The 144,179-nt window shown below is 29.9% G+C and overlaps 11 protein-coding genes, 1 long non-coding RNA gene and 3 pseudogenes across 22 annotated transcripts in view; 12 read left to right on the top strand and 3 right to left on the bottom strand.

The window, feature by feature from the left end:
• LOC145183223 (putative protein phosphatase 2C T23F11.1) overlaps window positions 1–466 on the top strand; it is a 13,394-nt gene extending 12,928 nt beyond the window's left edge. The window contains exon 11 of the mRNA XM_090078973.1: window positions 1–466. This exon is cut by the window's left edge and continues 258 nt beyond it. The gene's annotated coding sequence lies outside the window, so the exon portion shown is untranslated.
• Window positions 467–1,283: 817 nt separating this feature from the next.
• Window positions 1,284–24,014, top strand: LOC145193435 (uncharacterized). Its single transcript, XM_090078027.1, has 12 exons — window positions 1,284–1,696; window positions 1,969–2,767; window positions 4,273–5,127; window positions 5,431–5,685; window positions 20,858–21,004; window positions 21,269–21,308; window positions 21,985–22,021; window positions 22,203–22,295; window positions 22,839–22,955; window positions 23,156–23,301; window positions 23,509–23,586; window positions 23,681–24,014. The coding sequence occupies exons 1-12, from the start codon at window positions 1,520–1,522 to the stop codon at window positions 24,012–24,014; spliced, it is 3,078 nt and encodes a 1,025-aa protein (XP_089934153.1). The 5' UTR covers window positions 1,284–1,519.
• Window positions 24,015–31,144: 7,130 nt separating this feature from the next.
• LOC149891908 (uncharacterized) lies at window positions 31,145–31,931 on the top strand (annotated as a pseudogene).
• Window positions 31,932–49,450: 17,519 nt separating this feature from the next.
• LOC145180631 (uncharacterized) lies at window positions 49,451–54,575 on the top strand. 2 transcript variants are annotated; one of them, XM_090077847.1, is made up of 2 exons: window positions 49,451–49,581; window positions 51,149–54,575. In XM_090077847.1, exon 2 carries the CDS (start codon window positions 51,151–51,153, stop codon window positions 54,412–54,414), a length of 3,264 nt encoding a protein of 1,087 aa, XP_089933973.1. In that variant the 5' UTR covers window positions 49,451–49,581; window positions 51,149–51,150; the 3' UTR covers window positions 54,415–54,575. The 2 variants fall into 2 exon arrangements, with proteins under 2 accessions (XP_089933973.1, XP_089933972.1); XM_090077846.1 differs by lacking the exon at window positions 49,451–49,581 and adding an exon at window positions 50,525–50,597.
• On the top strand, window positions 54,570–65,497 carry LOC145180646 (fibulin-1-like). 2 transcript variants are annotated; one of them, XM_080055571.2, is made up of 13 exons: window positions 54,570–54,735; window positions 57,273–57,489; window positions 58,227–58,408; window positions 58,566–58,715; window positions 59,014–59,187; window positions 59,736–59,870; window positions 62,410–62,541; window positions 62,755–62,883; window positions 63,163–63,279; window positions 63,361–63,481; window positions 63,805–63,998; window positions 64,195–64,953; window positions 65,279–65,497. In XM_080055571.2, exons 1-12 carry the CDS (start codon window positions 54,702–54,704, stop codon window positions 64,386–64,388), a joined length of 1,779 nt encoding a protein of 592 aa, XP_079911697.2. In that variant the 5' UTR covers window positions 54,570–54,701; the 3' UTR covers window positions 64,389–64,953; window positions 65,279–65,497. The 2 variants fall into 2 exon arrangements, with proteins under 2 accessions (XP_079911697.2, XP_089933974.1); XM_090077848.1 differs by lacking the exon at window positions 54,570–54,735 and adding an exon at window positions 56,258–56,308.
• Window positions 65,498–75,000: 9,503 nt separating this feature from the next.
• On the bottom strand, window positions 75,001–75,747 carry LOC149891907 (uncharacterized). Its single transcript, XM_090078026.1, has one exon. The coding sequence runs from the start codon at window positions 75,745–75,747 to the stop codon at window positions 75,001–75,003; it is 747 nt and encodes a 248-aa protein (XP_089934152.1).
• A 4,292-nt stretch (window positions 75,748–80,039) lies between these two features.
• Window positions 80,040–80,514, top strand: LOC149891906 (uncharacterized; annotated as a pseudogene).
• A 1,302-nt stretch (window positions 80,515–81,816) lies between these two features.
• Window positions 81,817–97,005, top strand: LOC145181803 (ubiquitin-protein ligase E3A-like). 4 transcript variants are annotated; one of them, XR_016450353.1, is made up of 13 exons: window positions 81,817–81,930; window positions 83,184–83,368; window positions 83,498–84,591; window positions 84,725–84,869; window positions 85,258–85,463; window positions 85,670–85,834; window positions 87,486–87,539; window positions 87,910–88,011; window positions 88,193–88,266; window positions 89,671–89,814; window positions 89,920–90,065; window positions 96,337–96,473; window positions 96,851–97,005. XR_016450353.1 is itself a non-coding variant. In XM_090080704.1 (12 exons), exons 1-11 carry the CDS (start codon window positions 81,845–81,847, stop codon window positions 90,038–90,040), a joined length of 2,376 nt encoding a protein of 791 aa, XP_089936830.1. In that variant the 5' UTR covers window positions 81,817–81,844; the 3' UTR covers window positions 90,041–90,065; window positions 93,731–94,747. The 4 variants fall into 4 exon arrangements, 2 of the variants coding, with proteins under 2 accessions (XP_089936830.1, XP_089936829.1); XR_016450352.1 differs by having other exon boundaries at window positions 96,798–97,005; XM_090080704.1 differs by lacking the exons at window positions 96,337–96,473; window positions 96,851–97,005 and adding an exon at window positions 93,731–94,747.
• LOC145181810 (carbohydrate sulfotransferase 11-like) lies at window positions 87,227–89,569 on the bottom strand. Its single transcript, XM_080056986.2, has 2 exons — window positions 89,404–89,569; window positions 87,227–89,271 (listed from the first exon to the last, which is right to left on the bottom strand). Exons 1-2 carry the CDS (start codon window positions 89,524–89,526, stop codon window positions 88,426–88,428), a joined length of 969 nt encoding a protein of 322 aa, XP_079913112.2. The 5' UTR covers window positions 89,527–89,569; the 3' UTR covers window positions 87,227–88,425.
• On the top strand, window positions 96,881–101,860 carry LOC145182062 (uncharacterized). 3 transcript variants are annotated; one of them, XM_080057309.2, is made up of 6 exons: window positions 96,881–97,114; window positions 98,733–98,849; window positions 99,139–99,549; window positions 99,642–100,184; window positions 100,297–101,506; window positions 101,612–101,860. In XM_080057309.2, the coding sequence occupies exons 1-6, from the start codon at window positions 96,881–96,883 to the stop codon at window positions 101,776–101,778; spliced, it is 2,682 nt and encodes an 893-aa protein (XP_079913435.2). In that variant the 3' UTR covers window positions 101,779–101,860. The 3 variants fall into 3 exon arrangements, with proteins under 3 accessions (XP_079913435.2, XP_079913443.2, XP_089936828.1); XM_080057317.2 differs by lacking the exon at window positions 96,881–97,114 and adding an exon at window positions 97,775–97,907; XM_090080702.1 differs by lacking the exon at window positions 96,881–97,114 and adding an exon at window positions 98,397–98,625.
• Window positions 101,861–103,038: 1,178 nt separating this feature from the next.
• On the top strand, window positions 103,039–104,211 carry LOC149891905 (uncharacterized). Its single transcript, XR_016450208.1, has 2 exons — window positions 103,039–103,785; window positions 104,075–104,211. It is a non-coding gene; the product is annotated as an uncharacterized LOC149891905 (long non-coding RNA).
• Window positions 104,212–104,217: 6 nt separating this feature from the next.
• LOC145190222 (uncharacterized) lies at window positions 104,218–106,130 on the top strand (annotated as a pseudogene). Its single transcript, XR_016450207.1, has 5 exons — window positions 104,218–104,345; window positions 104,416–104,775; window positions 105,066–105,259; window positions 105,657–105,816; window positions 105,952–106,130. The product of XR_016450207.1 is annotated as an uncharacterized LOC145190222 (transcript).
• A 2,383-nt stretch (window positions 106,131–108,513) lies between these two features.
• LOC145187546 (vesicular GABA transporter-like) lies at window positions 108,514–113,735 on the top strand. Of its 2 annotated transcripts, XM_090077756.1 has the most exons (3): window positions 108,553–108,654; window positions 109,569–109,672; window positions 111,884–113,735. In XM_090077756.1, exons 2-3 carry the CDS (start codon window positions 109,654–109,656, stop codon window positions 113,386–113,388), a joined length of 1,524 nt encoding a protein of 507 aa, XP_089933882.1. In that variant the 5' UTR covers window positions 108,553–108,654; window positions 109,569–109,653; the 3' UTR covers window positions 113,389–113,735. The 2 variants fall into 2 exon arrangements, with proteins under 2 accessions (XP_089933883.1, XP_089933882.1); XM_090077757.1 differs by lacking the exon at window positions 109,569–109,672 and having other exon boundaries at window positions 108,514–108,654.
• Window positions 113,736–114,190: 455 nt separating this feature from the next.
• Window positions 114,191–135,912, bottom strand: LOC145190305 (C2 domain-containing protein 3-like). 2 transcript variants are annotated; one of them, XR_016449612.1, is made up of 26 exons: window positions 135,685–135,912; window positions 133,106–133,209; window positions 132,562–132,670; window positions 132,400–132,488; window positions 132,230–132,324; window positions 132,017–132,146; window positions 131,494–131,598; window positions 131,126–131,327; window positions 130,070–130,970; window positions 129,478–129,825; window positions 129,255–129,353; window positions 129,086–129,172; window positions 128,867–128,971; window positions 125,235–125,290; window positions 124,758–124,789; window positions 122,022–122,141; window positions 121,655–121,875; window positions 121,281–121,517; window positions 120,734–120,975; window positions 120,556–120,635; window positions 120,053–120,297; window positions 119,766–119,874; window positions 119,391–119,540; window positions 116,024–116,562; window positions 114,888–115,905; window positions 114,191–114,591 (listed from the first exon to the last, which is right to left on the bottom strand). XR_016449612.1 is itself a non-coding variant. In XM_090077755.1 (26 exons), the coding sequence occupies exons 1-26, from the start codon at window positions 135,849–135,851 to the stop codon at window positions 114,360–114,362; spliced, it is 5,889 nt and encodes a 1,962-aa protein (XP_089933881.1). In that variant the 5' UTR covers window positions 135,852–135,912; the 3' UTR covers window positions 114,191–114,359. The 2 variants fall into 2 exon arrangements, 1 of the variants encoding a protein (XP_089933881.1); XM_090077755.1 differs by having other exon boundaries at window positions 119,986–120,297.
• Window positions 135,913–137,302: 1,390 nt separating this feature from the next.
• On the top strand, window positions 137,303–138,228 carry LOC145194741 (COP9 signalosome complex subunit 7b-like). Its single transcript, XM_080072410.2, has one exon. The coding sequence runs from the start codon at window positions 137,351–137,353 to the stop codon at window positions 138,107–138,109; it is 759 nt and encodes a 252-aa protein (XP_079928536.2). The 5' UTR covers window positions 137,303–137,350; the 3' UTR covers window positions 138,110–138,228.
• Window positions 138,229–144,179: the final 5,951 nt, after the last annotated feature.

Below are 144,179 nucleotides of genomic sequence, written 5' to 3'. Positions count from 1 at the left end.
ATTTTTTACTTACGATCACAATTCTTGTGTAGTTTTTAGTTAACGTATTTTGATGACAAATATCTTTCTATTCTCTGTTGCTGTATCCTCTATTGCCTAGCTTACTCGATGAGAGTATTCAAAAAGTGTATTTTCTTTGCGTCGGGACTTTAGTGTGCGTGTGTTTTTTCTATCTACGAATAATGAAATATAGTCATGTTTTTAATTCAAACACATTTCTTTAAAAGGTTCTCCTTTATATTTTACTTTTTAACGTTTGCATTTTTTTAACAAGTAAACTGAGTTCTCTTTTCTTTTTTTTTTTTTTTTTGGTTTTGATATTTTAAGCAGTTATGAGTTTTGATATTTTATTAAATAGCCAAGTCGAAAATAGAAATCCTCATAAGTTTATATTTTGTCTATTTTGAGTGTTTTTATTTCTTAGTGATGTATAAAATTTTTACAAAAAAATCTCCATTTTTCTAAATTTTTTTTTGGTGTCCATCATTAGCTTAATTGTTTTGAAAGTCTTCAAGCAGTCTTTTGATCCTAACTCTACATTGGGAATGAAATGAAAAATGAAAAAGTAAAAAAGTAATAGTGATTACAAATAATAATTTCAGTCAGTACCGAAAAATATTCATTTACTTTTCTGTTTTCTTCAGAGGTTTTATATTTTCAAGAGTGCTTTTCGTTGTCATGGCAGCATGATGGATAACAAGAAAACTGGTATTAACGACAAAATTTGCAAATCTAAAAAAAAATTATTTTTTTTTTTAAATTTTAGATTAAGGTAAAGATTTGCTCTCATAGAAATCTCTTTCTTTGTAAATGGTAATGTTAAAATCTCTCTTTGTAAATTGACGGTAATGTTAAAATATTAACTTGAAATCTGTTTGTATTACGTCATTTTCGAATAGTAACTGAGATGCATGAAGTAACACATGTGCTCCAAATTAACAATGTGCTAAAAATATGAAAATCAGACGGGGAAAAGTTTTACCGAACTTCAAAATTCTTATATAAGAATTAACAAAATTTATTTAACTTAACAAATTTGAATCTTAGTTTACAGAACGCAAAAAAAAGGCCATCCAGTGGCATAATTACTTATGTATGTATATATATAAAAAAAAATCATAATTAGCCCGCTTTTGTTTACTATCTAGCAACCAACTATTTGCAACCAGTCAAGAGGAATTATTTATGCTCACTAAGCTGCTATCTGTATAATAAATATTTGCTATTTTATGTTCCTTTGCGACGAAATAATCACATAAACTCTTGTCTATTATCATTCAGCTTAAGGACGTTTCGTTACCACGGAGAAAAAAAGTCGGTTCGAATAATAAGTAAAAATATCTTCGGTAAATATTCTTAAAGACAATCAAGTCCATTTATAATGGAAATCTGTGTATTATTGAATGATTACAGAATAGTACGTTATAAATAAAGTAGCAAGTTTTTCCGACAAATCCACTAATGTCATGTTGAAATATCAACGACAAATCTCGGTAGTAAGTCGTTTGTAAACATCTAAATGACAATACATAGGTTTTCAACTTGCGGAATAACTCCGGATATGCCAGGGCAAAGCATCTCTGAAGCAGCGTGGTTAATAAACGACCAAGTGTGTGCGTCTACAGACGGCACAAATTCAAAAAAAAAGGATCATCCATTTTACCATGTAAAAGCCATATCTGAGGACTGGCGGGAAGTAAGTTATATTTTAAGTCTACTTGAATATCACAAGTTTTTCAAATTATCATAGCAAGTTTTTTTATAAAAAAAAAACAACAACAACAAACTCTTAGTGAACGATTTAAATTTTTTTTTTTTTTTTTTTTTTTTAAATGTTAAACTAAAAGAAATCTCGTTTGCAAACGACAATTCGCTTGTTCATCAAAATATAAAATTTGAAGTTAGTGTTGCAAAATACATGATTAAAACGTTTTGAAATATGAGATCATATTGATATGTTGTATTTAGACGTTAAAAGAAATGGATAAGTACTTGGAGGATTACGACGTTGAGAGTCGTAGTAAACGAGTGAGCGGCTATAAAGTTGACGGATTTTTTAACGATAATGAATCATCGAATGATTCTAGCTCCCATCATGTTGATATGGAGAACTCCTCTCCTGTTTACGATATCGTCCGCAGTAAACCGACTACAGTTACTACAGTACCCTACAAAAACAACCTGGCTACTGCTACTTACTGTCTAGCATCACATCCAATGTTACCAGCAGTAACTTCAAAAAACATCATAAACATTCATCACAACATTCCATCACCACCTTTCTCAGCAAACGTTTGTTTGTCACAAAATACCCTTCCCGAAAGTGAGCGTGAATTTACGAATCGAAGAAATGATTTTGATTTAAAGTACTATTCTGAGAGAAAACACGGAGTAAAAGAGTTAAGTTACAAGCAGACCCAAACGGGTTTACCACCGATTTTCTTTTCACCATCCCCCGAGTTCGGAGAAAAAAGTAATGACTATTCTGATTTATCAAAAAGGAGAATACATAGTTGTAACTACAGTGGTTGTACCAAAGTATATACAAAATCTTCTCACTTAAAAGCACATGTACGCACGCACACCGGTGAAAAGCCTTATAAATGTTCATGGGACAGTTGCACATGGAAGTTTGCACGATCAGATGAACTGACCAGGCATTATAGAAAGCATACTGGAGCGCGTCCATTTAAATGTCAAAACTGTGAAAGAGCATTTAGTCGTTCTGATCATTTAGCCTTGCACATGAAAAGACATCAAAACAATTGAGGTTAACAATCTACAATCTTTATAATCCGCTAAAATCCGCTCTTCAGGCGCCAAAATCAAACGCTTATACAATCTAAAAATTTCCCATGAGATTTACAAAGAGATACAATTATCTCCGTAATAAATTTTTTTTTTTCAGACAGTTGTTGTTTTCATGTTTACGCGGTTTTTCTTCACCCGTTTCATTCGATAAACTTCTGTAATTTAATGTCAACCCACCTAACTGACTTTTAGGATTCATGCTTCTATTATTTGTAAGATTACATTTTAATAACTAAGTCTCTTTTTTCTTTAAAACAGTTGAAATTTAGTTTGTGCTGATATATATTTACATATGCCTGACCTACATTCGTGATTTCGTTATATTTGTATTTACAGACATACTAGATTTCGTTACAAATGTATAGGAAACATTTTATGCTCAATAAAGTTAATTTTCCAATTTCCAAAATTCAAATGGGCAATTCCACGGCGGAAACTGAAAAAGTAGTCAAATTTTAAACTCTTTTTTGTCAGTTTTTAACAAATGAATATTGATGTAGACACATGAAAGTTTATTTAAAATATACCTTTAGTTCTAAAATAAATGTATTTAAGTCATTTTTATGGCTCCGAAAGTTACGGTTTTTCTCATTGATGCATGTTAAAAAAGTACCACTGTAAAATGTTATTTTACCCATGATTTTTTTTGTATATTCCGAAATATTTTAAAGTGATAATGGAGCTAAGATGTTCAATTTCTTGTTGGTCAGATTTTTTTCTTTAAAAGATAAATATATTTCAAAAAAATAATAAAATAACTTTTGCAATTTTCATGTAACGTAAGTTAACAAAAACATGATCAAGTTCTGTTTTTTCGAAAATTTAATTTGAAAACTTAAATTTTATAATATTATATGTGAAAGAATATTAAATCTTATATTTATACATTAAGATTTTTGAATAACGATGCTTAGTTAAGGCACATTTTCATTTTGAATTTGTGTAACTTAAGTTAAAACTACATTTATTTCCAAAAGTTTTAGCGCTTTTTTCGTAAAGTTTTTTAACATAAAAAAAACGATTTTCATCGCAACTCCCAAGAGGTTTGAAAAAAAACAAAAAAATTTTAAAGTTACGGTTGTTTATAAAGACGAAAACTATTTTACATCGCAATTCCCTAAAGGTTTTTTTTTTTATTCTTTATACGCCAATAAGTTTTGATTAATTAAAAGTTATTCAAGCAAAACTTAGCAAAATTTGCTTTGCATTTTAAAATGGCTAAAAGTTCTAAACAGAGAGTTAAAACTTATCAAGCTGCTTATCGCCAGCGTGATTCCGAACGGAAAAAATATAAGAATGCTGATCACCAAAAAGCTCATCATCAACGAATAAAACAAGATCCGGAAAAAAAAATGAAAGAAAGAGAAAAAATAAAGGAAAGAGTCCGAAAGTATCGAATCAAAAAGAAAGATTCTGCAAAAACAGTTAATTTTTCTACCATTATGAGTGTTCAAACAAAAGGGAAATTGCTCAAGAAAGTCCAGAAATCATTGCCCAAAGATCCCGCACAACGTTACGAAGTCCTAGCCACATTGCTGAATGGATCATTCAACAAAGAAACAACTCTTCCATTAAATAGCGTGAATAATCCAGCTTTAACTGAAGTAGAAATAAAAGTAAAAAGGTTCTACTGCGAAGATGACATTAGTCGACTGTCTCCAAATGTTAGGGACTTTGTATCAGTAATTGAAAATGGAAAGAAGATTAAGATCCAAGTTCGTCACCTTCTTTTAACCATGAAAGAAGCGTACCAACTTTTTAAACATGATCACTTAGATATCAAGATTGGATTAAGCAGGTTTTGTGAACTACGACCAGTAAACGTTCGATCTATCGCAAATTTGCCTCATAATGTATGCGTTTGTACTTACCACGAAAATATGCGATTTGCTTTGGATTCCTTGGTGAAAGTTGATCGTTTACTGTTGTCTAACATTAAAATTGGGAAAGATATGTCTCAAAATTTTGTTTGTAAGGACTCATTAAATGATTGTTTCTACAACAAATGCAACAAATGCAAAGATCTAAAGTTTTTCCAGCAATTCCTGGCCACCATTGAACCCCTTAACTTTGAAACAAGTTGGTACCAATGGCAGAAACCAAATGAAAAGCGTTACGCTGTAATCGAAAAAGTTAAAAAGTTTGGAAGTGGTAAAGAATTGATTGCTCACATTATGAGTATGAGAGAAAAATTTACAACTCATGCCAATATCAAGGGTAACCAATCTAAATGTTTTAAACTAAGCATTACTAAATCCATGAATCCATCATTGAATGTTGCTACTATTCAGGTTGACTATGCAGAAAATTTTAAGTGTTTTAGTCAGAATGAGCCTCAAGCAGCACACTATGGCCAAAATCAAATTTCTCTTTTAACTGCAGCTATTTGGCAAAAAAATCTTAAAACTTTCACCATTGCATCTTACTCTCTGGATTACACAAAGACCTCCTTAATTGCAAATTTGGATAAGTTATTGGAGTTTATTTCATTTAATACCCAAGAAATTCACATTTTTAGCGATAATGCTACATCGCAGTTTAAAAATAAAGTCGTGATGAGCGCAATAATGCACTTTGAAAAGAAATTTAACAGAATAATATTTTGGCATTTTTTTGCAGCAATGCACGGCAAAGGAGTTGTCGATGGCGTTGGGGCTACTGTAAAGCGTTTGGCAACCAACAGAGTAAAGTCTGGAAAAATTGAAATCCAATCAGCTAATGATTTTGTGAATGCTATTCAAGACATAAATGTCAAAGTTCTATATTTGTCAGAGGAAGAAAGGTCAGCGCGCGATTGTGCACTCAAACTATCTCACATTATCCAGCAAGCCAAAAAAGTGAAAGATATCTCTAAATCCCACTACTTTTATGTCGGTAAGAGCCAGATCATAGCGGAAAAAACTTCACCGTGACGTATTTAGTATTTAAAACAAATAAAAAGATGTAACCATTTTTATTTTAAATTATATTCTTATTCACTTTATATTTTTGTTTTCCTAAAACAAATGGTTTGTATATGGAATTAAGGGGGCGTCCTTAAAGTATGTCACCCAATATTTGTCAATTTTAACCCCTGCCTCCTGTCACAAACGATCAGATATACATGCACCCCTCTCTCATTAAAAGTATGTCGCATATTTCAGCACACACACCCCCCCCCCAAAAAAAATAATAATAATAATAACACAAAACAACCAACAGCAAGCAGGGCCGCCGAGAGCCTTCAAGCCGCCCGGGACAAAACCTTTTTTGGCGCCCTTATAGATTTCGCTTCATATATATACTTAGCAAAGAAGCAAAAAAAATACATTATGCCTCTATAGCTACTTTATTTCATTTTTTGCTAACAAACTTTGTTTCATTTTTTTGCTTACTAACCACAGCATAAACAATTCCTAATTTATATAAAATTTTCGAGCTTTTTTCGAGGCAAAATTATAAATAACTTCATCATATGACAATGGTTTCGCGAGATCATTTTCAATAGACAACATCATAAGATTTGAAAGTCGCTCTTGTCCCATGTTGGCTCTGAAGTGGTTTTTTTTAATCTTAAGTTTACTAAAAGATCTTTCACCCTCTGCAACGGATATTGGCATTGTGTGAAAGATGCGCTAAAGTATGCATATCGACGGGAAAATTGGTTGTAAGCCTTTGGAATATATTTGATTTCAAAGATTGAGAGAGTTGCCTCTATTGAACAAGAAAGATGCTTTAAACCGGTCAAAGTGACAAATTTCCTCAACAAGATCATCTTCTTTAACGTCATTTGAATAGAATTTCGCAAGTTGACGAGCTTTGTTATCTTGTGAAGAAGGGTCTTCAGACTGAAGCCAGATAAAGGAAAACTGAGAAGAAACCTTTTTCACTACATTAAACCTTGATTGAATTTGTAAAACTATGTGGTCCAATGCCACGTTGAAAATATTTACTTCAAAATTCTTTTCTGTATCGTCGAGGTAGTGGGCTGTATTTGATGGTTCTTCGTGGAATTTTTTCACTCATAAGCATAAGTTATAATTTCTTTAAAAATTAAAGCTAAAATTTTAAATAATTTTTACTTTTAGAAAAATCAAAAACTTTCTCCCAACTTAAATTTGGAGATAGAACAAAATAATTCTAACCTCGCGAATTATCAACGTTTACGTTTACGTTTTTTTTACTTTAGTCTGATGAGTGCGAAAATCTCAAGGGACTTTTTTAATTCAATAGCATATAGAGTACGAAATCAATGATGAATTCTTTTTTTAAAATTTTTTCGAGAAATTAAAAATAATGATATAACACGAGTAAAATAAACATTTCAATTATGCATTTTAAGATTAAAAAAACTATATTTTACCTCGGCATCTGGCGCCCCATCGACATCTGCCGCCCGGGACAAACTGTCCCTTTGGCCCCCCCCCTCTCGGCGGCCCTGACAGCAAGCAAACCTTTTTTCACGTTATTGAAACTAAATGAAATTAAATATTTTGATTCCATCCACTTTGGTGTTTTCAAAGTTGTTCGAGCAGTTTTAGCGTCAAAATCTTTTTAAAAGATTTTAATGTACTCTCGCCAGCCGAATAAACAACAGGGGACGTTTATTAATTCTTTAATTTTTTTCCGAATCCTCGGAGCTTATTAGGACCCCCCCACCCCCACCCACCCCGTTTAATAATTTTGAAGCAATATAAAATATTTTCTTATTTTTTTACTTTGAGAAAAAGTTTCTCTCAATATTAGATGAAAATATGAACAACCAACCAATAAAAATATTATAAGCTTTTTAAAACTTTGACCTTCCCGTTTTATTAAACGTTATTATTAAAGTTTATTAGATTTTAGAAAAGTTTCCGACCCTCCTGTTTGTTAAGACCCCCACCCCCTCCCGTTTATTCAGCAGGGGAGAGTAAATAGTTAGCAGCATTTTAAAAAATTAAGCGGGCACATAAAAATTATAAGCGTAAGTAAAATTTTCGAATAACTGTAACATTTTCTTATTTGAATAACTCAACAAAAATTAATAAAGTTGTCTTACCAAATGTAATTTTTTAAGTTGCTCTTGCGCTTCGGAAAATAAGTGTTAACAATTTAAAAACTTCATTAATATCTACAAAAAAATCTGTCAGTAGAGAGTCACCAGTTATTGAAAATTACTTTTGTTAATTACTTTGAATGAATGAGTTTTAATACAACTGCCGTTCTTTTGTTACGTAACTCTAAAAAATCTATCACGAAATAATAGATATAAAAATTCCACGAAAATAATCGCAAGGTAACGTAAGTGATGTAACGTAAGTTAAAAACCTAGTATCAAGAAAACAAGTATATCTTTCTTTGCCGGTCACCTCTGATAATTTTTTTTTTATCATTGTAATTAGTATTGAATTCTCAACATCTTGTAAAAATTTCTAACACGATCCGGATTAATGGTTCGCAAATATTCGACCTAAAAGTTGCAACACTTTTTTTACCTTGTTTTCTGCGTAACGTAAGTTAAGTGGCATTTTCGGTAATAAATTCGCCCTCTTTTAGCCAGACTCAAAACTTTTTAGCTTGTTTTATTCTTTAGACTGACAGCTTTCATAAAAATCAGCTAAAAATTTAATTTAAAGTTTAAATATACAAATATTTGATAAAGTTGTTGCGCGTGTAACGTAAGTTAAAAATGGAATTGCCCATATATATATTTATTATTGTTTATAAATGCTTAGGATAGTAGCACTATCAAAACCAGCCTTACACCTGAGATTTACTATTTTTATTCCTTTATCTTTCATAATCAAGTCCCTCAGCACAGGTTTTTGAAACTGCACAGATTATTTGCGAAGTGTAAGTCATTAAACCTTCAAAGGAACTGAAACTGAATAGTCCTCCACTGCTATATTTGCAGGATAACATTTCAATGTTGAATCCCTGACATCATCATAAGTAGGGTAAATGTCGTGTTGTTTCTCCAAGGCTCCACTTCTAATCAATTGATAAGAAGATTTTGTTAAACTGGCATCAATTATTTTTTAATTATTTTTTTAAAAAATATTTGTTACCTTTGCAGCAATGACACTATATTCATCAGATTCAAGCAAGCCAGATACACGCCACTTTTTTGTTTTATTAGAAACATCATCAAATTTAACTGGTTTTTGACCACATCTACTTGTAGTTGGTTTTTCGTCTGCTTTTCTGACAAGTATTAAGCTAATTCACAAAGTTCTTTTTAAATATTTTGATAGATTTTCATTTTATTTGATACAGGTAAACAAATTGCTGAACAGTATGCTTAACATCAACATCTTCGAATTCAATGAGTAAATTTGAATATATCTTCACTGAAGATATATTCAAATTAAAACAAAAAATCTTGGTATATCCAAACAAAATTACTGAAGATTCTTCAGTAATTTTGTTTGGAAATACCAAGATTGTTTTCTTTGAGAAAATTCTAAGTCTAAAGGATAAAAGTCTGAGTTTACTAAAACCATAACTTTAACAAAAAAGTTATCTTAGTAATAAATATTTGTTTAATCTACAGTTAAGCAGCCTAGAATAATTTTACTTTTTTGCTTTTAAAAATACAGTGGAGAGTAAATAAATACATTTAAATAGAATAATGGTATGCACGCATAAGTGATATTTACCAGTTGATAAAATAAAAGCTGCCAGATTCACAACGTTTAAACAACATTGGAATAACGTTGATCAACGTCGATCAACGTTATTTCAACGTTGTGTGCTTGCTGGGGATAATCTTAAAATCCATGCTAATATTGATAGAAAGTAAAAATAATGGCGTGTGTTATAAATGCATAAAATTACTTTAAATGTCTACAAAAAATTCTTGCGTTGGTTGTAAATGCTTTAGAATCAAGTATCTATTAAATCAGAGTTGCCATATGGGATTATAGGATGTCAAATTTTGGAAATTTTACATTTTTGCATCTTGACACAGAAAAATTAAAGTTCTTGAAGAAATAATTATGGAAAAAAAATTTGAAAATAATTTTTACTCCTCATGATTTTTAAGGATGATGAAAAACAATTTTTAACTTCCAAGGCAATGATTATAAAAAGAATACTAAGCACAAATATTTTTAAATAACATTTGTTTTTTGAGAAGTAAAAAGTCCTAGTGTTTGATAAAAGGCCCTAGTGTTTGATAAAGTTTATTCAAAATAGACCAAATCATTTTGAAACAGCCACTATTTGAAAAACGGCATTATTTTTGCATTTTACATTCACGCTTTAGGCATTTTACATGTAAAAAAATAAAGGCCACATTGAATTTAATTGTCAATTAAAATCATTAAAATATAGTGCCTCGGAATGCCCGCTTTCATGTTTCAATTATTAAAATAATTTTCTAAAATTATTATAATTTAGAAAATTATTATAATTATTAATTGAATTATTTTAATAGTTTTTAATAGCGCTTTATTAAAAAAACGATTGATAATCGAATTATTCGTTTTTTGCTGTTAAAACGGTTGTGATTTTGTCGAAAAATCTAAATCTACACATCCAAACAAATTTAACGATGTGAAAGTGCCGGTGTCACAGGAAATTTTGCGGCTGCGGCATAATTTCCTAGGAAAATCTGCTGCTCAGCTGCATTAATTCCTAGGGAAAATTGCCGCTCGCAGGAAAATTTGCTGCTGAAAAAAGCTAGTTAATTTCAATCTTTCCTAACATTATTTCTTCGAAATTTCAATTTTTTTGCCTAAACGAACAAGCTAAATTGAAGGAGCACACTATTAAGTTCAAATTAAAATTAACTTAAAATTTGTAAAGGATTAATCATAGTTCTTTTCCATCTTTTTAAATCAATTTACTTTTTATGTACGCTACATAATAAAAACCTTTGCCTTAACAAAAGTAACCTTTAAAAGTAATCCTCCTTAACCAATTAAAATAATTATAAAAAAAAATCTTTTTAATTGATAATTTTACTTTTATTAACAATAAATATAAAATAGTTGGTTTTGCTAATATTTTTATGAATTTAATTTATGTTAATATTTCTAGCTTTCAATGAACTTTTTCGAAGTATTTTATTCATTGCCACACTATATATTAAGCTGAATTGAATAATTATAACAAAATAAAACTCTAAGACAAGAGTTGGAAATATATTTACAAAAATGCAAAAATATTTTATAGAAAAAATATTTATGGCATATTTCGTATGCATATTTCACAATTCCAATCCTGCAGAGTTGTCTTCTTTATATTGGACACATGTAATATGGAACCATTTTAGGCATTTGCTGCAAGCAACCATAAAATCATAAGTGCAAGGCATTAAGCAAGTGCAATGGAGTTGAACATTTATAGTTGAGGGATTGTTACGTGTAATAGTCAATTTACTTCGCTTATTGAGTAATGGGAAGGGTTTAAATTGTCCAGCATGAAACATTTTTTCAAGATGTTGTCTCATAAACTTTTGATTGTATAATATAGTTTCGGGTTGTTTACCGAAAGCGAAATGCACAGCATTAGCTATAGCAAATAATCCACAATCCAAACTTCCGGTCTGTTGTTGGACACTTTTAATATTTACAACAATACTTGGTGGAAATTCACAATTATAATCGGCAAAATTCTTGTAACATCTGGCTAACTGATTAATTAGATGTGAATCTAGTTTGTTATACATACTGTCAAAGTGAAATTGATCCATTTATTGAACAGGAAGTGACCCAATGAGAATTAATAAAATGGATCTGAACAGAAATTTTATCTGTACTTACTGCCTTAAATGCATCAGTCTGTGACAACAAGGTATCCTGCAAACCAATAATATCTGGAAACTGTTTCTTTATTATCAACTGAGCTAAATTTATATGTTTGTCAGTCAATTCTTTGCCGTCTAGTATAACTTTTTTCATTGTCAGTGTAAAAATAGAAAGTTCCTCAGATATAGGTTTAGACTTTTCTTCAGAATTATTTAGGACTTTTTCAACAATATTATTTAGAACCATATTTTCAGAAATGGGATAATAAATCTTCAAACGAGTCATATTGTATACTTGTTTTAATTTCTTATTGCAATCATTTACATAACATAAACGAAAAGCATTCTTTTTCAAAATTTGACAAACTTTGTATGGACCAGTCCAATTTGGCTCTGTCTTTGAACTTTTTCTGGAAAGTTTTTTACTGTTTCTTATTAACACTTGAATGCCAACTTTAAACAACTGGTTTTCTGAACAATGTTTGGCATCATATGCTTTTTTTTGGCGTTCCTGAGCTTTCTGAATATTGTGCAGCGCATTTTTTCGCATTTCTATTAAATTTTCTAATAGACTTTCTCTATTTGTTAAACTGTCATCAATCGTAGGTTTCTTTTCAAAATCGTTTTTTATAGATTTTATTTGTAAATCAACAGGAAGCCTAGCTTGTCTTCCATAAACTAGATAAAATGGGGTTTGTTTTGTAGAGTCTTGAACAGAGACACGGTATGAAAACAATACACTCTCAATGTATAGATCCCATGTGTTTTGCTTTTCATCAACATATTTTAAAATTTGACACTGAAGAGTTTGATTGAACCTTTCGTCTTGACCGTTGCTCTGAGGGTGGTAGGCACTTGTTACATTGCACTTTGTTCCCATCATTTTATTTAATTCATGGTTTACCTAAACAAAACAATAAAAATTCTTTATCTGAGTAGAAATGTTATGAGGAAATAGGTCTATTATAAAATGTGCCTGTAAAAAGTAATAAACAAGTATATCATAACCAAATAAATAAAAATTAGTTTATAAAAGAAAAAAAAAAAGTTTTTGCAAATTTTGGCATAAAACACTTTAGTTATGCAAAATATTAACAAAGAAAAAAATATTTTTATATATGGATTGCAGATGAGGATGTTTAGCCAATGTTTTTTTAACTTTCATTTCGTTCATCAACTTTAAATGAACAAGTTCTAAAGTTAGTCCAACTTAGTCTTTATTCACTCTTTACATCCAATTTTGATATATCAACTTTTCAAAATTTAGATTATAAAAGTTATAGAAAAATTCAAGTTTTAAAAAAAAGTAATAAAAATAAACAAATAAGCAAAAACAATTAAACAAACAAAATCCAACACAGTACCTCATTTACAAACTCTCTTCCTTGGTCACTTATCTGAACTTCAAAACAACCATGTCTTGTAAAGCATGTATACAAGAACTCTGCTACACTTGTAGCTGTTTTATCAGATAAGGAAGCAGCTTCAGGCCACTTGGAGAATAAACAGGTGGCTGTTATGATATATTTATTTCCCCTTTCTGTTAAAGGAAGAGGTCCAATTAAATCAATTCCAACAGTACTCCATACTTCATCTTTAACTTTAATAGGATGTAGTTCAGCTGAGTATTTTTCAAATGCTCTATAAAGTATATTATGAAGGAAATAATATAAATTATGCATATTTAAAGACTTTATACTATTTGAAAATAACACAATTATTTTTAATTTTTGTTTTAACTTAGATAATAATACCTGCAGTATTATAAATTAAAATTATCATTGTTATTATTGTTTTAAATAAATAATAAAAAATAAACTTTAGTGTATAAACCTGTTTGGTCTTTGACACTTATCACAATATTTACAAAAATTCTTAACATCATCTACCACCCCTTTCCAGTAATACCTCTCGGAGAGTTTTTCTAACGTTTTATCTCGATCAAAGTGTCCACCACCAAGAATTGCCGAATGACAGCCTTCGAGAATCATAGTTTTTTGACTTGTTAGAACTACTAGCAGATCCATGTTTCTTTTTTTATCGTAGTAAAAAAGTAAGCCATCCTTTACCAAAAATCTTTTGGACTTTCTTCTTAACCCATCTTTTCTAATCTTATCCATGCCATGAGGGTATAATCCTCTGACAATTAAATCAACAAGATTGTTGTATTCTTCGTCGTTCATATTTTAAATATGGACTCATGATTAATTTCTGTTTGTCACGCATTCAGCAGCAAATTTTCCTAAGAGCGGCAATTTTTCCTAGGAAATAATGCAGCTGAGCAGCAGATTTTCCTAGGAAATTATGCCGCAGCCGCAAAATTTCCTAGCAGCAAAATTTCCTGTGACACCGGGTCAAATCACAAGGCTTAAAAACTGTTAAGGGAAACTGTGAACTGACATCCTGGAGAAGTCTGAAGAGACCCTGTCATGTTAAAATTTTAACGTTAAAATTTTATTGCGCAGTAAAATTTTAACGATTAAATTTTACTGCGCTCGTTATTATTTTACTGTCATCAATTAAAGCCGAAATATTAAAGTTTGTGGGTTGGGCGAATAAAAATGTAGTGTTAGGAGTTGCTAATTGTAGGATTATGTATGAGGAGAAAAGAGAAAGCATATGATTTATTAAATTAAGGTTACTTCAGTTTTCTTTCTATGAAACTTTTATTACGTACTCGCACCCTATAAAATTGACAATTAATACCAACTTCATGTCCCCTGGAAACCCCTTTAGGGGTAAATAGTTATGGGTACAAGGTTCACCACAAGAAATTTCAAAATCAAAAATTGACCGTCCGAGCGAGATATTCACATTCAAAGTTTTCGGTCCATAAATCTCATTTTCGCCAAATAGATGTTGTCAAAACTTAACTTTTTTTTTTTTTTTTTTTCTATATTGAGAAGCTATTCTCAACATTGGCACCACAATCATGTACTTGGCAGAGTGGATATACTAGGGTGTAAGTTTTAACAATATCATGTATTTTAAGGCAAAATGTAAAACAGACAATTAAAGGTAACGAAGGGAATTTTATTCTGGTCAATTCATTTCAGCATGTATAAAGAACAAATTCTGATGCTACAGTTTCTGTCATTCCACAAAAAATCACATAAGTTTACCGTTTAAGTCCACAACACATTCCAAAAGTTGAAGATTGTAATCAGGATTAGTTTGGTCCCTTTTGAATCGCTGCCAATAATTAAAAAAGTTGGAATGCATTGCCTCGGCTGTTTGTTCACTAAAGAGAAAAGTTATTTCTAGAAATGAACTGAGGAACATGGTGGCAAAGACCATGAACTTTTGGTGTCACAGTTATTGGAAGTTTCAGGTACAAAGATTTGAATGTCTCAATCTTCTGACTGTAGTTGGCTTCCAAATGGTTTCCAAAACAGGCTGATGCAACAGCATGAAGTGTTTAAAATGCGACAGTGAACTTTGCTACTTCTTGAGCTTTGTCTATTGGTGCAAGAGACTCCAACTGAGCAAAATTTTTCAAATGCTTCTTGCATTCATTTACATTTAACTGACCACCATGGTATGGTTGCATGGTAATGTGCAGCTTTGAAGGCCACTGTTTAGCACCTATCCACACTTGAAGCAATCTCTTGAACATGTGGTTTATAACTCCTAACATGAGATGCAGTTCCATGGGTGGAACCAGATCAAGAATCAATGATGATTCATGTCCTGGAATGATTGGTGTGTGAACAGCAATTTTGAACTTTCGGACAAGTTTGAATTAACATGACGCAATATTTCATATTGCATCCTGTTAATTCAAAAGCTTTTAAGCACTCCTTGATGGAGCCTATTGTTCGGAGAGTACCAACATTGGCAAAATCTGTTGATGCAATTTGACAATACCAGCAAAGATGTCCACTAGATTGTGGCTGGATTCCACAGATGATGTTGATAATCTTCAGGCCACAAGAAACAATAAAAGGTACCTTGTCAACATGAAGAAGACCGAAGACTTTTATGATATTTTCATAAGTTCCTGGAACCTCTTCAGCTACTGCCGCCAGCAGATGTCTTCTCAGTTCAGTATCTTTAGAGGCTTGATGAGTGAGAGCCCTGAAGCTTTTTTGAGTTGGATAAGTCACTCATGGGATGACTCCTAGAGTGACTTTATGATATGATCCACCACCATCCATTCCAATCTTTAGAAAGTAGTTGGTCTGCAAATCTCTTGCTTTCACACTTTTGTGCAAGTTGCTAAGGACTTTTGTAGTGACAAACATTCTTTGTCTATTTTTTGCCAGTCCTATCAGTGATTTGTGAAGTGGTAAAAAAATCTTGTAAAACTCGACCAACAGCTGCAATACTTTTTTCAAAACTGGGCTCAACGACTTTGCCTGTTAAAGATTTAATGTTGATACCAACTCATTTTTGTGTTAGAAAGACCAGTATTCAACTGCACCTGAACAAGGTTATCTGTTTTAAGCTGTGGTCCTTGTAAAAGGTCTTACTAAGAGGGAATCAAAATTAAACAATGTAGGATACTCTGCACTAGCACCATTGTCAAGTTTTTCAACTTTTTTTCTGCAACCACGACAGACACCTGTAGGTACCCTTAGATTAGATCGCTGATGCCAATGTCTTTGTTTACAACTAAATACACTCTTCCCATTACGAATGCAGTAAGTTGTCTGTCCGCTTTCTAAAGGCACAAAAAACACCGTCTCTTTGCAGTCCCCATGAGTTTAGCTATTGTTTGGCATTTTAGCTTTGAAATTTTGAAATTAGAGAACCAAAAATGCACGAACGAAAGTTAACCTATGAAGAAGTATTTAAAAGAGAAAGAATACCCTTTCCTGGAAAATGATGACATATCTTTTCCTGGAAACAAGAGTTGTGAAAAAAAATTGTAATCTGCCAGACAACAAAATATAAAACCAAAAATACGTGAGAGAAAGACTTTGTAATGCAATTAACAAAAAAGGAGACGATTTTTAAATATCCTTTTGTTACCTTTACTTGTCTGTTTCATGTTTTGCCTTAAAATACATGATATTGTTAAAACTTACACCCTATTATATCCACTCTGCCAAGTACATGATTGTGGTGCCAATGTTGAGAATAGTTGCTGTTTCTATTAGCAGCAATAAATAGCTTCTCAATATAGAAAAAAAAAACAAAAAAATAAGTTAAGTCTTGACAACATCTACCAAAAACTTTGAATGTGAATATCTCGCACGGACGGTCATTTTTGATTTTGAAATTTCTTGTGGTGAAACTTGTACCCATATTCTATTTATCCCTAAAGGGGTTTGCAGGGGACATGAAGTTGGTATTAATTGTCATTTTTACAGGGTGTTTAATGCATACATTAAATGATTGGTTACTTTCCAGGCTAGATTTACATTCACTTTTTTATGTAAAGTTATGCATTTTCGCTTATTCATAGCATTAGTAAGCTTACCTTTAGGAAAACATATCAAATAAGTTTACTAATAACTGAAGACCATAAATAATTGAGGTATATATCTGACGAATAGGTTCAGATATACTTACAACAGGACTGCATATACTTGTAAAACAACATGAAAACAAGTGGAACCAACAACATTTTAGCTCAGTATAAATTTTTCTCAATTTAATGTTTTTAGTCATAGTACAACATTAAAATGATTATCTTTTTTATTGCATGTTATATGTGTGGGGCGTTGTTGAGAGAGATGTTAACAAACACCCACAACACCAAAGATTCTCTGAAATGAATCAATTGTCCGAGTAACGGACAACATAAATGTGAGCCATCTCAAGCGCGCTTGCAGTCAGTTTAGGTCATGAATCAAAACTGCTATTGAAGTAGAGGGGGATTTCAATTAATGAAATTATTAAACAATAGTTATCTTATATTATTTATATAATTGATTTTGATTAAAAATATTTTCTGTTTGACTCTTTATCATTTACAAAAAGTTAAAAATATGTTCTCAAATAGCTGATGCACCCTGTATATTATGGAGCTTATAGAGTAGGCGAGGCAAAAAATGGCGATATCGGAAAAAATACTAAAAAATACATAAATTTAAAGCTGGCGAATGAAGTACCAAGGAATTGAATGAAACCAGATCTTAACAAAGATTTTTATTTCAGCTTTTTTGTATTTCGCTATACTTTTTTTAGTCATTTTAAGATTTTCCTTACAGATTTATTTTATCATTGACAGACTTTGTTTACACGAAAAAAGTTCCCGAATTTACAAATGTTCGTCCTGAAAAAATGATAAAAGTCTGTTTGTACTGACAACTAATTTCCTTTATCTCGGTGTAATTTGTTTAGTAATTAGTCAACACGTGAAGTACTCATGTAGTTTAAGGCCAGTCTCCGTAAATTTCGGGTTTGTTTCGTTTATCTGAGGGTGACGTAAAATTGTGCCGTTCAGATCCCGCGGGATTTTTCTAAACGCTTATAATAAAGCGTTAACTAAAAAAGTCCGACAAGAGAGTTTTCTAATTTTTTAAGTATATATCATGAGTTCATAACATGTTATGAATTAGTATATAATATAATGATTTATAACAAACCACATTATTTACTATTCAAATCTTGAATACTTATTATTTGCAATAGATTTTTTAAATTGGATGTAAATTGTGTTAGTGTATTTTACTAAATTAGTGCTCAATGTTCAAAACAGAACATAGAAAATAGAAAGTGCTCAATGTTCTTAGAGAACAAGAAAATAGAAAAACTTCTTGACGATTCTGAAAAAAGAGAAAATGGCAGCAAGTATGTATATATATATATATATATATATATATATATATATATATATATATATATATATATATATATATATATATATATAAATATCTAGATAATCTAGATAATATCTAAACAAACAAAAAGTTAATAAATCAATTGACTTGATGATTATTGTTAAAACAAAATGAATAAAAATTTATATATTAAATAATGATAATCAATACAAATCATATCCTATTTAACAAAACTTTATTACTAGAATATAAACTATCAGAATATAATATCACAAAGGATGTTTTTAAAACCAATCTCAAAGGTTTTTCAATTCATTTTGATGTATATAAACATTCAACAATTGCCATAATCTTTAAACTTATTTAGCTGCTTTTAATAAATTTATGTAAATTACTTGTTAATTCAACTAATGACCATGCATTTGTTCTCATTGATTTATAATGTATTTCGAATAATAATAATTTTACTACAAAAGAATTTAATAAATCTACTTTTATTTCTTCCAAACAAATTGGTTAAATTCGTTGTGTCAACAGTCTACTAAAGACTACTGCTGATTTTATTAATTTATTTATCTTCAATCTAGATCTTTTTCTTTCTCGCAATATTTTCATTCTTGTTAAATAAACATTTTCTTTTTCTTTATTTTCTCCAGTTTTATCTATCTTTACTATGCAAATTAAACATGCTATCAGTCAAATTTCAATGTGTTGTATTTAAGCAGGATCCATCCTCCTATAATAAAATAAATCACATTTCTATATAATTATAAAATATACTTGTAAGTAATTTTTTTTTAGTCACATAGTAAGCATTGTAAAATAGTAATTGATTTCTTTGACCAGGAAGTTCCATCAACTACATTAAAAAATAAAAAAAATCATGAAAAGTACTCAAAAGAGACTATGCTGTCAAAATATATTTGGCAACTAAAAGAAAAAAAATATTAACTTTAAATTAAACTGGTCTATTCTAAAAACTGCGCCTACCTATAATAACATATCTCAAAAATGTATGTTTTGTTAACAAAAAAGTTTGAAATTATTACTTATTTAGATCAAGAAAATTTACTAAATAAAAAAAACTGAACTTATTTCTAAGTGCAGACATAAAAATAAGTACCTTTTAAAAAATTATAAAAACAAATGAGCAAACTTATTAACCAAATTTACTTAATTCTAAATACCAATTAAAAATAATAAATTGTATTAACACTATATATACATATAAATATGTATATTTATATGTATATATGGTGACCACACGCTCTGTTTTGTTTATTACGAATAACTTCTACCGACAGAAACCATTCTGTTTATGCGGTCATCAAAAAGCCTTTCAAAACAAAATCGCTAAGTATTACCGAGTTCTCGACACTTCATTGTACGTCGTTGAAAGAAATTATTAAATGTCGGATTTTCTACCCTACCTTCTGAATCAAAGTATGAAAAAACAATATAATTCAATATCAATGTCTTTTAGCTTGTAGATAACTAGAAAAGTTGTGCTTAACAATTTAAACCCTTATTTTTTGAAACATTCATCTTTAAGTTTAAGGTCAATATGCGTCATCCACCATATTTTTGTCAATATTTTTTTCAACTTAGCCCAACTTTTGCTAAGTATTATTCAGCTTAGAAAACAAAATTTCAAAAACAGTTTTTTTTAAAAAGGAGTTGTAGAAGGTAGGACGAACTACCATAAAAATTTGGACTGGCCTTAAATCACCTGAGTAGTTACTTTATCCTGAACAGTCTTGTTAAACAAATGCTATAAAAGTTTAAACTAATATCACGTGATAAGAGTTTCTGTTTAAAGTCCGTCGGCAGCCAGATATAGATTTTTTCAATAGATTTTTTGTTGACGGCGGAAAATTTAGAATTAGCCGGAAACTCGCACGGTTCACTGAATTCTGCGGCCTCTTTGATGTAAAACAATAAGTTGCACGTCCATCTCTTATATGTATTCCGGTTGGTTATTTTTCCGTTATGAAAATTTTCCATTCTGACACTTTTATGTTCCGAGTTGTTATTACAATCCAAAAAGATGTATGTAATGCAACAGCACTAATACAAATATTTATTGTTACGTAAAACCTTTTGATTGTCAAAAAACTAACCTTCTGAAAGGGAGGCATTAATGCAGCAGAATTTTCGCTTTTATATCAGAAAGACAAAATAACTGACGCCATCACGCTACCAATTACTATTAACGAAAAATGGTTTATTAACGCGATGTTACTAGTAACGAAAAATGGTTTATTAACGCGATGTGACAATCAAACGAAGGACTTTTGAGCCTACCCAAAGTTAAATTTTTTAAAGTTACCTAAGTCAGATCTTTATCTGCTGCTTAACGTAAAAAAAAGGCTGGTCATATTTTCTTAAAAAAAACACGAAATAAAATACTTTTTGTAATCATTAGGACAAGTGACTTATGTCATAATGTTGCTTTAGTTAGCAATCAAAAGCGGATATGATTTATATCGAGTTTGTTTTGTATTTACTTTTATTGATTATTGACAACCTGATGTAGATTTCCGAATTCTCGGTAAAATCTATGGGCGTGGTCGAAGAAGAAAACACGGAAGTATGATGTTCTAACTACCTCAACTTTCTAAAATTGTTGATAAGAGGTTTATTATTTGTGAAAAACTTAAATCTGATATGAACGACAGTGAAATCACTGGTGAAAGTTCTCATAAAAAAAAAAAAATCAACCAATCCTGTCAGTTTAATGGAAGAAAAGGTATTACATGTAGGATATTTACATATGCTACAGTAAATAAGTATAACCAGCTAATGTGTATATTTCCTGAAAAGTTTATATATATTAATTGTATGTGTTTATATATATATATATATATATACATATATATATATATATATATATATATATATATATATATATATATATATATATATATATATATATATATATATATATATATATCTGTGTGTGTGTGTCTGTGTGTGTATATATATATATTCTTTTTTCTTTAATGACTTTTAGATATAATGGTTTATAAAGATGCTTTCACTTCAATGGCAAAGTTAGTCTGTCAATTTTTAAATTTTTTAAAATAAAAGCTATAATATATGTAACAAAGCTATAATATATATAATATATATAACAAAGCTATAATATATATAATAAAGCTATAATATATATATAATAAAGCTATAATATATATAATAAATAAGCTTCAAATGTTTCAAAATGGAACTATCCTTACTTATTGTACTGTCATGTTATATAAAGTATAACTACTTAAAATCTGCATATTGTCAAATGCTTGATTTGACATGAAACACTTTTATATATTTAAATGTTAGTTAATTGATATTAAGGCTTACATTTTTACAAAATTGATTAAAAAGATAGAACTTTTGTATTGATAGTTTTAGCCTATAATAAAATTAAAATCTTGTTAAATGTTTCTAAGTACCATTAAGAATTTACATTTTACCAAACTGTTGTAGATATGTAGAACTTATCTTTTATAATTGTATTAAAAAAATATTTTGTGCAAAAAAATTTTACAAAAACAGTTTTCACTTTTACTTTTTACCACTCTCCTGCATTATTATTTGTAGTGCCCTAAAAAAACCTAATATTATGAAATTTGTGTACAACCATACACCTTTTTTGTGATATTAGTTTTAGGTTACACAAACTATCAAGTATAATAAAAAGATTAATTAGCTTATGAAAGAATTATTTTTTAGTGTTGAAAACAATTCACCTCCTTGCAATCTATTAAAAGTAAGCTTATAACTTTATTTTCGTTTTGTTACTATTTATGTTTGGTGTTTATTTGTTTTTATTCCTCTATCATTTGTATGCATTATATTATTAAATATGTATTTATAAATTAGTCTTTGTATTATGTTTTCTTATATGTTTTTTTTTTTGGTTCTGTTCATTTAAAACATTGTTGATATAGAAAGAAGATGAGGAGGATGACTATCATACAAGAACAAGTCAAATTATATATCCTCGCAACTATGAAACTCAACCTGAATTAGATCCACAAAAAGTATATGAGTGTGTTGTGTGTGTGTTTATGTATGTATGTATGTATGTATGTATGTATGTATGTATGTATGTATGTATGTATGTATGTATGTATGTATGTATGTATGTATGTATGTATGTATGTATGTATGTATGTATGTATGTATGTATGTATGTATGTATGTATGTATGTATGTATGTATGTATGCATGTATGCATGCATGTATGCATGTATGCATGCATGTATGCATGTATGCATGTATGCATGCATGTATGCATGTATGCATGCATGCATGTATTATTGCTTTGTATTTATAAACAAAATATATACAATTATATAGCATCTTAAGATTATAGTTAGGTGTATTTAATATCTTTTAAGAAACCTTTCCCATTTTAGTTTTAGTTTTAGTAGTTGGTTTTTAGTAGTTTGAGTAGTTTATTCTCAAACTTTAAAACTTTTTACTTCAAAAAGTTGAATATATATTTTTAATTTAGCTATATCTAAAAAAAATTAATCCATTAAGCTTTTTTTTTTTATTGAATTTTATTTTTTACATGCTAGTGTATACACTGCATTGCTGCTGCTGCTGCCAGACGAGCTGTTAGTGAAAGTAAATCTTATACTGCATCTGTTTCTCCATCTTCATTGTATGCTTCATCTCCTCCAAGATTGTTTCAGGTAATTTTGATTAAAATAAATTCTATTGTAACAATTCTTAATCCTTTTTTTGTAGCTAAAAAGAATGTTTATAAAAATAATATATTTAAATTTTTTGAATATGATATAAAAAAAGTTAAAAAATTTTTAAAATTAGAAAACTTTTCAGTTTTTAAATTAGGTTCCCTGGTTTTAATTGATCAGTTGATTGTTTATTATAGACTAGTGAGGTACCATCAATGGTTTCACGTGAAATTAGACCCCGAACTACGTATGTAAATTATAATTCAGATAATCTGAAAATCACAAATGTTCGATCATACTCTTGTGTAGTTTCTTCACAACCTTATATGGTTATTAATCCAAGGTATAAATAAAAACTATTTATGAACTTTTCCTAAATAAAGCTAATGATGTTTCAATAAATTGTTTCATGTTTTTGAGTAAAAAATGGTGGTATTAATAATTGCTTTATATTTTTCTTTGGTAAATCTTAAGTTTCGAACTTCTTAGCTAATATCTCTTTAGAATTTTGTGGAAACTGTTTTTCAAACAACTGCATTATCATCTTTAGCCCTGTTTATGCTATCATCAATCCATCAGAGAGAAGTTCACCACTTCCTGTTTACCCTGTAGCAGTTAAACCAAATCGGTAAATTAAAATATTGTTGTATTTTTTTTTTTAAACAACTTATTATTAGTAAAGATATTAAAATACCATCTAACATTTTTATTTTCTGTTACAGTTCACCTGTTTCTCAGAGACTTTCAAAACGTCGTAGTCATCAATGCTCATTCAGTGGTTGTGATAAAGTTTATACTAAATCTTCACACCTAAAGGCACATATGCGTACACACACCGGTGAAAAACCATATAAATGTTCATGGGAGGGTTGTACTTGGAAATTTGCCAGATCAGATGAGCTGACAAGGCATTACCGCAAACATACAGGAATGCGACCTTTTAAGTGTACAAGATGTGAGCGCTCATTTTCACGATCTGATCATTTGTCACTTCATATGAAAAGACATGCTGGAGAAACTAAGACTTTGCAGTATGATCTCTCAAACCCAAACTAGGTTTTTAAGTGTTTTACTTAAATGTTGTAAGATAGAATCTAATCTAATGCGGTTGTTTCTTTTAAAAAATAATGTCCTGAAAAAAGCAATACTTTTTGATGTTTCTTAAAACATCTCCATGCTAATGGTAATAGTTTTTTTCAGTTTGAGGATTGTTGTAATTATGCTATGAATTTTTATGAAACTTGCAATTGTTTATAAATGTTTTATACTTCTAAGATAGTTCTCATATTTTGCATTTAAAAATCCCCTCATTTTGTTGTTAACTCTAAGAAAATAAATATTTAAAAGGTAGCAAACATTTGTCTTTCAAATGTTCGTCTGAACAGTTTTTGTTTAATGATATTTAAGAACAAGTATTTACACATCACTTTATTATTCTGTTTTATTTTATTATATATATATATATATATATATATATATATATATATATATATATATATATATATATATATATATATATGTGTGTGTTTGTATGTATGTATTTATGTATGTATGTATGTATGTATGTATGTATGTATGTATGTATGTATGTATGTATGTATGTATGTATGTATGTATGTATGTATGTATGTATGTATGTATGTGTGTGTGTCTATATATATATATATATATACATTTTTGTTTGACAGTATTTAACTGTAAAATTACACATATGTAGATAAACTTTTAGATTTACAAAATGTTTATCATGTAAAAAAAGATGTATTTATTTTACAGTTTATAGCAAATGTCCTAATTGCACAATTTCTCTGTTAAGAAATAAAAATGTTTAAATTTGTGTTGAAAAATTTTTTCATGCCATTCCAAAAGTATCTGCACATTCACTGGAAATATTTTTTGTAACGTTTGAATAAAATGTTGTCATATGTTTAAATAAAAACATGTTCCTTCCATCGAATTTTAAACAAAAAGTTGGCAAATTTCATAAACTATATGAGAATATTCCTTCTCTTCCCTTCCCTTCCCTCCCCCCCCCCCCCCCCCCTTATTTTAGGGTAATGCTCTTCTCTCAGTGTTTGAAAGAAACTTGCTCAGTTATTCAAAGAAAATGTGTAGTTTTGGGGTTGGAGTAATTTTACCAAAACCTAAAAAAGATATTTTGACCGACTGAATCCTTCCTCTTTTCTATCAGTATTTTCCAGTTCCTAATGTTGGTGCATGAAGAAACGTTTTGGATGTTAATACCTCTCTTTATGCCTAAACTATTCATTCAGGTCGAAAAATAATATTAGTTTAGTAAACCGTCATATCGTGGTAACATTATTTTTAAAATAACTTTACATACTTTTCTTTAGATTACTTTTAAGCCGCAGTCGTCAGAACATTTGTGAGAACATTTTGATTTACGAATTATATTAAAAATTTGCTATTGCTAAGGATTCTAGTTATATATTATAAAAAAGAAAAAATGAATTAGAAGTAGATGTTTTAGGAATCTATAAATACTTCTAATGAGTCATTCTAAACTCAAAATAGAATTTGAGCTAATTTTTTATCTGCAATTTTTTTTCTCAATTTTTTTTTTTAACGTTCATTTTGATATTTTGATAGACAATTGTTTTGCAAAAGAGATATTTTGATAGACAATTGTTTTTCAAAAGAGATATTGGCAAGGTGAGGAGAACTTATTTCATTGAAACATAAATTTTTAATTAAATTAAAAATCTCAAAAATAATTTTAACATTTTAAAAATTATTTATGTCTAATTTTTGCTTTTATCTAAATGCCTACAAATAAACTTTTGTTTGTTGTAGGTGATTGTGATAATAGATCGAGAAGAGCAACTTAACAAAAATTAAAGAAGTTCATGAGGGTCTAGGGAATTCATAGAAAGCTGTTGCATTAGCCAGCCACATTGGCATTAGTGCTGTTAGAAAGCAAATATCTAAATATAATATGCAATAAAAAAGATAATCATTTTAATGTTGTACTATGACTAAAAACATTAAATTGAGAAAAATTTATACTGAGCTAAAATGTTGTTGGTTCCACTTGTTTTCATGTTGTTTTACAAGTATATGCAGTCCTGTTGTAAGTATATCTGAACCTATTCGTCAGATATATACCTCAATTATTTATGGATGGTCTTCAGTTATTAGTAAACTTATTTGATATGTTTTCCTAAAGGTAAGCTTACTAATGCTATGAATAAGCGAAAATGCATAACTTTACATAAAAAAGTGAATGTAAATCTAGCCTGGAAAGTAACCAATCATTTAATGTATGCATTAAACACCCTGTAAAAATGACAATTAATACCAACTTCATGTCCCCTGCAAACCCCTTTAGGGATAAATAGAATATGGGTACAAGTTTCACCACAAGAAATTTCAAAATCAAAAATGACCGTCCGTGCGAGATATTCACATTCAAAGTTTTTGGTAGATGTTGTCAAGACTTAACTTATTTTTTTGTTTTTTTTTTCTATATTGAGAAGCTATTTATTGCTGCTAATAGAAACAGCAACTATTCTCAACATTGGCACCACAATCATGTACTTGGCAGAGTGGATATAATAGGGTGTAAGTTTTAACAATATCATGTATTTTAAGGCAAAACATGAAACAGACAAGTAAAGGTAACAAAAGGATATTTAAAAATCGTCTCCTTTTTTGTTAATTGCATTACAAAGTCTTTCTCTCACGTATTTTTGGTTTTATATTTTGTTGTCTGGCAGATTACAATTTTTTTTCACAACTCTTGTTTCCAGGAAAAGATATGTCATCATTTTCCAGGAAAGGGTATTCTTTCTCTTTTAAATACTTCTTCATAGGTTAACTTTCGTTCGTGCATTTTTGGTTCTCTAATTTCAAAATTTCAAAGCTAAAATGCCAAACAATAGCTAAACTCATGGGGACTGCAAAGAGACGGTGTTTTTTGTGCCTTTAGAAAGCGGACAGACAACTTACTGCATTCGTAATGGGAAGAGTGTATTTAGTTGTAAACAAAGACATTGGCATCAGCGATCTAATCTAAGGGTACCTACAGGTGTCTGTCGTGGTTGCAGAAAAAAAGTTGAAAAACTTGACAATGGTGCTAGTGCAGAGTATCCTACATTGTTTAATTTTGATTCCCTCTTAGTAAGACCTTTTACAAGGACCACAGCTTAAAACAGATAACCTTGTTCAGGTGCAGTTGAATACTGGTCTTTCTAACACAAAAATGAGTTGGTATCAACATTAAATCTTTAACAGGCAAAGTCGTTGAGCCCAGTTTTGAAAAAAGTATTGCAGCTGTTGGTCGAGTTTTACAAGATTTTTTTACCACTTCACAAATCACTGATAGGACTGGCAAAAAATAGACAAAGAATGTTTGTCACTACAAAAGTCCTTAGCAACTTGCACAAAAGTGTGAAAGCAAGAGATTTGCAGACCAACTACTTTCTAAAGATTGGAATGGATGGTGGTGGATCATATCATAAAGTCACTCTAGGAGTCATCCCATGAGTGACTTATCCAACTCAAAAAAGCTTCAGGGCTCTCACTCATCAAGCCTCTAAAGATACTGAACTGAGAAGACATCTGCTGGCGGCAGTAGCTGAAGAGGTTCCAGGAACTTATGAAAATATCATAAAAGTCTTCGGTCTTCTTCATGTTGACAAGGTACCTTTTATTGTTTCTTGTGGCCTGAAGATTATCAACATCATCTGTGGAATCCAGCCACAATCTAGTGGACATCTTTGCTGGTATTGTCAAATTGCATCAACAGATTTTGCCAATGTTGGTACTCTCCGAACAATAGGCTCCATCAAGGAGTGCTTAAAAGCTTTTGAATTAACAGGATGCAATATGAAATATTGCGTCATGTTAATTCAAACTTGTCCGAAAGTTCAAAATTGCTGTTCACACACCAATCATTCCAGGACATGAATCATCATTGATTCTTGATCTGGTTCCACCCATGGAACTGCATCTCATGTTAGGAGTTATAAACCACATGTTCAAGAGATTGCTTCAAGTGTGGATAGGTGCTAAACAGTGGCCTTCAAAGCTGCACATTACCATGCAACCATACCATGGTGGTCAGTTAAATGTAAATGAATGCAAGAAGCATTTGAAAAATTTTGCTCAGTTGGAGTCTCTTGCACCAATAGACAAAGCTCAAGAAGTAGCAAAGTTCACTGTCGCATTTTAAACACTTCATGCTGTTGCATCAGCCTGTTTTGGAAACCATTTGGAAGCCAACTACAGTCAGAAGATTGAGACATTCAAATCTTTGTACCTGAAACTTCCAATAACTGTGACACCAAAAGTTCATGGTCTTTGCCACCATGTTCCTCAGTTCATTTCTAGAAATAACTTTTCTCTTTAGTGAACAAACAGCCGAGGCAATGCATTCCAACTTTTTTAATTATTGGCAGCGATTCAAAAGGGACCAAACTAATCCTGATTACAATCTTCAACTTTTGGAATGTGTTGTGGACTTAAACGGTAAACTTATGTGATTTTTTGTGGAATGACAGAAACTGTAGCATCAGAATTTGTTCTTTATACATGCTGAAATGAATTGACCAGAATAAAATTCCCTTCGTTACCTTTAATTGTCTGTTTTACATTTTGCCTTAAAATACATGATATTGTTAAAACTTACACCCTAGTATATCCACTCTGCCAAGTACATGATTGTGGTGCCAATGTTGAGAATAGCTTCTCAATATAGAAAAAAAAAAAAAAAAAAAGTTAAGTTTTGACAACATCTATTTGGCGAAAATGAGATTTATGGACCGAAAACTTTGAATGTGAATATCTCGCTCGGACGGTCAATTTTTGATTTTGAAATTTCTTGTGGTGAACCTTGTACCCATAACTATTTACCCCTAAAGGGGTTTCCAGGGGACATGAAGTTGGTATTAATTGTCAATTTTACAGGGTGTTTATGGCGATGAAGTGGGGAATAAGACTTATTTATCGAGCTGTTGAAAAACCATCTAGAAATGGAGTTGTTGAAAGAGTTCATCGGACGGTAAAAAGAACAAATGCGAGAGCAAAATGTGGTATACCCATGTCTGTATTCTTAATCAACAGCGTTCCATCAAAACACAGCACAACTTTTGAAATCTTTTGCCAAAAGTACAAACGCATACATACATACATACATACATACATACATACATACATACATACATACATACATACATACATACATACATACATACATACATACATACATACATACATACATACATACATACATACATACATACATACATACATACATACATACATACATACATACATACATACATACATACATACATACATACATACATACATACATACATACATACATACATACATACATACATACATACATACATACATACATACATACATACATACATACATACATACATACATACATACATACATACATACATACATACATACATACATACATACATACATACATACATACATACATACATACATACATACATACATACATACATACATACATACATACATTTGTGTTGATTCAACTTTATCGATTCCTGGAATCGATAAAGTTGAATCAACACAAAAACCCCTGACTAAGTTTCAAGAATGGAAAGTTGGCGATAAAGTGTGGGTGAAGCCCAAGCATATGACGCCGTGTACACAGCGATGGTTAAAAGGAAGTATAGTGGCACTGCGTAATGGTTTGACGGCTGAAGTTGAAGTTAATGGGCATGCGTTGCCACGACACTTTTTTCATCTGCAGCATCGTTGTGGGGACAAGAGAGGAGACATAACAACTGATGACGATTAGGATCTGAAGCTAATTAAACCTCCCGAAACGAACTTAGAACGCGTTGTAATCGAAGATCCAAGTTCTCAATTAAATCCCCTGGACGATGGTGAAGTTGACAATAGTGCGGACCACGCTGGTCAAAACTATCCAACAAATTGTGAAATAGACACACCCTGTTCGATTCACTCGCTATGGGAGAAGAGTGCTTCCTAACCGAAAGTATCACGATTATGTATGAGCTCTTGATGAGCTGGCGGACATGTTGTGATTTTAATATTGCGAGGAAGCTAAACCTAACTAACCAAGATGCTATTCATAACAATCAAAACACCCAAAATCAACCATTAATATTTTACACGCTATCTAACGAAAATGAAAAGACGCCAACGCCCAAAAACAAAGCAACAAATATAAAAACGAGAAACCCGAAGAGAAAAGGGGGGCAAGAGAATTGGCAAGCGAAAGGGAAGAAGTGGAGAGAAGAGGAGAAATAACCTAAGAGATAGGTTACGAAAAGGCTTTGAGAAAGTTAAGAAAATTGTTTAAAAAAGGGAAGACAAGTTATAGACATAAAGGATATATGGGTGGGCATTTAGGGTAGGGAAATTTATAGTTGGTTACATGATAAACGATAAAAGAAGGAACAGAAGAATTAGTAAGAAACAGTTTTTTTTATATAGTTTAAAGTGGAGAATATATTATTTGTTAATAACGAAAAAAGATTTGTTATTCATAAAGAAAAGTAAGCGCCCCTTATAACACAAGTCAGAGTGCTACCATTACACAGAACCAAAGAGGCATCCCTACATCTATACACTCTATCCTCCGTAAATACAAATCATTAAACCCCATTCCTCGTAAAGAAACCCCGACTCACAATATTTACACGATAAATAATAAATTTACTCAAAAAAGACCCGCCTCACAATATGCGTCAATGTGCCAATAATTAGCTTTGGTAATTATTGACAAGATTCACACGCTGCATAATTTTATTATTATAACGGTTTTTATAACGATTATTAATTATTGACAAGAGTCACAAGCTGTATGTTTAAATGCTATATATAGCGAACAATTTTTTTTGTGAAGGCGTCGAGGTTGTTGACAAATAATAATATATTAGAAACAAAAAATGGCTTTTAAATGCGTTCAACAACAACTACATAATGCATGTGGTTAAGTTTGATGGTTATTCACAAGAACTATCCAAAAAGTTTTATTATTTTTAGATGAAAATCCATTACAAAAATTTGAATCTTATTTACAGGGTCTGTGGATATTTGGTTGGAAAAAAAAAAGTATCCTATTGGAATAAACCAAAAAAATAACATTGAAATATGTATTCCATGTCATGTTGTCAGATTTAGAATGTACACTCATCTAAAACTTTTCAAAACGTTATGATACTATAAAGAATGTGACCAAAAGAATGAAATCAACAACTCTTCTGTTAAATATGAAATGGAAAACTCATTGTGATGAATGCTATTGTTGTCAGCAGATAGAAAAATTCAGTAAAAGTTTAAATGTTACTAAATCACTAAAACAAAAAAAAAAAGCTTATTGGTTGCCCTGGCATTGGTAAAAAAGTGTGGTCATCTTCTATGATTGCTACCATTAAAAAAAGCATTGTGACAGCACATCACTTGGAAGTAGATATTGAAGAACTAAAAAAAGAAATTAATCCTCATTTACAGCTTTACCAGTGTAATTTTTGTGGTAAAATACCAAAACAACCAGCAACTCTAAAAAAATGTGAACATTTATTTTGTTTTTTCTGTCTTGTGGAAAATATAAAGGTTAACCAACTCAATGAAACATTATGTCCAAAATATAAACAGCTGATTTTGCCTGAAGATTTGATTTCCAGTATTAAAACAAATTCTCTTTTAATTATTTTGGCTGTTGCATTTATATGTAAAAAAATGTTTAATTCAATCAAAGAATAGGATTTATATATTAATCATAAGTGCATCTGCCTTGATAAATCAATAATAGCACAATCAGCCCCTTCATTATCATCATCATCATCATCATCATCATCATCATCATCATCATCATCATCATCATCATCATCATCATCATCATCATCATCATCATCATCATCATCATCATCATCATCATCATCATCATCATCATCATCATCATCATCATCATCAATTATTCAACAACATTTCTAATTTTAACTAAGGCTTTTAATAAGCATTTATTGTCAATAAAACAGCTGTATTATCTAATTAGATGTAGTTATATTCTCAATAACTGTCTCTACATTACCAAACTAGAAACCAAGATTGCTGTGGCAAAGGCGTAACTATGATGAGGGAAACACACACATAGCCTTGTCAAAACCAATTCATGAAAAAAAAAAAGTTTTTTGTCGCAGTTTGATATTATTTATCTTCTCAATTGCCATTAATGTTAGTATATATTATGATGAATTGGTAATTTATTTGCTTCAGCAGAGGCTTAAACAAACCAATAGCAGGAAACTCCTTACTCTTCCAGGTTTTTTTGCAATCCCCCCTTCCTTTTGCTTCATATTCATGAACAAGATTTTTAAATGAAATTTCGTGTAAGCGTGTCAAATTATACTACAATTATGAAAAACAAAACAAAAATTCCCTTTTGGGAGTAATTACTCAAAATTTTGCTAAAAGAATGGAAATGATTGGCTCAAAAGTAATTGCACAAACTAAACTCTAACAATGTTGATATAACTTAGACTATTTTAACTTCTTTTTCTGAAGGCAGATTTTTATAAAAACATTCAATGATCAATAATTTGTAATGGGACATAATAAATATTTAAGCGAGGCAGTAAAAAAGTTGATTGTACAAGCATCTAATAACGTTAAGACTGTGCGACAAATTTCAATAGATATGAATATTCCACGATCAACAGTTGGTTATACATTAAAAGTTTTTCAACAACGGAGTCACTTCCAAGTATCAACAAAGTCAGGACGCCCGAAATCAACAACTTTTCGCCAAGATAATGTTGTAGTAAGATCGTCAAAGGCAGATCCGCGCAAGAGTGCTAAAGAAATTCATAGTGTGAGGACAGTGGGTTTTTTTTTTTTTTTTTTTTTAATTATTTTGTTGTTATATTATGTTTTCTTCTTTTGCAGTAAAGGCGAAGGGGAATGGGAAGGGGAAGGGGAAGTTTGGGTTTAGTGTTATTGTTTGGATTAGGTATATGGAGGTTGGGAACTAGGTTGATGGTCTGGGAAGTACTTGGTTAGGTAAGGGCGAGGTTTGAGAATAGTTTGGTAAGGAATGGGCAAGGTCTAATCGAAAAGGCTTAACTTACATTCGCCGTCCTCAGTATATTCTATACTACAAAACTCAACAAATGTTCTATTGATGTGTAACGGTAAGCATACTTATATTTGTGTGACGTAAATCTAGTGGCGCAGATATGCTAAGGTGAGCAGTAAAGCATCAAACTTTTCAATAACAATATTTTACGCATATAGTAATATCAACAATAATATTAATAATCAACTTTCCTCATAAAGTTCTCTTTAAAATTCTCTTTTAAATCTCTTCTTCAAAAACTCTTTCTCTTCTTCCAAAGACTTCACTTAAAAACTCTAATTCTTCTTCTCTTAACTCTCCCAATAAAAGCTCTCTTTAAAAACTGTCTTCCCAAAAAAAACACACACTCTCTCTCTGCCAGATTCTTTCTTTTTTTTTTTGAGCTTTTATAGTTCATTAGTTTACTTGACAGGTAAATAGGTCTCTGTATGTACGTCTTTTCTTAATGGTTATTTTTTTATTTTTTGCTTCATTAGTTTTCTCGTGTTTTATTTATACGACATGATGAATAAGTCTCTGTATGTACGTCTTTTCTTAATGGTTATTTTTTATTTTTGCTTCATTAGTTTTCTCGTGTTTTATTTATACGACATGATGAATAAGTCTCTGTATGTACGTCTTTTCTTGGTTGACTCACTCTTTTCTTCCTTCCAATGTTATTAGCTTGAGTCGGGTAAAACTTAAAGATAATGTTTTTCAATTTTATCATTTTCCCTCCTCACATAGCTCCATTCTTCGAAAAAAATCGTCCCTTGATTTTTGATACAAGGCTAGTTCAAATGTAAGTGGTATAGGTATACTGTTTATCGTGTCTGGCTTTTCGAGATTTGAGATTGATATTGTCTTCCATTCAAGTAGGTTTCGAGATTTGAGTAAACTCGATTCGCGTTTTCAATAAATGTTTTAAACCGTGTAAATACATTCTTAAATATTTCGATAATATAATGTCGTGCAAATGCTTTCAATTTCATATACTTCAATTATAGACTTCAATTTTATATACTTCAATTATATATACTTTCAATAAATTTTTTATAAAATTTCTTAATGATACAACAGTTAAATAAAATCTTGAAAATGTAATGTGAAAAAAAATGGAAAAGAAAATAAACAAATCGTCTCAAAAATAAAATGGCTTAGGCACTGAGTAGCAAGGGCTAAAACCTGAAAAAGTGCCTTGAGAAAAGTTAAGTTTAAAAAGGTGAAATGCAAAACTCAATTCACTAAGTTTAAACCTCAATATTGCATTTCACACAAAATACGTTTGATCGTCAAAGTCATTGATATCGATATCGTTGTTGTCGTCGTTGTCGTCGTTGTCGTATCATGATAAATCATGATAAATCATCTTCATCTTTATCATCATAATCAATCATCATCATCATTATCATTATATTATTGACATCATCATCATCATCATCATCATCATCATCATCATCATCATCATCATCATCATCATCATCATCATCATCATCATCATCATCATCATCAACATCATCATCATCATCATCATCATCATCATCATCATCATCATCATCATCATCATCATCAATATCATCATCATCATTATCAAAATTATCATTATATCATTATCATCATCAATAAAAATCAAATTATCAATTAAACATATTATAGTTTAAATCGCTCACATGGGTAGGGTTCGCGAATTTCCCTATGCGTTACTCACTCGCATGTTACCCGTTATACCTTTTTAATTACTTTCCTTGAAATTCGTTTACCTTTTTGGTAAACCTGGAACAAAATAACAAAATGAATAAGTTATTTGTCATCAAATCTATGTTTAACTTCTGATTGTATTCTTGTGTTTTAACTATTAGTGCTCTTACTGGTATGTTTAAATCTGTCGGAGTTTTTAACGTAGTTGCCAAGGAAACATTACTTTCGTTTTTCGTTACAATACTTAATACATTATAATCATTCATATTACGTTGTATTTTTGCGGTCGAGTACTGCTTTGATATAGGTGGCTCAAAAATATTATTCTCCTGATAAGAATTGGCAATTATATAGTTCCTTATACTCGGTATTTTGAGAAAGATTGGGAACTTTGAAACGCTTGTTGAGTATGATACTTGAGTTTCGAAGAGAGCTTTAAGCTGATTTCTTACTTTGGTTATGTGTTCATTGATAAGTGGTTTAGTCGTCTTAAAATCATATGTCGGTTCATGATCGATGATTTTCGAACAAAGAAGAAATATTGGAATGAACAAAACGAGTTGCAAAAGTAGAGCAGTCATAGTAAGGCTTCTACTTTCCTTATACGGTTCAGAAAAACGGAATGAACGATTGAATGGTATGTTTTTGGGTGGAAAATGAGGTAGCTGATCTGAAGTAACTTTCTTTAGAATCGGAGGATGAAGCTTTTTCACTGGTTCTGAAGTATACTCTAGCTCTTTGTAGAGCCTCCAATTTGTATGAAACACATTTGTATCTTTGAGGATTCTGATATCATAATTATCATTAACTTTTAACTGAGTTGTGCCTTGGTTTTCTGAACTTGTACATAAGTCTTTTAGGGAACTTAAACTGATTTGGTTTGTGAAACAACTTTCTGTATGTTCTTCTACTGTCGTACAATACTCTTCGTCAGTTAATGGATTCAAAATGCCTTTGTTAAGAGGTGTTTCAATAATTCGTTGCCGATCTTCGTTGTCATGATTATAATTACCGCTTTCTGATTGAATTTTAATATCTAACTCAGAAGTTGTTGTTTTTCTGCTACTTATGTCATTTTCATTAAGATGGTCTAATACTTTTGGCTTCGAGGAAGTATCAATATGTCCTTGGTTTTCGTAACATAAGTTAGGTATTTCAATTGGAGTTTCGTCAATTACATGCTGTTGGTTTAAATCTACTATATTAACAGGAATAACTGTTTCTTCTTCTATCTTTTGGTCAACTTTATCGTTTATTTCTTCGTTATGTTCTGGAGTGAAATATTCAGGTGTAATGTAATCTTCCGACTCAGCTTTAGAATTATCATCGAGTATTTCGGGGTAGGTATTTGTGACTATTTCTTCAATGTTATTTTGATCAATTTCTACATTACTTTCAATGTCATGGGAATTGCTTAATGAACTTGTTTCATTTTTGGTAAATTGCGGATCTTCACATTTGATACCTTTCACATCTTGGGGTTCACAAATTGTTAAATTAGGTTGATAAAAATCTTTCTTGTTCGTTTCCTTGCTCTCTTGTTGCAGTAGATTTTGTTCAGTAAAGTTTTGTAACAAATATTGAAACTGGTCTTGCAGACAGTTTAACTCATGGGTGATCTGTTTATTTTCCTCACGTATATTCTGAAACTCCTGTCGCATATGTTTATTTTTATTTTGATTTGGGGTGTTGAAACGTGGACGATTCATTCTATAAGACGTATAATCTCTTGCTGATGCATTATCGTAATAATCGTTGTTGGTTTCATATGGGTAACTTTCATCAAATGTTGACATCTGATTGTTTGTGTAGGGGTTATACCCGTAATCACAATAGTCATTTCTATGGTAATCTTCTGTATCATCATACTCCATGGTTGTGTCGTCATCATTTTCGAAATAATTCTCCTCATATTGAGCAATACTATCTACGCCTAGTATACGAATTGACGTATCATTTCTTTGACTTTCATAGATACCTGCTCGTGTATTTTGAAAGTTATTCCACTTGTTATTTTGTGGCTTTGATTTTACGTAATTATCCTTATAAGTTTGTTGTGGGTTATTTGAGGTAATGGATCTCCAATTTCGGTTACTCGAATCGGGTTGAATGTATTTATTGCCCATGTTTCTGTTCTGGTTATCAAAATTTCGTGGAGTCCAGTTTCTATTGTTTCTCCATTGCGGTTGTTGCGTAACGTTTTTCCTGTACAGATACTGCGAATTGTTACTTTGTGGAATCCTGGGATCTTGATATTCTTGTCTGCATTGTCTTGCCAAATGTCCCGTTTTATTGCATATAAAGCAGGTTGGTTGATTTACTGTAGCTGGGTTAAAATCTTGACTTTTGCCAAAATTACTATTCGTTTGTCTCCTTAGTCCAACAGTCCAACTTTTAGCTTTCTGATCTCTTCTTTGAGCCTAGCTACTTCTCTAGTCGCATTTTCTGGATTAGCTAAATTTGCAGGTGTTGCACTATACGCAGCCACAGGTGGTGTGTCGCTATCGGCAAAAGATACAGTGTTCTGCTTAGTAGACTGGTTTTGTAACTTTGTCATGGTCTTTATCACTGTTTCAACTATGCGAGCGTCATCATCAATGTTAACCGAATTATTCACTCTAGCAATTCTGACTGCTTGTGTATATGTCTCTGGTTGGCTTAAGAGAAGTTTTCTCTTTAAATTAGGATTAACTCCTTGAATAAAAAGATCTCTTTTAGTTTCTTCCGAAACTTTTAATTCTTGCGATAGCTTCTCTAAACTTGCTATAAAATGCTCAAGCCCTTTTTCTCCTTCTTTTAGTCCATACAGCTGGGTTTTCTTAATCCAAATACGTTCTGGTGGTTCATACTCATTCTGAAAAGCTTGTTGAACTAACTGTAAATCTTGTCTTATTTTGTTTGGAAGGGATTCATAAAATATCGAAGCAGATTTATTTAAGCAAAGTGGAAAGGCGCAAAGCTGTTCATTATTGTCCCATTTGTTAAATGTGGCAGTTCTCTTAAATTGAAGGAAAAATTCTTTAACATCATCATCCGGTCCTCCGTTAAACTGTGGTAAACTAGATTTATCGATTGTTGGTCTTAATGAGGTTGTAATCTTTTCTAACCAATTAAGAGTGTTTCTCTCATCTTTTTGTCTAACCAAAGAAACTTCGGCTTCTTGTTTTGCCGTGGAATTTAATAGTTTTCTGACAACCTTTTCTATCTTCTTTTCACTTATAATTTTATCAATATACTCATCTCGCCTATCATTTTCCTCGTGTCCTAGAGAGTCTCGATCAAAGTTATCTATTGGTAAAACTTCAATGTCGGGTGTGATACAGTTGGGTGCAGATGGTGTTTTTGAGTAAAATAGTGGTATAATGTTAGGGTTATTGTTGTTATGAGGTGAACCTGAATGACTTGCCATTTTTGATGTTGATAAAACTGTTTTTTAAATGTTTATTAAAAATGTTAATTCACTTTTACTTTTTCGAAAATGATTAATAATTAAAGTTCACTGATTTATGAAGAAATGAGTGAATACATAAATCTCGGTAGGGTAACTCCAGTGTGAGGGCAGTGGAGTTTTAATTATATTTATTTATTTTTATTGTTTTGTTGTTATATTATGTTTTCTTCTTTTGCAGTAAAGGCGAAGGGGAATGGGAAGGGGAAGGGGAAGTTTGGGTTTAGTGTTATTGTTTGGATTAGGTATATGGAGGTTGGGAACTAGGTTGATGGTCTGGGAAGTACTTGGTTAGGTAAGGGCGAGGTTTGAGAATAGTTTGGTAAGGAATGGGCAAGGTCTAATCGAAAAGGCTTAACTTACATTCGCCGTCCTCAGTATATTCTATACTACAAAACTCAACAAATGTTCTATTGATGTGTAACGGTAAGCATACTTATATTTGTGTGACGTAAATCTAGTGGCGCAGATATGCTAAGGTGAGCAGTAAAGCATCAAACTTTTCAATAACAATATTTTACGCATATAGTAATATCAACAATAATATTAATAATCAACTTTCCTCATAAAGTTCTCTTTAAAATTCTCTTTTAAATCTCTTCTTCAAAAACTCTTTCTCTTCTTCCAAAGACTTCACTTAAAAACTCTAATTCTTCTTCTCTTAACTCTCCCAATAAAAGCTCTCTTTAAAAACTGTCTTCCCAAAAAAAACACACACTCTCTCTCTGCCAGATTCTTTCTTTTTTTTTTGAGCTTTTATAGTTCATTAGTTTACTTGACAGGTAAATAGGTCTCTGTATGTACGTCTTTTCTTAATGGTTATTTTTTTATTTTTTGCTTCATTAGTTTTCTCGTGTTTTATTTATACGACATGATGAATAAGTCTCTGTATGTACGTCTTTTCTTAATGGTTATTTTTTATTTTTGCTTCATTAGTTTTCTCGTGTTTTATTTATACGACATGATGAATAAGTCTCTGTATGTACGTCTTTTCTTGGTTGACTCACTCTTTTCTTCCTTCCAATGTTATTAGCTTGAGTCGGGTAAAACTTAAAGATAATGTTTTTCAATTTTATCATTTTCCCTCCTCACAATAGAGAACTTACACAGTCCCATCAAATTTCTTGCTCTTATGCAACAGTAAAGCGTCGCTTAAGACAAAACAACCTTTTTGGCCGTCGTCCTGTTAAAAAACCTTTTATTTCTGCAAAAAATCGTAGAGCACGGTTAAAATTCGCTAAAGAACATCTAAGTTGGACAGCAAACCTATGGTCAAAAATACTATGGAGTGATGAGTCAAAGTTTAATATGTTTGGTTCTGATGGTATTAAATATGTTCGACGTCCAATAGGTCATCGAAATGATGTTAAGTCCAAGTTCCTACAGTAAAGCATGGTGGTGGTTCAATTATGGTTTGGTCATGTTTTAGCCGTGATGGAGTAGGTCCAATCTATCGAGTTCAAGGCATTATGGACCAAAACATGTATAAAGGAATAATCAAAGATATAATGCTGCCACATGTAGATAACAAAATGTTGCGTGGTTGGACTTTCCAACACGACAATGATCCAAAACACACTTCCAAGCTAGTCATGGATTTTTTAGCTCAAAAGAAAGTTCGTATCTTGGAATGGCCGTCACAATCTCCGGACCTGAACCCAATCGAACATCTTTGGGAACATATTGAGAGAAAAATTAGTGTTCGGAAACCATCTAATCAGCATGATTTGTTTGAGTTGATTAAGCGCACTTGGGAAGAAATACCAATTGATGTTTTAATTAATTTGGTTGATTCAATGCCACGTAGATGTAATGCTGTCGTTGCGGCAAAAGGTTTTCCAACGAAGTACTAGGATAATGCTCAGATTATATACATTATGTAACAGAATATAACACTATGTAATATTATATATATTATTTAACAAAAAATCTTCATAAAAAGTGCTGAAAATTTATCCTTTGTTAAGAAAGTTTTATTTTTAAACGACATATTTAGTTTTTCCAATTACTTTTGAGCCAGTCATTTCCATTCTTTTAGCAAAATTTTAAGTAATTACTCCCAAAAGGGAATTTTTGTTTTCTTTTTCATAGTTGTAGTATAATTTGACATGCTTATGCAAAATTTCATTTAAAAATGTTGACTCGATGAGAAAATTTATCCAAAAAGGTGTTTGTCCAATTACTTTTGGACGCTACTGTATATATATATATATATATATATATATATATATATATATAAATGGGTAATAGATAAAATTTTGGCTTAAATTTATAGTGTTAAAAGATAAACTTGTTTTATCATGTTTATATATACAAATATATTTTGGAAATATTTGAAAAACATTCTTGTATTTTAAAAATATAATGAAAGTTCTGGTATCATGTCAAATATTACAAAAAAAAAAAAAGCTAATCACATAATTCAGTGAAAAATGTTGAATGTGCTGAAGAAAAAATTAACCACTCTATTTAGAGCACCTTTTTAATCTAATTTGACCAAAATTGTAACTCAAGGAAACTTCAAGCTAAATTTAAAAAATTTAATCTTTAAAGTTGATTAGTAAAAAGTTGCCAAACAGCTGAAAACATTGCATCAATATATGCCCTTGATCCTAAAATAGCACACAGATGTTTATTGTAATAACAAACAATTAATAGACCAATTATGACTACAAAGCAAAAGTAAATAAATCTGTAAGAGTAAGGAGTGAGAAGAGAAGTAATTAAATATTAAAAAAAAAACACCTGAAAAACTAAACAATTCTTGCTATTGGTAATCTCTAAACGAATAGCAATCAAACCCAATCCAGAAGGTAAAAAATATCAAAATGTAAAAGAAAAATAATATGTATGTATGTATATGTATGTATGTATGTATGTATGTATGTATGTATGTATGTATGTATGTATGTATGTATGTATGTATGTATGTATGTATGTATGTATGTATGTATGTATGTATGTATGTATGTATGTATGTATGTATGTATGTATGTATGTATGTATGTATGTATGTATGTATGTATGTATGTATGTATGTATGTATGTATGTATGTATGTATGTATGTATGTATGTATGTATGTATGTATGTATGTATGTATGTATGTATGTATGTATGTATGTATGTATGTATGTATGTATGTATGTATATATACATATATATATATATACATATAAATATATATATATATATATATACAGGTTGCAAAAAAAAAATCGTACACTTGAAAAAAAATCATAATTTTAAATATTGCATCAAAAAAATGAGCTATCTGTTCAAATACTTGAAATTTTTTTTTAGATATCTTATCAAGTATTGTTTAAAGAATTTGTTTGTGTATTAGTGAATTAATTGCTTTTCATACCTAATGAACTTTACGCAGTTGATCTAATGATGCTTAAATTTGACTGCAAAAAAAATAATCGTACAGTTAAAAAATAATGTCATACTAATCAAATTTCATGAAAATTAGTATCGAGTGGGGCCTCCTTTGGCCTTGATGGTCTCAGCTAGACTATTTGGCATTGAGTTGACCAAACTTTGAGTCTCTATTGTTGTTATATTATCCCATGCGCTCATTATAGCTTCTTTCAAGTTGTCTTTGCGTTTAAATGCTCGGTCACCAATTTTTCTGTCCAAAATATACCACAAATTTTCTACAGGATTCAAGTCTGGACTTTTAGATGGCCATTCCAAAACATTAATGTTGTTTGTTTCAAAGTATACCTTCGTTTTCTTAGCGGTATGTTTTGGATCGTTATCCTGCTGTAGTATAAAATCGTTTCCCATTCTCAATTTTTTAGTAGATGGTCGCAAGTTGGGTTTGAGAATTTCACAATACATTGAAGCATCCATTTTATCATCAATAAATGTCAATATCCCCACTCCTTTCCAACTCATACTACCCCAAACCATCACATTTCCTCCTCCATGGTTTACACTACCTCGCAAACAACTTAATTTACAAGCTTCTTCTTTTTTTCGCCACTCTTTCTGAACTCTATCCGATGAGACGAGGTTGTATTTTGACTCATCTGACCACAAAATTTTTTTCCAATATGATATCGGTATTTTTTCGTACTTCTTTGCAAATTCTAATCGACGTTTCATTTGTTTTGCAGTTAAAAAAGGTTTTTTTGTTAGAAAGAAGATGAATCATAAATAAAACTCTAACTCTATATCCTTGTTCTCTAATACGATTTCTAATTGTTTGAGGGGTTACTGTGGTATTGTGATCTTCTTGAACTTTTAAAGCTAATTTAACTATCGAAACAAATCTATTTTTCTTCACATTAATGATGATATTGCAATCAATTGCACTGGTGGTCTTGCGTTTTTGTCCTCTCCCAGCCACACTAGCAACGGTTCCAATCAGATTATGCTTCTTAACAATTGAGGACACTGTCGTAAAAGGAATTCCTGTTTCTTTTTGGATCTGACGGAAGGATTTTCCTTGATTTTTCAAATCAAATACGAGGCTTCGTTGATGGAGAGACAAACGTTGTTTTCTTGACACCATTTTGCTGAAACGCTATATTTTACTTCTAGAACGAAAGTGTATTTAAAAAATTACTATTTTTTTAATTTTACAAACTTCAGTTTGATCGTTCAACTTGCTCGATTTATGCTAAAATAACGATCTATTTTGACAGCGTACGATTATTTTTTTTGCAGTCAATTTTATGCATTATTAGATCAATTGTGTAAAATTTATTAGATCAACTGCGTAAAGTTCATTAGGTATGAAAAGCAATTAATTCACTAATACACAAATAAATTCTTTAAACAATACTTGATAAGATATCTAAAAAAAAATTTCAAGTATTTGAACAGATAGCTCATTTTTTTGATGCAATATTTAAAATTATGATTTTTTTTCAAGTGTACGATTTTTTTTTTGCAACCTGTATAGTATAAACACTTATCTATTTTTTTTTAAACCTTCAGAAGGAGTTGAACAGACTGTCAAAGAACAAAAAGCTAGATAAATGTTTGACTCTTTTATTACTGCTCTCTTCTTTAAGAATATTGAGCACTCTATTTGTAAAATACACTAACAATGTTAGTACATTCGACAAATAGAGTGCTCAATATTCTTAAAGAAGAGAGCATAATATTGTTATATGTTTTATAACATAATATAGTTATATGTTATATATATATATATATATATATATATATATATATATATATATATATATATATATATATATATATATATATATATATATATATATATATATATATATATATTAGGGCCCTGCAAATTGACAATTTTTGTTTTGTTAAGCTTTTTTTTTTCCAAATAGATAAAAATATTTCTTTGAACAAATTCTTTTTGCCCAGATTATATTTTCGACGTTTGTTTAAAAGTGATATTCGAACTGTTTTCATTTACTCTTACTCCACCCGGGATAAAAAACCCATTTCAATTACATTTCAGCTTTAGAAATCTAAAAAAACAGCAACATTCGCAAAATAAAATATGATTAAAAAAAACTTGAGTCTTTTTTTTTTCGACTCGAATCAAAGCGACACCTGATTTGCGAATCGAATCGAAGCAATTCGCAAGGTCCTAATATATATATACATACACATACATACATCATATATTTATGTACACTCTTATGTATGATCAAAATTTTGAATGTTATTATTCCAGGCTTTCGATTTAGTCAATAACGTCTAATAAATCAACTGTATTGCCTGCATCAAAGCAATATCATTGGTTATGTTTTTGATTTTATCGATTGAATGCTTTAATTTTGATTCTTTCGATTGAATCATCAGTCTGGTTTTGTACATATTGATTCAAAATTAATAAATTATGATAAAAATTGATTCAAAACAAACCAATATTATAGTATACTTTTTTTTAGTATTCCAACCATATTCGCGTCTTGAAGAGGAAACTTACCTGTTGTAAAGAAGGGAAAAGTAAACTAAAGCAGAAAGACTTTTTCTTGGAACTCGATATAAATATTTTTTGTATTTGGTGTTTAAATTTTTTTATTTTTAAATGTTTTTTTGCTTGAGACTGTTAAAATCAATATGAATATATTTAGAATATTTTTTACATAAAGATTGAAGGAATGAAAAATATATTTAATGCATAAAAGATATTTATATTTTCATTTGAATTGTATTTTGATCTTTTATTTTGTGTTGATTGATATTTATTTGATGCATAAAATAAATTTATATTTTTTAAATTATACCAATGTTGCTTTTTCTTCAGTTTGTCTCTATTGCATTATTACAAATATTACAAACTTTATAGCTTTATATCGAAAAATTAAATAATTTATCAAAGTTATGCTTTAAGTTCAAAACTTGTTTGTTTTTATTTAGATATAATATAAAAATTGACATTTTGAAAGAAAATGCGAGTAATATTTAGAAATGTGATCTTTAAAAGTTAGAATGAATAAATTTATTTAATGTGTTAAAAAGATATTAATTAAATATATATATCAACTTAGTTTCTCCGCGCAGTGGCCTTGCTTGTCAAGGTTCGTGTTTCGGAGTTAAAGAGTTGAGAGGGGGTTGTACCACGAATAAGAACAAAAAATAAAAAACACAAAAAAGAGTAGCCTCCTCGACTGTAGTAAACCCCTCGGCCTTGGGGAGGTGAACAATGTAAAATAGCGCTCCGGTAGGGCAGGTAAAATCCTTATTTTTTTAAATTCTGTAACCGTTTGCATAGCAGTATACTGGTTAAGGTATTTTACCTAAACACGCACTGATTTTAAATTATCATTTTTGGATTCTTTCTTGTTTCGGAACCTTAAACGTTCAAACCTTTTTTGAGTGGCGCTCAAAAAATGTCTTTGGCCCACTACATGACGACTTGACCCTGGTTAATGTCACCCAGTGTAGTGCAAATGACAACTGTAAATATCTGAAAGTTATAGGGTAGTTTGATTGTTCTAATGATAGAAATAAGATTTTGCAATATCCGCATTAATGTTGATGTATTAAATTAGTATAAAATTGATTTTTTATTTATTTATGCCTAGAAACTAAATGATGGAAGCAGAAAGCGTGTTAGAATAGGTTTCCATTTAGTACAGAGACAAAGGGCAGTTGATGTTTTTCTTGAAAGCACATTGTTTATTGGACAATAACATTTTTTACGCATTTTTAGAGGATGGACAAATTCCAAATCTGTCATTTCAAAATGAAACAGCATCTCTAATTTTACTTTAAGAATTTCTCCTATAAAATAATGCTTTTTACCAAGTAACTGTCCACAAACTCTGCAAAGGAGTTTAATATTTTTGTTGTGAAGTTCCATTTTATCTAATATTAGACTATTTAAAAAATGGTATATATATACAATTATAAAATTTTTTTTTTTTACAAATCCTAGTAATTCATTCATATTTATCAACCAATTCCTATATATTTATACTCTTTTCGAAATCTTTTTCTCTATTTCTCTTTATAAATATATATATATTATATTATATATATACATATATAATATAATACATTATATATATATAATATAATATATTATATTTATATATATATATATACATACATATATATATATATACGTATATATATATATATATATATATATATATATATATATATATATATATACATACATACATACATACATATATATATATATATATATATATATATATATATATATATATATAGTCACATCGGAAAAGAGTACCATAGCAACAGGTTACAAAAATTTAACGATTAAGATTTTATTTTAACCCTGCAAAAAAAATTGAATCCTCATATAAGCAAAAAATGCAAAAAAGATAAAAGGTTTAAATAATAAATAAAATAAAATATTTAAATATGATATAATAAATAAATAAAATAGATAAATAAAATAATAAATAAAAATTTAATAAATAAATAAAAATTTAAAAATTTCTACGCTGAAAATTTTTTTAAAAAAGGTTTAAAGATTATAAACAAAAACAGTAAAAGTAGCTTTAGCTGAAAGTAGATTTTATTCACTTTAAGAGGTTTTGTATTTTATTTAAAACATTTCTTAGTACAGGTGAAAGTTATTTTCAAAATAATTTCATTTAAAAAATAGTTAAAAACCTATTTAATTATCTTAAATTAAACAAGTTACTCGTTGTCAATGATAAGTTTTGCATTCGTAGCCATTTTTAAAATTTTAAATTATTTTTAACTTTACTGCGCATGCGTATAATAACTTTCCTCTTACAAACGACCGTGCCATGGTAGGAAAAAGTCCGAATGAAAAAATGTTTCCTAAAGTGTGTAAAGTGTGTAAAGGTGTCATAACGAAAAAATTTCAGAATGGATAGAGTCAGATTGGAAAAAACTCAGATAGGAAATGTTAAGCTTAATTAGATTTGAAAAAAAATTCTTTTAACCCTTTCATGCGCTGGGTTGTTTTATAGCAACAAATTAAACTAAGCTTCCCCAATTCAAATGGTGCATTCTAACCGATTGAAAACAATATTATTTTAAAAATGAGAGTTGAAAAAGGCTGTAGAAAAAGTCTACTTTAACATTTCATAGTACTGCTGTCATTTTGTAGATGATTTTTTATGGGTTATGTTAGTTATGGAAAAATAATTGGTGCATGAAAGGGTTAAATTAAGGGATGTGTGGAGTCTGGGAACAAGATAAGCTTAGTAAATTATGAATCTGTTAACTGCAAACAGTTAATTGCGAACTGCTTGGCGAACCATGATACTATTGGTTGAGCGAACATATAAAAAATGATGCGTGTTATCAATGATCAATAGGAATATGGTTTGCAAAACAGTTTGCATATTGCAAGATAGCGCTAAGGATTTACAGACACAGTTTCGTTTTGTTTTTTGAACATACTAAATTTCTCCTCAAAGCAGTCAATATTATAGCAAGCAAATAACTAAAGTTATTCAGAATCCCAAAAATTGTAATCCCTTCTTTTAATGTCCCTCTTAAATAAACCTCTTTTTCATGATTTCTTTCGATAAACATCCCCCTCGAGTAGATGCTTCTACTCTAGAGGGGACATGAATACAAGGATGCTAGGAATATAAAACCAGTGCTAAGGAGGCTGATAGTCGAGTAGGTGATTAAATCTGGGCAGGATATGTCTGACGCATTGTTGGCTGACTCTATGAAATTGTGTTGTCTGCCATTAACAGTTGATGGTATACAAGATGATTTCATTTCGTGTTTTAAAAATGATAAGAAATGTCCATCATGGAGAAGCTTTACTAAAGACACAGATGCTAAACTTAAATGATAAAAATATACACGAAAATCCACTAAAATCGTTGGAAAAAGATATGACCGCAGCTGCTCCCTTTAACACAATTGAGAAGATGAAGATAATGACATCGAAATCGATAATGACATCGAAATCGACATTATGTAATAAAAAATAATTGTCATCAAAAAAATGAAGTTATAAAAATTCTTCAAAGCAATAGGGTAAATAATTTACACACAAGATTACCAGTAGCGCTTGTAAAAAACGTGTTTGCCTTGAAAAACTTGCACATTCGTATTATGCAACGATTAGTAACGCAACTACGTTTGCGTAACTAATTATCTATTTAAAGTGCAATAAAATGTCTATCATATTGTTATATCGCTTACTTAATGCACAACAAACCTAACAAACATTTTTTATCAATATGGCTGAAGTACACTAAAATTTTATAATTTCTATCTGCATTCCGTCAGCAAAAAACTGTTAAATCTCAATTATCTACCTTCCATCAGCAAAAAGCTGTTAAATTAAAAATTTTTAATTTAAAATTGTTCTCCTGAACAACTTATAATTTAACAGTTTGGTTAGTTTTGCATTATAGGGGAGATATTTATTATTTGAAAGGTAACTTTTTTATGATTGGTAACCGTAATAAGCATTGGGTATTTATTTTTCTGTAAATAACAAATAATAACGAATAAAATACAAACTTCAATATCAGTCTTGTAAAATAAATCTATTTACAACAATTGATGCATTAAGACATACAAAGTTATAAAACTAGATATTCTGCAAGTTTACTTTACATTGTTATATCTTTATATTAATTTAATAGAATAACACAATTGGGCAATGTCTACAAGAATTGATCCTTGAAGACATTGCCCAATTGTGTTATTCCATTTAATTGTTAAAACTTGGTATAAAATTATCATTACAAATCCGTTCTGTTGTAAAAAAAACTAAGCTCTTTTACCTTAAGGTTGGTATTTAAAATTCTTTGATACCAAAAGCCTCTTGATGTGTCTTTTCGAAAAGGTTTCTCGTCGTTCTTAATTAAAGGCATAATCACAGCATAGTTAAACTAATAGATTCTTAAAGCCATTTTTGAGAAGATTGTTAGACTATGGTAAAGAAAAGTTTTAAAAAAACTTAAAGACCTATTAAAAATTATTTTTTAAAAAAAAGTTTGAAATACCTTGGTTATTTAACATTTTCTTTCATCGTTTATCAATCATATATATATATATATATATATATATATATATATATATATATATATATATATATATATATATATATATATATATATATTCAACACTGCATATGATTTTCTTATGATCAGCAATTGTATTTCATGATCCGCAATTGTATATCTCCTCGTCTCTCCCTCGTCTCCCCTCCTCCCTTCTTAGATTTCCAGATTTTTTTTTCTTTTTCATTACTTATTCCAAAAAATCTTTGAAGTTTTTTTTTTCCGGAAACCATTTCGTGAAAGAGCTTTTTCCAGGAATATAATTTGCAGAAAATTGTTAGTGTATACTTTTTATTTTCCTGGAAAATTTCAATTAGCCGCAAATTGTCCTTTAATAAAAAAATCAAGCTTCTATAAGTAATCTGTTTATAATTACATTATGTATTTTCTGTTTATAAAAATGTAAAACTTGTCACAACATTTGTAACAATTACTTAATTTTAATTCGAAATGTTTGGTTTGTTATTTTCTGTTTTTTTTTAATCCTTTTATCTCCGATGTTCTTTATCTTTTTTGTTTTTCTAATCTTTTTGGAATGATTGTTTCTCTTATTTACGGAGCAAGTTTTAATATTCTACGTAACTGTTTGTTGGAATGTATAATGCGCTTGAGGAATTATAAAATTTCTTATCGCTTCGAATTAAAAGAAGATGATATAAATTTTTTATAAGGCTTTTTAATTGGTTTTCATTTCATACTGAAAACTAAAACTCTCTCACCATTCTAATATAACAATACTTCCCGCAATCTATACCTTTTTATAGCTTTTTCACATTCGAAAATGAAGACTTTTCATAAAAACCTCAAATCATCCCAAGATCTCAATTCGTATTATGCAAGAAAATATTCAAGAAACGTTGTAAGAAAAATGGAGTCTCGAAACTTACACGATGATGAAACGATTGGGGTAGAATTCTAATTACTGCTATTTTATTATTACTTTTTTTATTTTTTATTAACAATCCGTTTTGATTTCAAAAATACTTCCTTCGATTACCAAATTTTTATCAGATTTAATATCATAATAAAGTTAAAAGAATTATCATTTGATGATGGTTGCAGAGTTAGTAAACACCTGCGGATATTTTTAATCTGCTTTTTCATGGTGTTATTGGTCATTTCGTTGTCATCAGTCACTATACTGTATACGACTACAGCTTATCATGTTTCAAAGTTACAACTATTATCATCAGCCACTGAAAATGAACTTGCATGATCATATATGATCATTATTGTTGTTGTTATGCTTCAATTTTTTATTAACTGGATTTTGTTGCTGGTTTTTGTTATTGCTAATGGTGGTGATGGTTACTTTTGTTATTGCTAATGGTGATAACGCTGGCCACCACAATCAGCAATAACAAAAACATAAACAAAAAGTATTGCGGATTTTTGCTGCCACTTTTTTATTTTAACGTTTTCGTAAAACACTTTTTATCGGAAGTATACAAAAAAAAAAAAAAAGTTTCCGACCGAATGGAAACGTTTCATCGTTTTCTAAATACTTTTGTTTTAAAACTACGTTTTAATAGTTAATTATAGCCTTAGTAGAAGTGATGATAACGAAATGAAGATGATAGAAAAATGGGGATGACGATAAAATAATGGTGACGATAAGCGGTGACGACGATAAAATGATGATGATTTTGCTTCATTAAAGATTTTTGGTTGTGCAAAAAACTTTGTAAAAATGTAACGCAAAGTGTATTTTGTTGTGTTGTGTTTTATACGACGTGGAGCTCTGTTACAGTTGTTGTAGTCAACAATATTGTTGTTATTATTGCTGTTGTTGTTGTTGTTGTTGTTGTTTTTGTTGTTGTGTTGTTATGATAAAACTTTTCGTGTTATAACTCAGATAAAAGACATCAGAAAATGGAAAGTCAAAGTTCGACAGATGAAAATATTCTTTATAGATGTTAAAAGGTTCCTTAATGGTTTTCAAATTCTTTTTTGTTTACTTGTAAGGTAGAATAAATACGAAAACTATTTTGAAATTTCTTCAAAGGTTTCCATCTGCTCCTCTCGTTTTACAAACAAATCACAAAAAAGGCCATGAGTAGAGTAACAATATTTCTGGAATATTTTGGCTCGATAATAAATTCGCCTTCACAAATGGTTTCCTAATCACACAATTCACGTGACAAAAATGTGAATCTTTGAACATTTTTCTTGTCTGCTTTAAATATATTCAGACATTTTTAATCAATACAAAAATTCAATTAAAAGCAAGTTTATAAATAAAAAGTTTGTTAAACTTAAAAAAAAGCTTGCTTTATTTAAATACTTATAGTCGCAAAACATTTTTTCGTCGATAAACAAAATATTTTGCGAATCTTTTTAAGTGTTTTATTCTTTTTCAATATAAAAATTTGGTTTTTATGATTTTACATTTTTTAATCTTATATTTGATATATCTAAATTCCAACTATATTGTAATGTGCCTCCATTAAAAACTCAGTTATTTATTTATTTAGCGATGATCAAAAACGTAATTTCTTATGTGGTTTTCCTCTTTCAATTTATTAATTGCGCTACTTTTGGAGGATATAATAATGCGCAATGGATGGTTTCTGAAAAAATTAATTCTAATTTGGGAGTTCCATTTCTGCATAAGCTGAATTATCAAAAATCTAAAATACTTGATCTTCTGACACAAAATGGATCAAAGCTGCCAAATAATTCCTGGGTTAAGTTTCAGTGGAAAAGTAATGAAATATACGGACTTCCTTTAGAAGGCAATCAAGGTTCTTCAACTTTCTTAATCAAAAGAACAACTAGGGAAGGTGTATCATTCCAGGAGTTAAATATTTTTGTTCATGAAATGCAACAAGAATTTTTCCATGAAGTAAAACTGTGCACGTCATTTAATCACGAGACATTTTTAAACAACTTAGACAATCGGTACTCTCTTGCCAAAATATTAGCACAGTATTTGTTGGACACTGATGTACAAAATATTAAGGTAAGAGATTTTAAAAAAAGCTGTTTAAGGTTTTCTTTTCTGCATGTCGATGATGGAAAAAATTGCAATAGAGAAAAAATGAAAGAACTGTCAAATAAACTGCATCCAGAGGTTGCACAGGAACTAAGGGATAGATTATCGCATATTGTGGCAGTGTCTGATGTAAACTTAACCTTGGCCGGCGAATGCTTGAGCCCACCTGCTGGCAAGTCCCCGTTCAAATGGCTAAAATCAGCCACTCCTTTTCTTCTGTTAAGTGCTATTATATTCATACCAGTAGGTATTTCTTGTTATGTCTGCAGAGCAGTAAGATCGAGGAAGAATGCTCTGCGTCTATTGTCAGATAAGAAGTTAAGAGAAGAACAAGCGGCTATTGCCGAAGAAATTAAAAGGTTTACGGAATTTTGTAAATTACACGAAGATAACGTCGAAAGTGAACAAGAGTTGTTCACTCCAAAATGGGATTATTCAGCTCAAAAAAACAAAAAGACTTTTATTGAAAATATTTTGGGACAATATACTCCTTATTCTAAAGAAAACGCATTTAACCAAAGCAGTTCTATATCGTCAAATAACAATTCTGATGAAAACAAACTGACGAGCACCAAATCTTTGAACCCAATATCTAGGTACTTTCGTATTTACACACCAGCAGTCAAAAAGCGAGAACAAGACCTTTTGCAAGCTAAAAAATTGAAAAGACAAGCATCAATTCGAAGCAACATGAACGGTATGCATATGAAAAAACCAACGCAGTATTTAACTGTACAACGCTCGGCTAAGCGAGCAAGTTTACAGGATACGAGTGAAAGTCACTTGTTAAAAGTTGAAGATGAAAAATACAAAAAGTCTGTTTCATTTAATGAGCTGTCAGATTTGACTCAAAAGGAATTTAAAAATACAAGCTCTCTGAGCGCATATCGAAGAACGTCAAAATGCTTTGATAAAATGCCGTCTTCTTTTTCGTGTAGTGCTGTGGATAAAATTGATTCTAAATGTGACAAATGTGTAGGGACATCGCAAGAAATATCTGTAAACAGAAGGAAATCTATCCTAATAAACAGCGTCAGCAGCTTTCTTCTTTCGAAAGCAACACTTTCAGCATCGAAGAGCGGACTTCATAGTCCCCCGCCTACAACCGAAAAAAATGTTTCGTTACCTCCTTTTCCGAAATTAGAAGAAAAGAAAACAATTTGTTTGCTTAGTAACGAAATTGAAAAAAATGATGAAAATCAGGAAATAAGAATAGAGAGCATTCCAGTTTTTCCAGTTTTAACTAGGAAACAACGTTTTATAAGCTCGCTGAAGAATATTGCATTTGTTGGTAAAAAAAAAATCTCTCAATCAGTACGAGAAACGTTTATTGCTAAACAGAAACATGATGCAGCAACCAACACGTTAGCTGTCGATAACGAAAAACCATACGCAGGAACATCGATAAATTTGTACTGTGACGTTCAAGAAACCGCTGCCAAATGCGACAATCCAGAAAATCATCCTATTGTTAGCATTTGCTGTGCTTCCCCAACAAACTGTTTTGATACCGTTCATGTTAAAGATAACGAGGCGAAGAATTTTGCGAGCAGGTCAAACTTAACTGTAGATAAACCGTTTCCCTTCCTCTCAGAAAGAGAACTTGGAAAAATATCATTGAACAACTCAGAGAAAAACAACGAAACCCAATTCATTTGCAATCAAAACCAACCATGTTGCAATATTTCAAACTACAGTTTCAACCAAATTTGGGATGAAAAAGTAAATCAAAACAATCTCCGAGAAAATTTTAAATCATCTTCTAACTGTATTCTCTCTCAAGATCTAAAGGAGCATCACGACAAACGAAAAAGATTTTCCCTCCAAGACAATCAAAGGTCGACAAGTGAATCAGTGTTAACAAAAAACGAGCGTAACAAAGTGAGATCATTCAATAAAACATGCCATCAAAGACCATTGGCTGAAAATTTACTAAAGAGAAACTGCAATGCAGATGAGTTTGGATGGCCTCGGCATCAAACAAGCAAATCAATCCTGACATCCACCAACCCTTATCCTCGATTTGATTACGATACCCTGGATAATGAAATTCGCGTCAGTAACTTTAGCCCAACTCAAGATGCAGATTATCAATTTGTTTCATCTAATTATAACTCAAGCAGCGTTCACGATTCTGAAAGCTCTGATCCGAGCTACTCTTCCACATGCACGCCAATAAGTTCTGATACTCCGATACCTTATTACCATAAACAAATTGCTCAAAGGACGCTCAGTGCAAAAGATCGGAGAGATTTGTTTAGGATGCAACGTTCAAGAATTTATAGGAATACAAAAAATGCAAGCCCAGTTATATACGAGGATAGTATTGTTGGAGACATGAATAGTTGGAGTTCAACCGTTTTACCCTCTTGTGGAGATAAAAACAAGTTTTTGTTACGAAAAGGTTCGTGGCAAAAATACCATCATAAATACGAATCAAGGAGCTCAGAAAGCATAGGTACGTTAGGCACTTATTTAGATCTAGGTTCTGAATATGAATTAAAAGCTGATGCAATACCATTTTATGAAAAAGAGTACGCCCGTTCTTCTAGTACCTCATGGAATAATGAAACATTCGTGAAACGCGGAGAGCATGAAATATTTGAGAACTATAAATTAACCAGAACGAGTCCCACTTCGGTTCCTGGAAAACTTAATGCATATTTTCAGCCAAAAATATATAAATCTCGAGCTAAAAATAACAGTATGTTGATTATGAATACAGAGCAAAGTGAATTTGTTTAACTTAGTGCCAAATTGTCTCTATCAGTATTTTATGATTAATCTATATTTATTCGCACACCGAAAGTACTAATTTTATTTTCGTTTTTCGTTTTCGAACGAACGTTTTCGTTCTTTTATTGATACGTTTATGTACTTAATCTACGACGGAGAGATCAAGAAAATAACTGTTTTTGATTAAACCCTTAAAATTTGTCTCATATGACAAAAACTTTTCAAACGATTTTCAAGACAGATATTTGCTAGATGTTGACAAATACAACTTTTAAATTGCAATTTTCAATACGAACATGATTTCACTTCTTTTAATTTTAGTCTTTGCAAGTAAGTGATTTTGTCTCCTTAAAAAGAAACGTTTTTTTTTAACAAATCTTTTCTAAAGGTCACTTCAAACATGAACTATGTTTTTCTTCGACAGAAAAATAGCTGTCGCACTCTTTCTATTTCTCTATATTATTTATTACATCACTATTCTCAGTTTGTTAATTTTATATTTAGTTTTATACTAAAAGTGATTTTAAATTATTGAAAGAATTCGTCATAAAAGTTAAAAGATCGTTGGCCACACGCACTTAAAATGTTCTTGAAAAATATTTTTAATTTATTTTCACTTTTACTAATTTGGTATTTTAAATATTTTGAATACCGCAAATTTTTTAAAGCATTCTTTTAATTACTTTGATTTTGGGTGTAAATGATTTTACTCCCTACTCATTAACTAAGGAATCCACTTTTTTTTAACATTTAAACAGTTCCTAATCTTTTTTTTAAATCTCCCACACTAGTTTTATATCCTCTCACACTAGTTTTTGTCTAATTGGAATGGACTCTAATTAATTATTTTTTGGGCTGTAATTTTAGAAAAATGTATCTTTTAAATCAAAGTGTAGAAATAATATACAGCTGAATAAGTACCTCAACTGTACTTTTTTCTATGAAGATATTGGTACAAGAGATCATACTAATAATATTTTGTTATGAGTTGCCAATAAATGCTTTTTAAAAGTAAATTATCTTAATGTAATTCTTAGGCATTTCTTTGGTAAAATTGATCTATGAACCAAATTGGTTCAGTACGCCTTGGGTGATTGTTCATCATAGGCACTTTTTACCCAAGCTTTAAGATAAAGCTGAATCAGCAATATAAATAATTTCGAAAAGAATTCGAAAAACTGCTTTCTTCGTTCGATTTTTTATATTTTGAGGAATTAACCATAATATTTGCTTTGTATTGAGTTTATGCGCAAAGTTTGTTTTAAAAGCTTCTCTGGATCGACGTTATATCTTAAAATGATTTTGGTATAAAGATTTCATTGTGGGAGCTGTTATATCAGTTAATTTTTAAGTGTTGTTAGTGATAATGCGACGCATTATCACTGTAACAACTCTTGTACTGAAATGTAACTGCACATGGCAGAAGTTTCAACAAGCGCAATAAAACTGATAATAGCTGTAATGGATTTCACATTTTTTTAAGTTACCGTAACGCTTTTATAAATGTTTTAAAAAGCAGTTTTCGAAAGTAATTTAGTGTATGAAACAAAACACAACTTATTTTATAGTAAGCGAAAATTCAAGGGTATTCATGTTATAAATATTATGTCTTCGTTTGATGTTACTATGAGGAAACGTTTTTCTCTTAGGACAATTGTTGCTTTCAAAGGGTAAATAATTCAAAAGGAAAAGTTTCTCTCTTTTCATTCCAACAAAATTTACTCTTATCAGATATCAACTTTTGAATGCTTTTTCTTTATGATAAACATTTGGATTTCATTTAGAGCTTGCAAGATTTTCTCCCCCTCTTTAATAACAGTTATTATTTCCCATATGACTTCTGAATCGTCTTTGTTGTTTTGGGCTGTGTACTTTAGTTGATAAAAAGCACAGAACATGCATTGTGAATAAAATATTTTTTATTAAAACAAATATTAAATTAAAAACAGCCAAGCTGTTATTTGTGGTGAATAAAATTGTTGCCTAGAAAGTGTAGATTGACTTAAGCCAATTTACTGTACTCAAAAATACACGTTAGTTACTGAAAACTAGTTTAACATAAAGATAGAAAAAAAGTTACAAAAAAGTTTTTTTTGCAAAGATTTCGTTTTTTTTTTTTTTTTTACTGGCCATGATAGTTAAAAATATAGTAATGTGATGTGACAGTTTATAATTATCAAAAACCTAAACGTTTGAGGCCTTATGAACTGAAAATTTTAGTAGTTGTTAGGTAAGAGTCAAATCATAAGTTACTTAGAGGCTTCATAGACAATTATGCCCATATTTTGTCAGTGAAGTTGTCAGATGTTCAAAACCCTCAATCGCCTCTCTAAAATAATAAGTTTGTTTGTTTCTTTTTTTTTTTTTTTTTTTCAAATTTTTTGAAAATAAGCTATCACATTTGTGCTTATCACATGATGTTTTTAGTTAATCCTCCAATTTTAATTTTTTTGTGTTTAAGTTTAATTTAAAAAGATTCTTTTTATAAAGTTGCATAATTAGACTTGAAAAAGTAAAGCCTTAATAGAGTTTTACCGAACCTAATGTCTTTTAAATTCCTTGCTTGGTGCAGTTTAATAGATAATTTTAATGTATGTCATTTAAAAGCACTATGCAATTTTAAACATACTTATGTGTGACATTGTATTTAAGTAATATACTTATATTGTGTAATATTGCTCATAAATCAATAGAAACTCTGTATTATATTATTACAATTATTATAAAATTATAATACTATAATTATTGTAGGATTGTAATACTATAATTATTATAGGATTGTAACACTGTAATTATTATAGTATTATAAAGGTAGTTTCATAGATTATATAGATTTTAGTTTTGAGTATAGTATTTTTATTATTGAGGGTTTTCATTATCATCAGAAGACCCTTCAAGTTGTTGCAAAGATGGCTATGCTAGAGGAGCTGAAATTTTGCTTACTGATGTGACATGTACAGCTGATGCATCATTAGATAAAAAATTTACTGGAGTCAATGCTATTATGTGTCGTGGTTTTTTTCAACAATGTTGTACAATAACAGCCCAACAAAACTTTTGTCAAATGGGTGAAAGATTAGCTCAGTAAATATTTTTAGTGTTTATATAATTGAGGTATGAATGAGTAATTACATTAATTTCATTTAAAAGCTTACTTACTTTAGGGTAAATATGCTACCTAAAATAACTTGTTATTGCATAACTGCTTATATACCATTCTCAATAAAGTTTATTACAAACATCAGGATGGTTTTTGTCAGATATTATTTTATTTGAAAACTAAAATAATGTTGTCATTTAGGTTTTCTACAAATTCCTCTGTAATCTTTGTTAAATCTTAATGGTTCTTATTAAATTTTTATGGCTTATAAATAAATTCAACTTTTGAAAGTAATTTGAAATGTAATGTGATATTTGTTGGACTGTAAAAATGCTTCTGTGATATGAGAAAACGTCAAAATTTACCAGTTATTTATAATACCATAAAAAGCTGTCAAATATTCTTTTATCCATGAAAAGTAACCATGATGTCATTGTAACTATGCAAAAACAAGATACTCTAAATATTTACCTAATTTAGCATAATTTAGTAATAGTTTTTAAATTAAGCTATAAATGCATTATTTGAAAAATAAGTTTGACTAGAATGATAAGCTGTAGATATTATTGGAATGAATATATGAGTAGACAATTTATGCTATTTAAATTTTATATCTTATACTAAACAAATTTTAGATTCTTTTTTAAAATTAGGTCAGAGTGTTAGAAATAAAAAGATAGTACACTAGTTTACCTGATTTTACAACTTCTAAATTTTGTAGAGCAAACTACTTATGCGTGACAAATTATCGTGTTGGAGGAGAACATCAGAAAATTTGCTGTGATTGCTGTAAAGAGGGCATAATACATGGTCAAAATGGTGAAGAATGTACATATAGTACTACAAATGATACTGTTTGTAAAAAATCATTTGAAAAATGCTGTAACAGTGTGGTAAAGACAGGTAATTTTTTTACTCTATTGTTTTGCTGCTATTTGTATGACCAAAGAATTATGCTGCCAGACAAAAATGATTTTTAATATTTGGCATGTAAATGGAAAATTATAAATTTTCTTTTCTTTTCTTCAGATATAGTTTTGTCTTCTAAAATTTTTTTTAGAAAAGGTTACTCTTTCTCCAATAAAAAAAGATTTGTGCTCAGAAACTACTTGTGATAAACGCTATTCAATTGGATGCATTTATGACCAAGGCAACATTAAGTGTGTATGTAAAAATGGGTTTTATTCAAGTGATCGGCTAACCTGTTTGGGTAAAAAAGTATATTTAATTTTACATGTAGCTTGCATTATTTTAACTGAATATGTTCTTAGATTTGAGTCCTGACACTTATTTTTTTTACCTTTAAGTTTTTTTCCTATATGAAAAATTTATTATAAATTAAAAATTTATAGATAATTCTTTTACTGTAAACCTGAAAACAACTTTTTGTAAATAATGCATGTTGTCTCTTTGATGTATTTTTTCAAAAGTTTGTAATTGTGGTAAAAGTTTTTTCTTAAAGAAACAGCTTTTAAGTAAAAAGATATCATAAATTCCCTTTTCCTTAGATATTAATGAATGTGCTTCAAGTGTTTGTCCAACAGGAGCTTTATGTACAAATACAGTGGGAAGTTTCACATGCACCTGTGGCGAGGGATATATTATGAGTGATGCGGCTTGTGTTTTACCAGTTGCTAGTAAATGTCAGAATGGATATATATTTAAAGATGGGATATGTCAAGGTTTGTTCTGAATATAAAAATCTTTTTTTGTAAAAAGGAATGTTAGTCTATTGCTTTTTTATTTTTAATATATTTGAGAGATGGAATAAATCATTTAAACCCAAATGCTCTAATGCTTTTTCAAGAGGTTTACTAAGTAAGCAGCATCACATTTATGTGTAAGCTAAAGAGTTCTATATATGTAAAGAGTTCTATGCAATTAAGTGTAAGAGAGGTGCTTTTAATGGTTGAGTAAGATAATCTAATTGTCTGATTTATTTATTATTTTTTATTTATTATTTGTGTTGACTTTGCAATTTAAACAAATATTCCATTTATGTTAGCTTGTTAAAAAAAAATTTATGCAACTTTTTGGTGTGATCTGTTATATCTATCATTATCATTTCTCAGACAATCTTATTTCTTTTAATCATAAAAAGTAATAATTTAGTACCTTAGTTCATTTCCATGTAATATATTTATATTTTATACATGATTTTAGTTTAATGTAATTTGTGTGCTGTCTTATGTTTATACAATTATTTTTTCTTATTTCACAAAAAAAACAGATGAAGATGAATGTTTAAGCCATACACATCGATGTCCAAAAGACTTATACTGCCTTAATGAGATAGGAGATTACAGATGTTTACCAAACTGTCAACAGCCTTTTTATCAATTACTACAAGACAATGTTTGCCAAGGTAGTCTCTGAATGTTTTTGTTGTTTTTTTAAATAAGTTTTTTGTAAAAATTAAAAAATATGGAGACTAAAATATCTATTTATAATGGACCTATATATTTATTATGTTCATTAAGAAATATTTAAACTGATAACTTGTATTTAATTTCATTTAACCTTGTGACTGGTGTTCATTTTTTTAAAATTTAATTGTTTTCTTGATAATTACTCTTACGAAGGGTCCTTTCATGTGCTGGGTTGTTTTGTAACAACAAAATTACTCTTACGAAGGGTAAACCCTTTCATGTGCTGGGTTGTTTTGTAACAACAAAATTACTCTTACGAAGGGTAAACCCTTTCATGTGCTGGGTTGTTTTGTAACAACAAAATTACTCTTACGAAGGGTAAACCCTTTCATGTGCTGGGTTGTTTTGTAACAACAAAATTACTCTTACGAAGGGTAAACCCTTTCATGTGCTGGGTTGTTTTGTAACAACAAAATTACTCTTACGAAGGGTAAACCCTTTCATGTGCTGGGTTGTTTTGTAACAACAAAATTACTCTTACGAAGGGTAAACCCTTTCATGTGCTGGGTTGTTTTATAACAACAAAATAAACTAAACTTCCCCAATGTAAATAGTACATCCTAACCAATTGAAAACAATATTATTTTATAAAGGAAAGTTGAAATGGGCTGTAGAAAAAGTCTACTTTAACATTTCAGAGTACCACTGACATTTTGTAGATGATTTTTTATGGGTGAAGTTGGTACTGGGCGCAGACAATGAATACTACTTCCCACTGTATTTGTACATAAAGCTCCTGTTGAACAAACACTTGAAGCACATTCATTAATATCTAAGGAAAAGGGAATTTATGATATCTTTTTAACTAAATTCAAGGTGCGACCTCTAAAAAACATCAAAAGTATTCCATAGGAAGAAAGTCAATAGATGAAAAAATATTCAATAGATGAACAAATATTCAATAGATGAACAAATATTCAATAGATGAACAAATATTCAATAGATGAACAAATATTCAATAGATGAACAAATATTCAATAGATGAACAAATATTCCCAACAAAAGAAAGATTTTTTTGAAGGCAATACCTTTCTAAAAAACTCCATTAATGGGGTATAAAAGTATTTGTGGTATTTCAGGAATTGTATACAGTTTTGAGATTTATTGTGGAAAATGTTCGCTGAAAAAAAGATGAACTTCCAGGTCTATTGATGGGAGGCAATGTTGTATATCGCTTGATACAAAGTTTAACTAGTGGTACTAACTACATTTTGATAACTTTTTTCATCTATTGATAACTTTTTTTCATCAACATTTTGATAACTTTTTTTCATCTATTGATATTCTTCAATTGCTAAAAGAGAAAAGATTTTTCCTGTAGCAACAATCTGTAAAGATTGCTTAAAGGATGCAATTAACAAGTTATTTAGTGATGAAGATCTCAAAAAAGCTGCAAAAGGTTCCTCTGACTATATAACTGATGTTAATTCAGGAATTTGTATTGTGAAATGATATGATAATAATATTGTGTAACTCATCTCAAATTATGTAGGAAATGAATCAGGTACTCCTGCTAATAGATGGTCAAAAAAAGATATAAGATTTGTGACTATTGATTGATCCAAGATTGTTGAAATTTATAATGCTCATATGGGAGGAATTGATTTATGCGACATGCTGCTAGAGACTTACAGTGTGATACAACGTACCGTAAAGTATTATATGCATATTTTCTATTGTATTGGCATATCTGTAAACAATAGTTGGCTTCTGTATCATCATTATATGAATTAACAACATGTTCCTATCAACATGTTACAGTTTAGAACACAAGTTGGAGACAGTTTGTGCAAAGCTAAAAAAAATAAATAATTTGCAAGGTGTGGGCATTCATCACTTGCTGCAGAAAATAAAATAGCTAGAAAGAGATGCCCACCAAACGTTGAAAACCCTTCTAAAGCTATAAGATTTGATTTCAAGAGAAACAAAGTTGTTGTAGGCAGTGTGGAAATGGTTTTACTTTTATTCAATGTATGAAATGCAAGATAAGCCTGTGTCTCTAGCAAGAAATTGTTTTAATGAGTTTCATGGAGTCAACCAATAGTTTTTAATGTTTTAATCCACTACCAGTTATTTTTTGTTGTTTGTCAGCATCCCTCTTTGACTGTTGTTAACATCCCTCTTTGACTGTTTTGTTATTTTTATTTTATTACTGTTTTAACAAATGTAGTATAGAATTAACATTGCTAAGACTCAAAATTGTTTGTTTATTAAAAATACCCATTGGTGGGCAGTGTTGTTCCATAACAATTTCAAATGACATCTTCACATAATTTTTTCATAATTTTTTTTTATACATCATTGACATAAATGAGGTTTAAAAAAACAAAGTTGGGTTTTTTTTATTTATGGGACATTGATTGGAGCATCAAAGGGTTAAAGTTTTTTTAACCATTTTGTTTAACACAGAAGTTTTTGATTGGATCATTATTTTAATGATATAGCTGTTGTGTTTATGATCAAAGTTATTTTTAGATGTAGATGAATGTATGGAAGGAACTGCAAAATGCACCAAACACTTTCAGTGTGTTAATACACAAGGTGGATATGATTGTAAACGAACCAAATGTGAAAAGGGTTTTAAACTTATTGATGGATACTGTGAAGGTATTTTGTAAAAATATTATTTGAAATTATATTTTACATGTATAGTTATGTCAAAGTTTGAAGGCTTGAAATCAAAGTTTACTTTTACCTTCCTTTTTCTTTGTTTTAAACTTTAGTATTTAAGTTTATTAGGTTATAGCTCTTTTTATTCTCAATTCATTATAAGTTAAAAGGTATTTACATATAGATATTAAAAAAAAAAATTTTATACAGATGTTGATGAATGTTCGGAAGAGCTCAATATATGTGGCGAAATGGGTATCTGTAGAAATGCATACGGAAGATATTATTGCGATTGCCAACAAGGTTTCTCTGAAGATCCTGTCACTGGAAAATGCGCTGGTTTTTTAATATATTATTTTACTTTTTATGTTGCAAAAATGATTGTAGCTGTTCAAAGTTTATTTGGTTGGCTCAGGCTTTTGTTTGGGCTAGATTAAGGGTTAAATTAGTGTTAGGGCTAAGTTTTCATTAATCTTTACCCCTAATCAGTTTAAAAAGAAAATGTTATGAACTAATTTTACCCTAACCCCCGTCTTTAAGCTGCTTAAAGTAATTTAAAACGCTAAACAACGTTTACCATTAACTTATATGGCACATGTTAATTTTTTTTTTCTTTAGACACAAACGAGTGTTTAATTGATAGAGCTAATTGCGATTATAAATGCATAAACACTAAAGGCTCATACCGGTGTACTTGTCCTAAAGGCTATGAAGTTAGGGGCAACTATTGTTACGGTAATATCTTTGAGGCTAATCTAATTCGGAAATCGAAACAAGTTCTTGTCATTTTTACTAATTTAACATAATTTTGTTTAGATATTGATGAATGTTCTTCAAGTCCGTGCGCTGCCGGTTCCTTTTGTTTCAACAACTTTGGATCATTTGCATGCATCAATCAAACATGCCCCAATAAGTTCTTCAATCGAGTTGGAAATAAGTGAGTTTACAATTGTCTTAACATAAAAAAGAAAATACGGTGACGTCAATTAAACCTCATTCAAAGCAACTTAATAGAATTATTTATTATAATTTCTTATAAAATCATTTTAATGCTATGTGATATTTTTTCATTTACGAACTCATTCTAAAGTCTTTGTTAACTTTACATAGTTGACCTTTTCTTTTCAAATTTAGTTCTCGAGGGCTTCTTGTTTTACTTTTATTTCTAAAAATCCACGATTTTTGCAACAATTTCCTTTTTACCGGTACTTGAACGTTATTTCTAATTAAAAAAAAAAGCCGTTTAATTTCTATCAAAAGGAATAGTGAAATAGCAGCATGCAGAAAAGTAGATGATTGTCAAGGAAGTAAAGAATGCGATGCAAATCTTTTGCAATCTGTTAAAAAAGTTGCCTATAGATTTTACGACAAAGTTCCTATAAGAGGATTCCTCTTCAATTATTGGACAAGTTTCAGTAGACAATTTTACACTGTGAAATCGGAACTTGTCAGCGGTATGTGATTGTTTTTTTTTTGGATTAAATAAAGTTTTTCTGACTTTTTACATTTGAACTTCTTTCCTGTTAAAAGAAGTCTGCTTCAAGTCGCGATTTTTTCTGACCTTTTACAAATTTTAGAGTTGTATTACAAACACATCTACGTAACTTTTTATCGGCTCAATCTTTTTTTTTTTTTTTTTTATCTTTTAAGGTAACAATGATGGTTTTTTTACGATTGAAAATGTGTCCAATGAAAAAATACAAATCTATAACAGTAAAATCATAAATGGTCCACAGCAGATTCATTTGATAATGCGAACTGACGTTTCAACGCATAACAAAGTGTTATTATGGCAATACGAATATCATATGTTTTTATATGTATCAGAATATAAGTTTAATTAGCACTGTTTTCAATAAGGTTTGAAATACTTATGTAGCTCAAGGATTGGAACAGTTGTACTGTTTTTTGTCACAGTAACGTCAGCTACCTTAATTGTTATTGAAATTAATGTAGTTAATTAAATTATCTTTAAGTTTTGACGGTCATACTTTAATTTTTTAAATATGAAACTATATATTTTAGTTGTTTTTTTTTTTCTGTTCATACTTTTTTACTAATAAATTTTTATCAGTTGAAAAAATTTCTACTCGTTTACAAATTCAGTATTTGAATAAAAATTTTTTTCTCTACAAGACAAAGATGTCGTTTTACATTTTGATTTTCTTGGAAGATGTTAATAGTAGAATGAAAGTCACCACATTTTACTATTTTATTCCTACCCTTATTTCAGTCATTGCCGAAAAATCCATTGCAACGGTGACAAAGCGTGCAGTGAAATACTAGAACAATCTATTAAATGGCAAACGTTCAAGCTTACTAAAAATATATCACCTGGAGGGTTTCAATTCACTTATTCTCTATCAGGATATAATGAGAAATACAAATTTAATTTCGCCTTAACGTCAGGTTAGTTACAGGGCTTGAAAATACTTCCCTGTTTTAGTACACCGATTTAAAATAGGTGTCGGCAACTTGGGGCCTGCAGACCGTTAGTGATTTTTTTTTTCTGAAAAAAAAAGTAGGGTAAATATCACTTTAATTAAATTTATATTTTTGATATTTTCACTTAAAATTTATCAATAAATCTTTAACTTATTGTCTATGCTATATTATTTGACAAAAAAAAAATTTTTTTTAAAAATAACTCGTATCTGTAAAGTTTGTCAGGCCCCTGGTTGCTTAATCCCTATTTATGACTTTGTTCACGCTTTTGTTTGTATGTGTGTTACAGGAAACGACGAGCAACATTTTTACACTGAACAAGTGATTGGGAAGACATCTATTGTTAAGATTACTAACTCAAAAAGTATTACTGGTCCGAGAAACTTTGTTCTGATTATGAATGGTGAGGTTTCTATTGGGAAACGTTTATTGCACAAATATGTTTACATACTCTTTATTTATGTCAGCCCATATACATTTACTTAAAAGAAGCCATAAAAACCATACAGTTTTCTTGTCTTGTCTTTATATATTTTCCTATTTTTAACTCTTTAAAGTGAAAAAAAAAAATGTCTCTGTTTTGAACCTGACTTGTTTGTGTGCTTAAACGTCAAGTTCAAATGTTATGACAACAAAGTAGTTCTATAAATGTTTATATTTCTGCCGGAACTGAGTATGGTGATAATCAAGAAAAGCAGTGATTATCTTATATAACACTTAAACGAAACTATGTAGTAGCTATGCATAGTCCTCTGGTAGGATTAGATCTGGTGGTCATGATAACTTCTCCTAAACTACTCATCATAGAGTCTGAGGACCACATGACTCTTTTCATGAGATCCCTTTTTTTATCCAAACAATTAGTTTAGTAAAAGAATCTGAATTTCTTTTACAAGTCGTTTGAACAGAAATAAAGATCTCATATTCTAGAGATTCCGGTCTTCTGAGTCTCTTAGTATATTCCAATTTCTGGATAGAAAGATTTTTGCCTTCAATACTTGATGTCTGTGATGTTTTTTCTACAGGGTCGTTAGACCAAGTGTAGACAAATTTTTGTCTAATTAACTTCACAAAAATAAAGAAACATGTTTTAATTTTTTGCATAGTTAAGTACATAGCTATACAAATATAAATTATTTTTGTAACCTCCATTAGCTTTTTACCACTCCCCTTAATCCCTTACTAGCCTGATTACATAAAACACTGATGGTTTCTGGTGAATTTTGTCCCTTTATTTAGCTTTCAGTGATGTTACACTTTGGTGAGAGAATGAACATAGATTGCTTTCCAAAATACCCCAAATATCAAAATCATTTGGATTTAAATCTGGTGAAGAGGGAGGCCATAAACTGTTTGCCCAGAATCCTACCATATTGTCATTGCAACAATCTTGAATCAACAATCATCTGTCTTGTTGTAGAGTGATGCCAGTGTTCTATTTATCCAAGGAATCAATTGCTCTTTAACAATTTCAAGTAAAATGTTGGTTTATTTTTACCCTTCTTCAATAAGGAGAAGAGGTGTTTTTTTAGCCTGTTGGGGTTACAACTGCCAATTTTCTTATGCTTCTCTTTGATTTCTCCTAACTTTTTCTCGAGTGTTTTTGATAAGGCTGGTTGTTCTGGTTTTTCGATCCGGGATTTACCTTCAGAAGAGTAGATCCAGTTTCTCTGGAACATTTTAAGATTTTATAGGTACCAGATCGGCGACCGCGAGGCTTTAAAATATTAAAAACCTCACTGGCTATTTCCAGTTTGAAATAGTTTAGAAATTGATGAACTTATTCTTTCCATGGTGAGTTATTTTTTTAAATTTGATCTGTGAAAGGTATAAAAATATTAAACATGAATTTGAAGTTTTATTTATTATAACAAAAAAATAGAAATAGAAATTCTATAAAAGTTAAATAACTAACTTTAAAAAATTTTCTACACTTGGTCTGGTCACCCTGTATTACATTCTTAATGTGAAGTAGACATGTAATTTAGAATTCTCTTATTCTTTAATATCTATCATACTCATTATGAATGTATTTTATTGCTGCATATCGATATGTGTGAAAATATTATTCCGGTTCGATAGTTTTGTATTCTTTTTTGCAAAAACACAAATAAAGAATTCAGTACAATTCCTTTGTAACCTATAAATATTAGAAGCCTATAAAATTCTAGTTATCTTTGTATATTTTATAATACCACCCTCCACAAGTTACCGTCACTATATAATAACACTCCACTAGCTATCGTCATTATATAATAACTGCACTTAACAAAATGTAAAAACAAAAGGCAAATCGATTAATAAAAGTTAGCCTTTGTTTCGGAAACGATTCGAATAGTACATTAATTTAAATTAAACATTAATGAAAACAGAAAAACAAGACAAATTTAACGATATTAAATGAACTTTACAATTTAACCGCCTAAAATTCACATGGTGATTATTCGTCTAATTATTCGTATAATTATTCGTCCAATTATTTGTCTAACTATTCGAATAATTATTCATGTCAACAAAAATTCACTTTATTTTACCTCCTTTAATTGAATCTTTTTTAACTTTTTATGCCGATTTTAAATATCATAAATTTGTCACCACGTATCCGGGTTTTGAGAAAATTTCTCTCTTTATATTTTTACAAAAAAAATAGAATTATTTCACTAAATTTTACACTTAATGAATAAATAACTAACATTTCTCGAGCCATGCATCACTTAAATCTCTAAGATTTACATACATCTCTAAAATGATCACTTACTCTCTAAGGTTTTCAGGAAATAAAATCGAAATAGTGATGAAAAAAATGAAATAGAGAAAACTTTTTATTGTAAGATAAGCAATTAACAATTGTTCACAAGATCCATTCTCACATTCACAAGATCCATTCCCACAAATATCCATTTTCTGAGATTGAGTCGTAGTAGTAAATACTATTGGGGGACTTCATGAGAAGTTTATAAATTTTTACGCGACATATCGATCTTTTTTTGTCTTAGGGGTCGTCCATAAATTAAGTCACGCGCCAAGGAGGGGGGAAGGGTTTTTGTTATTGTGAGATTTGCTACTGGAGGAGAGGTATTAATTTTGCGACGCACCAACTCTTAGATTTGTAAATTATTGTAAAAAGCTATGGAAAAAAAATAGTTGACACAAATCGCAAAAGAGTTTTTTTTTTATGATTGTATCATCTCCGTCTTGCTTTTTTTTAAAAAAAAAAAAAATTGAGAGAGCAACAATCTCAGTCGTTCAAAAAACAAGATGCAGTGAAACTATGAATAATAAAATTCCATAATATTTTGTTGTAAAAGTAACAGCTTTGTATTAGGGTAGGGCGAGGCACGTTGAGCATATAGGGCAAGTTGGGCAACTGAAGTATTTCAAAAACTATGCATCTGGTAACAAAATATCTAATCTAAGAAAGATCGATAGTTGGGAGGGTAACATAATTGTCAGTAATTAGTTTTAGGGTAGCAATCCAATTAGATGGGGCACTTTGCTTACTTTGATAATAAGAATAAAAAAAAAATTTAGTTATTTTTCTCTTGAAATTGTTATAAAACTTTAATCTTTATTCATTTATTTTACTTTTAATTATATCTAGCAGTATAAAGTCTTCGATTCTTTCTATAACTTAACGTTTGTTTTACCCATTTTTGTCAGAGCCTAGTTGTCGGGGCTAGTTGTCGGGGCTAGTTATCAGGGCTTTGGTAGGACAGAATTAACACAAAATACTACAAAAGAAAACATTTTTACGACAATTACAGAAGTTTTTTTATTTAATGCTTTATCGAGGCTTCGAAAATCACGATTAATGCTTTTTACGTTGATGTAAGTTTTTCTCTATATGTTTAGTTTTATTTTTCCCTAGTTAGTCATTAAAACTTGAGAGTTTATGAAATAAGTTTGTTTACAAATTAACTTCACGAGTTTATTAATTTCATGAGCACAATTCTTTGTTTGTTACTTTTTGCTTGCTATTAAAGGATCATTGTAGTCACAGAAAAACTTTTAAAAGCTCAATTTTTAAAAAGTCAGGAAAACTTGGAAATGCCAATAGAAATAATTCATTTATTATTCAGTTATTCAGTAGTTTTATTGAATATTTATTTAAATTCCGTATAACTGTAACTATTTTTGCTTATTGCTTAACTTACCCCGCAGGACAGGTTTTTGCAGCCAGTTTGTTTAATAGCAATATCTTCTGAAGCAAATTGGGAAAAGTTTTTTTTTTCATATTAAATTTAGAGCAGGTTAAGTTACGGATCTAATAACGAATTAAGTAAATAGGATGCAATATTTAAGAGGTCTGGTAGATTTAGTAAAAATTGCACAACTAGCACCAGCCTACCCTATTTCAAAACATGAAAACTTGTAAGCAAAAATTTAAAAAAGAAATTTGAATTCGGAGCAAAAGGTAAATCTTCAAATGTTTTGCTTGACTTTAAACATCAGTTACTTAAAATCTTCGGCTCGGAATCTTCTACTCATTGTTGTTTGTTGATAAAAAATTAGTAAAAAGAGTTATTTAATGGATATGTTAAAGAGTATGATCATCCATGGTGGAAGCACGTATATTAACAAGAAATTCTATACAGGATGAAAAAAAAAAAAAACGACCTAAGTCTTCTTTAAAAGGTTATTAAATATTTTTCCAAAGCAATTAAAATCAAAGGCAATTTATTAAATCATATTCTTCAGCTTCAAAAACATCAGCATTTCTTATGTCAAAAATAACAAATCAAATCCAGTTGACTGCTCTTAATCAAATGCTCCATTGGTTGTAGAGCCTCTCGAAGTTAATTTAGCCGAAGAATCTTTAATAATCACATTAAGGACTAAAGATTCGGCTTTGCAATCTTTACAGCGAGAAAAAAATCCTCAAGAATCAAAAAAAAATTCATTGAAACTAGAGGTTAATTTGAAAAAGGAAGATTTTATTGGTTTAATGAAGAGAAGTTTTGAATACGAAGAGTTAACATCTACCAAAGAAATAGAGCTTAAGTAAAAAAGAAGTGAAAAATTGAACTAGACAATGATCTTACGGAAAAAAAAGATTGAATGATAAGAAGCAGTTATAAAGACTTTCCGTCACCGACTAAGCAGTGGTCGTCCACAAGCTGAAAAGATTCAACTTGATTTATTGAAAGTTATTTGTAATATGACTCTTTATTGATTAGCAGCTTATGAAAAAAAGAAGAGATGCTTTTACCAGATGTACAAAAATATAAAGTGACTTGACGAAAAAGTTGCAAGAAGTAATATAAAGATATCATAGTTTTAAATCATTTGGTTTTACATATCAAAGGCCTAGCCCCATAGCCGTGTAAACATATAGGCCAACAGGGCTTTTAATTTTCATTATTGCATAAAATATAACAAGTGTTCTGCATAACATTTTTAAAGTTAGGAACGATAAATAATAAGACGTGTAATCATGAGTTCAGCAAAATAACAAATAAACTGACAAATCTAATGGCGAGTTAATGGTGAATGCAAAAGTTACTTTTGTATCTTATTGTATTTTTTTTTTTTTTATATACTTTTTACTTATTGTATTGAAAAATAATGTAATTTCATGTAAATGTTTTTTATGTTAATGCTGACTTTGCAAACGTCAAATGTAATACATACATACATACATACATACATACATACATACATACATACATACATACATACATACATACATACATACATACATACATACATACATACATACATACATACATACATACATACATACATACATACATACATACATACATACATACATACATACATACATACATACATACATACATACATACATACATACATACATACATACATACATACATACATACATACATACATACATACATACATACATACATACATACATACATACATACATACATACATACATACATACATACATACATACATACATACATACATACATACATACATACATACATACATACATACATACATACATACATACATACATACATACATACATACATACATACATACATACATACATACATACATACATACATACATACATACATACATACATACATACATACATACATACATACATATATATATATATATTTATATATTTATATATATGCTCCAATAAAAACAAACTACCCAGCAAGCACACAACGTTGAAACAACATTGAAATAGCGTTGATCGACGTTGATCAACGTTATTTCAACGTTGTTTCAACGTTGTGTGCTTGCTGGGTATATTTAACAAAAATTGCAAGGTTTTGTGATATACAATAAAATATATCAATGCCATGGCCGAATCGTCATAGGCAGAATGTTTTGGCCGTAATATTATGTGCAGAATGTCGTTGACGAAAAACCTTAATAGCAACAAAATCGGTTTTCTTAAAGAAAAATTCTTTAATTCAAGTTTTATAATTCAGCATAATTAATCAAGCAACTGCCCAACTCAAGCTAATAAAAATGTTTAAAAAAAATTTTTTTGTCTAAAAACAAAAAAGCAAAAGGTATGGGCAGCATTAAAGCATTTTTCTGCAACTTTCTTCTGCAGGCCTTAACAACTGTGTTTAATTAGATTTTTTTTTAAAGGTTTCAAAATAAACAATGCTATCTTAAAATAATTTATAAGAATAATCTACCGATATTAAACAATCCAATTAGAAATTCGATTTTTGTGTTTTTTGGTTTACGATTTCAATTTTCACCAGATAAAACAAAGTTTACGGGAAAATTGTTTTAGACAATTGAAGTTTAAGATTGGGTTCCAGACTAGAACATTTGTATTTTTTTTTTTTTTTTTTATTACATTCGAAACATTGCGGTATGAAAAAGTGATTTATTGAATTTATATCGAAAAAGTTCAACTATAAAAAAAAAAAAACACATGCATTTGTAAGAATTTCCTGTGAAATTGCATCCATTTAAAAAACCCCATTGCACAGTGGGCCATGGTGGTATCAAAACAGATACATTGTACTTGGTTAGTGAGACCACAATTCTCTAGAAGATCATAAATAGCAATGAAATGCTGTTCTCCAGTCCCTGAATCAATGGGGGGGGGGGGGGGGGGGGGGGAGAGGAGACAAAGTGTGAGTAGCGCCCGTTTGTCATATATGTAGATAAGTTTTACATATTTATGTAGGAAATATTTTCTCAAATTTATATATAAAATGCAATTTTGTGGTATGATATTTAACTTTTGATGGTTTAACTGTAAAAAATGATAAAAATGTCATCATAAGAAAATGATTGAAATTACAAAAGAAAATAATTGAAAAAGCAAAATATTCGGTTTTCCTAATTTTTTCAGGTTCATTCAGAATTTTTACATAAAAAATTTTATTAAGAGTGCATTTTTATTTGTTTCTATTACTCATTCTGAGTTTACTGATGATTTTTTTTTTCCCCATTGTTTTAGGGTGGCCCACGGGCGTTGAAATTTCTGAAAAATGGATAAAAATCATCAAAATTAAAAGGTTTAGGGCCCGTGGGCCACCCTTGAACATGAACGAAAAAAAAAAAAAAAAAAATTTATATATAAAACCAATATCTGGGCACCTTATAAGCTTCCACTCCAGTTGAAATTTTACAATGACCTATTTTTGAACCACCCTAATATATATATATATATATATATATATATATATATATATATATATATATATATATATATATACATACATACATATATATATATATATACATATATATATATATATATATATATATATATATATATATATATATATATATATATATATATATATATATATATATATATATATATATTAGAGGTATGACTAAAAAATTTTTTTGGCAATTTTTGGTTTCCCATGCCACTATGAGTGGAGAAATTACATTTTAAAACTGGAAATACTATTTGAAAGTGTTAAAAAGTTCACCCCCTAAGCTGAAAACTGTTTTCTCCCATCTACACTATGAGTCATAAAAAAACATGCCACTGAACTTTCTACCATAACTTTGTCAAATTTGGTCTGATGCCTAACAAAGTTTCAGGTTTTTTTAAGAATTGAATTGCAGAAAAACATTCGTCTAATGGCGACCCAATTCTAAAAACTGACTGTACACGAACACTCCAAACTTCAACAACAGAAAAATTGTCTGATTTCTTATATAGAAGTTAAAATTAGTTTAAAAATTCTAGGTTGAGACAATAAAAAAGAATTTAAAAAGTAATATTTTATATTAGTCAAGTATTGTTCTTGTTCTCTACTTGAAGAAGACACCATTTTTAGTAAACAACTAATAGTATTTAAACTTTTGGATGTTTTTAGCTTAACATTTGCATTTCAGTAATTTCACTTTTTGGTAAAGAAATGAGACAATTTTGTGTTGTTGAAGTTTGGAGTGCACGTGCATAGTGAGCAATGGCACTTTGGTGGAAATTTTGATGTCGTTTAGTAGATAATTTAGTTGTGAATAATCGCTGAATAAATTTTTAAAATCGGTTCACAATGAATCGTATCACAAAGTTATTGCAATAAGTTCAGTGGCATGTTTTTTGATGACTCATAGTGTATCTATTGTTAGATACAGTACAGTTTAAGGTATCACAGCTTCAGTTTATTGCTGGTGTGATTTTGCTAAATGTATGCATTCTTATTACATAATCTTTCATATTATATATTTCATTTGTTATCATCACCTGACTTTTGATATTTTATAAATTTCTTTTGATAACCTAAACTCATAAGATTTGTTTTTTTGTAGATAATTAAATTTACACTCAAATTATAATTCGACAAGACTATAGTCAAGATGTCTAAAAATAGTTTTCCTTCAGATTTGAATAAGAAACTATGGGAATCAAATTTGGTGAGGTTTGAAACAGCCAAGAATTCAAGAAAGTATGCAAAGATTGTTGACAGTCTTGATCAAATGAACAAAATGCCAACAGAACAGCATATCCTGGACAGATTTAAGTGCTTGGCTGCAAATGTGAAAAGTAGACAGGAGAGAGTTGTGATAGTGGTCAAAGAAGTAAAAATCTTATGGAAAAAACTGAATCTTCCAATTCAAAAAGGCAAATCTACAGTGGAAAGAAAAATTGAGAATGTACTAAACAAATATGAAAAAGACGGCAGAAAACCAGGAACACAAGACTTTACCAACTTGTTCAACGTAACTGATGGAGAATGGTTTAGCCAGGAAGATAAAGCCTTCTATAATCTTCAGATGTCAACAAATGGTAGAGCTGGCTACTGCACCACAATTGAAGATACACAAGGAGTTCATCCTAGAAAACTAAAGTTGATTAAGCAAAAAGTCATTCAAGATACTAAGGATGATTTCAGCAGTGAAGATGAAGAACATTTTAGCACTGAAGAAGAAAAACAAGATTCTGACAGTGGTTCTCAAGATTCAGAGGCTCCAACAACATGTAAAAGACAAAAAACTGATTATGCAATAAATTTGGTGACAAAAGCAAAACTTAGTTCAAGAAAGGCACACACAGTCTGCAAAACTCTTGCAAAAGATGGAATTTCTATTCCAACTCCAAGTCAAAGTGGTGTTTACAAAGCTACAATGAAAGCAAGAGAAAAATTAAAAGAACATTTTATTGAAACTCTAAGAAACGAAAACTGGAGACGGCACTTTGATGGGAAGCACATAAAGAATACAGAGTACCAGGTTGTAGTTCTAAAAAATGAAAATAGAGAAGTTAAACTAGCAGTTCTTGCACTGATCAATGGAAAAGATGAAACAATATTCAATGGAATAAAAACTGTGCTTGATGAATATAAGCTATGGCCTGCAATTAAGTTAATAATTTCTGATACAACCTCTGCAAATACAGGAAAATCTGTTGGGGCAGTCACAGGGCCGTACCGAGCCAATTTTGTGCTTCGGGCAAAAAAAGAAAATTGCGCCCTTCCTCCCCTCCCCCCCCAAAAAAAAAAGGAGAAAATTCAACGAAAAAAATGATTTATTGATCACAAAATTTATCACATCAAGTTATAAGTAAAATTTGTCATTAAGGTTGCACAAACTTTAGTTTAATGTCACTTTTCTGGTTTTTCTTGAGGCAAATTCACTAATGACATCATCAAAATTAATGTTGTTTGCCACTTCATTTTCAATTGAAATTATAGCCAAACTAGACAAACGTTCTTGGCCCATTTTTGACCTCATATAGTTTTTTATGAGCTTAAGTTTACTGAAACTTTTCTCACACGTAGCAACTGTGACTGGTATGGTGAGGAAGATGCGAATAGCAATTGCCGTGTTGGGATAAGCATCGGTCAAAGAATATTTATGAATGAACTGCAAAATGTCGATCGGGGAAGATTTTTCAAATTTGTCCATCATTGCGGCAGCTTGATATTTAAAGCTTGCCATTTCTGACTGGAAATCGGAAGAATCTAAATCTGCCTTGTAAATTTGAGATAAATTTGCAGCTTTTTTCTTGAGTTTATCCACTGAACTTTTAGAGAGTGAATACCCACTGAGGAAGTCAAAATCAGAGGATACAGCAGACATAGCCTCAAACCGCCACTTAATTTGTGTAATAATGCTGTCAAACACAAGGTTGCACTGAGATCCGAATTCTGTTTCTGCTGTGAGAAGGTGAGAGTCATCTTCAGCTTCATAAAGTGCCATCCGCTTCACTTTGCGCTTCCTCTTGATTGGAAAGCCATCATCAATTCCGCTCTGGTTAGCTTTTTTTGTGGCATCTTTGATAATGTTGTCCACCCCAACATCTCGAAGATTCTGAATGGAAGCCTTCAATTCTTTCATTTTTTTTACAGCAATGTCAATTGAAATGGTTTTTGGCTGAAGCAGTTTGTTTTCCCGATCAATTAGAGAAAGAATTTGACTCCTGAAATCCAACAAACACAAAAAACTGAAATCAATTTGAATGAGAAGTTCTTTTGCACTGCTAACTGTGACAGCATTTGTTATGGGATTGCGGATAATGGATTCCTAAACTTGAAGAACGTCTTTGATTTGTCTGTGCAATGGTGTGATTGCTTCTTTTTTGGCAGACCATCTTGTGTCACTGTTTCCCTTTAATGAAATGGTCAACGTTTTCATCAGTTTTTCCCATCTTGACGTGGAGCTTGAAAAAATGTTATAGATGGCTTGAACCTTTCCAAAAAACGTAATCATAAGTGGGGAAGCCTCAGCAGCATGAACACCAACAAGATTTAAAGTGTGAGCTGCACATGGAACAAATCTTGCTGACTCATTAAGAGAATAGATGTGAGCTTTGACGCCATTGTATTTTCCAGACATATTGGATCCATTATCATAGCCTTGGCCCCGACAATCGGAAATGTTTAGACTATCCTTCTCCAATTTTTCAGTTATCTCTGTTGCAAGACCTTTTCCGGTTTTTTAGTGAGATTCAATGAAGTCCACAAAGCTTTCCTTAATTGTGCAGGTTTCATCACTAATGTGGACATACCTGATGATCTGAGCCATCTGTTCTTTGGGGAGGCGTCTGGAGTGCAGTCAAACAGAACAGAGTAGTATTTAGCTTCTTTGATGTTTGACAAAATTTCGTTCCTGACTTTCTGCCCAAGTAACTCAATCAGCTCATTTTGAATTCGAGGAGAAAAGTAGGATGTTGTGGTTTTTTTTGCTTTAACGGACACAATGTGTTCAGTCACTAAAGGATAATAATAGCTAATCAACTCAATTAAGCTCAGAAAAATGCCACTGTTTTGTTGACCGATGTCTTCTGTTGTTCCCCGAAGGGCAAGATTGTTCTTTGCACAGAACAAAATTGCATCAACAATCACTTTCAAGATGTCTCTCCACTTTTTTATCTCTCCACTGATAACTCTCTGCAGATCAGAATCCAGGGTCTTTCCTTCCTTAAGTTTTTTTCGAGAGTTTTCCAATCAGAATAGCATCTTTGGTGTTCATTGCTGTTTTCATGCTCAGGAATTCTTGGGTTTAGTTTTTTCCAGTCACAAAAACCTTTGGAAATTTCTGAGAAATTGTTGGTTTTTGTTGTTGAAAAGAACAAACAGCAAAAACAAAATAAAAAATCTTTTTTGTTGCTGTACTGCAGCCAAGTGCGAACAAACTTTTCACCATTGGGATGAATTTTTTCATACCATTTTGAGCTGAAGTGTCGCATTCTGTTGTCAAAATCACACAGCATGTTTGGGAAAAACTTTCTTCTGTCTTGCTCTGCCCCATGCTCAATCAAAAAGCATCTTATTTTGTCCGTTATTTTAGGCCATGTTGCTGGATCCCTGTGTTGAAAATTTTCTTCCGAGGCCACTGGAATTTCCGAGATTTCTGAATGAAGTTCATCCTCGTCCATTTCAGCTGGGGGGGGGGGGGGGCTGAAAGCTGGGGGCCTGAAAGCTTGGAATTTCAATCTTCCCTTGTTGGTTCTGAATCAGTTGTGCAAAATTCTTCTTGACTTTGGCTGATAAAAATCTCCTCTTCAATTAATTCTAAATGATGATCTGAACTTAAGTCAATTATAGGATCTGCTGAATTGTCATTAACTTCAATAAAAGTATCCTCCGAAATAATTTGCTTTTCCACTGAGTTAATTACCAACCACTTTTTGAAACAGTTTCGTAGTTTCTTGTCACTTTCTTGGCGCTGTTTTCTTTTCTTCTTAAAATCAGCACCAGATAATTTTTTGGTTCGATTCATGATAAAATCATAATGTTCAAAAGTTATCAAAGGTATGTTAGTGTTAAAGGACGCTCTTTTGTTCAGTAAATGAGCTTTAGTATTTTAATATAACAAATTGAAAGCTTAATTATAAGCGAAGAATTAAGTGGAAAAATGCGTTTACTTTGTAGGCGATCTGAATTTAGATTTGCTTGAATACAACAAAAACAAAGACGTCAGAACTCTTTTGATATTATGTTTTAAAATGGATTTATTCCAACTATAAATAAACCTACTCGAATTACAAAAAATACTGCTACTTTAATTGATCAATTTATAATTAATAAAAACATAAAAATTAAAACAACAATATTTATCAAAGACATATCTGATCATTTTCCGGTTTTTATAACAGCACAAAAATCGCTAAATCAACTTCCTAAAAAAGTAAAAACTAAAAAACGAGTAACTAAAGACGCTTCTCTTGCGACTTTTATTAGCCTTTTATCAACAACAAACTGGGAACCTGTTTTGAAAACAAAAAATATTAATGAAGCTTATGATAAATTTTATCATATATTTGAATGTCACTATAATAAAGCATTCCCAATAACAACTAAATTTATTAAAACAAAAACTCAACAAAATCCCTGGATAACAACCGGAATCATAAAATCCCTGGATAACAACCGGAATCATAAAATCTTCGATAACACCCGGAATCATAAAATCTTCGAAAAAAAAGCAACGATTGTATGAGAAGTTCATTAAAAAAAAGAACTTTTAAAAATGAAACAAACTATAAAAACTATAACCGTCTTTTTGTGACAATTGTAGAGCGCTCAAAAAAGTTTTACTATAGTAGCCAATTACTAAAATACAAAAATAATATACAAAAAACTTGGAACATAATAAAAGATATTGTAGGTAAAAAAGATATGAATATTAGTCGTTTACCAAAAAAACTAATTATAAATAACCGTGAAATTACTAACGACGCAATAATTGCTAATTCGTTTAACCATGCATTTGTTAGCACAGGTCCATACCTAATATCATAACTAATCTCTAATAATAATACAATGGCTAATAAAATGCTAACAGAAACAAAATTGCTTGATGCCGTGTACTTACTTAAACCAAATAAAGGTAATGGAGTTGATGATGTAAGCAGTAATGTAGTAATTAAATCAATGCCTTATTTAAAAATTCCTCTTTTGCATATTTTTACGCTCTCTTTAAACCAAGGAATCTTTCCCGACAAACTTAAAGTTGCGAGGGTAATACCTATACTAAAATCAGGAGAAGAGATTAGTGTCTCCAATTACCAAAGCCCCAATAGATCTAGGGGCTTGGTGATAAGACCAATTATGTTTTCTTCTTGCCCCTGCTGTTTGTATTTATATTATGGTTTACGACTTTAATAAATTTATATGGCAGAAAAAAAAAAAAAAAAAAAATATTTAGGAGTTTGTGTCAAGAGGCGGAATTTTAATTAATTTTCTTATCAACAGCAGCGACGCCGTGAAATTTGTTTCATAAACTGATTATTATTTTTTTAATTTATTAAAATTTGCGCCCTCCTAATTTTGGCGCCTCAGGCCGCGGCCCGGCCCCGCCCTTGGTACGGCCCAGGGCAGTCACACTACTACAGAAGCATTTTTTTAAGCTTGGATTAGACAAACCTCTTTATATTGGATGCCAGCATCATGTTCTTGATACATTACTAAAACATGTGATGAATGATTATTTTGAAGCAGCAACAACCTCAGAACTTTCAGAACTTTGCTAAATATAAGCAATGCAAGATGGAATAGCCGAGCAATCTATGCTTTGCTAGCTTATATTTTACTTCCAGAATTTCGACAGTCAGCCGAAGATCAGTCATCATGTGACTTTATTAGTGGCACGTGGAGTGACATTTGGTTTTCTGGTCAGGTTTATAATCAGGATAACTACAATAATTTGGCAGCCGTTTGCAAAGTACACTCAAAGGCAATAAAGACTTTAAGGACTTTTTGGTCGGTTGAGCCGACTCCAATCCCAACTCAAAGGTCAAACATTTGTGCTGAACGTGCAATTAAAGTTCTGCAGGATTTATTTCCATTGTGCAAAAGCATTGAAAAAATTAACATTAAATTTCTTTTGACAAATGAACACTAAAACCTGTATGTTTGTATTTCTGATTAAAAAAAACCATTTTGTACAATGTATAATTGTATATATTTTTATAAATTTGAATAAGGGGGGTGACATTTTTTTAATGTTGACACTTGCCATTGGATTTTTCTTGATCTTTGCATTAAAACTCCACAAAAAATAACATGGGGATAGGGTCTTTAAAAATTGTCATATCCCTAATGTATATATATATGTAGAAAATCACTTAACAAAAGTTTTTTATTTAACACTATGTTTCACCAGTTTTTTAATTATAACTGGTGTTACTGAAATTGTACACTCAAAATGGGTTACAATATGGAATTTCAATTTTACATGCATGGACACGAACATTCGAATGCTTAATCCACATTGCTTACAAATTGCCAGTCAAGAAATGGTCATCAAGCTTACAAGCTGACAAGCAACAAATTGAAATGCAAAAGAAAAAACTCAACTTGCTTTTCAAGAGAAGATGGGACTAATTGTCGAAAAGCCTAAGGCCAGCGGCTCAGGAACATCTAATGATGTCAACACCTCCAGAAGAGCCTTTCAGAATGAACAATTGTTTTCTGAAATCACAGGACTTAATTTTGAACTTATAAAAATGTTGACTTGTATTTCATGTGGTTTTAAGCTTGACACAGATTTATTCAGGGAATACTGTACACATACAGCTAGGTTTTACATGGAATGTTATCCATGGTACTATATGCCGCAGAGCATTCACAAAATGTTAGTTCATGCTCCCAGTGTTGTTGATTAAGTTGCATTACCAATTGGGCTCTTAAGTGAAATAACTATAGAGGCCCGGAATAAAGATTTTAAAAAGCATCGTGAGCATTTTACACGGAAGTGTGACCGTATCAAATGTAATGAATATTTATTTAAGCGATTATTTTGTTTTAGTGATCCTGTCATTTCTTCACTAACAACAATAATTAGTACTAAGAAGAAGGTTTTGCCAGAAGGTGTCCTGCAAATGTTAAAAAACAGTGTTTAGATGTTCTTATTATAAATTTTTACATGTCAAACTTTGGTTTCTTGCTATGATTATTATTAAAATTAAAATTTATGAATTGCAAATTAAAATTGTCAGTATTCTATAATTAAGATAAATTTAATAGTTCCCACATACATTTATTTGGAACACCAGAGCATTAAAAATCCTATTATTTTATTAATTTGCAGTAAATAAGTCAAGAATTTGTATAAAATTGACTGTCACTATAAAAAGGTTGTTGCTATGCGTAATAGGGTATCCATAGCAACCAAACTTAATATCATAATATAAAATGCATACCTCGTATTAGTACTCTTACCAAATTTAGTGTATATGACACAAGTAGGTTAATGCTACGCCAAAATAGGTATCCATAGCAACCAAATAAAAAACAACACCTTCATAAGAAGTGCAGATCTTGCACTGGTGCTCATGGCAAACTTAGTGTATATAGCACACATAAAAAATCTACAACTACAAAAAGTAGGTTGTTGATATGCAAAAAAATAGGTATCCATAGCAACTAAATAAAAATAACGCCTTCATAAGAAGCTCAAACCTTATATTGGTACTCATGCCAAAAATAGTGAATGTAGCATTAATATTAAATTAGTTATTAATTTTGTCTTAAAATTGGCCATTCTGGCCCAATGTGCATTGCTTCAAAGAGACTAATATAAAAAACGCTCGATGTTTAAGATTTTTCTCGGTTATCGTGTCTTTAGACATTAGTTTATGGCATTAGTTTATGGTAAAGATCAGGCCGAAAATAATAACAACAATGTTCAGCACAATAGCAGTTACTCTAATGTTGGCTTTAATTTTTAGATATTTTAAAGTTTTATTTAATTTGATTTCTTAAACTAGTTGATTATAGCTCATTAATTTAGCAACTTCCTGTTAAATTATTTAATTTCTTGAACACTTATTTGTAATTTAGTTAAGTTTTAAAGTTATTACATATTAAAATTTGTTGGAAAAGTATAACTATGTGCTAGTTTTTTGAAAATAAAATATTGGAAATGTAGTTTTTTACTTTTTAAGTTGTTTACATTTAAAAATGTATTGTAGTGTATATAAAATATCATAATGTTATTTAGAATTCGAAATATAATATTTAGTTGCCCTGAAATGTCATCTGTTTCTTCACCAAAAAATGTAACAGATGTAATCAGGTATTTATATTCTGTTTATACATTTTAATAAAATCTATATTGTATTAAAAATTGGTAGTCAGACATTTAAATATTGAACTCTTCTAAATATTAAATATACGAAATATAAAATAACTCAAGATTATATAAAATGTAAAATATCTTAAGTTTATTCTCATTTTGTATTTTAAGTATAGGACAAATATTAACTTTAGCATTATATATATATAATTATTTTTTTAACTTAAGATTTTTTGCTCATCCCTAGCTCTCATGTTTAGGAATACAAATAAACTTTGAATATATAAAAATTTGAAAATTTACAAGCATTTTCTTTACTCTTTAAAAAATATTTAATTATGAATAAGTAAAATATTTCTTTTTTCCTAAAATAATTTCAAATTTTGTAGACTAATTGATAAACCATACTAAATTTACTAGGGATAACCTATATTAAGTAAATATTGAAAATTTAGTCAATGTTCCCTGTAAGCTAAGAACCTGATGGTCAAACAATAACTTTTTTACTCAGTTAAAACTATATATTGTAAGGTTAACAATAAAACAGGTAAATAATTTGATATCCCCCCCCCCCTTGTACATTGAAGAGTAATGCTGATGATAAGTACAACAGCAAAATGGAGCCAATTCACATTAAATAAAATTTTTTTAAATGTTTTAGTATCTTTATATTTTTTTAAACAAATGTAAATTTTTGTTTGCGCATTTGGGTTGTTACTCTAGTTTTATCAAAAACATTTAAAAGGTATTTTCTGCCTCATTTCATAAAAGAAGTTTATGCATTGATATGCTGTCTATAAATAGCATTAAAATAGTATTTTTTGTATTTACATTTGTTAGCTCCCTGTTTGAGAGCTAACAGCGCCCCTTAAACAAATTCTCTACTACATTGAAAATTCTTTAATATAGTATTAAATAGTTTTTTAAAAATTTTGCAAGTGTGCTTGCATAACCACAATAAATATTTACATGTATGTAAATAGGCATATCCATTACAAAAGGATATAAATAAAACATTATAAATATGTAACATTCAGCAAATTATCAAATAATGCAATTGCTCAAAAAAGTTTGCTTTAAAATTTCTATATGCTGCAATTTATTTTTTAAAATTTTTTCCTATTAGGTGCTCCCTTCTTATTGGGGAATTAGAAGCAGTTGCTATGCTACTGAGTATAATAATAAGTGTATTAATATTTTATTACAATAACTTGATCAAACATTAATTATCAAAAAGTTGTGATTTTTTCTAGGAGAGTAAACTCAGAGTTATTAATAAAAAAATACTTTCAACAATTAACATCAGGATGTGGTAGACCAAATTGTTCAAACAAACAGTGTGTCTCAGGTGGCTTCAATGCATTGCCATGTAATCAAGCAGCTGCAATGGCAATAAAATTTCTATTTGAAAAGGCAAAAATTTGTGAGAATGATATTGGTAATAAAAAAATGTTTTACACTGTATTGATGTTTTTATTTAATGTTTTAACTCTGTTGAATTACATTACTTTTTTTTTTTTTTAACATAACTCATGGTTTAAAAAATTGTGTAAACTTTTAAATCCAGAACCTGTTCTCAGTTATTCCTACTTGCAAAAACTGATTGAATCATGTAGAAACGACAATGAAAATTTCACACCTTTAGTTCGTATTCTTGGCATGGTTTTTTCATCTCCTGATCTATTAAATAGAAGTTTTGTTGCAAGTAAAAATATTATTCCTAATAGCTCAGAATCAATCATACCTCTTGACTGCAAAGAAATTATTGATTCTTATCATTTACTATTGAATCTTGAGTTAGAAGTCATTGAAAATGTTATAATTAATGGAATAAATGCATTAGGGAATAATATTGAAATAAAGTTAAAAACCAACAAGCTGCTAGAAAAAAAAGACTTGAATCAGTTTGTTATTATTTTACTGAATCCTAATCTTCACAGTCCTGAATATTTTGAAAATGCTCTTCCAAATATTCTCCGGGCTCTGACTTCTCTGCCAATCAATTTGCAAGTTATTCTTGTTAACTACTTTTCAAAGTTTTCTTCAACAAACCTTAAAAAAATCCTGGATGTTTTTCAGCAGCTAATAACTGTTCGGATACTCACAAGACCTCAGGATACTACTTCACTTTCAGTCAATGATGACCTAACCATTACAAACTCAGTAAAAGCAATTAAAATAATATACTATGCTAGTATTCTTGGTGGACAGTTAGAAAGAAATTTTAAATACCCTGATTCTGCTAAAAATGATAGAAATATTTTGAATGAAGAATCAGCAAATTTACCTGATTCTTTAATCCTATCAGAAGAAACATATGCAAAGAGTTCATTAGAAGAAATTTTTGAGGTTGTGTCTTCAAGATGTCGCAAACCATTAGTTCCCTATGATGATTTTGTAAATGATTGTTTAAATGATGCCATTGAGATGGATCGGGATTTAATATACTTTAAGAGTGGGGGCATTAAGTTTTCTTTTTTGCAATATCCTTTTATTTTAAATACAACAATAAAAACTTTGGGCCTATTTTATGATAATCGTGTTCGAATGAATATCGAGCGAAGAATGATGTTATATGTGTTGTTGCAAGGTCATTTACCTTCCCCATATCTAAAACTACTTGTAAGGAGAGATCATCTTATCCAGGATTCACTTGTTGGGGTAAATTATTTTTAAATTGACCCATTTTTTTCACATATTATTTACCTATGTTATATACCTAAGAAATTTAAATATATTACATATTAGGTATTCTAATACATTATTATTTCCTGATTATGTATTTTTTTTTTAGTTAGAAATAGTGGCTCAGGACCAGCCAGAAGATTTTAAAAAGCAATTTTTTGTTGAGTTTGAAGGTGAACAAGGTATTGATGAAGGTGGTGTTTCAAAAGAGTTTTTTCAGTTGATTATTGAGGAACTTTTTAACCCTGATTTTGGCAAGTGACTTTTTTTAGTTTAACAAGATGTTAACTACTCTTTTTCTTCTTATTTTTTTTTTACCTTGCAATTTTGTTTTATTTCATTTGTTTTTTGGCTACATTTTCTTAAAAATGTTTGTTCATATTGTTTTACATGATTATTTATAATTATATTGTCAAAAAAAAAAAACAGCTAAGAACCATGACTTGTTAACCAGTCTCAAAATCACCTTCAGTCTATTTTATTGTATTTACTTTTATGTCTTTTTTTCCTTGTCTTGTATTTCTTTCTGTCATAAAGATGAACTTGTCTTTTCTAATCATTCATAATTTTATATCCAATTTTATTCAAATAAGTAATGAAACTAAAAAAAAAATGAAAATATTTAAAACTTGTTTTATAAAGGCATGTTCAAATTAAATGAAACTACTCAAACGTATTGGTTTAACCCTGCTTCGTTTGAAGCTGCCAGTCAGTTCATGCTTATTGGATTACTTTTTGGTATTGCTATTTACAACAGTATTATACTTGATGTTCGCTTTCCACTTGTCCTATACAGGAAGTTGCTGGGCTTTATAGGGCGATTTGAAGATCTTAGTTCATCTCATCCAGTATGTTTATGCTTTTTTTTCTCTCTGTTTTGTTATTAATTTTTATAATATGTAATAATGGATAACAGGATGCCATGTATTTTTTTAATTTTTTTTTTTGTTTTTACATAGCGTAAATGAATTTAATGTAAATATCACTCCCAAATAGTTTTTTTTTAAATAGCTTTTAAAATCAAAAATTGTTGATTTTTAAATGAATACTTCAGGAAATTTATCAGAGTTTGAATCATCTTCTTTCTTACAATGGTAATGTAAAAGAAGATATCATGGCTTCATTTCAAATAAGTTATGAAGATGTGTATGGTGGTATTGTCTCTCATGAACTTATTGAAGGTGGTAAAGATGTGGAAGTAACAAACCAAAATAGAGAAGTATCTTTTTTTGCTGTTTCATTAAGTTTACAAAGATTTTTTTATCTTGGGGATCTGAAACTGTTAAAAGTTATTAAACAATATTAAAATCCATATTTATGAATAAATACAATAATTACATATAAATTTGTAACGTTGTTTAAAAATTTATCTATCACTCAGCATGTTAGCTAATGCCTATAAGATCTATTCACTGACATTTCTCCATTAAAACTTACTAGGCTTTTGATAAAATATGGGCAAAAGTAATTTAATGGAAATGATGTGCAAAACTTGATGTCACAATTATTAAACTGAACACATTGTAATCAAAATTTCCCTTCATGTTATTTGAGTGTAAATGAAGTCAAAATGAACTGGTCATATATTCATTTAAGTTGGCACTTTGCTTCAAGCAGTTTATTTATTGTTCTCGTGTCTGATAATTTCCTTGCAACATAACTGCTTCTTCAAAATGTATTTTCCACTGTTACTTTGTTGAATTTGAAACTCCAAAAAAGTTTTGAATAAACTAGTATATCAGATATGGTAGCAGATCTGGTTTTGGACTTTCATTAAGCTGAAAACATTGATCATGTTAAACAAAGTGTTGCAGATAGCATCAGATAACATGAAAGAGATATCTACAAACCAAAAACTTTGTAGGAGCTGGAAAATAGAATTTCCGTTGTAACTGCACAAATTAGACAAGTTATACTGCAAAAAGTAATGTAAAATGCAATCCAAAGAGATGATGATTTTAATAGTAAACACTTAATAAAATTTACCACACTTAATATAAAAAGATAAATTATTGGTTAAGTTTTTAATTTCTAAGTATTTTTTTTAGCTTTTGTAAGATAAATAGGAAAGAAGCTTTTTACCCTCCCTGTATTTGATCCAACAAAATTCCCAAATTGAAGTCCTTGACTCAGAAAAGCAGAAATAAAAGTTCATCTTGAAGCAGACTAAGCGAATAAAAACAACAAAATTTACTTCAAAGACAACCCATCAGTATTGTGAGAAGACTTTGTTCATGACACTTTCTTGTAAGGAAATTATCCAAGTTCTTTGAAGTTATCTCCTAATGATTTCCTCTCTCTAAGTGCAGCAGAGATTTTTTTTATATTTGCAATCAGCTAGAGTTAATAACACTGAAAGCTCTTCTGCATATCACCACTGAGTTACCGAAAGATGGATATTAGAAAGTAATTACGAACATTTTGTTGATTTAAGAGAGTAATTCAAAAATGAAGCTAACAGAATCTCCACATATTGATAGATACTTTTGAATCTCTTGCATATTAAAAGTTATTTCTTTAATGTGTTTGTGTTTGATTATTTTTGAAGATAATAGAGACTTATCATTTGTTAAATCTTCAAATGGTAGAGTTTTAAAAACTAAACAAATGGTTGCAACTAAAGTTTGTTTATATAAAAAAAATCTGCTACATTAAAATATATATACAAAATACAATCTAGTTATTTTGATATCTTGGTCAGAAACATGTTTTTCCTACCCCCATTCAAATTGCAACAATTTTTAAGCATTACGGTCGAAATTTGAAGTGACCTGCTAAGTTTGTCTAAAAACGCAGGCTGATAAAAATATTGAAAAGATATTTAGAACCTTGATAAATTTTAATGACAATTTTTCATTTTTACTTTACAGGATTATGTAGCAAAATATGCCGACTTTATTCTTAATTCCTCCATAAAATTACAGGTTAGTGACAGATATTGCTGAATGTTTCTTACAAGTAATATTTATTCTTGTCTATTTTATTTTTTCTTAAAAATATGGTTCTCACAGATATTACTATTTTAACAAAAAAGTTATGAATTGAGTTAAATTATAACCAGTTATCAACTATAATGATTATTATAATTATGATAATTATGATTAGTTGTAAATTATGTTTTGTATTGTTTTCTGACATTATTTAACATCTTCATCATACGTGATTACTTTGATATCTTCAAGAAACACGTTTGAGGTTATTTATGAAGTTATGAACTATGATGACTTTAATTAGTTATTACTTACAATAATTGTTTTGTTTTCTAACCTTATTTATCATTTATTTTCATTATAGTTCGATGCCTTCAAAAAAGGTTTTGATATAGTGACTAGTGATTCGATTCTGAAGAGAATTTTTAGACCTGATGAATTAGAGTTACTTGTTTGTGGTAGCCAGGTATTGATTTTAGATGTTTTAAATTTTTGTTTTAAATATTTTATGGGTAAAGAACACGAGATTCATAATTTAGTTAAATTATTTTAAAACAAAATTTTGAGTATCTATGACTACGGGTATCTGACCCTTGGTCTTGTATCTGATCTAAACTCTTGAGAGTAAGTCTTTTTTTTTTTTTTAGGTATACGATATCAATGAACTGGAAAACGCCACGGAGTATGATGGTGGATATTCAAAAGATACTCCTGTCATAAGGTATTTTTCATATTTTAGTTTTAAAATTTTTAACTAAACCCTCATTATCTACAAAATTTGAATTGATATTTGTTTATTGAAGTATTATTTTTATTTTGGAACCGTTTTTCTGGAATGTTCTTGAATGAGAATGAAAGGCTTTTGATTTTTAGTTGAGTATTATTTGTGAAATAACATTTCAGGAACTTTGTAATCAAAGGCGACAAAATCTGTTTCGTACTTTTTGTACAGTTTCTGTATTGTGTCTCCCGAAAGCGTAGAAAAAAGTTCATACATAAGTTTTTTTGATGAGGTTTTATAGCCATCAGTAAGATTGGCTGGGAATCGCACATTTTGCGCTCCTATCATTGACAAGATTTCTTCTGAATCTTCTACTAATGTTTCCATCTTTCCTATAAAATCGAAAGGTAATAAACAAGGAAAGCATAACGAAAAAACTGGTGCCCAATGAGCATCGAACACATGTTTGTCAATGATCCAATAAATAAATTCTTTAAAAGTTACACCTTTTCCACTTTCGTACTCTATATTTGTCAGATTTTTTCTATATAAGCGAAGAATATGCGCACCAAACGTGCGTTCAAAATAAGTGTTATTATCAGCAAATTTGTTACGGTAAGCTGAAACTAACCGTTCGAACGGATGTCTTGCAATAAAGAATTTTAGATAATTCTTTAGTACGTGTCTTACTTCACCGTTACTTATCATTGAAAACAAACGTATTTGAGGTAGGGTATGAATCTGGTCTTTAGCGTTCTCTGTTAAACTTTTTATCTTTCCTTCGAACAACAAAATGATTCTTTTCCAATTCGTGCTGGCAATCTTTGGTACCGAACAATACAATAGTCTTTTTTCATGACTTACATAAAAATGACCTTTATTTTCTTTTGATCTTATAAATTTTATTAGGTTTTGCGTTCGTGGTTGTGATAAGCAGAATTTGTTCAAACGATCGATTCTATTTTCTTGTTCTTTACTTACTGAAAATGTCTTCGGCTTTAAACTCTAGAAACATAATCACATTTTTTTGGAACATTTTGGAAAATTTTTGAAAACGCGATAAAAAGTCGCAACATTTTCTCTGGTAAAAAAAAAGATGCTAATTGGTAAAAGAGGAAAAAAATTACATATTTTCACCTGTTCTCCTGTTATTAGAAAGTTTTCCTTTAATGTTCTGGCGTATTTGAAATATGCTATCAAACTAAAAAACGTTAAGGCAATTAAGAGATATAGAAGTCGAGAGCTTCGAAATGCCATCATGTTCTTCTCGCAACTCTTATGAACAGAGTTTATTCACTATACGCATTGTTAATTATTAATTTTTCTATTTAAATTTGCTCTATTTAACTTCACTGTCATCAAATTTGTATTAAACAATCGTTGTAAAAAATGGTTTTGTTTTAGGTATTTTTGGCAAGTTGTCCACGAAATGTCATCTGATCAGGCGAAACAATTTTTGAACTTTACTACGGGAAGTGACAGGGTACCGGTCGGTGGCTTGTCAAAGCTAAAGTTAATTATCGCAAAAAATGGAGAAGATTCGGATAGGTAGGCTCATTTTTTCCCTTTTGATTTTAGTAAAAAAGGTATTCTAAATTTTTATTATCATTACAGGTAGAATACAAAGTTAGCTGCTCGTATTTATTGCTTTAGGTTACCTACTGCGCACACTTGTTTCAATGTTCTTCTTCTACCAAAATATTCTAGCGTTGAAAAACTCAGGGAAAGATTGCTAAAAGCTATTTCTAACGCTAAAGGTTTTGGTCTGATGTAATCATTTGGCATAACTCTTTGTAAAGGTTGCCTTTTCATAGAATAGTTTATAATAAATACTTTTATGAGTAAATTTGTTTGCTCATTTATGTACATCTCTTATTATTATTAATTATTATTATTGTTATTATTGTTGTTGTTGTCGTTGTTATTGTTGTTATTGTTGTTATTATCATTACTACATAAATATATACAGGGTGTGGCAGCGATTCGCGAACTTTTTAGAACATTTTTCAAAATGAATTTTTAAAGCACTAAAAAATTATATTCATGGAATACTTCCGTCAACGGGGGGTGACTATGAACATCAGTACCAAGTTAATTAAAAGGTGAAATAACACACACAACAGATCTAAATTGTGTGTTATTTTGATCCAGTTGCATTAAATATAATATTTAAAACCTAACTTTAGGCTGAGCGAAATATTTTCCTTTTTCGGCTTTTCTTCATCGCATATCAACAGCATGAGTTATATTGTTCGGGCAGTTACTTGACTTATCAAGCTATATCTTAAGAAGCGCGCATCAAAACTCTATAAAAGTTGCTACACATCAAGTTCAGGTACATATTGTTCTAATAAATTCAACATTGAGGGTGTAACTTGTCAGTAAATGATTATTTGCTCATTTAAAAATGACATTTTTTTTATCAAGAATCCAAGTTTTTTTTTTATTATTAACTTAAGGAATTATGCCTCGAAATTACAAAAGAAAGGAAAATAGCCGAGGTTACAAAACAAATTACACTCAAAAAGACTTACAAGCAGCAGTAAATAAAGTGAAAAACCACGGATTTACTATCAGAAAAGCAGCTAAAGCTTATAACATTCCGCTAGAAACTCTCCATAAAAAAGGTAAAACATGGAAATCAAGTTCCAAAAAAGCATGGTGGACAAACCAGACTTGACAGTTCCACAGAAAATTTAATTGTTTAAACAATTACTTATATGACAGATTGGAGGGTACCTCTTAATTCTTTGGACATTCGACTTTTAGTTAAATGTTATTGTGATAAAAGGAAAATAACAGACTTTATATTTAAAAATATGCTTGGTGTAGATTGGGTTCAGTCTTTCATGAAAAGACATTGTTTGACGAAAAGGGTTGCTGACAATGTAAAGCACAGTAGGGCTTTAGTCAATGAAGAAACCGTTAACCGTTATTTTAACAACTTATATCAAGAGTTAAAAGGTATACCTCCAGAAAACATATAATTATGACGAGACCAATATAACAGATAATCCAGGATCCAAAACTGTTATTGTTTGTCGTGGACATGGACACCAGCAAACATTACACTTGTTGATTGCTTTGAATGTTCCTGTGTGTTGAAAACAAACAGGAACATTCAAAGCAATTAACTTGTATAGTTTTTACTGGTAACCCCGTCACCTCGAATCCCTTGTTCAAAGTCACCCCTTTTTAAAATACGAAGATGCTTGTATAAAATAAGAAAATTGAGGTATTTACTTTATAATATTTATCAGGCCTGGAACCAATTCTGGAAGCTGGATAGTATAATGTTCTGTTGAAAAAAAAAAAGGTAGCGATTAGACGAACTGTTTTGTTATATGATGCAAAAATGTTTAAAAAGCGTTCATAGTCACCCCGTTTGACGGTAAAAAAAGAAAAGTTGGAAATAAATGCTTTTCACACCTTAACATTCAATTAGGTCTCCTTTTTTTTGATCACTGCTTCAAGCCTAGGACGGAAGGACTGGCAGGTGCTGATTACATAGTCCCTTGACATTGAGTTCCAAGCACAGGTTATTGATGACTTTAGTGACTTGACACTTGATTGGGCCGTTTTGCAACCCTTATTCTCAACTACGCTCCACACACTATAGTCAAGGGGATTTAGGTCAGAGCTGAATGGTGGCCAAAAGTGATTGGGCCAGAAATTAGCCATTTATCCTGAAGATATTTTGGGTTTTTCTGGACCCATGACAAGATGAATTGTCCTGTTGAAAGATGTAGTTTTTTTCTGGGAATGTCTTCTTCAGCCTCGGCACCACATAACGTTTTAGTAAGCTAATATACACATGAGGTAAATTTTTCTCTTTGATAAAGACGGGTGGACATTTCTCTTCATTAGAAGCAATGATTCCTAGCATCATAATGGACTGAGGGTGCTTGGTGTAATAGATAGGTGGTGCTTTGTCACCCTTTTGCACAATAAATCTATCATTTCACCTATTGAGTACACAGTCAACACTAAAATTTTTCATCTGAGAAAACTTCAACTGTTTAAAAAGCTGATTCCGAAGCTTCTTTGACTGCTCCAACCTCAAAGTATTTAGCCTTTCTGTCAAAAGATGGCATGTAGGTCGGGCCATACTGACTTTTCCAAGTGTTTCTAGAGTTCTTCTCACTGTCCTCTCATCAACATTGAAAAGTCTTGCTGTCTTTCTGATGGATACACTAGAATTCTTTTCAATATACTTTTTAAGCTTTTCAGTAAACTTTTTATCAACTTTTTTGTCCCACTGGAGAGGGCATCTTGGCTCTCTCAACACTGTCACGTTTTTTCACTTTGTAAAATGTAGTTTTAGACACTCCAGAAAAACGAATCACTTCACGTGCAGGCAAACTCGTGTGAATCAAATTTAAAACTTCGGTTCTTTTGGCTTCCATTTTAAAACTTTTAACTAAAATATTTTTTATTCACAATTTTATTAAAATCTAAGACGGTCATTGAACATTTGCGAATCGCTGGCGCACCCTGTATGTATGTATGTATATACATACATACATATATATATATATATATATATATATATATATATATATATATATATATATATATATATATATATAACACACACATGTACATACAAATAAACACATACATATATAATGATAATAATAGTAATAATAATAATAATGATAATACTAATAATAGTAATAATAGTAGTAATTATAATAATGATGATGATAATAATAATAATAATAATAATAATAATAATAATAATAATAATAATAATAATAATAATAATAATAATAATAATAATAATAATGGTATATTAAGGAGAGTATTCATTCGGCATTTTACAAAAAATAAGGAGACGCTTCAGTTATTCGCAAATTTCGAATTTCAATTGTTTAACTCTTAGAATAACAGCTAAAAATATGATGAAAAAAAGTTGCAAGAATATTTTATTAGACCTTATTAATTCTCTCTTCAATACTATATTCCCTTATTCAAGTAGTATGTTTGTACCAACAAACATGTGCACCCGTCTATTAGAGAAACCGGGGAGTTTCCCCCTCCACTTCCGTCAAAGGAAATTAAAAGCATCTTTGAGTTTAAAATTTTTTTTGTCCACTTTAAAGTTGATATTCGTTTAGAAAATCTTTTCAACAAAATTTTGCGCCCAAGTTTGTTTGCTCCTACCTTTCGACCATTCTGCAAGTTTTCATTATTTGTTGTTATTTTTCTATTCTGGAAAATAGTTTTGAGTAAAAAAAAAGTTTCTCAGAAAATTCAGGGGATTTATATCAGGCGTCCGTGGCTTATATGTAGAACCCATAAGTCCTTAGTTTTAAGATAGTTTGTCTAAAAAAAAAAAGTGCAAGGTTTAACTGTGGTTAAAATATGTTACCGATCTTTTAGAGCCTGTACTTAAGAACTACTTATTTATTGCAAATACATTTCCTTTTTCGCATTTTACATTATATTATTTAATACTTAGCGTGGTATATAAGGAGAAATTGATGGCTGTCCATTCACAAAATCATACATTCAAAAAGTCATAGGACTAACCCACAGAGGCACTTTAAAATGATTATCCTTATGTGTGTTCAATAGTTTTAATTAGACATAATTGTGTATGTGTTGGAGAGTACTAAACTTCGAAAGATACACGTAAAAGTTTCATGACATTTCTACCATTCGTTATCAAGATTTTCACTGAAACTTTATTTGACAAAACTATTTGTCGGTGGTTTGCTGAGTTTAAATTTGGCCGCACGGACACAGATGACGCTAAATGTACGGCTCGTCCAAATGTTGTAACTACAATAGAAAACATTAACAAAAAGCGTCAAAACTTTGATGAGCTATTGTAAAGTAAAATTGCAGAAGGTAGTTGATACTTTGAAGATACTTTAAAGATACCCAAAGACAGTGAATACAATATTTTGAACGAACATTTGTGTATGAGAAGATTTTTCCAAATGAGTGTCGCGTGCACTCACAGTGAAGCAACAACAACGTGTTGATGACTCAGAACGCTATTTGAAGCTGTTTAAGCGGTTTAAACAGGGTTTTTTGTGAAACACGGATCTACCATTACATTCCTGGGCACATTAACAGTTTAGTAATTTTATCTGCTCAATCTCAATATATTTGGTCTTGGAGAACTATGTTTTGCACCACCTTGTCTTTTAGAGAAATATGCTCTGAGGTGTAAAATCAACACATAAGTGAATGGTGTTCCTGCTTTTATTTTTGGAAGTGTGCATCGCTATATACTTTTTAAATTAATTTGCAAAACAATTGTTTAAAAAATTGTTAAACTTGGCAGAATTATTGTATTAGCAAATGGAAATTATATTATAACAAATATTTTGAAAATTAACAAGAACTTGTAAATTAAAATCACAAAGTGTCAAATAAGTCCTTTATTATTTCATATGGACATTAAAATTAAATATTGTAAACTGTTCTGGTACTGAAAAACTCTATATCGTGCGTTTACGTGCGTTTACGTGTGCGTCTTATCTATATACATTCAAAAATTCGCCTTTAGTTTTCTTACCTACGAAATCTTACAGTTTTCTATATTTTTTCAAACGAATCGCTACGTTAAAGACCGGTTAACTGCTGGTACTTCGTTTCCAAATGTCAGTAAAAATAATAATTTAGTATTTTGAGAACTCTGATTTATAAAGCCTGTTTTAAGAACCATAATTTGAAGAGCAAGTGCTAAAATATGAAAAACTTATTTTCACACGCGCAAAATATTTACTTTTCAAATTTCAAAAACGAAATATTTTCGGTAGTAACAACAGCATTTTTCTGAAATTTTCAAAAAGAGCAGTCTCCGTAAGACCTTCTGATTGATTTCTAACAGCCATCAAATCATGAAGAAGATGCGAAGACTAAAGAGTTGACTGACTCTCACCGAAAATGTCGTCTCTTTTATAATTGGTAGGAGTTTGCCAGGCTGTTTCTATTCGTGACAACACAAATCCTTTTGAACTGAAAGTTCAAAAAAAAAAAAGTTTTTATTGTTTATTTCATTGTAATTGCGGTTACTTCTTTTGACAGTAACTTTAGTTGAAAAAAAATTAGACAACAACGGCAGATGTTTCCTAAGCGTTTATTTTAGTTGCTAAGTGTAACTGACACATGGGTAATATCAACTCATATAAGTGACGAGTTAAGAACTTGAAGTGTATACTTTTATGCAATATCTATTTAATTGCAACAAAAAAAAAAAAGCGTTTTAACTATGAAGTGTTTAAACTCTTCTCAGTTCATGTTATATACGAAAAACATTAAATATTATTTAGTTGGACTTTTTAAAAGAAAAATTCTAAGAGAATATCAATTTTCGTTTTGCTACTCAGTTCATGAGCAGAAAGCATAGAACTTTTACATTTACATTTAGAAACTCCAGTAAATTAAATTTGTAAAAGTCTCGAATTCATACAGCTGTCAACATGCGCGGTCGACCGACAAGAAAACGACGAGGCTTTTTTCAAGTTTAAATGCATTTTTAAAAAACTCAAACTCTTGACAACTTCAAGTTCTTTATTTTAATCATGAATGTGAAAGGGCAGGTGTTTTTTGTGTGTGTGTTGATTTTTTTTTTTTTTTTTTTTTTTTTTTTTTGTGTATTTGTTTTTTACCCATTTATTATAACTCAGATATTCTTTACATGACAAAAGAACTTTTTTGCATGGTTTAACAATGAATCAAAATTTTCATTGTTAACGTGCATTTCTATGGATTTGATTGGCTAAAGTTTTATCGATGTTTAAAAAAGTGTCCAGAAATATTTAGGGTTCTTGACATAAAAATTTAAACTCTGACCAATAAATGGTCAGATTAAATGAAAATGAGATAGATAAATTCTAAATGCTATAAAACCTTTAACAATTCTATTCAACAGCACTTTTTAATTATTTCATTACATTAAAAACATCATCAAATTAAATTTTTTGTATATGGTCGGCAAAATAATCTCCAATATTTTTCTGGTCTGGATTTTTATAAGCCTATAAAAAAAGCGTTTGAATGATAAATTCGATTGACACGCCGATGACACAATGACGATGTCATTATTTTTAGATACGGTTTTCAGAGGAAAATGCGATGAATAATGAAGAAAAAAGAACATTCTTTCCGAATTCGTTTAAGAAAGCAAGGTTTCGCTTGTATAATTTACGCCACATAACTAACTGTGTTGACACTTGATACTGCTGAAGGTAAGCGATTATTGACGCGTGCAAACTCGAAACTCAACGAAAACCGAAATTTTTCTTTCTTCATTTTTCGTTAAGTTTATTTAAGAAAAAAAGATTTGTTTTTTAAATTTTTTTTAAAGATAATCAGAATGTTTTGTTTATTCTAACTTTGTTTTTTCTTTGCTTTGTTTTGCTTTTTTGATTTTCGCCTCAAGTATAACTCACAACGTGATAATTATATTCATTGGACTGGAACGTTATTTTCTTGACGTTTCTTGTCAAAATCAGTTTCTTTCACAAATTCTTTCATTATTCATGTTGTCGCTTATTTTGATTTATACGCAGATTGAGAGAAATTCTAATTAGAATATTTTGTATGCTTTTTCGACACATTCGAGCTAGTGTCACGTTGATGCAGAAAAGTGGTCATGACTTCAGTGGAAACAGCGTTTGTACCGTTGCCTTTTCAAGATCCAATCCTTCATTATGATAAAAATATTCATGGTAAAGACCTTTCAGCCATTAAAACAATCGATTTCAAAAAAAAAAGAAACTGCAGGAAACGTAACAGAAGTGACATGTCGCCTGAAGAATTAAAAAGATTGCGCGAAAGAGAGAGAAAGGCGCAGCAGAGCAGAAGAGATAGAATCCGAGCTCAAAAAGTAAGTTGCTTTTTACTCATCTTATTTTTGTTCTATTCGTTTGGTATTTTTTCAGTTTTTTTTTTTTATATATATATATGTATATATATATATATATAAAAATAGATTAAGGAGATTGGAATTTTTTTTTTCCCCGCTGTATTTTTTTTCCCCGCTGTATTTTAACGAGGATTCGCTAAAAATATGTAATAAATGATAATGCTTATCTGTCATTGATCTTCGCTAAAGGCAGGTGTATTTTTCGTTCATTTTGATAGTGATTGAACTTATACTGCTTTTTATTGTATTTTTCCGCACCATGTGTTTTGAAAAGATTGACAAAACAAGAAAGAAAATCTCTTTTGCGCGACGACAGCTGCATTGAAATTGCTCGATATCATTTCTTTTTATTTCTTTCGCGTTATTATTGATTTAGACGTTTATATTATTGACTTATTGGAAAGAAAAAAAACGTTTTGTTACGCTTTTATTTATTTTTATTTTCGAATTCCATAATTTTTATTTATTTCTGTTTCTATTTCTTTATTTCATCTAAAATGCATGAAATAGCTACACTTTTTTTTTTTCTATTTTTTTTTTTTTTTTTTTTTTTCTTGCATTTCGCATTAAAACATATTTTGCGACTTTTTCTACCGTGTCAAATATACTTCGCGTTTGGTGAAAAAATTGAAACTTCGTTGCGCTCGCATTAATGTGCCGAAAGGATCATTTTTGTTTTGCGCTTTGGTCGTGTGATAATGCTGCATGATCTTTGCCTTGGTGACAGCTCTCCGCAGGATCTTGAAGTCATTGGGTATTTTTTACTTTAAGAATAGCAGCTGCTAAGAATTACACGTCCGTAGTGCAATAAAAGAAGCGCCTTTATTATGTTAAGGCAATAACCGCAGATAGTTGCGAACTGTTTATCGCGTTAACTTTTCCCACGTTTAATGGGACGATGCAAAAATGATTGTGTTTTATTTTGATGTAACCCCAGTAAATTTTGACATCGTTGCTAATATTTTAACTTTAGCATCATCTTTAATCTTTTGATTGTGCAAGCTTTGCGGCCGTAATTTCCTTAATTGCTTTGTTTACAGTCTCTTATAATTGTACTTCTAGTCTCTGGTTTCTCATTTACGATGGCTTTATGTTAAGCCGGTTACCGATTGCCAATTGTTTTAAAAAGGAAAAATGAAACTATAAACTTCTTGTTAAAAATTTTATTGAACGATTCTATCCCGCTGATGATGTATTTCTTTTGTTAATGCTTTTACCTCAAATTTAAATTTTAAAATGTTCTGGATTCATTCAAAGTACGCCTTTGTTATCATGGCCAAATCATCTGATTTGAATATTTCTAAACATTTACAGAGGATTTTACGCTCTGCAAATTGAAAAATACTTTTTTCATGATCAAAAGTGAGATATTAAAATTGATCTTCTTTTTCTTAAACAAAAAAAATTTAAGAAAAAATGTTTAAAACTACTTTTTCCCGTTTTTAATCATTCTACTTAGAAAAAATGTTTAAGTAAGTAGCTTTGAAATATTTTTAAAAATTTGTATGATTATTTTTTTAAATTTATACGATTGCTTTTTTAAATTATGCTAAAAAATAAATGTAGACCTATTTTATAGAAAATAGTGAACGGTTGGCACAATGACGATGCTGCTTGGGAAGCTTTCTTAAATCAAAGTGAAACGAAAAAAAAAGCGAAAACGTCAGAGATACCAACAATGGTGTCTGATGAAGTGGTAAGTCCCCCTGCTAATAGAACTAATACAGAAACACTGTTTTAAAAAGTGTCATTTTCTTTAAACAGTGTTTGTATTAAGGAGCCATTTACTTGGTCTAGGTAGGTATGGTAGAGTAAGATTGGAGTCATCATGATCATCACGATATCATCATGATCATCATCATGATATCATCATCATCATGAAATCATCATGATCATTATCATGATATCATCATGGTATCATCATGATCATCATCATCACTTTTATCACTGTCAAATTCCTCAATTATGTTATTGGTATATTTTAGGAGCCGTACGGAAATGAAGAAGATGAAAATAATAGAAGCTTTATTGAATCCACCCCTGAAGGTCCACCACCTCTTATTAATGGGTATTTAAAGGAGCAAGTGAATATTAAAAATGAAAAAAACGATTTATTCCTTAAATCCGAATTAAATAGTGAGAATAAGTCGTTTCGTGACATTGACTCTCATTCAAGTACTGGTAGTCAGCTTAGCGAGTCAAACACTGGCAATCAACTTAGTGAATCTGTTGCATATAGCTCAGACGAAAATTCATCTCTAGGAGATAAAGATGGCAGCAAAAAGTTGAGTCATAGGTATTTTCTTCCATCAGAAGAACTGGAAAAACTTCGAAAACGTGAGCGGGATGCGAAGAGGAAACAACGTGAAAAGCAGAGACTTGCAAAAGATCAAAATGTAAGATTTTTTTTTATTTTTTTATTTTTTGTTTTTTAGTTTCTAAAATGAAATAAAAAGTGATTTGATTGTTTTTCTTTCTCTTCGGGTAGAGTTCAGATTGTATAAATCCATCCTCAAATGAATCAAAACACGAAGAAAGGCTTGAACTGAAAGAGAATTTTAGTAATGGCGTTCAATCGCCCAGTCATAAGCACGCTCTTCGTTCTTCTTTTGGCGAAAAATCTCCAAATGAAAATAGTTTCACAGCACCTTACCGAATTCGGATTGCTTCGCCGGACGGACATCGACTGTCTAGTCCGTTTTATCCTTTGCGTGATAACTATCATCATTCGTCTCCTCGACATTTTATAAGTAGGCATTATTCGGATGCACAATACACTCATCATAATGAAGACCATACAACTCAAAATGAAGGCAGGCACTATCACCACACTCATCATAACGTACTCAGCTCGCCAGAGAAATACCAAAACGACGAAAAAAGTGCAGTATCTGAAGTGACAGGGGAAAAAAAGAAAATTATCAGTAGAAATGTTGACAGGAAGAAGTTATCTGAAGAAGAATTGGAAGATTTAAGACGTAGAGAACGTGACTATCAAAGAGAGAGACGCGCAAGAATAAGAATGGAAAAGGTAATCTAAAAAATTATGGTGGTTTTAGAATTTTGTTGCTGAAAATATTTTCATTGAAAATTTATTTCATTTAACTTTTTGTTCTCTGATAAAGCTTACGTTTTGTTCCCAGGCCAAATCGCAGGTGAATCATGATGTTTATGAAAATAAAAACCCGCTCCCTCATTACTACTCTTCTCCACGTTTCTATCATTCACATCCAACAAATGTGCGTGACGAAGCATCTCATCCAATCAATATTCGAAATGAAAAATCATATCCACTGAATATAAAAAGTGAGCATTCGCACGAAATAGACGAAGAAACCAATAAAAGCTTTGAGGATCGTTTTTCTCGAACCCATTCCCCTTTTGACTATCACCTAAACGGTTACGATAAGCACTTTAAACAAAGCGGAATGAGTGATAGACATTTCGAAGAAAATCGTGTGAGTGATAGACATTTCGAAGAAAATCATGTTAGTGATAGACACTTTGATGAAAGTCGCTTACATTGTAAAGAATTAGCTCTTAAGATTCCTGCTGATAATCTCAAGAAAATAAACACCATCAGTAACGAAGGGGTACTTTTACAAGTTGTTCCCAAAACGCGAGAAAACGAATTTTTTAGAAGGAACGGTGCACAAGCATATAAACAAGTAACACATTTAAATGGGAGCAATTTTCTAAGTAATGTAAAGAAAAGTCTTTTAGAAGATATTTGCTCTACTTTAAATAAAGAGTCGTTTAAACCACAAAACGATGAAGATGATGATCGTCTCGTTATAGTGCAACCAAATATTGAAAGTACTTCTCCATTTATCAACTACCATGAGCAAATCTCAAAAGAAGAAGTCAAAAGTGAAGTACTGAACGAGAGCTTAAGAAGCTCTCCTCCTCATGACATTAGCGCTGTTGTAGATCAGTTAGAAAGAAGAAGGAGATCGAATCGTGAAGCTCAAAGGCGAAGGAGAGCTCGTTTAAAGATGCAGGGAGTTCCTGATGATCAAAATCAATCGCCTCCCCAAAAAGATAAGCCACTAGATTCCACTGACATTAGAGGGTGTCGCGTGAAGATAACTCCAAGGGTAGAATGGCAAGAGCAACACGGGTATTCTTTAAAACAAGAATACGTTCACGAGACACTCCATCATCATAATCATGATGCACGTCACGATTATCACTTTCATTATCCCTCGCATAATGCGCAAAGACATCGGTATTACCACGAGCCAGCCTACATCTCAGATGAGTATTCGCGCAATAGGATTTGTTATGAAAATAACGTCAAATCGCTAAACGAAAAAATGATAAGTAGATTTCATAACAGCAGAGATCCACTAGGTGCGTAAGGTTTTTTTATACTTTTTTTTATTAACGTATTAAATGGTTGCGTATTATTTTAAAACAATGCGAATAAGTAATATTTTATGTGCCCTCTGTGTTAAGATGCTCCACCTTCACCTCCAAGGATAAAAAAAGAAGACATTGAGTCTTCAGTGAAAAATTGCAGAAAACGAAAGCAAGTTGTTCCTCGGAAAGTAGTTCTATCGACTGATAATTCACCCGAAGAAGAAGTCGATATTTGCACCTTGGATACATCAATTTTAAAATAACTATAATTATTTTGTGTTTATTTTTTGTTATTGCTGTTGTTGTTATTCTTATTACTTTTTATCAACGAGACCCTCCATTTTAGTTGTTGTTTTATTTTTACTTATGTTTTTTAAGCTAATTATCCAAACAACGTGTATTTAGTAGCTTCTATAAATGACGGAAGAAATTTCTTCTGCATTCTTAAAAAATTATCTTCTGCATTCTTAAACTCTGTAAATAGAGATCATAGTTTTATCACTAAGCGAGCGAAGTCATACGCAAAAAAGTCAAATAGGGAAAAATTGGTGAGCCATGTTTAGCTCATCAAAACTGTTCACCAATTAAAATTTCCTTTTTTTTTTAAGATATTTTTTTGTTCAACTCGTTTACAATTTTAATGCTGACTCTAGAAAGGTAACAAATATATTTTGGAACGCATTTCATTTAAGAAGCTTGTGATAAGAACTTTTGAGTAAGGATCCCCCTTACACAAAAATGGGCGCATATACTTCTTCTTGTACATTTTTATTGGCTCTGAAGTTCTTGAACTAACATTAGCTCTTTAGAAGTGATGGTCTAGGTTTGTTCTTTATTCTATATAACTGGATGATTAAAAAAAAAAAAATTACAGGATTTATTCCTAGATAGACGCGAATCCAGTTTTTTTGCGAGCGATCCAGTTTTTTTTGCGAGCGATGCTGAATAAAAGTTGCCTATTTAAAAGTTTGAAGCTTATTTAATAAAATGAATTGCGTAAATTCTAAAAATTTCGCTGAACTTACGACTAATCGGGAAAAAAATTCGATTTGTTTTAAACAGGATCTATAAAATTCAAAATTTTATTTCTTTCCAAAAGTATTTTTCAAATCATAAAGAATATATATCTTAAAAAATCATTCTTTAATCTTCTTTATCAACTATCAATAACATCTTTTTCACAAAGTTTTATAAAATTTCTTTATTTGAGATATTGACCACAAAAAACTTTTTGAACATAAAAGTTTTGATTGGTCCGTTAACTGCGTTCATTCGATGATGGAGCAGCAAATGCAAGACGACAATACCAGTTTGCCTAAAGTACAACTATTTTTAACTCGTTATTTTTTTAAAAAGATCTATTTAATATGTATTGTCATCTTCATACTGGTGGCGAAGTGTTTCCTATTCAGCTGCAGCTTTAAATAAAATCTAATAGTTTTACATCACAAGACTTGTGACGTAAAACTATTAGATTTTATTTATATATATTTTACTTAATGCGATTTTTTGCTTCGATGACAACAGATAAGATCTAATTTTGAGTCAATTCGAGAAGAATTCGCTGTGGTTTTAATACTGTTAACAAGAATACACGGTCAACAAAATGGAACTTTTTATTCTCATCACGAATGCAATTTTTTTTTCTGGATAAATTTTCACGCTGATTAATAATATTTATTTAGTTTTTCAATGTCACACACAGATTTTAGACCAAGATGGCGTCTTGCTTCATAAAAACTTAAGATATTTATCTACTGTTGTGTTGGATCTCTCACTTTTTTTGTAAGTTAGAAATTCTGTCAACAATTTAAGCCACATCCCAGTGAGCACGACACGAAATATAAACGTTTTATTCACGTACTTTATTCGTGTTTCCGTCCGAAGTTTTTTTTGAACGTTTTTTGAACGTATTAAAACACGTTGGAAATATCACATAGTATTTGACACGTTTTTTAAACGTATTTAAAACGTAATATAATTAAGCACCTGTGATTCGGTTCGTAAAATCCGCAAAAAGTTAATCCGACTTATTTTGCGGATTAAAACAGTCCGATCGTTAAATATTTTTCACATCAAAACAGTTTTAAGAGAAGTTACATCTGTAAATTTTATTAATATGTTTCTACTTGACTACATGCATCTAGTGTGTCTTGGATGTATGCGTAGGCTGCTGTATTTCCTTAAAGGAACTATCAAAGGAACAACTAAAGGGAAATTGTCTGCTAATATGTTAAATCAAATTTCTGAAAAGCGTGTTGCTTTAAATGGTAAACTTCTGAAAAGCTTGTTGCTTTAAATATTATCCTGATTTTGAAAACAATATTCGTTTTTATAATGATTTATATATAACAATGCAAGAAAATTTTTAAATTATTTTTTTGTAACCAAAAATAAAAAATATTTACTCAATTAAATATTATTTTCAAATCAAGATTTCATTTTCATCTTTTGTGAGCCAGGTTGACTAAGCTTTGAGAAAATGTTTTTTGCGTATATTAGGACCTATACAAATGTGCATATCTTTTAAATTTTTAATTGACTAAACTATGTATTTAGCCCAATCAAAAGGTTGTACTCTCTTGTTTTGCTATATGAAAATGAAGTAGAGAAGAGATGTATAGTGCCCTTGCATTGGGTAGATGAAGTTAAGAAAATTGTTCATTGGCCACCGAGAGGAAAAAAACCTATCCACCACTACACAAGCAAGTGGTTGTCATGGCAAGAGTTGGATCAATTAAAATCTCATTAGAGAAAGGCACTAAAGACATGTGTAATGACTGTTTGCAACTTGATTCCAAATTGTCTCATAGTGAATTTGCAGAACAGGGTATTTATTATTCTGTTTTGTCCTTATAATATATAACAAACTTTAGTATAATATATGTTTTATTTCTTAGGTGACGTTCAGCCACTCAGTCCGTATCGAAAAAAAAGTCCAAGTATAACAATTGAAAATAATTTTTCTAAAAGTACTTCAAACACTTTTTCCTCTTATCCTCATTTAAAAGTGCCAAGTTGTGATAGATGCTCTCCAAGACAAAAAGTGTCATGTGACTTATCTTCAGAAATATCATTCAGTGTAACAGAAAAAAGGAAAAAAAAAGAAAACATAAGTCCAGTTTCATCACAGTGCTCCTCTAGTTTTTTACTATCAAACAGTTCTTCCCAAGAGTTAACTAGACAGGCTAAAAACAGAAATGGTCTTCTCGGGAACTACAGAGAACCTCCTTCTTCATTTAAGTGCATGGATGAAAGACGTAAGTTTAACTATCTTTTAAGTATAATTATATTATATATGTTATAATAGTCTTACAATATTCAACAAAAATCCATGACCTGCCATGAGTATTGAGTGTTCACCTTCTAATCAAAAGTTTCACAATTAAAACTGCATCTTTTTTTTGCACTTACTAAGTTCATTTCTATGTTTTGGGCTTAAGAGTTGTAATGTTAAATGGATTGCAATCCCCACTACCATCCATTTACCATTTGGGATGTAAACTAATAAAAAGTAGACTGGCATCACAATTTTCATTGTTACTTTTAGGTTGGCAATATGCATTTTTTATAGAGATGGCAGAAGTTAAGTCAACCCAAGGAGAAATTCTTGCTGCACTAGAAAGGCTAGGGCGGAGAACTGACCCAGAAAGTTCTTCGCTTTTTGTTAGTAAGTGTCATTCCCTTGAAGAGTTTGATGCTTTTGAAAAAAAGTTGGCGACTGAAGTAGAATTTAATATTTTGGTAAGTGTTTTTAATAATAAAGTTGTTTTTTCAATATAGTTCATTGTAATCTAGGTCTAATACATAAGGGAATCATAAAGGTGACAAGGCTGTTTTGTTTTGTTTGTGTTCTAACTGGGAAAATCAAGTTGCTATGGTAACGGTATAGTTACTTTATTTAATGAAAAACGTTTATACTATACAGTATTAACTTAAAAGTATAAAAATACTTCATAAGTTTATTACTTAAAAGTTGTATATACATTTTTTTTTCAAAAAATCAGGTTAAGGGTTGTAAACTGTTATCCTGGGGTAAATTTGTTCAGTAAAGTTAACAGGATGGATATTAAAATAGACAAATAGATCAATTGATTCCATGGTATGACATGTTTAAGTTTTTACACCTCTTTTGATTTAGATAAAAAGGTTAAAATAACTAGGTGGATCAACAACTTCGCAGTTCGTCAGCAAATGCATTAACGAGACTCTTGATAAAAGTGTACAAGCCCAGTTTAACAAGACCGGAAGTAAGGGCAAACGTTCTTTTAACAAGACCCTACTCTGTAAAGCAATTTTTGGTAAATATTTACTTAACTTAAAAATTTTTAAACATGTTAAAATAAATTTTGTTTAAGACAAAATGTTAAAGGGAATTTTAGATTGATTTACTATTTTCATTAAGTGTTTTGTTCTACTATCATTTTATTTTTTAGCTGCATTAGTATCGGATGTAAATTCAGCAAAAGTGATCGATTCGTTCTTTGGTGAACAGTTAAAACGTGCGCCTCGAACCGTTGAAAAAGAGAAAGATGGTTTCTTGTAATATTTATTTACAAATAAAGGAAAAATTCTGTATTTTTAATTTATCAAATAAAGAAAATTTCTTATTTAACTTTTTTATATATACACGTAGTTTTTTCGTTCCTAGAAATTATAGAAATAATTGTTGCTAAATCATCAGAAAACTAGCTGTTTTTCATTATTAGTACGAGTCACAAATTTTGTTTAGCGAGCGCGTCATAGACCTTTTAAAAACGTTAAAAAGTCGTTTAAAAAAGGTTTCTTTGAGACGTGTAAAACACGTCCTAAAAATACGTGAATTAGTAATTTCAAACGGACTTCTTTTCCACCATCAAAACACGTGTCGTAAAAACGTGAATATTACGTGTATTATACGTATCCGTGCTTACTGGGATGCGCTTTGTTTTATTTACTGCAATCAAAATACTCGCTTAAAATCGTTCTTCAAAATACTCGCTTAAAATCATTTCTAAAAACTTTATCGAAGTCAGGAAAAGTTTTCCATTCGTTTAATATCTTGATGAAATTGTTCGTCTTATTCATCACTCACTGCACTTACTCATCTGATCGTCTTATCTCATCGCATCACTGCAACGAGATTTTAAGGAAAAAATTCCAATAGGGATGTAAAAAGTGTTCAAAACGCGGCATCCCATTTTTTAAAATGAATCAGCTCTTGAACGCCTGTTTCATATCCAGCTGATATTCCTTTTACAAAGTTCTCCATCAAACCAAGTTTAATATGTAGAGGTGGTAAAAAAGTTTTTTATGGATCATAATATCAGATGGTTTCATCTCAAAAACTAGCCGTGCTACAAAAAAAACTGAGCACATATTTGAAATCAGCGTAAAAAAACTATTAATGGGCGAAATTGTGTCAGATGAAAAATTCTTGTCGACCAGTATTATTTATATTTAAAGTTTATACTTTTGCAAAAGTTACACTTTATCTTAAAGCTAGTTTCTATTAAAGCATTCCTCTCATCTATCGAAATCATTTTTTGATCATTGGATAAATTTTTTGATCATTGGATAAATTTTTAAGCTTAAGTCTTAACACTTTCCTTAACTTTTTTTCATTAAATGTATTGCATTAAATTTTCCTCGTGTCTCCCATAAATTTTTTTTCACGTCTCACATTTAATTTTATTTATGTGGAACATTAAATCAGCTAGAACTTTTGACGCTGAAAAATACGTGAATACTTTTGATGACAACAAATCGTTACTATATGACCCGAATATATGAATCTATTTACGACTTTTTATTTCACTTCCAGAAGAGTAACTTTCGGTATCATAGTGCTCATTAAGTTGCAGCGTCTGATGCAGAACATAAACTGAATAATTTCTTTCTCAAGAAGTTGCTTTTTATAATCTGATCATTATTGATTAAGATATCTAGGAAATAAACGGATCTTACAAAGAATAACAAACAATATTATATATATTATATAAACAATATTATATATATTATATATTATATAAAACAATATTATATTATAATAGTTTCTTTACGAGAAAGTTTTCTAGTTTTAAACTCCCAAAATCTTCTCAACTTTTAATTTCTTCACTCAGGTGCTTCCTCTAAGAGCTTCATCTATGAACATTCCAATTGGAAAAATAGACTTTTTAATCGTCTGGGCTATTAATTCATTTTTTAAGTTGTCATGTGAGCGGAGATTTCAAGACTTGGTTTTCTTTCAAGTTGGATTCACCTGGTACCCTTGCTTTTTGTGTTTGTGGGATTTTTACTCCAATCAAAATGTTTTGAAAAGAAAATTAGCACCCAGGTGCCTACAATCTGAAAAATGTTGCTCTAGTACGCACAGTTAGGCCACTGTAGTTCGGATGGACAAAGTTCTTCTGCGCCTGTATAAACTAAGCTCGAAAAAAAATTAGATCGCAGTAGTGAAATATTTTAAAGAGATCAAGTCAACGTTTTCTAAACTATTAGATGTCAAAGCTATAACTGTGTGTTTGTTCGGCCAGAGGTGAGATAGATGTTTGCATCAGAAAGTTTTGAAAACAATTTGATAGATAAAGACACAAAAACATGTTGCATTTGACTTTCCAGCAAACAACAAAGCTTAAAAACTACAATGGTTGTTTTAGACTGCTGTAGAGTTACTAGTAAAGTACTGAAGTAATTTTTAGAATAAAAAAATTAACCTAGAAACATTAAAATTTCAAATGAAACATAGCTTTCATAAAAATTTATTACCTTAGGTTGTCTCGTTTATTTTTGCTAACTCGTTTATTTTAATTCTTGTTTGAGTTAAAAAGAAGATATAAATAAGATTCGGTTGTTTAAGGAGGAGAAGGCTTCGAATTCTCCAGCTTTCTGTTTAAATTTCAACTTTGATTTTGTTATTTATAAACTTAAAATATCAACCTTCAACACAGCGAATATAAACATTGTGTTGAGGTGTTGTCATTTTTTCCTGCTAATCCGAAAAAAAACAATTAAAAACCCGTGAATCAACAATTCAGCTAATACTAAATCCCACACATTCAAGTGGTTACAACTTCCGACCTCAAATTAAAAAATATACGTAAAGATTAGCGTAAGATTTTTCAGAACGATTAAAGTTGCAAAAATGGAGGCAGAAATAAGTAAGTATTTTCTGAATCATATTTGTTATTTTCAAGAATTTTTTGCACTTGGAGTGAAATAGACAAAAAAAAAAAATCTTTTTAAACCTAAAACTTTTAACTCAAAATTTTTGGTGAACTTAACCTTTGAGAAAAGACTTTAAAAAAAAAAGCGCCAACGAGTTTTCTTGAATCTTTTTTTACAACGGAGGACTTCATACTTTTGTGCATTTTTTTCATGTGCATGTAGTTGAGATAAAATTGTTTCACAAACTTTTAAAGTTTCACTGTTTTCTTTTTTTACAGAGGGTCAGTGATTCGCAAGAAGCATTTTGTGGTTTTTAATCTTTTTTGATCGAGCTCTTCGTCTTTGATCTCTCTATTTGAATCTGTGCACTTTTTTCATTTTTCTTCAAAAAATTTTTAATCGTAGATAATGTAAATGCAGCCTAAAATAAAGTTAGTGGTCTTTTAATAAAAAGTTTTAAAAAAAATAATTACATCAGCAGTTTAAAATCATTTTAGTTTGAATAATAGGGATCCTCTAGCAGTCTTGTTGAATTTATCTTATAAGAAAAACATAAAACTTTACTAAAAAGCAAAACTAATCTGCCCTGCGTTACATTATCTGTAATTTGGAATTCGCAATTTTCTAGTGTTAAAAGTTAAAATAATTTTTAAAAGTAACAATGTTAATACCATTCCCCACCCCCCACCCCCCCATTTCCCCATATACCATGAAGTAGTGATGCACATTCCAAATATCATTATACCAAATATTCCTGCCCTCATTTTCTTAATGGATGAGCTGTAAAAGACCTTAAAGAATGGGAAGAGATGGGGGGGGGGGGGATAAATATATGGTTTAAGATATCTTCCATTTGTCTCTTCTAAAATGGTGCTATGCTTTTCTGTTGCAGTATTTTTGTTTTAAGATGGGAAGTTTACCAGGATATTAAGTCTATTGAGTTAAAATCATGCAACTAAACAAACCATTGTGGTTATGAAAATGGCAACCCCATGTATTTCAAATCAAAATGTAAGTCTGGATCACTTGTAATTCTTAGTAGAAAATTGAGTTTTTTCATCAAACTTTAAAATGTAAAATACTTTGTTTTTGAATTTTTGAAATATTTTCTTTTTATCAGTGTTTTGAGTTTGTATTTCGAGCAAATTTCTCAATATTTTTTTATATTGGTAATCCACCAAAGGTTTTATTGAGAAAAGCAGCGCAGTAACGTCTCCGTGAGAGGCTAACATACGACAAATAGCATTTTATATCAAACTTTATTAGATCTATCAAAAACTGATGGAAAGAAGTTGACCTAAAAAAAAAGTACGCTCCATTTCTAAATATTAAAGTAAAAATAATCACTTTTAAAATAAATGACCTTCCTCCTTCTATTCTTAAATGAATCAATTTTTTCCAGAATTGGCTGTTCTGGGACGTAAGAAATCCGTCCATCTTTTGTTTTGTTCAAATTCATTGCGAAATTATTTATTCTTCGTGAACTTGCCCACGGTTCTAAGTAAAAATCTGTTGCAAGGATATGAAGGGTGAGGCAGAACTTCCCACTGCAGCTTATCAGCTTTTGCTGGGCCTTCAACGCCAACGTATGATCTGGTGCTGTCGTGGAATAAAAAGTTCTTCGATTTTACAGAGCTGGAAGAGATTTTACTTTCTCACTTTCAATCCATCGCATTCATGATCGACCTGAACGCGGTACTTCGATTTTCAGCGGCAAATTTCGTAAACTGACCATAGGCTATGAATATGCTCAAGGAGAAGTTAGGGTACACTTTCTTTATACTTTAAACCACTTCACTCGCATTTCGTCCTTTATCGAACTGAGTAAGTTATATTGATTGTCAAGCCTCATTTTCAACTAAAATGAGTAGTTGCCGCTCTTTTCCTTATAAAGCCTTGTGAAAAATTTTAAAAACGTAATTTCAATTGATTCAGTAAAACAAAATTAACAATATTTTAGAATGAGCATAGAACTCAATTTGCTTGAACAGCAGTTGAAGTTTGACGCTTTGGTAGCCGATTTTTGAAATACTTTTCGAGAAACTTAATGGAAAAATCCCGCCAGAAAATTTCATCCCGAAACGTTCATCCCGCTTGAAACTGAATCTAACAACGTTTGATTCCCATGTGATTAATTTGAACCTTTAATCACCATAGAAAAGGTTAGGATTATATTTGGAAAGAACAATGCTCATGAAAAAATTTAATTTTAAACCTCTCGTTAAATATTGCTTCAAAGTAAAAATCACATTAAAAAAAACTGAATAAGGATAATCAATAGAATATTTTAGAAAATAACTTGATTTAAAATCAAAATTTTGTAATAAAAAATATTTAACTCCTCCACCCCTTTTTTTCCAAAGTTTTTCTCCATACTTCCGGTCATTAAAAAGAGCAGCGCACAAACTTGATAAGCATTTCTACATATTTAATACAATTTTAGGAGAAATAGAGTTAAAAATTACAGGTAGGTAGAAATTAAAGGTAGAAATTGAAAAGTAATAACGATGTAAATTATGGTAACAATTAAATCTGGTGATATCTTTTGCATTTTGTTCGTAAGTAAAACGAGTTCATTTGATAAAAGTAAAGCATGTTCATTTGATAAATAGATTCAAACTTTTTCAGAAAAACATGCTGTTCATATTTATCTCATTTGTTGCATGAAATCCATAAGTAAAATTGTGATAAAAGCTGCATCTGTAGAGGATGCTTTTTCTCTGTGACAACAAGAACAATGTCTCCCAGCCCAAGACATGGAGGATCCTCCAGAATTTTTTACATAAACGTCGCTGAAGTTTTTACAATGTTACAAAACACTTGCAAAAATGTTAACTACTACTATACCAACTTCGACTCAAAGAATTGCATTATGGGAGTTTGGTCACATAATTACTGTTTTCTTTACCGCTGACCTTCAGTTGATAATGAAATGACAAATGGTAAATTTTAACAAAACAATGAAATGATGATTAATAAATAAATGACAAATTTTAAATTTGAAAATAAGTATATTCTTACCCTCACTAAAAAAAGGCATTTAAAGATAAAACAAATTTTTAATGTAGAATCTGAAATAAAACTTGTAATAAAATGATAAATTTAAATGGTTTCTTTTGGATTTTTCTATTTGTCTTTGTTTTTTCTATTTGTCTTTATTTTTTCTATTTGTCTTTATTTATTCTATTTGTCTTTATTTATTCTATTTGTATTTATTTTTAGACGAAAGCGATCGATTTGATTATTCAGGGAATGCCGACAATTTTAATGTTAACTTTCAAAGCTCTTTTGATTACCACAGGCCAAAAGGTGTAAGCTTTTGCGTGAACAGTCAAGCAAACGAAAGGTCTGTACTTCTCTCTAGCAAGAGAGAGCAAAAAACAAAGTTTGATGCAAATGCTTCTTTTTTTCAATCAAGTCAACTCACTTTTCAAAGCAGCATGCTCGGTTTAGATAGTGCAACTGTAGCTAGATTGGCTCAAAAAGATTTTGGAGGGTCTAAAACAGTATCGTTAGCAGATATTCCTTCTGATGATAGGCGTACTTCGAATATAATATTTTTCTTTTCTACCCTTAGTATGATAACAAGTTTGTCGGTGTATGCATTGCCTTTTCTTGCAGCCAACTGTGGAATTACCGCTCTTGTAATGATAGTCATAATAGGTGGCCTTATGTGCTACACTTGCATGCTTATAAACGACTGTCAATACCAAGTTTCCAAAGATGGTACCAAAAAACGAGTATACCAAAGCTATGTTGATATGGGCAGAGATTCTATTTCGTGGCATGGAGATACGGTTATGAAATTTTTTGTCGCAAGTAATGTGATGACAGATATATATATTTTAATATTTTGTTCACAAATAACTGTCGATTTACTTCGAAACGTGGTGCATTTTGACAAGCGTATTTGGGCGGTACTGTGGATATGTGCTGCATTTCCCCTTTTTTTTATTCCACGTATGTCCATTCTTGCATGGTTTGGATTTTTCTCTCTTGTATTCTTCGTTATTGGATCAGTATTAGCATTTGTTCTCATGGTAACAAGATGGCATGAATGGAGTTATCAGAACATAACTCCCTCGTTTTCAATAAAACACTTTTTTATTGGGTATGGTATAATAATAAACTCTTACAATCTCCATCTTGCTGTCCCTGTAATGGAAGCAACTATGATTCACCCTGAAAACTATAAGGTATTAACTTGTGCATCTTACGGGCTCTGCACAGTCAAAAAAGTTGTATTCGCCGCAGTCGGTGCCTTAAGTTTTGGAATTGCTACGCAGGGTTCAGTGTTGAGTAATTTTCAAGGATCAGCGTTCGCACTAACAATACCCACATTAATCGGTATAAGCATGTATCTAATGTACCCAACTTCTGTTTTTGTTGTTTTTGATATGGCTGACAACTTTGTACTTCCCAAAATCTCATATTTTAACAAAAATAACAAAAAAACGCTTTGGATTTTGGTCTCGAGGGTACTCACAACAGGATTTGTTCTGATTGTTTCCGTGTGTGTTCCAAATTTCGAAATGGTCACAAGTTTCGTTGGAAATGTTCGAGGTACTTTTATTACAGTTATCTTACCTGTGTACTTTTACTTAAAGATACGACGCAGGCACATTTCACTCCTCAGCAAAGTTCTTCATTGGCTATTGATTATATTTTCTTTTGCATTTGGATTCACCGGAGCTTCATTTGCCATTTACGGCATGGTTAAAGGATAATATTGAAGGCTTTATTTGATTTATTGCAATTACACATCATTAAGATAAATATTGCAATCTTAATTTTTGAATTTTAAACATCTTATTTACAGTAAGCTAATAATAAGATTGTCAAGAATTTTTGTGACGAGATGTATGAGAAATTTTCTATTTTTCTATTTTAAGTTGTTGGTGCAGTGCTTCTCTTTTTATAACAAAATGGAAGTTTTCTCTTTACCGATCTCATTTCATATAATAATGATTGCAATTAATGTAGTTCAATGATGATGATGATTGATATGATGTTCAATGATGATATTGCAATTAATGTAGCTCAATGATGAATAGCGGTTCTTCTTTTTAACCCCCATTTCATTGTTTACTTTTTGATTATAATTTTTATTTGAAAATTTCTTTAAATTTTAATTTTTATTTGAAAGTTTCACATATTACCCGTGATACTTTGCCATTACGTCACTTACCATTTGGAGAATTTAATAACTTTAAGCTATTAAACTTAATCTTACTTTAGATTAAAACGATAGAAAAACTAAATTTTTCTGTAGTGTTTATCGAGGTAAGTTTTAGAAAATATATGTACATGCGTATGAAACAAGTCATATAATTTGTTTTCCGAGGTTTTTCATTGCACCAAGTGTTAAGAAAACCAAAGATGAAGTTAATATCTTCCGATTTCGAAGTTTTTTCTTAATTTTTAAAGTATGTGACTTTGGGTTCAAAACTTTTGGTTAAGATAATTTGTAAATATAAAAATACGAAAATAAAAAGACCTTGCGCAGTAAAAATATTCAACAAAATATCAACCACTAATTTTATGACTTTCGTGAATTTTTAACATCAAAATGATGGGAAATAAAAAAAAAAAGAACTTGCTGTAAAACCTTTTTTTTTTTTTTTTCAGTACTCCGCGCATTTTCTCCGCGCTTCAGAAAAACAGTAAAAGTAATCTATTGCAGTTTTCATAAAAACGTTTAAACTTTTTTCGATGAAAATATCTGTGCTATTCGGGAAATTTCAGAAGCGGAATGTTCAAGTTTCTGTTCACTTATTGCCCCGATCTCACTTTTAATTATTTTGGTAAGGTCACCGCTTTTAACACGAGGCGGATGACTAAACTTTGCGGCCAATCGAAGAGCTTTCATTGATTCAGCCATTTCATCGGGCTTCATAAAAAAGTTAGGTATTCCTAAATGAGTTTTTTTCCTTTTAATTTGGTTAAGTTTGATATAATCGAAATGGTAGAAACGTCATAATTCGAAAACACAGTACTAAATATCTTTTCTATAAAATTCAACACATTTATTTAGATGTTAGTAAGTAAACTTACATCCAACCTTTTGTTAAACTTTAAACCCGATTTCTTTGACCACAGTCTCAGTGATCTTTGCGAGAATAGTATTTCATGCTCAATTTATTCATGGAACCTTATATTTTAGCCCGACCAATCTTTACTAGCTAATTTAATTTAAAAAAGAACATAAACGCAAAGAAAAGGATACGTTTCCTCCACATCACAATCAGTTTGACCAACTTGAGAGTTGATGTTAAGTAATGGATACGAGTCTGTAATGGATATGAACTCATGCTCCGCTTTACCTAATCTGTCTTTAGCTGTCTCACAATCACTTTGAACACCAGAAGTTTGAGATTTTTCACTATTTATACTTTCAGAAAGTAATTGGTCGGAATCACACGATAAAGCGCAGCTTAAATGATTTTGTCCTTTGTTTTCACCCATAAATATTTTTTCACTAGCTAACTCAGAGGATTCCTCATATTGCTCATTAAGGTCGTGTGGCGATGTTTTCGCACTGACATTAACTACATCATCGCAGTGAACTCCAACTGATGGTAGATAACGATTGTACTCTGTTGCTTTTATATTTCGATTGTCTTTAACCTGATCATCGTCACTCAACCAATCTTGTTCGAACTCTAAGTTTGTAAACTCTTTTAATTTACTATATTTCTTTTTAAACTCCTCCAAATGGTTCATAAGCTCATCTGTACTATCATCTGAGCTAAGTCCTTCAAGATCCTTATCGTATGCATTTTTACCGTTCTTCTCGACCGTAATGTTGCAGCCGTTATTTTCCAACTTATATTGATTGCAACTAAAATCTGACTTAAAAGGTTCAATAGTTTTAATCTTAGCTTTACTTTCGTCATGAGTTGCATCTTTTATATTTTCATGCACCTGAGGCTTCGAAACATGTGAAACTTCATTTGCCAAGCTAAGTTCTCTAATGTTTCTCGTTATAAAGTCTAGATCTTGCAAACTTTTATGAAGTTTATTTAGCAATTCTGATTGGCTTGCAATGTTTGCATTATACAGCGGCTCCCTAATGTTTTTGAAACAAGTCAAATCAAGGCTGACCGGTGTGTTAAAATTCTTGAAGAACTTTGCTGAGCGCGAAAGCGACAGCAATACTGAAGGAATAATTCCTATTTTTATTTGGCCGATACTTTGTCCATTACAATCTTTTACATTATACCAACCTAATAGTTGCTGCATTCCTAGGCAAATACGAACTGACAGTAATGCTAGTAATGACTTATCATAAATTAAGTAATAATCAATGAATAAGGAATAAAAGTTTTTAATTTTTAACCAAATCAGTTCAAAAAACAATACCTGAAAATAATGGAGAAACGTCAACTTGCACAGTTCCAAGTAAAATATCTTTTTCACAATTTGGCTCTTGGTTCCAACTTCTCCACATTTTAAACTCAAACACACAATTCTTCAGTGATCTGAGATCAAGACATTCTTGCTTTTGGAACTTCCAAACAGGATTCTCATTATTCGTGATGAGGTTTGTAAACGTAGTCTTTTGGTCAGAAGCAGTATATGAAACGTAAATAGCAGAAGAAATGACGCTCTCGTTGTGATTGATTTTTGGAAGATGTAATGCTTCCTCAATTCGAATTAAAATTGTCGGTTTCTCTGAAGTCTCAGCTAAAAGAGGTTTATTAATTTCTTCGTGATTAATCGGAAAGACTGGTTTCTGGATTTCTTCGAGGTGATCATAAAATAGATCAGAAAAGTTGCTCGCTGACTGCGTACGCGTTCTTCTTAAAAAGTCCGACTTCTCCTCATTAAAGCTAATAGTAATAGAACAACTTGAGCAGCACACACAACTGCTTCCAGCTCTGAATAATGGAAAGCATCCACTAAAAACAGAACGAATTTTTCATGCCTCAATACTTTATTAAAATACTTTATTGATACACAAAAACTCCACGACGAAATTGTATTAAAATAAATTTGCAATTCGTTTTTGTTAATGCAATAATTCATAAAATAAATTATTTTGCAAAAAAATCCGTTTTATTATAAAAAATGCTTTTGACAGCAAAAATTCTAAACTGAAATCTTTCTGTTTATTTTTCAAATCATTTTATTAGCATATACAGAAGCGTGAAAAAGTAACCGGACCAGCGCATAACTTGAGACAACTTTTGAATGAAAAGTCCGATTTCTTTTAAGTTTTCACTGGAATGTCAAAAAATTGATTACAATTCGAAAAACAAGTGAATTTTTAATAAACCTAAGCAATATAGTTTTAAAAGTTCATTTTATTGAGATATGCGCATGCAAAAGTATTCGGGTAGAAAAAAATACTTGAAGTATTTTTTTAAAACAATTTTTAACTAAAAATGTTGTAATTTAAAGTGAATTTCTTTAATACTTCGTCGGGAAACCCTTGGCATTGATTACTGCTTGACAGCGACAAGGCATTGAGTCCACCAGCTTCATAATCACATTATTGTCGATTTTTTCCTATTGCTGTTTCATAATTTTAATAAAATCATATTTACTTGTTGGCTTTCGACCTTATATTGTTTTGAAATTGATTGAATTGATTCCAATGAAAATGATTGATGAAACAACACTGCAACTACTATTGCAATAACTGGTTCCTTAGACCACAAAATTAGGTTATTTGCGATGGTTCATAAAGGTTGTTTGGTAGATAAGTCTCTAGTAGAAGTTTTGTTGGAACCGAATGAAAAATTACCACAGGCATTAAATCCTGACTTAATGTTCTTTTCTGACTTTTACCCAAAAAAATTTTTCTCCAAAAAAATCATAAAAATTCTTGTCACCTGGATATAGATTCACCATGTCTTGATATGCAAAATTGTACTGTTGCTAAATGCAAATACCCACTGATCATTCAGCTATGACTTTATTCTTAATCAATAAATTCAATCAATCTGATTCAATAAATTCAATAAAGTTATGAGTTCCATGACCATCTAAAATTAAAATTTGAAATCAATCTGGTCCTTTGTTTGGTAGGAAAGTTTCAAAAGACCAAAGTTAAAGCACTGAAAGTAAAAATTGAAAACAATCCAATTATTACTTCAGACTGCAAGAACTTCAAAGCTATTTAAGGCTTCCCTGGTTTAACCTTTTACAAATATTTGAGGAGGTATATGACTGCCTGAGGCACTAATCTCTATTTAGCTAAACTTTAAAATTAACTTAAAAAATTTACTATTGAGACAATTACTGGTATAAGTAGTTGGTTTTAAACTTATCAAATTTATATCATAAATAGTGACCTTATTCCTGGCTACCATACATCTATTAATAGCCATATAAAAATATGGCCAAGAATAAGTTGACAATAGTGGCCATGATCAGGTCATAATTTTTACGGGTAAGAATGATAAGATTAAACATTTTCAAAAGAAGTAATTTTAATTTCTAATCAAAGTAAAGCCCTTTTTATTACCAGAATAAACTATTGCATTTGAGTTAACTTATAAGATTGTTGACAAACAAGATAAGTCAACAGAATGATTTCTCAAAATTTTTTTTTTACAGTCAGAATACTCACCATACTTTAATCAAACTTATTGTGGTATCAATCTTATGAAACAGACCGAGGCTCTGTATAAAAAAGATAGCTGCTATTTTCATGTAGAATAGTATGGAACATTAACATTTTTAGGCATTTTACTACTTTGAAAACTGGTCAGGATTTGGTGATAGCCATGTATAGGTGGTTTTACCCTAATGCAACGCTAAAAATAAACTTGCATAAACTAATTTTTTAAACAATTTACATTTACACATATTTTGTCAAAAAGTATTCAGAAGAAATTGACACATTAGATAATGTGAGCTACATTTTTTAACTTCAAGATCAATGACTTTCTGCCATCTTCAAGTAATCAATTCCAGATCTACCTATTCTGGGAGTTGAGAAATCTGCCAATCTTCTGTTTCAGTTCATGCTCATTATGAAATTCTTTGCTCTTTGTGAAGTTGTCCACAGATTTGAATAAGTAATAATCTGTAGGAGAGATGTCTACTGAATATAGAAGGGATCTTTTATGCCATGTATGGTCTAGCTTTGTCATGGGGGAGATTTTTTTACAAATTTGTGGATTAATTGGAGCTGAGCACAGTTAATCTTGGCAGCAATGTTTACCTGCTTCTCATCACCTCAATAAGATTCACTACATACCTTGCCTATCAAAAACAGGTGAATCTTGCATTGATGAGGGTAAGTTTATGGCATTTTCTGGAATGATTTATCATGTCCAGTCAATTGTAAGCCATTTGAGTAAAGGATGTGACTGAAAAAAAGATATTTGTGTCATAAAATGATATTTGTGGCTTGTTGGGTTTTATTCTGCTCCAACAATTTATTTATCTAGTCATAAGCAATAGATGTGCTTAATGAAGTATTAGGATGCACTTTCTTTATCCTTTGAACTGCTCCCAGGTGTTTCACTATTTTATGCAAGGAAAATTATGCAAGGAAAGTATGATCATCAAGCTTCATTTTCAACGTGAAAAGTGGAATTCTTTTGTTTTACTTTTTAAACTAATCTACTTTTTGATATTAATCAACATGTGAAAGCTTTGCAGAAAAAAAGGGTTACTTAAATCTGCCAGAGAAAAACCTATTGATCAGCTTGTTAGCAAAGGAGACAATTACAAACTTAGAAACACAGAAGCCTAAACTGATTTAAATGTATACCTGACAGTATCAACTTGATAAGGACTATGTGAAAATTTTTCCAAACATACATAGGATGAACCAATTAGAATGTCTGAATTTCTCTCATTACTTCTTAATCTGCTGTTACTTAGCCAAAATTCCACTTCAAGGGTCTCCTCTCTCAAATACCTACATAATATATAAAAACTAAATACTTTGCAAATAAGTTACATAAACAATTCCAGATTTGATGGTTACAAAAATTACAAGTTAAAATTATATTAGGATAGAGGGTCTAAGTAGCACTTAGTAAACAAATAGATGTTAAAAAAGTACAAATATTGACTGTGTAAAGATTAATACAAAAACAGGCTTCTAACAGAGTATGAAAAATGTAACTAGAAAAAAACTCACCATGCCAGAGTTGGAGTTGGTTTTAACTGAAACTTGTGCATATGATTCAACTCAGAAAAAATAGCTTTGTTGCTTTTTTTAAAAGATGATAACTTACTTCGTATTGCTCCTAAAAAAAAATTTTTTTGTTTTATTTTATATTTTGAATTTTTTTAATTCAGACCAGTCATCTATTTTCTGTCAAAAATTTAGTGCACTTTTTAAACAAAAAAAATCTTACCTTGATCACAGAACTTATATCGTGCATAAAAAAAGCTTTTCTCTGTTAAGACAAAATTATCAATTACTTGCACTGGAAGAAATAGTAGGTTAATTGATACAACAAAACAGCATAATTTCTTGTCAGCAGATATCAACCATGATTCGTCATGTAGTTGTACACTAAATTTAGGACTCCAGCCTCTGCACATGCTATGGTTAATTAAGGTTTCTCGATCAATCGGATTTAAAAACTTAACACACAACTCAATTCCACCAGCTACAACCTTATCTTCTCCGTTGCAAAGCTCTAACAGGTACCAGCCCTTTGCACCTGAAAGTATACATACACATACAAACATGTAACAAAATGATCATACTTTAGAGAAGAGAAACTTTCTGAAAATATTTCACGAAATTAACAAATAAATGCACAAAATGGGTAGCACAGAAAGGTAAAATCCTTTATAATGATTAAGACTCAAACATGGCAGTACAGGTTTTCTCAGCTGTTCCCAATGACATAAGCTTTAGTAAACTTGCTGCTAAAAAGAGAAAACTACTAATGACATTACTTTCACTGAAAATTTACCTGTGCTGTGTGTAAGAGTCTGTGTAAGCGGAATTCTTGCCTCTCCAATGACAGTCTCTTTAAATTCAATAGCATCTGTCCTAAATTTTACAACTGTATTTGACTAAAGACACCAAAATTTTAGTTCTTAACAACTTATAATTTTGTCACATCTCTTTTGAAAAGACATATAACTTACAATACTTGACAAATTAGGTGACCATTCTCAATTTCATAAGAGAAAATTGATTCTTCACATAATTTCAGAGGTAATTCATATTGGAAGTTTAGCGTAGGAGAATGTGATGCAGCACTAAAAGAACTATCTATAGAAGAGGACTCTCCAAGAAATGAAAAGTGAGAACGAACATAAACTCTTATTCCATTTTCTATATATTGATCAAGTTGTTTGTGGTGTCGAAAAACTGCATTTACAGCATCCTAAAAATATAACTATCATAATTAAAATAGAAAATTATAAAAAGAGAAATAAATTAAGATTTTGAAAAATCAACAAAAAAATTACGATTCAAAAAATAAAGAATAAAAATATAAAAAATATGTTAAAATTTAAGCTCATAACACAAACTACAGCATAAACAAGCTTGCAAAAAGAAGAATGTACTTTGAAAGTAAATTTCTTAAATTTAATCTTAAATTAAATATAAAAAATTGTTAAAAACAAAAAACACAAAAAAACACATAAATAACATTAAAAATTAACAATACAAATAACATAAAAACACCTTTAGTCCACAAAGCCTTGTGATGGACACAGATAAAGTAACTGTGTCTGATACTCTCTCTGTTAACAAGGTAACATCAGAGTCCTCTTGATGCAATGTGTATTTGACACGTAAATCTAAAGAAACCTCCTTATGATCTTCATCAGTTAAAACTGGAATATTAAACAGCTCCATGCTGGGTCTTCCTTGACTATTCATGGAAAACAATGAAAAGATCTTTGGTATTCCTAGTGATGCCTTAAATTCATAAAGAATGTTTTCATAAAGCTAATTTATTTACTCTAAAGTTTAAAACAAAATAATTACTTTATTTGGAAAAGTTTTACTGATAATTTTCCACTATTGTTGAGTTTGTTAAAAATATTCCAATATACCTTACAAATCAGTTGCTCTTTATTATCCAGGTAATAACTTTGCCTCCATAGTTCAAAAACAATATCTGTAGATTTTTGAGCTTTAGTTAGACATTGTAAGAAAGATTCCTGCAGTTGTTTGTTAAAAAGAACAGAATATAGATGCCGATCTGTATGGCGAAATACTGGAGTTGGAGTACATAATGTAGGTTTTGATTGAAAATATGACATCTTAAACTCACCTTTGTAATGTAAAATAAATTTATACATAAATTCTGCAAAAAATCTCAAATAATTAACACATTTTCTTATCAATGTTTCAGAATTTCTGTTTCTGCTTTTAAAAAAGATTTCTGGCAAATTTTATAGAACAGAATGTTGTACTAACCAAAAACTTGCTCTGGAAAATTGTACCGAATGTAACATTGAGCTTCACCCCATAAGTCTTTGTTATCGGAAAAGACTGCATTTACTTTTTCAACAGTGATTTCAATTTCATGGATCAGTACTAAAAAATAAATATTTTGTTCAAATATTTCAATATCAATATTACAATTTATTTCTAAAAAAATATTTCGAAATAAATATTTGTATTTATAATCAAAATTGATTATTTGAATTCACAGACTAGGAAATGCTAAAATAAGGCACTTGAAACTTAAGCAGCTAAGTTTTATGGGTAGAGGCAGAAAAATATTTTCTTTTTGTGAAGTAAGTTATGTAGAATGAGATCAAAAATGGTTCACATCTTCTGGTGCTTCTCTATGACTCTGCTGACGCAAATTCACAGACAACTTATTGTATTCTCTTTATTGCACAAGAAAGAAAAATACTAACTTTAGATTAATACAGATGACCAATTTTTTTTTCTATTGTGGCAGCACAATGAGTCTCTTTATACTTTCATATTTTTGACAAATACAAATTGAATGCTTTATTAAGACTCCATCATATAAATTACTATTGTGGAAGGAAATGTACTTTAAAGTCTATTTTGAGTTATAAACAAACAGCTATTATTCAGATGATTATAAATCTGAAGAACACATTCCCTCAGTATATCAAGTGTGATTTGGTTAATTCTATGTATAGGAATACTTCTATCACTTCAAATATACTGCAGAAATAAAATTCTTCCTGATTGGAAAAAGTATACCATTTTCAAGCAAGTTTTTCTCATTCACCTAGTTACTAGAAATTCTGAAACTTTTCTTTGATTACACTATCCAAAATAGATATGTATTGACATAACAATATAACAAAATTACAGAAAAATTTTTTATCATCTCCAAAGCTAAAGGAACTTTTAAAAGTCATCAAAAGCTTATCCTTTAAAGTTTATCATCAAACGCTTATCAGATCAGTAATTGATGGCATATCAATTGTTCTTAACAACCTTAGTACATCTTTAAGGCATTGTCTCAATGTTTGTCAATTTGAATTTCTTTTATTTGTGACCAAGCAGTTTGGAGTTCCTGATAGAATTCTTCAGCAATTTTGAACCTACCATACAAACGTACTTTATCATTGAGTATTCTTAATAAGATTTAGGTCAGGAAATTGTGCAGGCAATTGCATTACAGTGATTTCATTTGTATCCAACTATAATTTAATGAGTTTTGATTTGTGTTTGGGATCATTTTTAAGTTGAAATGTCCACTGTAGAGGCATATTTTCTTCTGTGAAAGGTAACATTTAGCCCTCCAGAATTAAATTATATATGTATTTGTTTATTATACCTTCTATGTGATAGAGTGGTCTCAATCTAGAAAATCCTAAAAAGCATCCCCAAACCATAAAGCCTTTGCTAACTCCATGCTTCAGGGTTCCAATAGTGTACACTTGTTTTAATTGATGGTCAACTGGTCTTCTCATATTTTGTTTACCAACCAATTTCTGTGAGTCTTTGCAAACTCCAAACATGTTTTTTTGGCTCTTTGTCAATATGAATGGTATTTTTGCTATTTATTAACATAACTTGCATCATCCAAATGTCACCATTCAGTAATTTTGGAAATATCAAGTTCTAAGTTGCAAATTTTATCTCTGGCACTAGCAAATGGGTTCTTATATATAATCTAATATTTTTACAATCAGTATAAAGAATATTTTACTTCAATCACTTAAATGCTCAGTTTCAACAGTTCAATTGCTTTTATATTAATCAATTAATTTATATCCGCTTTTGACGTTTTATACTTTTTACATAATTCACTTTGTATTGTTCCAGCATTACAATCACCTTAGAAGTGTAAATCATCAGAGTCATAGAAGTTAGAATATAACAAGAAAAAATACCTCATTTATTAACAAACAGTTTCTTTTAACAAAGCTTAAGTTAAAACTGTTTTTTTGTTACTTTAAACATTTTTGTTTCCAATATTCATTTTGATAAAGATTTATTTTAAAGATTATTGGGCTACTTGATAAATGACCTTTCACTGAGAATAGTGAAACTGCATTAGAAAAACAAAGAGTTCTTAAATTAGGAATTTATAAAGGGAGCCATGATCTAAAAGAAAGGAAATAGGTGTATGAATACAAAATAAGCTGAGCAAAACATGGTTAGAAAAACAAAAGAAATTTTACATAAACCATGCTGGCAGACTTATGAATTGTTTGCAGAGTGTACTGAATTTAAGTGATAAAATTAATGATATAATTTAGCTTTTTTTTTTTTTTTATCTAAGACAACTGTAATTAATGATACATAGATGCTAAAAGATAATAAAAGCAATCAGTAGAAAGATTTTATTTTTTAGAGACAAACAATTCTGCTCATTCAGAGGGAAAGCTGTGAAGGGAAAAACTTGATATGATAAAAGAAAACTGTGTTTTAAAAACTCACAGTAAATACCAAAATATTTATTACTGAGTATTAAATAGCCTTAAAAAATATAAATAAACTTTTTTATCAAATTCTTATCAAAGCTAATAATGCAGTTAACAGATGCATTATGAAAATAATGCATGCAAAATGCAGATATTGCACACATAATGAAGATACTCATTACGTGTGATAATGAAGATAATCATCACGTATACTCAAGAAAATACATGTATAATGAAAATAATACATCCATAATGCAGATAACTAAATATAATTTTCACATTTTAAACATACCATCTGAAACTTGCTTCACAATTTGCATTTTCCTAGAAAAAAAATATATATTGCAATTTAAATATCCCTTATATTTTAAAAACCAAAAAGCATTCGGAGACTCATGAGAGCTTCAAGTTTTGCAAGAATTTTCATGTTTGCATTTCAAAGATGGTAATTATTGAAAGTAAAATCCTTTATTATACAAATACTATGGTTAATTATACCAACAATAAACAAGAAAAAAGTAAACAAACTTTATAACTTTGAAGCAAAAGAAATACTCCACTGGTTAAAACTATTATCAACAAAAATAAAAACCTGAGAAAAAGATCAAATGCGTTATTTCAGTTGTGAAATTGAAGTTACTTATTTTAAGAGAGAAAACTTATGACGAGAGACTAATTAAAAATTCATTGCCAAAATAAGTTTTTTTAAGATGAATTGAGTTTACAAATTCTTTTCATACCTAGTAGAGCTTTATAGGTTCAAACTTACTTATCAATTGTTTTCCTCTGAAGACCAGAAAGTTGCATTTCAAGAAGGTAGTTGATCTAAACAGTTTCAATATTTTAAATAGAAGTTAAAAATAAATTTTAAATAACAGCTGACACATATGATATATATATATATATATATATATATATATATATATATATATATATATATATATATATATATATATATATATATATATATACATATATCATATATGTATGTATATATCATATATGTATGTATGTATGTATGTATGTATGTATGTATGTATGTATGTATGTATGTATGTATGTATGTATGTATGTATGTATGAATGTATGTATGTATCTATGTATTTATGTATCTATGTATGTATCTATGTATCTATGTATCTATGTATCTATGTATGTAATGTAATGTAATGTAATGTATGTATATGAGTATTTATATACACCACCTTCTGCATCAAAATGTAGTAAAAAACATCTGCTTTTTTGAGCCTCCAGAATGCATCTCAATTTTTTCACAAATTTAGTTGGATTTTTTTTGCTTGTCACAAGTTTATAATTTTAAATTTGTTGAGATTAACATTTCATTAAAAAAAAAAGTTGATCAAAAAAGAAGGGAAGTCATGAAAAACTTAAAATAATATCAAAATTTATTCCATATAATTGGATTTATATTTGAATTACACTTGGAAAAAAATGACAGGGCCAAATTTTATGATTTTTTTGATATGATTCTATCAATAAGATAGGCAAACAATTTGTTTTGAAAGATAATTTTAAGTTAAAAATTATGGTGGTCCATGAGAAATTCTGATGATAAATATCTCTAACCAGTGAAAAAAAAAAACAATAAGATCTGTTGCTAATAGAGAAAAAACAAATAGCCAGAAATTCAGCTGAGTCAAATGATTACACAAATGATTATACAAACAATTTTTGTAAAATCAGGATTTTAATTTTGGACAAGAGTCCTGAGTATGCAAAAAATACATAAGATAATTTAATGGATAATGACTAGTGCTTTCTGATTTTTAGGAGTCTAATAACAACATCAATTTTGTGACCTGCATTGATTGCTGTAGTTTCAGAAATAATCATTTTGACATTCCTCCATGCATCGAATTCATCCTGTAGTGCTTGCAATAGGATAAAAATTCTCATAGATGATCTGATTACATAAGCCAAAATGCTAAGATTGAGAGTTCTAGCATAATTCTTCAGAAAGACCACCTGATAATCTTTACTGTTAATTCTCTTCCTGTCAAAATTCAAGCAGAATTCCTCTTCATTTATAAGTTTTTTCAGCCATGTTTTGACTTTGTCTGCAGGTATTATTGCTCTATTTTCTGCTCTTGCTTGGATAAAACCATCTCTTCTCTCAAAACCAAAGACTGTTTCAGAAGCTGCAGTTACCTAAAAAAAGCTGATTGTTTTAAAAACTGCTTTCATAATGGTGAATATTTCTTAAATTTTTATCAATTAAAACATTATTAAGCATAAGGGAATTTAATTTTACCTCCTCAACTGCCCTCTCAACTCCTTGTACTTGAACAGGGAAATACGGAACTACCTAGATCATTAATAATCATTTGACAGGTTAAGATGGGTTCATAAGCTTCTTTCCATGTTATAATCAGTCAATGTGATCGCATGGAAATTTAAACTAGGACTCTTGTATGCTCTGGGAGCTAGGCTTCCCATATTCTGATGCTTTCTATTAAATGTCAGAGACAAAGTTCATTTGTGTGAAGTAAACATATTATCTATCCTAACTTTCTTTTTAATTTAGCCTCTAAACAATGGATAACAACTCGATTATGACCTGCATTTGTAATTGTGCTATCACAACTAATGAACTTTAATGTATCTTCAACACCATACAAAGTAGACCAGTGAAATATTAACAATGAAGATATTTACCAAAATCATCAGTCAAAGTGTAGTGACTTTTAACTTGAAGATAAAATTTTTTAGTTTCCTCATTAAATGTGAATACATTGGTTTTGTCACTTCTTCCATCAAAGAGAATACAAGAAACATAATCTTATAAGACATAACCTTATCTTTGGCTCTATGTACTTTATTTTTGTCCAGTAATAAAAAAAGAGCTGATTCTGGCCTCCACCAAATCCTTTAAATATCCTGAAGCAATTGCAGCAGCAGTATTTGAAACTTCATATTTAATAACAGCAAGTCATATTTTGAATCTTCATAAAATTTCACTTTACTTTAAAATTCTTACTTTATCTAATACATCAGTATCTGTGCAATTAGAACTTTTTAAGTTACTATTAGAATACCCTTCTTTGTTGTTCCATTTTTCCAAAAACTCATATTTTCTTTTTTAAATGGCTCCTTTTCTTTGACTGTCTTCAGATACTGTTCTTTCTTACTACTTTGCCTGAAGTTAATTTTTTCGTCAAGAAAATGAAACAATCAACTCCATTTTTGCAAATAAAAACTTCATAATTTCATTTTTTTGCAAATAAAGACTTCATCTGTTTCTTTTTAACAGATCCAACATTTATAAAGCTTTAAGCAAAAAAATACTTGGGGCCAAGTGTTTATGGTAAAAAATGATGATTTTTGAAAATTATGGGATGTTCTAATAAACTGTTATTATTACATAAATTTTCAGTTTACAAAAAGTGCAAGAAAAAGGATTACTTAAAATCTTTTAAAGTACTAATTAGATTGGTAATGATGGTTTCATGACATGTTAACATTGATGAGGTGACCAAATTAAATTAAACTGTTCCTAATGTCAATCATAGCAAGAAATATAGCATTGCTCTGGTGCTATTCTCAAAATTGATTTCGATGATATTGTTATAGAGCTTGCAAGAAAAAAAGCACAAAAATATTGTGAATTTGAAAATTGAAAACTACAGGGAAAGACCCATATTTGTTCATACTTGAGAAAATGGAATTTTGTATTTAAAGACTTCTATAGTCTTTAATGTTAAACATTTTTAAACACCTTAATAGTGTTTAATAATGGTGCTTTTTTGTTAGAATATTGTCAAAAGGTAAGCACCAGTAAATGATGAAAAAGTTGCAAATGCAAAAATTTGTGAAACTAGACATAGGGCTCCCAATGACGTTAAGATACCCCTGCCTAAAGGAGGATGATTGGTCACCTTACCAAAGATTACATCTTCAAGTTTCTATTTTGACCTTGATTTTTAAAAACAAATTTTTTTACAAACTTCACTGAAAAGCTTCATTTTTCATGACTTGCCACAATGATCAACATTTTTTTAATGAATTGTAAGTCTCATCAGGTTTTAACTATTAAGTGATTAAAAGCAAAAAAAGGTCCTCCCTAATGGCTACTAAAAATAAGTGTTTTTGACTACATTTAGCTATAATTAGAACCTTAAATATTATTCAGCTTGATTTTTTTTAAGCTCAAAAGTATTTTTTCTTGGATAAAATTGAGTAAATGTAACACAATCTATTGCTTTTGAGGCCCTGGTCAACCCATTTCTGGAAAAAGTAAAACTTCTTTATTATAGGGATCCAACAAATGATTAACAATCTCACCACCTCTAAATTAATATAACTTGTACATTTGAGTATTGTAAGAAATCTTTTTATACTACCATTCCACACTATATGTTGCATGACTTATTTTTATAATACCTGTACAGGTAATCCAACTGCAATCAGCAATTTTAGAGAGCCATTTTCTTTACCACTAATAAGATCAATAACCGGCATCTGGTTATCACACACAACGACTGGACACTAAATTTTTTTTTATAGAGAAACTAAAATAAGTACAAAAACAAAAAATCATTTAATGTAAATAAAGAATTTTTCCAACACAGCTTTATGTTATTTAAATCAATATCAAAAAACCTGAGATTTCAGAAAGATTTCTACAAGACCAGAGTCTTTAAATAGACCAAACAATGTTTGAAGAGATACTTTGCAAATACCAACTAGCTATAAATAAACAGCTTTATAACTCACATCATATAAAAGTAAGAAATATTATCTTTTGTATTGTGACAAAGTTTGTAATTACCTTATCTTTACTATTATCCACAGATTTATTCCAAACTTCAACAAACAAAAAGTTATTTTCCATTTTACCTACAATATCTATTGCTTGCATTGGAATAATCTATGACAAAATCAATATTTATTGCTTATATTTGATTAATTTATGACAAAAACAGGATAATTATAAAAAAAGTTGAGTCCAACATCACTAGACTAACTTTACATATTAAACTAAAATGATTTACCTGCTTAAAATCAAACTGTGGATTGGAAGAACCCCAAATCACTTTTGTTTTTAAATCATAATTTGTCCAATAAACTCGACATACACAATAAAGGTTACAGTGAGAGCATTCAATAGAATTCACAGACCCTTCGTAGATTGCGATGAGATTTTGTAACTCTTTTTTCCCAAGCAAAAAGGTTTTTGGTTGTGAATTTAATGATTCATCAGAAAATTTATTTTGTAAATTTGAAACTTTATTTAGTGGCATAGTTTTTATGGAACTATCAGTTATTATATCAGCTTGTTTTTCTGATTCTTGCAAACTTTTTGTTGAGTTGTTGGCATTAGATAATAGTTCTATGACAACCTATATAAATAAAAGAAAACTTCAAGATGCTAAAAAAGATGAAAACAATATTTATATAAAATATACTATTTGAAATGTTTAAAAGATTTTATTAGGCTCGCTGAACCAAACAAAAAACAGAATTAACTATTAGTTGTTTATTTTATGAAAACGCTTTAATTGTATTAAAATAATGTATAAAATTGCATCATTATTTTCTTGTTAATTATATATACTGTTTGCATAAATAGATTAATAAACCCACCTGCAAATTCCCAATCGAAACACATTTGCCTTTCTCATTATTAGTACATGTGTCAAATATACCAATGCTAAACTCAGAAGATTTAAGACTTTTACTTAAAATAACATCTCTTAATCTGAGCGAGCCACTCCCAAAAAAATCAAGTTTATTATTTCTATATTTTGCAAAGATTTTAAAATGAACAAAACTATTCCACCAACAATTAACAGTTTGTTCTGTAAACTTAACTGGTATCACCAAACATCTCTCAAAACTTACGCAATCACTTTTTTTGGAGCGTGATGCAAATCTTACAACATCCATTGCATAATTGCCGCAAGTATAAATAGGAAAATTAAACTCTACAAAATAAATGATACTGTTATGAATCTGAAATAATTGAAGCTGTTGGATATGGATATTTGCTGATTTGACTGTACCTAACTTAGTTAACTGATCAATGCTTAAATTTTCCAATTGAAGGTTTAGATTATTGCTTAAATGGCTTTGAATATCATTGGGTTCCTCTAAAAGCACTTCACTTTTTTGTTTGTTTTTTTTTATTTCTTTATGTGTAAGATTTTTTCTTGGTTTATTTAAAGAATTAGCAGATGCATCCTCTTCTGAATCTTCTGAAAAAACAATAGAGCTTTCATCAATTTTATTGTCCTTTTTATTTGTGTAAAAAAGATCTGACAGTAATGATGAATCATGCAGTGGATCTCCCTCATCACTTTCTACATCACTATGATCTGATAATTGTTGCAAAAGTGTTCCAATTTTATCATCAATTACAAGATCAACAGCTTTTTTTTCCATTAATTCTAAAAGACTTTCAGTGGAGTTGTTGCTGTTACCAGTTCCCATTGAATTGAAGAATTCATTTATTAAATCATCAGAACCATGATTTTTTATATTTTTTCTATGAAAAACAAATAAAATATTTGATATTTTTTAAAACATTTAGTTTAAAACCATTTATACTTCTTAATACTAATTTAACTTAATAATAAATTATGCACTGACTCATTAGATCATATGAATCAGTTCCCCAAATATATAAGTTTATTTACATACTCAGCTTGACTTCTAAACTTCTGTGAATTAATATTAGATTTTAACATAGCATCGCGTAAGTGTTGACCTTTAACCAACAATGAAGATAAAATATTGTCACCTATTTCATCAATACCAGCTGAAATTAAGTTAGCAGGAACACCTTGAACAGGTGAATCCTTCAAGACTTTTGTAACAGGCTCAATCTCTTCTGGAAAACCATCTTAAAAAAATAGCAAGTTTGGCTGTTTAATTATAAAACAATAAGGGAGATATCATGAGTCACTACTTTTTCTATTTTTATTGTTTGTATATTTGATATCATGAGTTACTAATTTCTCTATTTTTATAATGTCTGCATATAATTTTTTTTTTTTAAAAAAAAGCACCTCTTAAAGGACTCATTGGCACAATTGATTCTGTGATAACATCTTGAGTAGGAGACTTTTTAAATCTTTTTGTAGTAATAGGATCAATTAGTTCAGAAAAGCCATCTGCACAAAGCAAAAAACATTTAAATTATAATATTATAACTTAAGACTTCATGCCTATAGACACCTGCAAGAGATAAGACATTATAATACAGTATAACAATTAAAAATATATATACAACAGTAATTTAAAACATCATTATAGAGAAAAGTGATATATACCAATCATATGATGTATGTAAAATATTGCAAAAAAAATCAGCACTTTAAAAAATGCTAACTTGCTACTTTTTTGTTAGATTTAATTTAGAGAAATAATAATAAAATAATGGCTGAAACCAGAATAAGTTTTGAACAAATAAAGCTTATATTGTAAAATCTGCACATTATGGAGAGTCCTTTCTAATAAAATGTTATAAGAACTACTTTGAAAACTAAAACCTTGAAAACTAAAAAGAAAGTATAAAACTTATTCCCATACAATTGTAATAATCAAGAGGATTTTGAAAATGAACTTTCTCTTTACTCTCACGCTTGGGATTAATTACAGATTTAAGATCCTTGTGTTTATTTAAGAGCTTGTTAGAAACTGATACTTTAGACTTTGGTTTCTAAAAAAAATCAAAATAAATAGTAACTTAAATACTATTTAAAAAACTTAAGCTTGAAAAAATGCAACAAATTTTGTGGTTACCAGATTTTTGCACTCAGATTTTGTTGCTTTGACAGGTATTCGTTTAAACTCTTCATCTGTGGTGGGAATAATTGAAGAGGCCATGTTGAATGCATCTTAAAATTAGTTAATATTGATCAGAAAACTTATCTAATTTTAAAGTTACAAAAGTCTCTTGATAGTTATCATACCTGATATTGATTTAAAAGCAACTGAAATACACAATGTACCCACTTTTTTTCTTTTAAAATTAACAGTTGAACATATCATTGGATAACATCTGAAAAATAATTAGTAATCAAATAATCTAAAACATTAAATCAAAAATGTAACTTTATAATAGTAAAAAATACCCAAACATTGGTTTGCTTGCAGAAACTTCATATATATTTGGCACTTCAATCTTTGCAAAGTCTGCACATGAACTGCCATAAACAACATCAATCAACAAGCTCTTCATATCTTAAGTATAGTAGAAGAAATATTAATTTAAATAATTGATATAAAGACTTAAAAATTAGGAATTTTAAACTGAGAAAAGCAGAACAGCTACAGATTTACTGGATCATTCATAAAAACTAATAAATCTATTTGTCTTCTCTACTTTATATAGCTATTAATGTTGTTGTATTTTAAAGCAAGAAGAAAAAATGAAATTATTATTATAACTACATTTATATTTGGAAGCAAATAAAAGAACTGCACTGTTTTATTGCATCAGAATATACATAAAATACATGACAAACTATTAAGATATTGTTTGTTGCCTTTTTGTTAAAAATATTAACCAAACTTGCATCAAGTAACAACACCTGTATTTTTATGATTTAGAACAGTTAAATTTTTTTTTTTGTGAAAAACTTTACTGATAATATCAGCAAAATTAGATTTCAGTACCTGCTAAATATGCATTAAATTGCTTTGGGCCACAACGAACAGGATAATGAGCTTCAATGTATTTGTTAGAACCAATGAAGTGAGGATCAGATTCTACAACTGGCCTGAACAAGAATTTAAAAAATTAATTAAAAAAAATGTATAATAACTTGTATAATAACATAAGTTACTTGTTCTCATCTTGAATTAATTTTTGGCATCTGTGCTACTTATCTTTTAGAAATGCTGTTTGTCACATGAAGATTCTTGAAGAGTTCTAATGTTTTCAAAAAACTTTTTACAATTATTCCACTATCAAGTCAATATTCCAGAATCATTTAAACAAAATATTTAGATTATTTTCATAAATCTTCTTTTTGCAAAATTGGAGAAGTTGGCACTTGATTTGGTCAATTTTTGGTCACACAATACAAATTTCAGGTTTAGCATCAGGTATCATAAATTTAGTTCCCTTGGTAGGTTATTTGTCAAGAAATATAACAGACAATTCCAATAGTTCTTGATATCATTGTCATCACTTGGTTGCTTGTTTTGGGGCAAGCTTTGACAAAAGTTAAGAATACAATTTCATTTTTTATCTGTAATTTTAAAAATGAGAATTTTTTGATAGTATATCTGCAAGCAAGCCAAATAAAGATGGTTCCCAAGTATTTGCTCCAAAAGCAAATATGCTCTTTTTTCCTGTATTTGATGTTTATCAAAGCACAATAATACAACACTCGGTCAATATTCTATTTTTTATGAGTTATGCAATCAAAAACTGCTTTAGACTTCGACTCACCAGTAGTTGATAATAACTTTTTTATAACCAGTAGTTTATCTTCCTATTCTTTACCTATTCTTTAAAGCAATATCAGAAGTTGGTTTATGTGTTCTTGTGTAGTAAGATCCAACATAAGCTTTTAGTTATTGTGAACAAAAAAAAAATGGTGCTCATGACTCCTTCATAAGTACCCTTTTTTTTTCTAAGTATGTAATTTTATTGTACTACAACTATATGCTAAGGAATTAATATCCACACCTAGACATTTTGGCAGCCCTAATGATAAATGTTGCTTGTCTGACACTAACCCTAGTTTTGTCAAGAACAACTGCCTATTCTGATGTTTGAGTTTGAATTTCCTTTTACTTGCCCCTTTTGGCTTGTGTACTTTAACTTTAAATTCATCACTTGAATTATAAACAGTTGTTATCTTTGGTATCTGATGATATAATGACACAGATATATTACAGCACTTTTTTAGTGACTTTTTCTTTACAATCATAATTAAAGATATAATCAGATAACATGACATATAACAATTCACACTCCTAAAAAGTCTAGGGGAAATAACTAAAAAGTTATTAGAAAATGTTTAAATAATTTCACTTTCAAGTTTTATAACTTATGAACAAAACAGCATTTTCTTTTAATTTAAAAAGATAAAACAAATGTTTTTTTAATAGCCTAATATTTCATTATCATTTAAATTCAAATTAAACAAATGCTACAAAGTAAACAATCATAGTTAAACATAAAACCTAAAAAATATGCAATATTTTGTAATACTTAATAATTTGTTTTTTAAACTGTTTGCTAACTACTTTTTCATAAAACCTTGGTACTGGCCTTGACCTTGGGAGTGTAATTCCTTGACCATTACCTTTGCTTCAAATGACACTGGGCTAGGCCTTATTTTCAAAACTTAGGCCTTGATCATTATATATTTCAGATTTAAATCTTTTAACAAAAATTTTGCTTTTCCTGTTTATTACTTCAAAAATACTACATTGAAAATTAATTAACTTTTACACTAAACCAAGCATTTCTCTCCTTACACCACCCTAATCTTATGAACCTATCTCTGGCTATCATCATTAGCTTTCTAACATTATAAAAAACAATCTTTTCCCTGAGTAAAATGTTTCTAATTTTTAGTATATAATAGAAGATTGATCTCACACTCCTTCTATTTTCTTTTGACCTTCTTGATGTTGGGTGATGGTTGATGCCACCTGTTGATTTAAATGTTTTAAGAGCATTCCTGATGTGATTCTTGAAAATCAATAATCTACTTGCTATTTTCTCTTTTGCTGATCCTGAAGTCATATTTTATATCTATATTTGACATTTTGTTGTACTACTTTTCTACCTACTTGCTTATTGCTATTTAATGGATTTTTATGTACTTTCAGATCTTATCAAAAATGTTTTAGTCAGAAGCACAGAAATTGTATCATTGACATAATAGCAATTTAACATTTGTAGAAGAACAACAAAACTATTCAATTAATGATTTTTTGCTATACATTACATCCTTCCAGAACTGGTCAAAGGCAAAATGCCTTTGACCAATGCTGGTATTTCTGATGAAAGAAAATACAGTCTTGAATACTTTTTTGTAAAAGGCAAAGTTTTTTTTTGCTGGAGTATGGCTATTTAAATTGAATAGTTTGTAAAAAGACCTTTTTTTTTTTTTAAATCACCTGTTTCATAAAAAAAAAAAAAAAACTTTATCCATTGTTTTTTTACAATATTTTGAAAAAAAACTAACAATTTTAATTGACTTATTTTTTTAAAATAAGTTTTATCAACAAACCTCAGCAGGACACAATTAGATGTATCCCCCCACCAAAGAATTTTAACTTGTACATCTTTTGGAGGTCTTGGAATGCACCATTTTAATTCATCTACTTTAATAGCAAGAAAGCATCGAAGTTGTCCCTCAACTTGAGGTGGTAAGCTTGATCCAACAACAACAGACATTTTTATATTTAAAAATATTTTATTTTATTTGAGTCCGAAACTTGGTGCCTTACAGTTTTTGCTAAAAGATTTTAATAAATAAATTTTTTATTAGTGTAAGCTTACATTATATTATCAGGGTTAGTTTGCACCCACAAACTTACTCTCCTGTAATAAAGTTTCTAAGCTCCCAAAAAATTAATAATGAAATTTATTTAAAAGAGTTAAATAAGGTTAGAACTTTAAAAAAAAAAAAAAAAACATTTTCATTAGACTTCACCATTGATACTGGCAATAGTGTAAAATTAAAATTGAACTTCTTGTATTTTTCATAAAACATCTCAGCTAAATATTTTTTTTAACTTTAGAACTAATCATAGAATATATATACAAAAATAGTGATTGAAGTGCTTTATTTAAGCACCTTCTTTTGTGCATAGCTGGACAAAAGTAAAAGAACATAGGCGAATTTTAAGTTTAGAAAAGAAAGTTATAAATCATAAAAAGCGGTTTGCTTCAAAAATTTTTAAATAAGAATTTAACTTGTTAAAATGCCAGAAAAGCTGTCGTTGTAAAGTGTTATGTTACTAACAAATCTAATGCACACTATGAAGTAGCGGATAATAGAGAATGCTACAGTACTTTGTTTTGAGTATTTAAATATGCTTTGCCTAAACCATCTTATAAATTTGACTAGAAATTAAGATATTAAAAGAATCGTTCTGGTTTTATTAGTATACACCAATTTTTATTAGTACAAAAAAATAGTAATTTTGTTACTTAAATTGTGCTGATATAAGATTTTGTCTAAAGGAATAAAATAATTTAAAAAAACGATTATTTATAGGGGAACAGTTACTTAAGGGTCAAATGGCGCTTTTAATAGTGTTATTTCTCTCGACAAAAATCTTTATATTACAACTACCAATTTGTAACAACCTTGCAATCTTAAGACGGCAGTTCGTTTAAAGTTCATTAAATTTTTATTATGAATTTTCAAATATATAAATAAACAAATCGATAGTTATTCTATATGGCTGCTTCATTTTAATTTTGCTTAATGTAAACTAGTTGAACTAATCTATTTATTTAAGTAAATTAAAATGACTTTAAATGTAGATAGATATGATTGATATATAGTATTTCATTTATTCATTTGCTGTTATATATATTATTTAAATATTATATTTGCATTTATAAATTCATATTACATACATACATACATACATACATACATACATACATACATACATACATACATACATACATACATACATACATACATACATACATACATACATACATACATACATACATACATACATACATACATACATACATACATACATACATACATACATACATACATACATACACACATATTTATATACATATACATATTATATGAATTATTTTATGTATTATTTATTATATTATTTCATTTAATAATTTTCTATTTTAAAACTCTGCTTAAAAAAAAAAAAATTCTGCACTTTTAGTTTTTTAAAAAAAGAAAAAAAATGGCTGATGAAACTCACAAAGGAAGTTTGATACAACCATTTTTACTATTAGCTAAGTCATCCCATGGAGCTGCTCTATCCAAACTTATTCAGCAAGTAACTGAACTACCAGGTATTTACAAGTTTGGTGAGTTGTTGCAAATGCCTAATGTCATTGAATTATCTCAAAGTGAACTTTTTAAAAAAGATTGGGAACTTCTCAATTTATTTGCCTTTGGAACTTTCATGAGTTTTTCTGCTACTAAACAATGTTTTCCAGAACTAAATTTAAATCAAATTTCAAAGTTAAAGTTACTAACACTTGCAACATTGGCTTCAAAGTCAAAATATGTTAGTTATGATGAAATTAAAGTAGCACTTGATCTAAGCAATACAAGAGTTATAGAAGATGTAATAATTGAAGCAATATATGCAAATATTATACAAGGAAAGCTCAACCAACAGGATCAACGTCTGGAGGTTGACTTTGTTATAGGGCGTGACATTCAACCAGCAAAAATTGAATATATTGTTTCTATATTAGAAAACTGGTGTAATGGTTGTAATAACACAGTTGTAGCTTTGGAAAAGCTAACAGAGCATGCTAATAGCATGAAAGATTCAAAGGTTCAGCAAAGAAAAATTACAGAGAAAGAGATTGATGAAGTTAAAAGTGTTTTAAAAGCTCAAGACTTCTCTGCAGAAGCTAACTTGCAATCTCAAAAAGATAAAGGGAGGGGTCTTCGCAATCTAGTAAAACCTACTTCAAGAACAAAATAGTGTTATATATGAATGATAATTTGTTTTACAAAAGATTTGTATTTAAATCATTTAACTTCTATAATCCTTTTAATTGGTATTGTTAAATCTAACTGTTGCATAGTTCTTTTTTGCTATGAGGTATAGCTTTTTCATTTCTGCCCTGTTTAAGTATATAAATTTACATAGAAGGTATGGAATTCATCAACAATAGTAGGTCTATCTTTTTATAAAATTTGGTAAAGCGTGAAAGTGGAATGAAATAACCTTTGTATATCATTAGATATTTCTGCACTCAAAAACAATTTTTAAAAAAAGATTTTTTTCTAGTTTAACAAAATAGTCTTTTTTTAGTTTAAAAAAAAAAACTTGATAACCCGCCCAATGATATCTAATGTTTATAAGTTACTTGTCCAGTGTTTACTTTATATACAATCACAATCACATATTTCAATGGATAGTTTTATATAAGCTAAGTTCTTTAATATAATGGAATCATGTTTACAGCACTTATTGTTGTCAACATGCTTTAGATTTAATTAAAATGTAGAAATAATTGAGATTTTCTTCTTTTGGCTTGATGCTGTTCAAAGTGTTCTGTTACTTAAACCTTAAAAGTTATTATAATTATAAATACTTTTTAAAATACATTTTATAAAATGTGACAAAAATTTATAATCGTCAGAAAAGTGGGTCGTTTATTGAGAGCTATCTTTAGTTTTGTTTATTAGATTTTTAAATTTAAAGGTTCTTTATGGATGTTTCATTCATATCTGAAGTTATTTTGTTTAAAATCTTTTAACAGTAGTCTTTTCTCTTTGTTCAAAAATACATTGATTAAAAAACAAATATTAGTTACCGTGGTGTGTCCTATGCTTTTAGAAAGTCCTAATTTAAGAAATGACAAATTTCGTTTATATAAAATAAACATTTGGGTAAAATAGCTTAGTTGTTTTAACTAGATATCTAGTTAGTTAAAATAACTGAATTTTTTCTCTAAATGTTTATTTTATATATAGGAAATTCATTTCTTAAATTACGACTTTCTTAACCCATAAGGCTCTGTTAGGTCACACCACGATATGTATTTTATTGATTTTAAAATTCTTGGTTACTATGTGTCTAATTAAAACATTAGTTATATTTAATTATTTTATTGATTTTGAAATTGTTGGTTGTTATTACAAATTTTAGCATGGTTAACCAGCTCACTAAATTAGTTATTAATTCTGATATCCAATACCGTTCGTGATTATTCAATTGACTTTTCAGAGTTTTCAATACGTTACTTTCAAATCAGAGGAAAAATTTAAAAAGAAATTCACTTGAAACATGCTCTATTACTATTGATTCAAGTTGCATGAAAAAGGTTTTTAAATAATTTAAAACTTGCTCTTATCTATGTACCCAGCTAGCCAGCCCATAAGGTACCCGGGTGGGTGCCAGCCGGTGCGCAAGACGGGACCCGTACGGGTAACCCAGCCGGATCCCGCCGGTTTTTGTCCGCGGGATCCAGACGGGACCCGTCCGGGATTCACGCCAGAAAACACAAACGGGACCCAGACGGTATTTAGCTGGGATAGCAAACGGGACTCATATGGGACCCAGTTTGTATTCAGCTGGGATAACCCACATGGATCCTACATAAATCCCAGGTATTGTAGGTATAATTATAAATTATTATTGTTGTTTTTATTATTATGGTTATTATTATTATTGTTATTATTATTGTTATTGTTATTTTTGTTATTATTATTATTATTTTTGCTATTATTATTGTTATTATTATTATTATTAATATTATTATTATTATTATTATTATTAATATTATTATTATTATTATTATTATTATTATTATTATTATTATTATTATTATTATTATTATTATTATCATCATTATTATTATTATTATTATTATTATTACTATTATTATTATTATTATTATTATTATTATTATTATTATTATTATTATTATTATTACTATCATTATTATTATTACTTTTATTATTATTATTACTATTATTATTATTATTATCACTATTATTATTATTATTATTATTATTATTATTATTATTATTATTATTATTATTATCATTATTATTATTATTATTATTATTATTATTATTATTATTATTATTATTATTATTATTATTATTATTATTATTATTGTTATTATTATTATTATTATTGTTATTATTATTATTATTATTGTTATTATTATTATTATTATTGTTATTATTATTATTATTATTATTATTATTATTATTATTATTATTATTATTATTGTTATTATTATTATTATTATTGTTATTATTATTATTATTATTGTTATTATTATAATTATTATTGTTGTTATTTTTTTATTATTATTATTTTTATTATTATTATCACTATTTCACTTTACTAAGTCCTGTAGCTATATTGCTGGCAGATAAAATGCATTTTATTAATGGAAATAATAACACTGCCAAAAATAATTGCTAAAACTGGTAAGAAGTTTACTGTGTGCAAGAGTTTATTTAAAAAAAACAAAAACAATATACAAGTCGTAAACCATCAAGTTTTTAAAAAAATGCATCATTACTATCATATAGTATACAAATGATGCAAATTGCAATCTGCATTACTGTAAGTCATAACTGATGGAAAGCATACCAAGAAATACACATGAATGCTTACAAGTAATCACAATTAGCTAACAAGATTTTCAATGAGTTTAACTGAATTAAACAAATAAGAGTATTTGAAATCAGATTCTGTGTGCTATAAGGCAAATGTATTTACAGGCTGGAAAAACCAGTATAATGTATACAGTGCTTAAAAACAGATCACATTGAGTACTATTTTCAATCAATCATAACTTAGACAATAGCAAACAGTTTGTAAACTTTTAACTGATGCTAGATCACAAAACATTGTTCACTGTTTAACATTTGTAACTGCATCATCAGGAACTTGTATCATTATATTGGCTTCTGTTGCATTCTTCCCTTTCGGTTTTCGGCTCCCTTCCCCACGGTCCCGTGAATTTCCAAACCACATTGAAAGTTCCTTCTCAAGCATCTCCTTGGTTGTGTCCTTAGTGGCAAAGTTTTATTTAGCAGTACCTAAATACATATAAAAAAATTATGTTGATGCCGCAGTATACATGGTAAATTATTATTATCATTATTACACCATTTAGCAAGTTTTTTACTTTTCTAGGCTAAATATTGTGATCTAAGTAAATAACTCATGATTAATATGTCGCTGTTAAATGTGGGTGTACAAATTTGAAGTGAATACTTACTAAACAAAATACTAACTAAACAAAATCTGAAAGTGTGGTAGTGCTTAAAATTTAATTTTGCTTTGTTGGCCAGTCAAGTTATACTGTCGCGCTTGTTTAAATGTCATTAAATAGGCCATGTTTTGCTTGATAAATTGTGTCAAGCTGCCCCCACCATTACTGACAAGAACTAGAAAAGACATTGTTACCTTCAAGTTCTACATTCGAACCAAGAATTGGCCAAAGAGAAATGTTTGAGCTGTTAAATGAAGGAATACCATAAGTATTTATGTGAATTGTAAGCTGTATAATATCAGATGAAACTGAAGAATTATTTAGGAGCAAACCAGTTTTTTAATCCTATATAAGAATATTCACCATCAGCTACAGAAGCAATAATAATGTTTCGATCAGTTTAAAGAAATGTTTTAGCATCTTTATGCAAATCTAAATTTGATTTTTGAAAATTCTGAAGCAAATTATTTATAGCACTATGAGATATGTTAAATGCAATCGTCCATTGCTTTAATTCATTTGATACACTTTTATTCACTTTTGTTACGCAATTGTTGCCATCAATATCATCACTTTCTAAATCATCATGCAAACAAGCTTTCCATTCGATGTTATCACTAGATTCTTCTAAACTAATGATAGAGTTAGTAAAAAGTAAATTTATATTGTCATCCGACCAGCATTAATTTTTGGGATTTTTAGGAGAAGACTCGGGTAACAAAGTATTTTTGACAATTGGACATGATTTAGAAGAATTAAACACTAAAATATTATTCAACAACTCAGATTCATTGCATGATACTTCTTTCAAAATTCCTGAACTCATAGTATGGTTACTTACATCTTCGTAATTTTACAAAATGTTTTTCTGTTATTTAATAAAATTAATTGATTAACAAACAATAAATAGATAATAATATAATAACAAATAATATAAAAAAAGGATACGGGTAATAAAATCTTTTTAGGTTATAAATATTCCCCAATTACCAATAGCTTTATTATAAATTAAATGAAGATAGATTTTATAAATTATATGCGGTAAAAATTATTAACAACGTATATGTTGCTTTCTTGCGGCGAACGCAACGTTTCAACTCTACATTTTCTCTTCTAATAAAAAACTCCCACCCACAAAAAATTCGCCTTCAATTTATACTTTATAAATCAACTCAAATATGTCCATCAAACTTCGCGCATGAGGTAAATTCTAATACAGTCGATATGTGGCGTTAGCACCCGGGAAAACCGTACGGTTCCTGTCTGATTCCCAGTGCCATAACCCGGATGATAACCATACCAAATCCCTGGTTCAATACCGTACGGGACCCGTCTGTATAGGCTAGCTGGGCAGTTGTTCATGTTGTTTTAACTATTGCAGTTTTTTTTTTTCTTTTCTTTTTTTTTTTTCTTGGGCTATTGCAGTTTTTTAACCATTGCAGTTTTCTTTTTTTTTTCTTGGGCCGAAAAATGGTTTCTTTGCGGCTGTTCACCAACCCCTGTTTCTATCTATCATCTCTTCACTTTTGTCAGAGATATTGGATCTTCTCGGAGACATTGTGGTAGCCATTACTCGGTCTTTAATAGCCGAATTCGCTGACGTCCTGATTTCCGATTAGACAACACTTCCAGTTCCTTCCTTTTTTGTTAATATTCCATACCTCAGTAGAAAGTTTAATTTTTTTGCAAAATATCCATTTATGTACCGAATTTAACTCTAGCAAAATTATAATAAAATTTATCCTTTTGAAATATAATAAGAAGGAATAGTTTTGCCCACAGAATGTTCTAGATTTCACCTCCAGTTGCTTCTGTCTCCCAATTAGCGGCCGCTGCAAGATTTTTTTTTTTTGGTGGCAGAATGTTTAGGGGGTCGCCGCTTATCGAGAGGCGGAAGACACTGGCGCCCGCCGTAAGAAGATACTTTGAAAGCAAGATAATTTGGAGATCGCTTCTAGTGGCTTTGCTTTGCAATTGGCAGCTACTCCCAACTTGGAGGCGGTATTCTTGCCTCCCGTCAACAGAAGAAATGAAGACAAACAGATTTCCAGGTTTTTCAATAGAGGAAAAAAGGCAGGAGTTTTTGATGAAACAAAAAACTTTATCTAATAAATGAAAAGAATTCGATAAAACAATGGTTAGCAAGGTGAAAACAGCTTGGTTGTCCTTCGTGACTGTTGTAAAAAACATTCTTGCAAACAAAAAAGCAAAAACACTACAGATCTAGTTGTTCGAATGTTGAAAGTCTTTCGTGTTCTTGAATATAAAACTTCATTTTATATGTAGCCATCTTGACCAGGTAACTAGCAAAAGTGACTATTTAAAGAAGAGCGGTTCCACCTAGATCTAAAGAAAATGGATGATCGTTACCAAAGACGTTTAGAAAAACACATGATGACTGACAACTGTTGGAGCATCAAGCGAGATGACCCAGGAAATTTTTACAAACAAAAGAGCTACATGCGAAAGTTTCTTCCCGATAGTATTTAAGAGTAGGCGATATTGTTTGCAATCCTTTTCCAAATAAAGTTTAGATTACTTTTTTATAAATCTATAAAAAGTTTGAGACTTTGATAGCATTATGTTTTTATAAATCTGTAAAAAATTGGAGACTTAGATAGTATGATGCTATAAAATGTTTATTTTAAACATACAGCTGACATTTTTTTCATCTGTTATCTATCTTTTGGAAAAAATTAAATCTTTCAAAATCTACCCTAGAATTTTCCAAAAGATTTTTAAATTTGCTATTCAGACGTACCTTGAAAAAATATGTCAACTACCTAAAATGAATTGTATAAATTAACT

Source organism: Hydra viridissima, unplaced genomic scaffold (genome assembly GCF_058129835.1).
Source record: "Hydra viridissima isolate aposymbiotic clone 2 unplaced genomic scaffold, HvirCarnegie_v1 scaffold_2, whole genome shotgun sequence".
NCBI classification, from domain to species: domain Eukaryota; kingdom Metazoa; phylum Cnidaria; class Hydrozoa; order Anthoathecata; family Hydridae; genus Hydra; species Hydra viridissima.
Note: the sequence above shows the minus strand (reverse complement) of the source record. Positions and strands in the feature narration are given on the sequence as shown.

Bases quoted from the DNA above. Each gene is read 5' to 3' on its own strand.
- LOC145181810 (XM_080056986.2), bottom strand. From the start codon at position 89,526: ATGATGGCATTTCGAAGCTCTCGACTTCTATATCTCTTAATTGCCTTA. The intron at 89,272-89,403 runs GTGAAAATATGT...TTATGTTTCTAG, and splicing joins TTCTAATAACAGGAGAACAG to AGTTTAAAGCCGAAGACATT.
- LOC145193435 (XM_090078027.1), top strand. From the start codon at position 1,520: ATGACAATACATAGGTTTTCAACTTGCGGAATAACTCCGGATATGCCA. The intron at 23,302-23,508 runs GTATAAATAAAA...TATCATCTTTAG, and splicing joins TATATGGTTATTAATCCAAG to CCCTGTTTATGCTATCATCA. The intron at 23,587-23,680 runs GTAAATTAAAAT...TTTCTGTTACAG, and splicing joins GTAGCAGTTAAACCAAATCG to TTCACCTGTTTCTCAGAGAC.
- LOC149891907 (XM_090078026.1), bottom strand. From the start codon at position 75,747: ATGAAAGAATTGAAGGCTTCCATTCAGAATCTTCGAGATGTTGGGGTG.
- LOC145180646 (XM_080055571.2), top strand. From the start codon at position 54,702: ATGATTTCACTTCTTTTAATTTTAGTCTTTGCAA. The intron at 59,188-59,735 runs GTTTGTTCTGAA...CAAAAAAAACAG, and splicing joins TAAAGATGGGATATGTCAAG to ATGAAGATGAATGTTTAAGC. The intron at 63,999-64,194 runs GTATGTGATTGT...TTATCTTTTAAG, and splicing joins GAAATCGGAACTTGTCAGCG to GTAACAATGATGGTTTTTTT.
- LOC145181803 (XM_090080704.1), top strand. From the start codon at position 81,845: ATGTTATTTAGAATTCGAAATATAATATTTAGTTGCCCTGAAATGTCA. The intron at 88,012-88,192 runs GTATTGATTTTA...TTTTTTTTTTAG, and splicing joins TACTTGTTTGTGGTAGCCAG to GTATACGATATCAATGAACT. The intron at 89,815-89,919 runs GTAGGCTCATTT...TTATTGCTTTAG, and splicing joins AATGGAGAAGATTCGGATAG to GTTACCTACTGCGCACACTT.
- LOC145182062 (XM_080057309.2), top strand. From the start codon at position 96,881: ATGACTTCAGTGGAAACAGCGTTTGTACCGTTGCCTTTTCAAGATCCA. The intron at 99,550-99,641 runs GTAAGATTTTTT...CTCTTCGGGTAG, and splicing joins GACTTGCAAAAGATCAAAAT to AGTTCAGATTGTATAAATCC. The intron at 101,507-101,611 runs GTGCGTAAGGTT...CTCTGTGTTAAG, and splicing joins TAACAGCAGAGATCCACTAG to ATGCTCCACCTTCACCTCCA.
- LOC145190305 (XM_090077755.1), bottom strand. From the start codon at position 135,851: ATGTCTGTTGTTGTTGGATCAAGCTTACCACCTCAAGTTGAGGGACAA. The intron at 133,210-135,684 runs GTTTGTTGATAA...ATTCTTGTTCAG, and splicing joins TCTAATTGTGTCCTGCTGAG to GCCAGTTGTAGAATCTGATC. The intron at 124,790-125,234 runs GTAAGTTTGAAC...TTTTTTTTCTAG, and splicing joins CAGAGGAAAACAATTGATAA to GAAAATGCAAATTGTGAAGC.
- LOC145194741 (XM_080072410.2), top strand. From the start codon at position 137,351: ATGGCTGATGAAACTCACAAAGGAAGTTTGATACAACCATTTTTACTA.